General features: G+C 43.2%; 1 protein-coding gene across 7 annotated transcripts; it reads right to left on the bottom strand.

The window, feature by feature from the left end:
* Window positions 1-3,472: 3,472 nt before the first annotated feature.
* GABRA5 (gamma-aminobutyric acid type A receptor alpha5 subunit) lies at window positions 3,473-96,270 on the bottom strand. Of its 7 annotated transcripts, none has more exons than XM_027520816.1 (11): window positions 95,695-95,730; window positions 94,029-94,087; window positions 93,503-93,662; window positions 80,086-80,207; window positions 79,227-79,294; window positions 78,914-79,134; window positions 33,277-33,359; window positions 15,203-15,346; window positions 12,673-12,825; window positions 9,886-10,097; window positions 3,484-4,769 (listed from the first exon to the last, which is right to left on the bottom strand). In XM_027520816.1, the coding sequence occupies exons 3-11, from the start codon at window positions 93,586-93,588 to the stop codon at window positions 4,470-4,472; spliced, it is 1,389 nt and encodes a 462-aa protein (XP_027376617.1). In that variant the 5' UTR covers window positions 93,589-93,662; window positions 94,029-94,087; window positions 95,695-95,730; the 3' UTR covers window positions 3,484-4,469. The 7 variants fall into 7 exon arrangements, with proteins under 7 accessions (XP_027376620.1, XP_027376617.1, XP_027376615.1 ...); XM_027520814.1 differs by lacking the exon at window positions 95,695-95,730 and adding an exon at window positions 95,429-95,624; XM_027520817.1 differs by lacking the exon at window positions 95,695-95,730 and adding an exon at window positions 95,156-95,244.
* Window positions 96,271-114,270: the final 18,000 nt, after the last annotated feature.

The raw sequence follows: 114,270 nt of genomic DNA, 5'->3' as shown, positions 1-114,270 counted from the left end.
ATCAATAACCTCAGATATGCAGATGACACCACCCTTATGGCAGAAAGTGAAGAGCAACTAAAAGGCCTCTTGATGAAAGTGAAAGTGGAGAGTGAAAAAGTTGGCTTAAAGCTCAACATTCAGAAGACAAAGATCATGGCATCTGGTCCCATCACTTCATGGAAAATAGATGGGGAAACAGTGGAAACAATGTCAGATTCTTTTTGGGGCTCCAAAATCACTGCAGATGGTGACTGCAGCCTTGAAATTAAAAGATGCTTACTCCTTGGAAGGAAAGTTATGACCAACCTAGATAGCATATTCAAAAGCAGAGACATTACTTTGCCAACAAAGGCCCGGCTAGTCAAGGCTATGGTTTTTCCAGGGGTCATGTATGGATGTGAGAGTTGGACTGTGAAGAAAGCTGAGCACTGAAGAATTGATGCTTTTGAACTGTGGTGTTGGAGAAGATTGTTGAAAGTCCCTTGGACTGCAAGGAGATCCAACCAGTCCATTCTGAAGGAGATCAGCCCTGGGATTTCTTTGGAAGGAATGATGCTAAAGCTGAAACTCCAGTACTTTGGCCACCTCATGCGAAGAGTTGACTCATTGTAAAAGACTCTGATGCTGGGAGGGATTGGGGGCAGGAGGAGAAGGGGACGATAGAGGATGAGATGGCTGGATGGCATCACTGACTTGATGGATGTGAGTCTGAGTGAACTCCGGGAGTTGGTGATGGACAGGGAGGCCTGGCGTGTCGCGATTCATGGGGTTGCAAAGATTCGGACACGACTGAGTGACTGAACTGAACTGCCAATATTCAATGCGAAGTGTTGCTGTACCATTTTAATTTAGATAGTTTCTCTAGAAATGTCTGAACCAAATTGTTGTACATAAGCATTTAGGTCAACTTTCACCACAGCCTGCCCTAAATAGACCCATCTCTTACTGAGAAAGAGAGAAGTAATACTGCTGCTGCTGCTGCTAAGTTGCTTCAGTCGTGTCCGACTCTGTGCGACCCCATGGAGGGCAGCCCACCAGGCTCCCCCATACCGGGGAATCTCCAGGCAAGAACACTGGAGTGCGTTGCCACTTCTTCTTCAGTGCATGAAAGTGAAAAGTGAAAGTAAAGTCGCTCAGTTGTGTCTCTGAGCAACCCCATGGACTGCAGCCTACCTGGCTCCTCCGTCCACGGGGTTTTCCAGGCAACAGTACAGGAGTGGGTTCCCATTGCCTTCTCCGGAAGTAATACTGATTGCTGACTTATTAGAATATTCTTTGTATTTATGGTGATGTCAAAAGAGATATGTTAAATACTCTGGTTCTAAAAGTAGGGCAGTGTAATTTATAATCATTTTCAAAATTTTTATCTCCTACCTTATTATCATTTTCCCAAGGTGATTCGTCATTGTATCCTCATTAAAAATAACAAACACTGAAATATCTATAATACAAAATTAACAGAAAACTAATGTGATCTTTTTCACTAAATTTTGCTCACATTTAAGGCTGAGCAGCATATAAATGCAGCAGTATCCTCAAATTGGAATTCCCCTAGCAGGGTTCTGATGGTTTCCTGTAACAAAGGCTAGAATTTGTCAAGAAAATTAATGCAACCTAATGTGGAAGATAACATTTCCCGTTAGGATTGAGATGTTTAAAGTGAGTTCTTGTGTGTAGCCTTTTAGATCCAACCTATACTATATTTTTCTCCAAACTACAATGCAAAGCTAAAATGTGAAGACTACATAAACAAATATAAATAAACAGTAAATAAAAACAAAGTTGCACAGTCAGCATCAGATTTGCCTTTGGTTTTTGCTGATTTTGTGCTGTAGTACAATGGAAAATGAAAATGAAAGTGAAAGTCTCTCAGTCGTGTCTGATTCTTTGTGACCCCATGGACTGCAGCATGCCAGGCCTCCATGTCCATCACCAACACCCAGAGCTTGCTCAAACTCATGTCCATTGAGTCGGTGATGCCATTCAACCATCTCATCCTCTATCGTCCCCTTCTCTTCCTGCCTTGAATCTTTCCCAGCATCAGGGGTCTTTTCCAATGAGTCAGTTCTTCGCATCAGGTGGCCAAAGCTGGAGTTTCAGCTTTAGCATCAGTCCTTCCAATGAATGTTCAGGACTGATCTCCTTTAGGATGGACTGGTTTGATCTCCTTGTAGTCCAAGGGACTCTCAAGAGTCTTCTCCAACACCACAGTTCAAAAGCATCAATTCTTCAATGCTCAGCTTTCCTTATGGTCCAACTTTCACATCCATAAATCCATAGAGGAAAATATAATACTTGATCTTGAATCCTGTGGAAAGATTTCTCAGAATAGTACTTGGGAGTTTTCAGTGAGTGGATGCTATAGGCATTTATATAGTTATTCAAGATAAAGGACTTCTGAATATGTGCTTATATGTGTGTCCATGGCCATGACCATATCTGTGTCCATCAAACATGCTGAGGTGTATCAGTTTTTAAGAACTAAGTTCCATGAAGTAGTCAGTTTAGGCAGGAATAACTTACTCCTTGGAAGGAAAGTGATGACCAACCTAGACAGCATAGCAGAGACATTACTTTGTCAACAAAGGTTCATCTAGTCAAGGCTAGGGTTTTTCCAGTAGTTATGTATGGATGTGAGAGTTGGACTAGAAAGAAAGCTGAGTGCCGAAGAACTGATGCTTTTGAACTGTGGTGTTGGAGAAGAGTCTTGAGAGTCCCTTGGACTGCAAGGAGATCCAACCAATCCATCCTAAAGGAGATCAGTCCTGGATGTTCATTGAAAGGACTGATGTTGAAGCTGCAAGTCCAATACTTTGGCCACCTGATATGAAGAACTGACTCATTTGAAAAGACCCTGATGCTGGGAAAGATTGAGGGCAGGAGGAGAAGGGGACAATAGAGGATGAGATGGTTGGATGGCATCACTGATTCAATGGACATGAGTTTGGGTAAACTCTGGGAGTTTGTGATTGACAAGGACGCCTGGCATGCTGTAGTCCATGGGGTCACAAAGAGTTGACAAGACTGAGTCACTGAACTGAACTTTGATACCATTTGCTAATGGTCATAAAATCCCTTGAGAGGAAAAAGAAACAGTTTCTTTCACACATGTTATCACTCTAACAGTAAGTAGATGGTCTACATGCAGTTCTTTGTATCACTCTTCACAAACAGCAAAAGGAAAGGTATGGAGGACTGAGCAGTAACCTTACCTTCAGGGAGGACTCTATTGAGCAGAGACCAGTGGAGCACTGTATCATGGAGATGTATGTGACAGAAAGAACTTCTGGTTCCACCTATTCACCTCATTGTGGTTGAAGTCAGCTTTCTCTTTACATGCTACCCAGAAGAATCAGACTAGAGCAGAGATGAACAGCTAAGTAAGAGGCTTTCTTCCCGAGCACTTTCATGATGGGTTTCCTTTATATCATCTTTAGAAAATGAGTCAGTACACCCACCAAAATTAGAAATATTTTCAGAAAATGACATATTTTCCACAAGATCAGTTTCATTTTTATTTTTTAATGAACATTTAAGGTTCATATACAAAAGCTAACAGAGCAATAAGTCAATCATGAAATAACATACAGGGAAATAAAATGGAAAATAACTCATTTACAATTTCTCACCACTGAAGCACTATACTCTGGCCGCAGTGAATTGTGGTCAGTGTTCCAGACAGTGTATGCTCAGGTCAGATGCCAAGACTGTCATCACACTACTTTTTAAGATCTTTTCTGTCTTGGTCATTGTTCAGTTAGTCAGTGGGGGGTGGGTGGTCAGAGGGAGAGAAGTATGTTTCATTCCCACTCCACCAAAAAAAAAAATTTTTAAGCAGTTAAATTTTTCCTTGGGGAAATATTTTATCTGTTAATCTAACATACTATCTGCTTCTATTATTAAATGTCTGCATAAATATTTATTTTATTTCTTAACATAAGATCATGCAGTAGTTTTAATTTCAGAGCAATTAAATTCTTTAATTTCAAAGAATTATCAAAGGCAATTAGTTTGTACATAAATGCCCACAGTTGAATTTTTCAATGCAAAATGTGCTCTTTGTGATATCTGTTTCTTGTGAGAGTTGGTCAAGTAATAATCATGGAGCATTTCCTAAAATATTTATTTGCTGGGAAAATTTGTATGAAATGACATCTGAAGTATAAAAAACATTGTTAGGTAACACTTGGAACAGTTAAAAATATACTTGTTTGTAAACTCTCAGTGTAAGGTGCTGAGCATCTGAGTGTCAGTGCCATTTCTCCTGTTTTTCTAGAAAGTGGCTTGATTTATTTATCAATGTGTCATCTCTGAAACATCTGACATTATATATAGAAACATCAAGGCAATATTATTTGTACATATAATTAAACATGCAAAAATTTCCTGAAAGATAGTGCCCAGATAAGGGAGGCCCCCCGAGTTCAACCTCTCCTTGGTGCCCGTCACTGACGTATGGCTCTCTTGGAGTTTGGGAGCATGAAAGCTCATTTTGGAGAGGTAGCCCCTTTAATCACTGGCTCCCTATTCAAATACGTTGCCCAGTAGACTAGGTTGAAAGTGCCAAACAGAAGTGGGAATATAATTCGGGACATTTTGTCAATCTTGCTGATGCTGTTGTAAGTCTTTTTGTTTTCAGAAGCCTTGTCTTCAGGTTTTACTGAGGCTGAAGAGGCATTTGTGGTCCCTGCAGGGGTCTGCTCCTTTGGGATGTTCGGGGGGTGGGTCATCTTCCCAGTAGTATAAGCGTTTGTTGACTTATTTATTGTAAGCTCACGCTCCTTTTTCTGCAAAATACAAGAAGAATGTAAGGGCATGATGTTTGCAAGCAACTATCAGTTCTCAAAAGAGACAGAGACAGAGAGGGGGATCAGCTTATCCCTGGCAGAGGACAGCCTTCCACAGACTTCTAGGCTTAGAACCCCATGTGGCCAGTCTTGGATGTGAAATGCTAGAACAGGTAGAATAGTTTATGGTAGAAAAGTTAGGAAATGGTTCCCTTTGGTGCGGTGAGGACAGGAATGGACTGGGAAGGGGGACAGTGGCCTTCTGGAGTGTGACGACGTGCTCTGTCGTCATAGGGATTTGGGTTATACAGGTGAGCATGTTCGTCAAACCTTCTCAAGATACAGGTGAGCATGTTCGTCAAACCTTCTCAAGGGTACACTTAGAGTTTGTGCACGTCATACTATGTAAATTTTTGCTTCAAAAGAATCAAACAATAAACAAATATTGAACTCTAATTAGTGATATGCTTGCTGAATTATTTAGTGGGAAATGCATTATTTACTTTGAATCCATCAAGAATTAAGAAGCATTGACAGACTGAGGATGGCTGGATGGATGAATGGATAGATAGATGTTCAGTTCAGTTCAGTCGCTCAGTTGTGTCTGACTCTTTGCGACCCCATGAATCGCGACACGCCAGGCCTCCCTGTCCATCACCAACTCCCGAAGTTCACTCAGACTCATGTCCATCGAGTCAGTGATGCCATCCAGCCATCTCATCCTCTGTCATCCCCTTTTCCTCCTGCCTCCAATCCCTCCCAGCATCAGAGTCTTTTCCAATGAATCAACTCTTCGCATGAGGTGGCCAAAGTACTGGAGTTTCAGCTTTAGCATCATTCCTTCCAAAGAAATCCCAGGGCTGATCTCCTTTACAATGGACTGCTTGGATCTCCTTGCAGTCCAAGGGACTCTCAAGAGTCTTCTCCAACACCACAGTTCAAAAGCATCAATTCTTCGGCGCTCAGCTTTCTTCACAGTCCAACTCTCACATCCATACATGACCCCTGGAAAAACCATAGCCTTGACTAGACAGACCTTTGTTGGCAAAGTAATGTCTCTCCTTTTGAATATGCTATCTAGGTTGGTCATAACTTTCCTTCCAAGGAGTAAGCGTCTTTTGATTTCATGGCTGCAGCCACCATCTGTAGTGATTTTGGAGCCCCAAAAAATAAAGTCTGACACTGTTTGCACTGTTTCTCCATCTATTTTCCATGAAGTGATGGGACCAGATGCCATGATCTTTGTCTTCTGAATGTTGAGCTTTAAGCCAACTTTTTCACTCTCCACTTTCACTTTCATCAAGAGGCCTTTTAGTTGCTCTTCACTTTCTGCCATAAGGGTGGTGTCATCTGCATATCTGAGGTTATTGATATTTCTCCCGGCAATCTTGATTCCAGCTTGTGTTTCTTCCAGTCCAGCATTTCTCATGATGTACTCTGCATATAAGTTAAATAAGCAGGGTGACAATACACAGCCTTGACGTACTCCTTTTCCTATTTGGAACCAGTCTGTTGTTCCATGTCCAGTTCTAACTGTTGCTTCCTGACCTGCATACAAATTTCTCAAGAGGCAGGTCAGGTGGTCTGGTATTCCCATCTCTAGGTAACATAAATGACAGATAGGTAGCGATGACACATGCATAGTAAAATGTTAATAGAAGAGGTTTTCATTGTGTAATTCCTCAACATTTCCACATGCTTGCAAATTCGCATGATAGAATGTTGGGGAAAATTCTGTTCTTTTACCAAGTTAACATAGTCTCATTGAATTAAATTTAGAAAAACACACGAATACATTAAAGATAATATATCACCATCTTGGTGATCAAGACAGAACACCATCAGCACTCCAGAAGGTCACCATGCCCCTTCCCAGCCCATTTGCATCCTCACCCCAACAAAAGGAACCACTATTCTGAGTTTTTATGCCATAAACTATTTTGCCGGTTCTAGAATTTCACATCCAAGACAGTATTACTCACAATAGCAAAGACTGGTAACAACAAGTATCCATCAATAGATGAATAGTTAAACAAAATGCACATATATGCGTGTATATATATATATATATGCATATACACACAGCTGAAGTGACTGATCATGAATATACATTTATACATACACACACACACATATATATATATATGAATGCTGTTTGGTCGCTAAGTTGTGTCCCACTCTTCTGCAGCCCCATGGACTGCAGCCCACCAGGCTCCCCTGTCCATGGGATTTCCCAGGCAGGAATACTGGAGTGGGTTGCCATTTCCTCCTCCAGGGCATCTTCCCAACTCAGGGATCGATCCTGTGTCTCCTACATTGCAGGTGGATTCTCTACTGCTGAGCCACCAGGGAAGCCTTATACTATATACACACACACATATACCACACACACACAATGAAATACTATTCAGCCATAAATCCTACAGGGATGGACTGTTTTAAGTGAAATAAATCAGAGAAATACCGTATGACTTCACTTATATGTAGGATCCAAATAAACAAAAAGCTGAACTCATAGATACAGCGAGCAGATTGGTGGTCAGCAGAGGTCAGGGTGGGGTGGGGAGCAAAGTGGATGAAGGTGGTCAAAAGGTACAAACTTCCAGCTTTAAAATAAATAAGATGAGGAAATGTAGTGCACAGCCTGGTGACTATAGTTTTAAAAAAGAAAAGCAAATATATTAATTATTAAAAATATGTGAAAGGTAAAAAGCAGAGAGGAAGGGCATGGAGAGGGAGCAGGAAGCAGTGGTGGAAAGCGAGGTTGAGCATGTGCACAGACCCAGGGAGCATGAGAACCCAGGCCCGCAGCGAGGATGACCATGAGCCTCAGAGCACAGCAAGGCCTGTGAGCAGCTGTGCAGCAGGGCTCTCTGCAGACCCAGTGGCTCCATGCGCACCTGTGCGGGGCTGCCACCAGCCTGACAGACTAGCTCTGTCAGTGTCTCGTGCAGCCTTCACGTCCTGGGGTAAGCAGGGCAGAGCACACACTGGAGGACAGCAGGGTGGTCTCAGGCGCAGGTGTCCTGCTCTGGGCAGGCGGGGCACAAGCCTTAGGACCGCCACAGTGGTTGGAGACGGGCCCCTGGTGCTCTGTCAGGGAAGACTTGCTGCCCAGCGCAGGGCGCAGAGGCCAGCAGACTGCTCCCTTCACAGTCAACCTGAACCTTTTTTCTGTACCCTTATGCAGGTGTTCACCCCTAAAAATTGCCTGGCACCCCCAACTCTGAAGACCCCAACAGGTAATGATGCCAAACAGTTTGGTGTTCAAGTTTTCTCTGCTTGTAAGTAAAAGCCAGTTCATGCAAAAAGAGTAATGATACACTTCCTCATTCATGCTCACCACCACGACTAAAGTAGGGCTTGCTGGCTGGGATGCCTGCAGATACCCTGATGCCTTCACTGGCCGAGGGCATGGGACCCCCTGCTCCACAACCTCTGGGGGCAACACACAGTCTTCCAGGAGATCAGTGCTAGTCTGGAGTGAGACAAGCTACTTTACCTCCAAGCCCTCCTCTCCCTTCTGGTCTGTGTTCAGACCTGTGATGAGTGGGAAGGACAGGGAGGCCACGTGCGGGAGAATGAGGTGGCTGACGATGATGACAGCCCACTATTTCAGGGCCGCTCCGCCTTCCTCCTAGGCTCACAGACACAAGCCTGATGGCCTCAGTTCCTGCTGCACCTCCCAGCTGGCTGTCCCACTCAAGGGGGCCACCTCCAGTCTACCATCACCAGGCCCATAGCAAACATTTACTTCCCTGCAACATGGTGCTGGGAAGCTCCTCTCCCCAGACTTCATATTTTTTGGGGTACGAACACCCCCATGGCTCTGCCTACTGGGACCCTTCAGTCAAGAGCCCCCAGTCCGACAGTCCCCTGCTTCTGCAGTGTTCTCCCAGCTCTCTGCCAACCACCGGCTCTGCTCAGCTGGCTCCTGCCCCCGTCACCTCCCACAGAAACACCCGTCTGGGAGCGTCATGCCTGTCAAGACCCTCACCTCCCCCGGCACCTCTCCCCACCCCTCCTGCCCTCAGGGGCCTGATACGGGCCCACTAGGCTTTCCTCCATCTTCATACAGGTGAGCTGGGCCTAGAAGCAGGTCTTTCTTGCATGACTGAAACCTCGGCGTGGGAGTGGATTCATGGTGCTTGAAAGTAGGAAAAATCCGATGGGCCAGGTCAAGTCAGAACTTTGGACTTTTCGTAAGAAAAGAACAGCTGTGTTGAATGAAAAAAGAGCTGTGCAGCTGTGGGTGCGCACCCCTGAGTGCCCTCAGCAGCAGAGTATCCAGGCGCCATCATGGGTCTGGGCTCCAGTCTCCAGTCTCCAGGAAGGCCCCAGGACTGCCCTCGTGATGATGTCCAAAGGACAGATGGAGTTTCACATTCAAGCCTGCTCTGGCAACTCTGGACTGCTCATCTCTCATCTCTCACTTGCTCATTTGTTTTATGTATGGTATAATTATCACTTTGCCACGTGCTATTTCTTTTCTCTTCCATGTATGTTATTTTCTTTTCCCCAAGGACCTCGTTCAAGTTGGAATGTTGCACAACCTTTTTCTTCAAATATTTTTTAGATTCAGGCACCAATCTCTTTCTATATACTCAGCACTTAATTGCTCTGCACAGAAAAATGCTTCCCAAGATAACTCTTGCCTCGTTTAAGCAAGCCAGATCATCCCATGAGTAGAATTAGGTGTGTTTGCTGTTGTGTTGCTTTCAATAATTCAAACGCTCCCTTTATGACCTTCAGCCACCTTGCAGAAGACACTGCATGGTGAAGTGGCAAAAGAATGAGCAGAACCATTGACTGTACAATTCAAAACTGGGTAAGTAGTCCCTGAACAGACAGAAGGTACTTCATCAAAAGTAATAGGCCTGAGGATAAACAAGCCCAAACCATTAACATGAAATCAGATCTTTCCCTTGAATGAAGCTAGTGATTGAAAATAAAGTTAAAACAGGACCTGTTATAAGACTTTGTAAGGTCTGTGAATATAAGGGAAGGAATCATTTTTCAGGGGAAGGGATGTAGGGAAGAGAAACACTTGGGCTTTTAGTTGGACATAAAGTCAGGCCCGTTTTCTTTGGAGTAAGGAGGAAAATGAAGTCAGTACCTTGATCTTGGCTGCTTCCAAGGCTTTTTTCCCATCCCAGGCCCAGCCTCTCTTTGTGAAATAGTTGACGGTAGCAAACTCGATCAGCGCAGAGAACACAAAAGCGTAACACACGGCTATGAACCAGTCCATGGCTGTTGCATAAGCCACTTTGGGCAGAGAGTTCCGGGCGCTGATGCTGAGGGTGGTCATGGTCAGCACCGTGGTCACCCCTGGTCAACAATAAGGGGAGGACAATGGAACAAGAGTCAGCTCTAGCAACGGACCCCAGGATAACACCTCTGCATGAGACAAAGACAGAAAGAAGCTGTCTCTCAGCCCAGGTCTCTCTCTATGATTCTCATAGCACAACACGTTCCTTTAAACACTGCTTAGTTTCCTTATCTTCTCAGTTGTCTCCGCTAGAATATGGATCGAGGCGGGCAGGGATTGGGTCTGATTTGTACACACACCCTGTGTCCCTGTTGTCCTGACCTGAGCCCTGCAGAGAGCGGATGCCCAACACAGATAAGTTAGAAGACTGGGGCATCTTTGTGTTCCTCAGAAAAGTCGAGCTGAGATGGGCAGGGATGTTCCCACGGCTCTGGGGAAGCACTTCACAAAGACTCACGGTGCCCCTGACAAACTGTGGGCTCCAGAAAACTCATAAAGCAGACTTGCTTTCACATGGACTAACGGAGCCTGCAGACTCCAAGGACCTGAGTGCAACAGAAGTACCACATCTGAATCTAGGTCTTGGCACGCCCTCTAAGAAAGAACTGGGTCACCTTGAGGCTGCTGTGTAAGATGCCTGTAGCCATCTGCCTTGTCTTTTAGGGAAATCTGCAGTGAGCATACAGCAAGTCTAGATCCTCAGAGGGAGCTGTTGAACCTTTACTGGGCGTCTGCTAGGGGCCAGCCCCTGATGTAAGCTACATTCTGGATGGGTGTCAATATTCACATTTGGCAGGTGAGGAGCTTAAAGATTTAAAAATAGTACTGCACTCAAATTCACCAGCTGGCAAATGAGAGCCAATACTAGACCCAGGTCTGCTGAACACTTACAGCCCATGTAGTTTCCACAAGCTCTGTCCTTCCTCTTAGCATAGTTTTGCTTGCATAAGGGTGCATGTCTATGCACGGGGTGTGAGTGCAATGCAGCTGTTCCAGTGGAACTGTGTGCCACCCTCCCCAAATTCAGAGGTCGAAGTCCTAATCTCTGGAACTCAGCATTACTTTCCAGATCTTACTTAGAAACATGGTGTTTACAGAAGTAATGAAGTTACAGTGAGGTTATTAGGGTAGGCCTTAATCCAATATGACTGGTATCTCTCTCTCTCTCACACACACACACACACAGGGAAAACCCCATGTGAAGCCCAGAATTATGCTGCCACATGCCAAGAAACTACCAGAAACTAGGAGAGAGGCCAGACGCAGAGCCTTCCTTCAGAGAAAACCAACTCTGCTGATTTGGGACTTGGAGCTTCCAGAACAGTTAACTCCAGGCAGTTAACTTCTATTGCTTAAGCCCTCAGTGGGAGGAACTGTACTAAGGCAGCCCCAGCAAACAGCATCAAAAGACTGTAATGTTGCTGGTGATCATAGCAGCTTAGTGTTCATTCAGTGTCATCCTTCAGAGATATTTACATACCCTCACCGAACATGGCACTGTGCATGGAATTGATGCTTAATAAGAAATCAGTGGTCACCTTTGATTTTTCTTAGAAATCCAGTTCATCATTGTGCTAGAGAGCAGTGCTCTGTGTATGACCTTAAACAGGCTTCTTTTGTCTCCTTGAGTCTTTTAACATCCTAACACTAGTTGAAAATCTCTACGAGGAAGCAGACTGGAATACAAGGCATCCTCCAAACTAAATTTTTTTCCTTGTCCACCTACTAATGTTCTCCTAAAGAGCTGGGGGAACACTGTCTAGCCACAAGCCAACCCCCACACCTTCCTGATGCTAAATCAGAGGAGGCAGACGAAGCATGCGGTTGGAGGCAAAGAGGTGGTTGCACAGAAGCAGTCCTGGGCCCTTCCTGGAAATCTCCAGGATCTCCGGCTTCTTCCACCTACAGGAGTTTTGGCAGGAAATGCAGGGCACCTTTCCTTCTTTGGAAGAAAAAGTACAGTAGGAAGAGCCGAGGTGGGAACAGTACTTGACAGTTTAGAAAGATGTGAATATCCATTACAACTGACCCATAAAATTACTTTTAATGTTGAATTTGATGAAATGAGCTCCCAAGTAAGAGTAAAACATTGGATCATGTCTGCTGTGTCAAGGTACTAGCTAGCTAGATCTGGCTAAACTTGATTTATGTCTCAGGGATGTCAGATAATATTCTAGATTCTTATCATACATATGTGTACATATTCACACATATCATACATGCATATATCTCATATATGTGTTTATTTATACATTTGTTGTTCTTGCTCAGTCGCTCAGTTGTTTCCGAATTTCTGTGGTCCCATGGACTTTAGTCTGCCAGGCTCTTTTGTAAAAATACTGTAGCAAAATCTCATGTAAGACAGATTGCTGGAAATTTTAAAAACACTGTCCTGACCTGCCCCTCCCCCCAAAAAGAGAAAAAAAAATAACAGGCTACTGGTGAAAGGCTTTTCAGGAGGGAAACGATGATCAAATTGCTCTGAAACTTGGTTCAGAAAGCAGCCCTAAATCTAGTCTTTAAGACTGAATTTGTTTTCAAGGTCACAGAATAGACAGGCAGCTCTAGGCTGTTGTTTTCTGCGATGTTAGACTAGGCAGAACACAGTCTGCAGGCTGGGTTAGGCACACTCACCAAACACTGTCCTGGCAGGAACTGATTCTCGGTTCAGCCAAAAGGACACTTGTGACAAGATCACGGTCATGATGCAGGGGAGGTAGGTCTGGATGACAAAGTAGCCAATCTTCCTCTTCAGATGGAAATGAGCTGTCATGATTGTGTATTCACCTGCAAATAAGCAAATCAGTGCAGTCAGCCACCTAAAGGAATCCCTGTGCTTCCTGCCCTGGTCACCGTCTCCTCGGGAGCTCCCTTCTCCCCACCTTTCCTCTGCACAAGCGTTCAATTGTGTTCTTTGGGTGAAGGAGAGGCTGGTTGTTTTGTTAAGTCTCCTGACTCCCGGCCTCTGAAGAGCCTCTGCGGGGGGATGCTTTTCTGGGGAAAATCAGATTTGTGTGTTTTCCTAATCCCTGGTTACAATCTGTGCCACTCTCCACCTGCCCCCCTCAGTGCTACTGCCCTCAGGATTTCAGGATTTAGCCTCTCTACATATAACTCAGGACATCACAGAGCCCTGTCGCGGGTGGAGGGTTTTTCCTCACTTCCCAGCCAGAGAGGGCTGGCAGGGGCGGTGGGCTTCCAGGCCCCCACAGGCTCAGTGCCCCGCCTCGGCTGGGGGGTGAGAAGCAGCAGACCCAGGAGGCGGCGGGTCCTGACTGCGCCGAGCCCCCACGCCTTCCAGGGACAGCGAGGGCATCTCTTCGGCGATGCCCCAGTGCCTTCTCTGGATCTGCCTGGTGGTGTGGGAGGCGGGCGCCGACCTTCCCCTCATTGCGGAGAATGACGCTGCACTGACGGTGAACTGGTAAGGAGCCAAGGTGGCTACATGGGCAGTGGGGTGAGATGGGCTCCTTTGCTGCAAGAGTCTGCCTATCCCTGGGGAGACGGGAAGGATGCTTCCAGACGTGAAGGCACAGCTGAGTTGATCTGAGGACAAGAGTCCTTTGACTGATTGGAAGAATCAGACGGTGTGGTCAGCGAGTCTGGCAGAACCATGGATGTGGGTGGAGGGTCGGGGGGCCTCTGCTGAAGTGGACCCCAGATGGGCCATCTGTTTGAGGGTGGTCAGACTGCAGCATGGGCTCAGTGTTGAGGCGTTTGAGACTGGTTAAAGCGTGGATGCTTGCTGTTGGAATCAAAGCCCAGCGCTCAGTAAGGTCAGCTGCGGATGTGTCCCTAGGTGCCTTTCCTCACAGCATGAATTAAGATCATGTGTGGCAAAACCTGCTCCCTACAGAAGAGGAGACCACAATTCCTGCAGGGCCGAGAGCCACCACGCCCTCCCCACAGCCCCAGGCAGGCAAGAGGAGGGACTGGGCTCCGTCCCATAGAAGGAGACAGGGACACAGGGAAGGGGGGAAGGTATGCTAGTAGCAAAGACATCTTTGCCATGATCTGATTTTGCCAGGAGGATAAACACCATTCTGTTTCTTTGCATTCGGATTTGAAGTTACTCTCCTACTTATAAATTCTTTTGCTGTTATGGTTCTTTTCATTCTGTTTTATTTTTGAGTCGAGGATAGCAATATAAGATAACTTTCAAAAAAGGTCATTTTTTAAAATGCAAATAGGGGCAGAATCCCATTTAAAAATGTCTACAGAATGACATGAAACAGGGTTTATTAGTGTTGCACTCCTTAACCCCAAGTATCTGCCATGCCACCTTCCCACTTGTTCCTATAAAACCAGGCCTGCTTCCTCTTCCTTTCCCTTAAACGCAGCAACAGTATGTTGCAGCAGCCTCTTCCCAGGCCTGCCAGGCCCTTTCTGAGGACACCAACCCTCTCCAGCGGATGGGCACTGAGTGGAAGGCTGCAATGTGCATCCCTTGCTTCCGGCCAGCTCCCAGGGGTGGTGATGCTGACAGAGTGATGCTGACCGGGGGACCATCTGGGGCTTAGAACTCATGCTGCGAGCAGGACTCACTCCATCCTTGTCCCACATTTCTCCTGCCATTTGGTGCCCTGGAGGACCCTGCCCTGCTCACAGCCAAGCTAGTGATTGTGACCATTGGGGTTGGGGTCTGTGGACACCCCCTGTCGCTGTAGGCCAGGGGGTTCCTTCGAAGACCCTGCCCACTTGGCATCGGGTGATGCCAGGACTGTGCTGCCCTGAGGGCTCAAGCCAGCCCTGTGCCTGAGGGAGTTAACTGCACCCTCGAAGGCCGTGGTGATTTCTACGCAGCTCGCTGTGCTTTCCAAAATTCAACCCCAGGGGAATCCCTGAAATGGTCAAACAGGGAAACAGCAGAGCAGGTAAATGGGAGAATGTGTAGGCAGCTCTCTGCCTTGGCTGCAGAGGCTGCTGCTGGCGTCTTGGTGCTTGGCAGGACTGTTACATAAGCAGGGCCCGCGGTCACTGATGCTCACATGGGGGCAAACGCACCTCGGATTAACGTCCCTCATGACCCTTAATCCCGGGATGCCACAGCTGCGCCTCCGTGCGCGGCCGGAAGAGGGGCTGGACGTGGCGGTTCCTTGCGGCTCAGGAGAGCCGGGGCTCCCCAAGGCGTGCGCCCGTGCGGGGTGCGGGAGAGGAGGGCTACCTGTGCTGGTGCTGATGTTCTCCGTGCCCACGGTCTGCCCCATGAGGTGGTACTGGTTCAGCCTGGAGCCATCTTCTGCCACCACCACTGACTTGGCGGTGCCGTTGGTCCAGACATAGACGACTTCGGAATTAGGATATGCGTCTGCATGGCGGGGGACAGAAGGCAGTGTAAGCCTGGGAACGTTTGCAGCCTGGTACAACCACACATGTTTATGAGAGTAGTCAGAGAGATGACTGAAGAATCAAATGACCTACAGAAAGTACAGGCAGTCAGACCAGGGCAGACAGCTCCACCGTCGAAGGCCTTATCATTTCCACAGGGCGGAGCCCTCAGAAGTCAGGCCCAGTGCTTCCCACGGACTGTCTTCTCTTCAGGGTGCACCGTCGCATGGGCCGAGACCACAGGGCCTGGGGCTCTCCCAGCTCCACGCTCTGGGGCAAGTCTCCTGTTCTGTGCTCAGTGCTTCTATCTGAGAACGGGATTGTGACAATGTCTGCTGTCCACTATTACAATGGACATGACAAGAGCTCCATCAGGGTGTCAACGGTTCATTAACAGTAAAAGTAAACACGATGAGTCACGCAAGAAGCAATGAGTAAGTTCACTGTGCACACACCAAAAAGACAGTTTGCAAACTGAGAGCTCTCAAACCAAAGCATGGGTTGAGGCTCAGGGGTACACTGTTATAAAGCAGCTTGTATAGCAGGAAAGAGTTGATGGTTTATTATTCAAAGTGGTTACAATATTAGAATTTTCTTAAATGATATGGAATTGGTCAGTAGTTGCCTCATATCAACCCCAGGAAACAGTTTAAGTTTTACTTCTAATTCTTAGAGGCAAATGACCCAGGTCAAGTTAGCCTTAGAAAATAAGCTAAATTAAGCTTCATTTGTAGGATGAAACTGGCTGTCTGCTCAGTGAGTTTTCATGTCTGGTCTCCATTTGTTTGTGATTCTAACTTGCAGCAGCGTCTGACTACATCAGCTCCTATAAAGGTTTCACTTTGCAGAAGGCACTTGTCTGGTTGTCTGCACTGTCCTGGCAGGCAGGTGATGCAGGCAGCAGGAACTTTAACCCTGGCGTCATATCTGTGACTGTTACCTTACACGGCAAAAGGCACCGTGCAAATGGAATGAAAGCTATGGGCCTTTTGGTCAGGAGATTTCCTAGATGATCCCAGTGGACCCAATATAACCACTTTAGTCCTTCAAAACAGAGAACTTTCTCAAGCTGAGGCCAGTCGTAGAGACCCAGTTTAGAGAGATGTGAAGCAGAAAGAAAGGACTCAACTTCTATTGCTGGTTTTTAGAGGTGTAGGAAGGGGCCATGACCCAGGGTATGGAGTTAGCCCTTCTATGGGCAAGAATGACTCCTGCTGACAGCCAGCAAGAAACAGACTTCAACCTGCAGATCAGGGAACTGAATCCTGCCTGCAGCCTGAGGGGCTGGATGTGGACTTGCCCCCAGAGCTTCCAGAAGGGAAGGCAGCCCTGCTGACACCACGATTCTGGCCATGGGAAACCCAGAGCTGGGATACCAGGCACATTCACTGTCTGACCTGTAGAACTAGAAGACGATACAAGTGTTGTTCTATTTTTTAATGTTTTAACTATTGAGATACAATGGACACATATCATTGTATAAGTTTAAGGTGTACAATGTCATGATTTTATATATGTATATATTATAAAATGATGACTACAATAAGGCTACTTAATAAATATGTTGTTTCAATTAAATTGCTAAGTTTGTGATAACATGTCACGGCAGCAGAACACTAGAACAGGTGGATGGAAAATAAACAGAAGACTGTATCCCAGAGGAGGGAGACAAATATACATGAACATGTTATATGTGAGGTGGCAGTGAGTGCTACAGGGAGACACACGCTCTGCCGAGGGGAGAGGTGCAGTGGGGGAGTCTGGGGAGGTGAGATCGAGGGGCGTCAGCACAGGTACGTCATGGGAAGCAGTGGCTGGGGTGTGTGTCGGTGGAGGGGAGGGGCCCGCAGGGTGAGGCCTGAGAGGTGAGGAGGCAGCAGAGGCACTGGCGCGGCGGCCGCTGCACTGGGGGGACGGTGAGCACGCTTCCGGGGGTCTGGGTCACAGGCTTGAGGAGAGCGGCTCCCGGGGAGCGGATGGCATGAAGGAACCCGCCCGCTGGAGCGCTCCTCGTGTCTTTCAAGGCCCCCGACGGTGAACCCACACACCTACAGCATCTGCACGGCTGCCACACCCAGACCCCAGCGCCTTCTGCACAAGCCTGTGCGCTGGGTTCCCCGCCTGGCATCAACCCCCGGCGCAAAGAGCTGCATGCCCTCACAGGGAGGCCTCAGCAGGCGTCTCAGGAGACAGGCGGGCTGGTAGGGAAGGCGTCCCTGGGCGGGGCGGCAGGTTCCGGGACTCCGCCAGGCAGGGCCCGGTGCACGGCTCATGGGCCCGGTGCAGCCACTGCTGCGCAGACGGGCAGGAGTGTTGTGTGGCCACAGGCCTCCACAGAAGGTGCCAGAAGAAGAGTCACGCCAGTGATGAGTACTCCTTCCTACTAAGTGTGGAAGTTTCTCTGCTAGTGCACATCACTACCCTTATTCTTCATTTACGTGCGAAAGAGCATTCCTAATACTTTAAAAATAATAAAACAAACAAGTATAGAGCAAACACTGAGTTAATACAGAGGAAACTTCCAGGCCCTCTGTGAACTCACTTTCCCCCCACAGGTTCTATTCCAAACTTAACAATAATCACATAATCACTGCATTGTTTGCTCTGTAGTTTTACAGACATCACTAAACACAGGTTTTTTTTTTTTTTTGCTGTTTTCTTCATAAAATCTGATTGTGTTTTTTACCCGTTTGAATCATGTATTCTTTACATATTCTGATATACATAATTTTTTTGTTCCATGTGTTGTAAACATCTTCAAGTTGTGCCTATATAACTTTGCTCACTTAAAAAAAAAATTTATAAATGGTAGCTTAAGTGAGTTAAATTTATCAACCTTTTAATCTCTGCATCTTATTTTGGAGGCCCTCCTGATCAAAGCTAGAATGCTCCATCTTTAACCATTAGGGCCTTGATACAAGGAGCTGACTTCTGTACATATTTTCCTATATAAGTATCCAATTGCACCCTCTCCATGAGATTTTCTGTGCTGCCACAGGAATCATTAAGCCGTTCTTCCCACCCACATCCTTTCAGGGCCTGTTCTGACAAGTAAGGTCTCCTGCGGGCACAGGTTCTCTCTGTGGAATTGTCTGTTTTGCTTCCTTTTTCTATTGCGATTTCAAGCCCCTCGTCTTAACCACACAGAGTGCAGAACTCTAGACACCAGCAGCTGGAAGAGCAATCTGTCCCCTTTTCATCTTCACCCACACACATGTTAGAATCAGGCTTTCCCCAAAATACTCTGATGAGATTTATGTTGGACCTGAACCGGATCTACAGATTTTAGATTGGGGTGACATCACATCTTAGGTATAGAATCCTTTTACCAGGGACATGATGTGTATGTAGGTCTCTGGAGTGCAAGTGACTGATAATACGCTTTTTTTAATTGTAGTGTTAAGTGCCTGGGATCAGGCTTTCAATTGCTGATTGCCAAGGCACCTGTTTAAAAAGGCATTCACCTCCCATGAGCATATTCCCAGATACTCCACTAGATAAAGGACCAACCCACCCATGCAGTTCCCCTTCAAGAAAACCCAAGGTGACCTAGATAACTGACCGCCTGATGACCCCAATTCTCCCTAGTTAGAACACCTAATTCCCATTCTTATGTTTTGAATTTGCCAATAAAAACTTAACTGGTGAAACCCTAAGCACCCCACCCTGGACCCCAATAAAGGCAGAGCCCCACATCTATGGTCTTCCTCTTTGCCTCACCATGACTGTGCTGCGTGGCCCTGGGTGTGCTATGTGTCCGCTGAGATCTCTGAGTGATAACCTGGTTTTTTTCAAAGTTCCCTTTTCCTGGCAGTTCCTGCCAAGTGTGTCATGCAGTCATAACAGGAACCAGGAAGGCCTGTCCAGCGTCAGCATTGGCTCCCATCAGAGAATGTCTGAGTGGGCTGCCATGGCTCGTACGGGCCCAGATGGGCACCCCAAGCATTCCTAGCCACAGTGTGTGTCTGACGGCTGATGATGACCTGAGGGCAACACAGAACAGTGCTCTAGGTGCACACATCTCTCGGTGAGGTCGTATCACTTTCCTCTTTCACCGGGTGTTCTCCCCTCAGACGTGTGTTAGTCAACACGGTTCCAAAACCCAGTGTGTCCTGTCTCTGAGCAAAGCCGCAGCTCCCAGAGTTGGGAACCCTACTTCTCAGGAGGCTCCTCGGCAAGGGGGTTGTTAGAACCCTGAGAATCAGTGACACGATTCCAGTGCCATCTGTGTATCAGTAAGATATCAAACAGAATGATGTAAACAGAGCAGACGTGCTCACCAGTTAATGGGATACCACGGATGCTGCACCTGAATTACATGGCAAGTGGAGGCTGAGTGTTCTTGTCATGTGGTTTTAAATTAGCATGACCTTCCAAGTCTCAGGTAATGCAGAAGCGTGTTTGCACATGGGCTGCACTGGAGCCCTCCAGCACAAGTGTGTTCTGCTGTAAGTTCCCTTCTCTGTTACGGGAGATGTGGCTGGGGTGGTGTTGGGGGCTGACGGTGCACTCCACCCTGGCAAGCTGCTTTCCAAGTGTCTGGTCACAGACAGTCAGGCTTGTGCTGGCAGCTCCCTGAATTCCCCACAAACAAGGTGAAATTTCCCTCTTTCTATCATTCACACGGCACAGCACCCTGAAAACTGCAGGGCCGTGGCGCTGAGACATGGACTGGAGCAGAGTGGCCACGCCGGGTTCTGGCCAGGGCTGAGTGTGGAGTGGGTGGTGGACGGTGATGAGGCTCCCTGCTGTCCCCAGACTGGCGCAGGCAGCTAGCATCCTGTGGTCTTGTGCCCCGTCTTTCCCCAGCCACTGTGCCCCAGGACAGGCCAGGCTGCTGCTCTGTGAGGCTGGCCCCACTCCGGCCATGTTCACAGGGAGGAGGGCTGCTCATGTCCCACCAGCACCCCTCATTCCATTCCCAATCCACACACCACGGGCTGTGAGTCTGTCCCCTGGCCCAAAGAAGTATGCAGGCCCCCATGACCCCTGGAAGATGTGAGCCAGCTGGGAACTGTGAATCCCAAAGCTCAGAAAGGAGCGCAAACCTTGGGGCAATAGGTCTCAGTGACCTGGGCGGTTCTGAGAGCCAAGAATGACTGGGTGCAGAGACATGCATCAGAGCAGAGAGCACAGAAAACGATGCACCATCCCTCCTCCCCCAACTGCAGAGCTACCTACTCAATGCCAGTGTCCTCAAGGAAGAGGGAAGAGGGCAAAGAGCAGGGGGCACAGGGAAGAGGGGGGCCTTTGGGAAGAATGAGGCTTTCAGGAGGGGGAGAGTGCCTGCCTGGGTGGCCTGGAGAGAAGCTGACCACGATGCGGGCATGCATGTGGGAGCTGTGGGATGGTGGGGGTGCAGACGTGGTGGGGTACAGATTGGATCTCTGGGCACATGGTCCTGACTCTCCTGGTGGGACTGGGTGTGGCTGGGCATGCGGTCCTGACTATCTGTGGGACTGGATGTGGCTGGGCACATGGTCCTGACTCTCCATGGGACTGGGTGTGTCTGGGCATGTGGTGCTGACTCTCCCCATGGGACTGGGTGTGGCTGGGCACACGGTTCTGAATCTCCCCGTGGGACTATGTGTGGCTGGGCACACGGTTCTGACTCTCCCCGTGGGACTGGGTGTGGCTGGGCACATGGTCCTGACTCTCTGTGGGAATGGGTGTGGCTGGGCACACAGTCCTGACTCTCTGTGGGACTGGGTGTGGCTGGGCACATGGTCCTGACTCTCCATGGGACTGGGTGTGGCTGGACACACAGTCCTGACTCTCTCTGTGGGACTGTGTGTGGCTGGGCACGTGGTCCTGACTGCCTTGGGACTGGGTGTGGCTGGGCACGTGGTCCTGACTCTCTGTGGGACTGGGTGTGGCTGGGCATGTGGTCCTGAGTCTCTGTGGGACTGGGTGTGGCTGGGCACAGGGTCCTGACTCTCCATGGGACTGGGAGTGGCTGGGCACGCGGTCCTGACTCTCCGTGGGACTGGGCGTGGCTAGGTAGGCAGTCCTTATTCTCTGTGAGACTGGATGTGGCTGGGCACTCGGTCCTGAGTCTCTGTGGGACTGGGTGTGGCTGGGCACGCTGTATGGCTGGGCATGAGGTCCTGAATCTCTGTGTGACTGGGTGTGGCTGGGAACGCTGTATGGCTGGGCATGAGGTCCTGAATCTCTGTGGGACTGGATGTGGCTGGGCACACAGTCCTGACTTTCTCTGTGTGACTGGGTGTGGCTGGGAATGCTGTCCTGACTCTCTCTGTGGAACTGGGTGTGGCTGGGCACACGGTCCTGACTCTCTGTAGGACTGGGTGTGGCTGGGCATGCAGTCCTGACTCCCTCTGTGGGACTGGGTGTGGCTGGGCATGCAGTCCTGACTCTCTCTGTGGAACTGGGTGTGGCTGGGCACTCGGTCCTGACTCTCCGTGGGACTGGGTATGGCTGGGCACACAGTCCTGACTTTCTCTGTGTGACTGGGTGTGGCTGGGAACGCTGTCCTGACTCTCTCTGTGGGACTGGGTGTGCCTGGCACCTGGTCCTGACTCTCTCTGTGGGACTGGGTGTGGCTGGCCATGCAGTCCTGACTCTCTGTGGGACTGGGTATGGCTGGGCACGCAGTCCTGACTCTCTGTGGGGCTGGGTGTGGCTGGGCATGTGGTCCTGACTCTCTGTGGGACTGGCTGTGCCTGGCATGTGGTCCTGACTCTCTCTGTGGGACTGGGTGTGGCTGGGCACACGGTCCTGACTCCTCTGTGGGACTGGGTGTGGCTGGGCACGTGGTCCTGACTCCCTCTGTGGGACTGGGTGTGGCTGGGCACTCGGTCCTGACTCTCCGTGGGACTGGATGTGGCTGGGCACGTGGTCCTGACTCTCCGTGGGGCTGGGTGTGGCTGGGCACACGGTCCTGACTCTCCGTGGGACTGGCTGTGGCTGGGCACGTGGTCCTGACTCTCCGTGGGGCTGGGTGTGGCTGGGCACACGGTCCTGACTCTCCGTGGGACTGGCTGTGGCTGGACATGTCATCCTGACTCTCCATGGGCCTGGGTGTGGCTGTCCTTGAGTTCTGGGGCCAAGTGGCATGCAGACCAGGAAAGCCTGTCTGTGCTTCAAGGATCAGAGGCTGAGGAGAGGCTGCCTCTGTTACCTGCAGGCTCACTAGCCTCCATGCCTCTTTCTCCACTGCTGATGGGGATGGGGTCGGGTGGATTATGGACCACCATAATCCAACATTAAGGACCCCAGAAAATCAGAATTGTAACCAGATAAAAGTTACTTGAAATCACAGAGTAATGTATGAATGTCAACTACAATGCACACTAATCATTCATATCGTCTTGTTTTTCAAATTGCTAGTATTAAATGGCCTGTTGATATCAATGACATTTAGCAGCACTAAATTCTGCTCTTTGTGTCAGATGCGTGGCAAACAATCTCTTAGCTGGGACAACAGTAAACGAGGCCATCAAGTTTGCCATACCACCGTCATCTGTCATGATTTAGAGCTCCAGAAACATAACGCTTGCCTTCCTCCAACTATACATCAGCAGAGCTAGGCAAGAAGGTTTGAAACATTTTCACCCACAGCCAACTTGGCAATTCATCACTGCTTTCTGAGCAGCTCTGTCCCCGGGCTGACACCTCCTATGTGTCCTCTTCTGGCTCTGCAAATCCTGAATAAACAGCCACAACGGCACACCAACCGCTCGTTTACAAGGCCTTTTAGAAGCCGCGAGTTTTTGTCTAACGATGAGAGAAACATTTTGCCATGATCCCGACCTTCACTGTTCTACTCTAAGCTCTGCTCTCTCATCTGCAGATTGAGCAGAACAGCCTGGAGGTGCTCAGAGCAACATGAACTCATGGCAACCAAGTATTCACCATGTGCCTGATACACAGTAGATCCTCAGTAAACAGCGACCGAGGAACAGAGCCATAGGTTGGACAGAAGTTTTGTTTGGTGTCAAATCCAGTCTCATGAGAAGATCTTTGTACATGAATTCACTTTCTAATTGTCAAAAGCAAACCGAGTGTGTGGGAACCACTGCTTAGTCTTACGTGCCAGGCTATGAGACAGTGAGGAAGCCCCTTCTACCCTGTGCATTCACTGCCTATGTTAGAAGAAATACAGGTTAGGAGGTGATCAGAATTTTGATGATTGGCAAACTCTATAGGATTTTAGTTCTCTGATGCCCGTGTCCCCAGTCTTCCTCCTTCTTCTAAAACTGAGGTAGGAATCGGCAGAGTACCTGTCCCAGGTGACCTCACCAACCATCACCTGTGTGACCCACCTGCCTTCAACTGCCCCATCAGTCTCCTGAACTGAAAACCAAGTCAATACCTGACACATCAATTCTGTAATCTAAATTAGAAACTTTGTAAAATATAAATGTCTGTGGATACATGATCTCTAATGACCTATGACACTCTGCATCCCTGCTTTCAATCAAGCAGGTACCAATGAGATCAGTGGGGCTTTGCCAGGCCTCTTTCCCTGTCCAGAATCAGCTGAGAAGTGAGGGCAGCTCTCTGCAGATGGAGATGAACAGATAACATTGCTGCTCTGTTACCCAGAAAGCAATAGTGGAAGACTGAGATTTGCTAGTCAGATGGCCCATCACCACCCCACAGTTGGGTCTCTGTAAAATTACATGGGGTCACTGACTGCCCGCTGGTCTGAGGCAGAGTTGAGAGACCGTGCTCTGTGTCTATAGACTTAAGTGGAACCAAATCAGAGAAGAAGACAAAGGACTGTCACCCTCCAAGTAGAAGGGCTGCTTCCTTTGTGAAGAATGAGAAGCAAGTCAAAGGCCAGGAATATGAGGATCGAACCCGTCCACATACTCTTCTGTCCCCTTCATAAACCAATTAGCTTTTTACACATTCATACCAGTAGCTCCTTCCAATCACTTGCCAATTTCTCATAGAAAATAGCATTTTGCAAGTCATCTGGTCTTAAATCACGATGCCATCTTTGACTTATACATGGGCCCAGAGCCCATCTCATAATCCACTTGTCACACCGGCCACCACCCTGCTCTCAGCTCTCATCACCTCCACTGCTTCGTGACATTCCAAGTACTTGTTTTCACTTCCAAAACAATGACTTCAGCACATCCTCCCCTTAGTTCACATCACTGCTCTATTTCTACATTTTGGAATTTAAGGCCCTTCCTACTGGGGTCAGAGAATAAGATGTTAGATAGCATCACTGACTCAATGAACATGAATTTCAGCAAACTCTGGGAGACAGTGGAGGACAAAGAAGGCTGGTGTGCTGTAGTCCATGGGGACTGACTTAGTGACTAAACAACAATAAAAACATATAACAACAACAGCAGCAGCATGAGGTCACAAAGAGACATGACTGAGCGACTGAACAACAATAACAACATCTGAACGGTGACACTGCCGTGTCTCTTCCCCAAAGGGGGAAGTCCGGTGCCTCCACAAACTGACCACCTGCCGATTGTGCTTTATCCTTTATCCGTTATGCCTTCTTCCATCCAAATCCTCCAGGCTCAGTTCAAAATATGACCCCCATGAGCTTCCCCAAACAGCCCTCAGTTTCACAAGGGTTTTCACCGAATTATTTAATCTGCCCAGCATTTGCTCCTGGAACCCTGGCCATGCCTGTTTCCCACTGTACCTCACAGGGTGCTGAGAGCAGAGCACCCCTGACACAGCCACCAGACGATAATCAAGGTCAACCAATGCACAACACAGACAGAGCTCCAACGTGTCTCTAAGACCTCACACCAGGCTCTCTGAAACCTGCACTCCAGACACCCACAGGCCAGCGGAGTCGCTCCATACTGGCGTGGCCAAGGCAGCAGCACAGCTGTAATCTCACATGTCTGAACACTCTAACAGCTCAACCTCATGATACTTATGATGGCCTGAAATTCTGTCTACTGGAGATCCACCAAAATAGGGTTCACGTCTAATTTAGGGTATATTCTCATCAATTCAGATGTTTTCTCATGAAACTTGGTCTACCACTTAAGGCATAACTTCACAAATAAAATGAACAACAAAAAAAGGACTATTTCCTTCTCTAAATAGTCTTGATTTGTTTAAGCACTTGCTTCCAAATTTAAGCCATGCCATTAGACCCTGATGCTGGGAAAGATTGAAGGCAGGAGGAGAAGGGGATGACAGAGGATGAGATGGTTGGATGGCATCACCGACTCAGTGGACATGAGTTTGGCTAAACTCCGGGAGTTGGTGATGGACAGGGAGGCCTGGCGTGCTACAGTCCATGGGGTCGCAAAGAGTCGGACACGACTGAGCGACTGAACTGAACTGAATTATCTTTAAGGAATTTCCTTACAGACTGGGAAATATAGGTCTAGAAGCCAGGGCTGATTTCAATAACTGAATTCTTGAGAGTAGATATAACAATAAGAGAAATGTATGTTAATTCAGTTCTGCGTTAGAGAAGCCAGAGTATGTGGCTCATCAGAATAATGACGACTATCTGCATTGCTTTGTCTCCTAATAGCAGAGAGTTGTTGGACTGGGTAATTTGAAAATCATTATATTATCACATTTAGCCTCTGCAGCCCTGGATGCCAAGGGTAGAAGTGAGCTATTTGACCAAGCAGCTATTTTTAGTAAATCCAAAAGATAAAACACCAGTAAGAAAAACACTTCATTGAATAGTATTTCTCCTCCTAAAACTATTTAGTCCTGAGTTGAAACCATAGGAGCTGAGGAAAAGTGAAGTCTATGAGGTTTTCTAGCTTTTGGTCAATTGTATGCAAACATGACATACGAGGAAAATCTTCTAAGCTGCCTTGCATATCATAGTAATGATAGTAACAGCAAACATAAATAAGAGATCGCATCAATTTCAAACCAATCTTACAATATCAGGCAGATATAAATAAATTTGGTATGAGAGTTCTGTATCTCTACTGAGTTCAAGAAATGTTTATATTGGTTTTGTCTCTGTGAAGTTCAAGAAATGCATACATTTGTGTATTCACAAATTTATATATATATATATATATATATACACACACACACACATATATACATATATATATACACACACATATATATAAATTGATGTTGTTTGGTTGAATGTAGAAATGAAGAGGTCCTATTAGATAAATTTTTTAGCTTTGAATTATATAACCGTAGTTGGGGAGTCACTGAATACGAGATGATATAAAGACCATTTAAAAGCTCACATACTTTATTTCACCAAAAATTGCTTTGTGCTGCCTGCCCTGCACACCACTGCCATTAAATCTGAACATCACATTGACTTGAATTTATTTAGATAATGATGAAAAATAACAATCTTTGACTTTTAGCGTTCTACCTTTGATCAAATGAAGAGCGTAATTTTCAGGTGCAAAGAGTGGCATAATTTTAAGTGCCATAATGACTCAGTGTTTCCTAAATGAGGTGCCCCAGGGACCTTTTGAAGGGTTTGTCCCAACTACTGATGTGCACAGCCACTGACGGCAGTAGGAATTTAAATAAATTCTAGTGAGAGTCCCTCTCTATTATACTACTTTCCCCAAGTAAATGTATGTGTTATCTCTACATGGCATTTGAAGATCATAATTTGAAAAAAAATGATTTATTCCCATCCAACTTAATTTTGGTTCATCACACATACTTCTGATCCCCCAAATCCCTTTGGAATTAAAGAAGGAAATTAACTTTAAGGAAACCCTCAGAATTAAAGGAAGTTCCCTGCCAGTAATGGCAGAGTGGCTATTAGTAGGTAATAACTATTAACTCTGGACACCACATGAAAAATAACTCCTTGAAGGCAATGGAGAGTGAACAAGGGCAGGAGGGACCCAGAGAGGAGCTGGCACTTGGATGCAGGAAATGGCTTCTCTTTAAAAAAGAAAAAGATAGAAAATAATCATTTGACTCCAGTCAAATACCACAGAAAAGATGCTGCTCTGCCCCAGCCCAGGCCCACAAAGAGAGTGGGGAGCTAGGCTTTCCCCTCAGCAGCTATGAGGACAGGTCCAGCCTGAGGGCAGGGCCTTATGTCGGGCAGCACTGACACCCACTCTCTGCAGGGGTGAGAGGGCGAGGGGAGCCTGGACCCCCAGCGACGAGCAGAAGCAGTCCTCCTGACACTTGCTGGGGCTGCGTCAAAGGAGGCCCAGTGGAAGCTGAGACTCCTACCACCCCAAGGCCAGGCTACCCACACAGTGTCAGGGGACACTGATACAGAGCTCGAGGTCCTGTATCTACCCAGCAGCAGCCAGAACCCAGGGCCCCCTCTGTCAACGGAAGCTGGGGGTAAGCCTCAGTTCAGTTCAGTTCAGTCACTCAGTCGTGTCTGACTTCTCAAGACCCCATGAACCACAGCACGCCAGGCCTCCCTGTCCGTTACCAACTCCTGGAGTCTACTCAGACTCATGTCCATCGAGTCAGTGATGCCATCCAACCATCTCATCCTCTGTCGTCCCCTTCTCCTCCTGCCTTCAATCTTTACCAGCATCAGAGGGGAAGGCTACCTGGCAGTAAGAAGGCTGTGGTACACCTTTCCCTGCAGAGCAGTGATTTTAAGTCTAGCTAAAACAGAAGGTTTCAATAAATCTAGAGTGTCATAATATAACACACGAAATGTCCAGGTTCCAATAAAAACACATGTGTCCTAATCATAACCAGGAAGATCAAACTGGGTTTTTTAAAAAATCAATAGATGTCAAGGAAGATATGACAGAGATGTTAGAATTACCTGACAAAGAGTTTTTTAAGCAGCCACCGTAAAACACCACAATGATCAATTACAAACATGCTTGAAACAAATAAAAAAAAAAAAAACAGAAAGTCTCAGCAAAGAAATAAAAGAGAGAAACAAAACTCAAACAAGTTTTAGTATTTGTGTTGGTCTGCTTGGGCTACCATAACAAAGTACTATAGACTGGTCGACTTAAATCAAAATTTATTTTCTCACAGTTCTGGAGGCTGGCAAGTCCAAGATGGAGGTGTTAGCAGATTCTGGTGAGGACTCTTGTCCTGATTTACAGAGGGCTGCCTTCTCCCTGTGTACTCACATGGCCTCTCCTTGTTGCATGCATGTGGAGACAGAGAGATCTCTCTTCCTTTGCTTATACAGGCACTAATCCCATCAGATGAGGGTTGTACCTTTACGACCTCCATTATATTTAGTTACAAAGGCTCTATGCTCAAATGCAGTAACACTGAGGATTAGGGTTTCAAAATATGAATTTGGGAGGCATAATTCAGTTCATAACATTCTACCACTGGCCCCCACAAAATCCATGTCCTTCTCACATGCAAAATCTATTCATTCCATCCTAGTAAGTCCCAAAGTCTTAACTCTTTCCAGGCATCAACTCTAATGTCTGAAGTCCAGTCTCATCTAAACATCATCTAAATCAGATATTGGTTAGATTCAATTCATCCTGAGGCAAAATTTGTCTCCAGCTGTGAACTTGTGAAACCAGTTATTTTGTTCTAAAATATAATGGTGGGATGGGTATAGGATAGACATTCCCCTTTCAAAACGAAAAGAAGGGCTGATAAGTCTCAAGCAAGTCCAAAACCTAGCAAGGCAAGTTCCACTAGATCTTAAAGCTCGAACATAATCCTCTCTGGTTCAGTGTTCGGGGAGCAGCCTCACACCCACTGCCTTGCAGGGAGTAGCACTCAGGACTCTGCTGATGGCAGAAGAGAGGCCGTCTCACTCCCTGGCCCATGCACGCTGCACCTGGGCCAGGACTGGCAGCTCTGAACCACTTTGGGGCTCATTCTTCCTGCTTCTGTTGAGATGGCTTATAACACCATGGTAACCTTTTTTTTTTTGGGTGTTCTGTCATGAACAAACTTCCTCATTTTTGCAATATAAGAATTTCCCAAATCTTTAAGTTCTGGAATTTATTTTCATTTTTTTTTTTTGTTTTGGCTTAACAATTCCTTCTTTAATTCATCTGTTGCCTCTCAAGAGGAACCAAACAACTCCTCCAGCACTTTAGAAATTTCCTCAACTAAGTACCCAATTTCATTACTCACAAGGTTTACTTTCTACAAAACACTAGAATACAAATTAGTCAAGTGCTTTGCCGATTCATAACAAGAAGCATCTTTCTACCATTTTCCAAAAACCTGTTTCACATTTCTTTCTGAGACCGCACCAGAAAACCTTTAACATCCAAGTTTCAAGCAGCATTCTATTCATGATTATTTGGGTATTCTCTAAGAAGATGAAAATTTTCTCTCTAGCGCTTTTTTTTTTTCTTTGGAGCCCTAACCAGTATCTTCAATATCCTCATTTCAGCCAACAACAGTCCCTTCATAGCAACCTCAGCTTTTTTAAACATTCACTACAAAACTCTCCAGCCTCTATCCCTTACCCAGTTCTAAAGCCACATTCACATTTTCAGGCCTTTGCCAGAGTAACACCTACTTCTCATAACCAAAATCTGAATTAGTCAGGGTTCTCCAGAGAAACAGAAACAATAGGATATGTGTGTGTATATCATCTCTATATATACACACACATATATATAACTTATTATAAGATATACACAGTTATGTATATGATTTATTATAAGGTGTTGCCTTATGAAGTAATAGTAGCCTGAAGTCCCAAGATCTGCAGTCAGTAAGCTGAAGACCCAGGAGAGCTGATGGTGCAGTTCCAGTTTGAGAACTGTTAGGCTGGAGACCCAAGAAGAGCTGTTTCAGTTTGCATCCAAAGGCAGGAAAAGACCAACATTCCTGCTCAGGGCAGTTAGGTAGGAGGGGTTTCTTACCCATGGGAAAGTCAGCCCTTCTGTTCTATTTCAGGTCTTCAACTGATTGAACAAGGTCCACCTACATTAGGGAAGGCAATCTGCTTTATTCAGTCAACCAATCTAAATGTTAATCTTATTAAAATATATCCTCACATGCACACCCAGAATAATGTTTAACAAGTTTCTAGGCATCCTGTGGCCCAGTCAAGGTGACACATAAAATTAAAGAAAATAATAACTAATAACCATAATAAGAAGCTCACTAAATGGGTTCATCAGCAAGATGGAGGGAACAAAAGAAAGTATCAGTAAAATTAAATATACAACAATAAAAATTAAGTTTATCTGAAAAATAGAGTATTGGGTTGCACCTATTAGGCCTAAGAGGCCTGTACTCAACCATCCTCTAGACTGGAGAAACAGTCAGTGACAGAGGTGTCAATGGTTTAAAGGATGAGGGAGCTTACACGTCTGAAGCAAGGTCCTGGCTGGGTGGCTGGCAGGACATGGTAGCCACCTTTGCTCAGGGGGTAGGGGAGATTGCCAATTACAGGGGGAAATGGTACCAAGTTGGCTCATCAGTTACCAGGGAGACCACCAGAGGGGCCCAGTCCTCACCCACCCTTTGATAAGAGGAGAAGAGAGGAGAGTTCTGACCTAAAGCTAGAAGAGTTGTTAGCTGGGGCCTGGGACAAGTATCTAAGTCAGTCATGTGAGTAGGGTGTAGGTGTATATCCACTGGTCAGGCAGAGGATATACAGACAGCAAGAGAAAAGCCATCTTGAGGAGCCTGACCACACACAGATGCAACCGAAAAAAACACAAAGAGCCTCAGAACTTGTGGGAATACAACAAAAGATTTCATATTTACGTCATTGAAATCAGGAAAGAAGAAGAGAAAGAGGATGGGGCAGAAAAAGTATTCAAAGTAATAACTGCTCAAACTTCCTAAATTTGACCAAAAACCTACAGATTCAAAAAGTAGAGCAAATCTCAAATCAGATAAACCCAAAGAAATCCACACTAATACACATCATAGTCAAACTTCTCTAAAGACAAAAAAAAGAAGCCTGAAAGCAACAAAGAGAAAAGATATCTCACCTATAAGGAGAGATATGATTTGAATTACAGCAGATTTCTCATCAGAAACCATAGAGGCAAGAATAAAGTAGCACATTTTTCAAATGCCACAGAACTGTCAGATCAGAATCTTATATTCATTAAAAATGTTCTTCAGGTATGAAGAGAGAAATCAAGATATTTTCAGATGAAGAAAAACTAAGAGAATTTATTGCCAGAAGTCTATCCTAAAGGAATGGTTAAAGGGAGTTTGCTAAGCAGTTATAAAGGAGCCTGTAGCCCTCCGGGCTCCTCTGTCCATGGGGATTCTCCAGGCAAAAATACTGGAGTAGGGTTGCTATGCCCGCCTGCAGGGGATCTTCCCAACCCAGGGATACAACTCAGGTCTCCCGCATCACAGGCAGATTCTTAACCATCTGAGCTGCCAGGGAAGCCCAGTTTTAATATAACATTTATTTCAAAATGTTTTATTTTATTTTTATGATAAAATAATTTTTAGTTATAAAAGAAGAAATCCTAGGACACTGGGAGTACAATAAAAGAACACCATAAGCAAAAATAGAGAAAAAAAAATCCTTTTTCTCTTGAGATTTCAAAATTAAGTTTGATGGTTCAAATAAACACTACAATACTCTCTGACATGATTCTAGGTGAATACAGACAAAATGTTTAAGACAACTATATTTTCACTATCTTAGGATAAAGGAACATAGCTTTCATATGAACTGGTAAAATAAGAACAACAGTAAACTGTAGTAAGTCATGTATGTATAAAGTAATATCTACAGCAATAACTTAAAAGATGTACAAGAAGATACAAACAAAACAGTATAAATTTTAAAAAAATGGAATCATAATAAATGTTCAGCTAACCCACATGGAGTCAGGAAAAGGAAAATAAAGAAACAGAAAACAGAGAGCAGAAAGCCAAAAAATTAAATAAAGTGGCAGACAAGCCTTCCAAAAAGTGTAAATTATGAGAATACACCAATTAAAAGATAGAGACTGGCAAAGCGAATTTAAAAATATGACCCAAACATACACCAACTACAAGAAATTCATTTTAACATGATGATTAAGCAAATGGAAATAACTCACTCATACACATATATCATTCAAATATAATCAAAAGAAAGTAGGAGTGGCCATATAGATTTCAGGTAAAGTAGACTTTAAAACAAAGAAAATTACCACAGAGAGGAATATTATGCAATCACAAAGGGTTGATTCACCCAGAAGAGACTATAATCCTGAATTTGTGTGCACCAAAGAACAAGTGAGAAATACATGGAACAAAAAAGTACTGAACTGAAAGTAGGAATAGTTAATTGCACAATTAGTTGGAGCCTTCAACACCTCTTGCTCGACAACTGATGTAGACAGAAAATCAGCAAACAGTATAGAACTCACAACAGCATAGTCAACAGGATCTAATTACTACTTGTAGAGCATTCCACCAAGTAACTGCAAAATATACATAATTTTCAAGTGTCCAAAGAACAAATACCAAGATGAATCCTCTGGGTCATGAAATAAACTCCCATAAATGTAAGAAAGGTGAAATCATATAGAAGGCATCCTCTGATTATAACGGAATTAAGCTAGAAATCAATAACAGAACGATAACAGGAAAATCCCAAACTGTTTAAAAATTAAATAACCACATCTAAATAATCAAATGTTCATATGGAACATCTGAGAAAAAGTGACTCAACATAGCAATGACTACCATGAAATAAGGAGTTCCAAAGCGGGTAATGGAAATTGGGTCATTAAGGGCTCCTGGAGGAGGTGACCTGGAATCTGAGAAGTGAAAACAAGAAAGAACCGCCTGGTGCAGGTCTAGGGGTAAGAAACTGTTTCCCCAGGAGCATGTCCTAGAGGGCAAAAGCCCTCACTTGCATTCTCTCAGTTACAGGCAGGGAAATCATTCTGAAAGGACAAGTGTGTGTGCCCCACTGCCTCTCCAGCTTTCCCAAGCACACTGAAGCGCATCTTGAGTTTATTTACATATAGTATCTAAATGCTTCTGAATAAATGTGGAAATAACCCCAAAGTATATCCATGGTTCTTACTTGTGAAAATAACTTACAGCTGCCAAATTTCAGAGGGCAGGCATGGGCATCCATTGGGAAGTCTTCAAGTTGCATTGGGCACTCTGCAGAGATGGTCAAGCTGAAAAACAAGAGATGGGGAACTTTCAATGACTCGTCAACTCTATTTATTGGACACCATGTTCCAGAAAGGCATATTAAGTACTCCACTCATTATTTTAATTAAAGTCTTTTATGAAATTGTCTAAACTGTTGCATCAAATTACATAGGACTACATTGTAGGTGAATATCATTTAGAAATAAGGTTTAAATCAAATCTACTCAGGAGTTATGTGGCTTGATGTGTCTGTACATACATTACCACTTGTAAAGCAATTTGAGATGCCTTTAAAAATAATTTATTCTTTTATTCTCGCATCACTTACCAAGAGTAATCTAAAAAACTTCCCTTGACCAGGCCTAAAATATATTTTTGCATAAATAATTTATAAGCTCAAAAATATAAATGTGGAATAAATGCACAGTCCATATTTTGACCCCTGAACATTCATTGGAAGGACTGATGCTGAAGCTGAAGCTCCAATACTTTGGTCACCTGATGAGAAGAGTCAACTCATTGGAAAAGACCCCAATGCTGGGAAAGATTGAGTGCATGAGGAGAAGGGGGTGGCAGAGGATGAGATGGTTGGATGGCATCATCGACTCAATGGACATGAGTTTGAGCCAACTTGAGGAAATAGTGACAGACAGGGAAGTCTGCTGCAGTCATGGGGCTGCAAAGAGTCGGACCCACTGAGTGACTGAACAACAGCAACAAGCTTTAACCAAAAGCTGGCTATAATTATCAGGTGTGGGGCTGCTACCATGAAACTTCAGAGTAAGTGAAATGCAACTTTCCTACTGTTTTTAACCCAAGTCTGGTCTTCCAGATAATAATCCCATCCACTACCGCCGTCACTAATGACTGAAACAGCACTGGGCATAAGAGCTGCTGGTCTGTGCCAGGCACTGTGTTAAGTTCTTCACCTATATTAACACATCTATAGAATAGCATGATTTATTGCTATTACCATCCCAGTTTCAAGGTAAGAAAGTCAGACACAGATATTAAGGGATCCGGACATGAATTCACAGATCCTAACGACAAGTCCTCCCACAGGCTCTGTGACCTGAGGCTGGCTGTATTTGCAGAGTTGTCCCTGTGGTGCTTTTATTTCTTTTACAGAGCTACTAATTAGGTAGTAAATCTAAATTTCTTTAGGAATTAATCTTCTGTTTCTCGATGTTTAATTCTATTATTTGAAATGAAAAATAATTACCTAAAATGAAACCAAATTGCACCATTTTCAACTTTAAAATGGATGTTACAATTCTATTTTGTTATATTAAGTCTGGATCTTGCCTATGTGCCTGGGATGAGAGTCAAAATATACAATCATTTTTGTCTTTACTGCTTCCTTCTTTCAAGATAGATTAACCTTTTGCTCTTTAATTGGGCACATAATTCACACTTGACAATTCCAGATGGAGTGGTCAATGCATGTATTCTCTGAATGGAGCTAAAACATGTGTCAGTGGAAGGAAGGTGTGTGTCCATCACAAAGAGGAAATTTTCTGGTGGTCTGGGGGGACCACTCTCCCCCAAATGGGGTCAGTTCTAAGGGATGTGAGTGCATGTGGGTGAGAATATACCACAAAAGTTTCACATTCAGGCAGGGAGATGATATTTAAAATTATATGCCACCTATGTTCATAGAAGAATATGGAAAATGCAGAAGAATTATAAGTAAAAAAGTTACAAATACATATCATTTCACTTATAATTTCACCTCATACATGTTGTCCAGATTTTTTCACAGGTACATATGTTCTCATTTCATTCTTCTTGGTTTATAAAATTCAGTCTTTTGGTTACCCAACATTAGAGTAGAGGTATTCCCCAAATCATTAAAATCTCTACAGAATCATGACTTTGAAAGGTGCAATATTTAACTGCAGCATGCAGATGTGTAAGTATGTGTAGGATATAGATATATCTGTATATGTGTGGACATCTTCAAGCATAAACTATATAAAATGGATTATTATTAGAGACAATGAAATAAGTAAGGTAAAGGAATATTTATTTAGTAGAACTAAGAAAACAGGACTTAAAAACCACAGCCTGTGAGGAGGACATTCAGCCAACATAAAAGAAAATAGTGTTACTCTATTCAGTTGTTAGCAAACTTAAGCCATTTGTTAAAAGAGATAGCGGGACAGAAAAACTTAAGTGAGTCAAGTATGTTCTGGAGAATAAAATCACAATGACCCAGTAAATCTAGAATTTTCTTGAGAAACAAATTTATAGTAGGGAAATAGAAGGCGTATACAAAGCTACAGTGCCATGTACAACGCAGTACCTGTGAAAATAAGCACATGAAGAAACGGTCGTATGGAAGCACAGAGAATGCTGATGACCAGGAAAGTCTGTCTCACGCGCAGCCTCCGTTCCAACAGCTGATGGCCCCGGTGTAAGGAACATGCTGGGCTCAGCCCGTGGGAACGCAGCAGGGCAGTGAGTGGGGTGCTTCAGGTGCAACCGACTGGCATAGCCCTGCTGCAGGGCTCGCAGACCCCAACCAGCAGACCCAGCGCTGCAGACGTCACGTTGCCCCCACCCAGCTCAGCAACTACTGGCTGCACTCCCACCACAGAGTAACATAGAGAGGGTCCTTCTGTGGCAGAATCTCCTCTCGAGACACTAGCATGGCTGGAGCTCACAAAACTGGGCTTCTGTCCCTTGGAAAACACCCCTCGGCCCACTGGGTCTGGAGGCTGCCCTGGAGCCACATGTGTTGGCCGGGTTCTTGACAATGTGGTGAGTCATGGTTAACTCCTCTGCCCCTTGCTTGGAGCTGCTTCTCTGCTTCAGTGTCCATGGCCATGGTGGGCACCTGCATTCCTGCTGTTTATCAGAGAAGACCCCCGCAGGGAGACTTGGCCTCCCACCTTTATCACTCTGCCCACTCCTGACTTTTTGTCCATTTCTTCACATACTCCTTTTTCTTGGCTAACAGCGTGTGTCTATAAGAGAGGTGAGGAGCCATCCCTTCTGTAACTGTGGTTTTGGCATCTCATGTCTTGCTTTATTCTGGCTGTTTGGCCCTGAGATCTAGGCCAAGACTGCTGCACTGACATTTTACAATGGCAAGGAATGTATACCAAGGAGTCTGCTTTTGGCATACAGCAGGAGAAAAGTGTGGGTAGAGACAGGTAGAAAGAATTTAAGTGGATCTAAAAATAAAACTCTTTTGAAGAAAAAACATAAAACATAGTAAAACATAAAAAGAAGTAAAAACATAAAAAAGATTCTACAATTACCATCTCGATAAGTGTTATCATTAGAGCCTCTGAGATTGTTTCCCCAATTTAATAGACTTCCTTAGAATTAGAATTCCAAACATCAAAAAAATATACTTCATTTATGGTAGCATCTCTCCTCTAAGGAATCAATGTAGATAAATTTCCCAATAGCAAATGTTTCAACCTTCAACCTTAGTAAGAGAACATTAAAAATTTTGATCTCTTTGAACATTTTTAAAAAAGGCTTTTATAGTATTCAAACAACGTCTCTAGATAAGAGAGACCCTTCCATTCATGGGATCCTTAAAATGTAGTGTCCCTTAATGTATAATCAACCTCCTTCACACAAAATTGAGATCAAAGCACTCCATAGAATATGGACTGTCATAGCAAAGGAGCTAGCCAGGGCATCTCATAGAAACACTTTTCTTAAAAGGTTAATGAATGTCTTTATGGAAAAACTTCAGTGAATTATTGGTAGATCCAAGGATATGGTTTTCTTCCCCAAAGGTTATATTTCTGTTTTACTTCCAATTTCTAAAGACATTCAAGCAGTAACTTATTGGAATGTAAGATCCATTTTTAATATCTTAATTTTAGGGCCGGGAAAAGGGCATTTTGTGACTTAAGCTGTTTGCTTCAACTTGGATGTAAACTCCCTAGAGAGCTCTTTGCTTGCACAGGGGCAGCCCACAGTGCAGCATGCTTTAAGATGTTAAAATAGCCAAATTCTAGAGTAGCTTTGCCATTAAAGAATTGTGAGACCTTTGTAAACTGTCTAACCTCTCTGATCCAGCTTATCCAAATGGAAAAGAAAATAGTAACAGCTGCTTTATCCTCTGGGAAAAAAAAAAAACAAAAGTTAATAGGTGTGAATAGAGATTTCTATTTCTACCCAATATGCTCTTCAGAGCCAAGCCTTCTTCATTTACATGAAAATACTGCGTGGATACAATAGGTGTTGTGGCAGACAGAATAATGGTCCTGCAAAGATGTCCATGTCCTAATCCCCCAAACCTCATGACTTGTAAATATGTTACCTTAAATAGCAGAAGGGCTTTGAGGATGTGATTAAGTGAAGGCCTCTGGGAGATGGGAGATTATCTTGGATTATCCAGATGGGCCCAGCAGAATCGTACAGGCAGGAGTGTCAGTCAGAAGCCATGCAGTGGGAGATTGGTTCAAGCCAGCAGAGGAGAAGGGTGCGTGCTCACCTCCTCCCATGACAGCACTGAAATCACCACTAACCACTAACCACTCGTCGACAAGGGGTGCTGGAACCCACCGAAAGAGATACCCCACGCCCAAAGACAAAGCCGCAACAAGAGAGTAGGAGGTGCGCAACCATAACAAAATCCAATTCCATAACCGCCGGGTGGGCGGCCCACAGACTGGAGGACAATTACACCACAGAGGTTCTCCCACTGTTGTGAAGGTACTGAGCCCCAGGTCCGACTCCCAGCCTGGGGATCTGGCAAAAGGATTAGAAATCCCCAGGGAATCTGACGTTAAAGGCCAGCAGGATCTGAATGCAGATTTCCACAGGGCTGGGGAAACAGATTCCATTCTTGGAGGACAGACACAAAATCTTGTGCACCAGGACCCAGGGGATAGGAGCAGTGACCCCACAGGAGATGGAACCAAACCTGGCTGCTGGTGCTGGAGCATCCCTTGCAGAGGCATGGTTGGCAGAGCCCCCTTAGGGGACAAGGGCGCTGGCAGCAGCGGTTCCAGATGTACCTGTAGGCATGAGCCCTCACGGAGCTTGTCACCATTGTCCCTACAATAAAGCCTGCTGAGTCCAGGGCTGGGTTGCCTTAGATCAATTCAAACCCATCAGTAAACAACTAAATTAAAATTGTACTAAGCAAAGTCCTGCCCCCCAGATAGAACCAGTGCTATCCATGGTCAGTCTGTCCCATCAGGAGCTTCATTCACCAGAGGGCAGAAAGCAGAATCAAGGCCAAATTACTAGAACCTTCAGAATGAAAACCACAATCACAGAAAATTAATCAAAATGACAAGGCAGAGGATTATGTCCCAGATGAAGGAACAAGAGAACACTTCAACCAAATGAACTAAATGAAGCGGAGGTAGGAAACCTTCCAGAAAAAGAATTCAGAATAAGAATAGTGCAAATAATCCAGGATCTCAGAAAAAGAATGGAAGCAATAGAGGCAAAGATTGAAAAGATGCAAGAAATGTTTATGAAAGACCTAGAAGAACTAAAGAATAAACAGAGATGAAAAATACAATATAATACCTGAAATGAAAAATGCACAAGAAAGAATCAATAGTAGAATAACTGAGGCAGGAGAATGGCTAGGTGACCGGGAAGACAGAATGGTGGAAATCACTGCCACAGAAGAGAATGAACAAAAAAGAATGAAAAGAAATGAAGACAGCCTAACAGGCCTCTGGAACAATATTAAACAAACAAACATTTGCATTCTAGGGGGTCCCAGAAGGAGAAGAGAAAAAGGACCTGATAAAATATTTGCTCACATGCTAGTAAAGTAATGCTCAAAATTCTCCAAGCCAGACTTCAGCAACACGTGAACTGTGAACTTCCTGATGGTCAAGCTGGTTTTAGAAAAGGCAGAGGAACCAGAGATCAAATTGCCAACATCCGCTGGATCATGGAAAAAGCAAGAGAGTTCCAGAAAAACATCTATTTCTGCTTTATTGACTATGCCAAAGCTTTTGACTGTGTGGATCACAATAAACTGTGGAAAATTCTTCAAGAGATGGGAATACCAGAACACCTGACCTGACTCTTGAGAAATCTGTATGCAGGTCAGGAAGCAACAGTTAGAACTGGACATGGAACAACAGACTGGTTCCAAATAGGAAAATGAGTACGTCAAGGCTGTGTATTGTCACCTTGTTTATTTAACTTATATGCAGAGTACATCATGAGAAACGCTGGACTGGAAGAAGCACAAGCTGGAATCAAGATTGCCGGGAGAAATATCAATAACCTCAGATATGCAGATGACACCACGCTTATGGCAAAAAGTGAAAAAGAACTTAAAAGCCTCTTGATGAAAGTGAAAGTGGAGAGTGAAAAAGTTGGTTTAAAGCTCAACATTCAGAAAATGAAGATTATGGCATCCGGTTCCATCACTTTATGGGAAATAGATGGGGAAACAGTGGAAACAGTGTCAGACTTTATTTTTCTGGGCTCCAAAATCACTGCAGATGGTGACTGCAGCCATGAAATTAAAAGACGCTTACTCCTTGGAAGGAAAGTTATGACTAACCTAGATAGCATATTCAAAAGCAGAGACATTACTTTGCCAACAAAGGTCCGGCTAGTCAAGGCTATGGTTTTTCCTGTGGTCATGTATGGATGTGAGAGTTGGACTGTGAAGAAGGCTGAGCGCCGAAGAATTGATGCTTTTGAACTGTGGTGTTGGAGAAGACTCTTGAGAGTCCCTTGGACTGCAAGGAGATCCAACCAGTCCATTCTGAAGGAGATCAGCCTGGGATTTCTTTGGAAGGAATGATGCTAAAGTTGAAACTCCAGTACTTTGGTCACCTCATGCGAAGAGTTGACTCATTGGAAAAGACTCTGATGCTGGGAGGGATTGGGGGTAGGAGGAGAAGGGGATGACAGAGGATGAGATGGCTGGATGGCATCACTGACTCGATGGACGTGAGACTGAGTGAACTCCAGGAGTTGGTGATGGACAGGGAGGCCTGGCGTGCTGCGATTCATGGGGTCGCAAAGAGTCGGACACGACAGAACGGCTGAACTGAACTGAAAATATTTGATGAGATAATAGCTGAAACCTTGTTTAACACGGAAAAGGAAACAGCCAGCCAGGTCTAGGAAGTGCAGAATCCCAGGCAGGATAAACCCAAGGGGGACATGCTGAGACACATAGTAAGCAAATTGACAAAAATTAAAGACAAAGATAAAAATAGAAAAAACAACTGCAGAGGAAGGAATATTCCCAAACTTATTCTATGAGGCCACCATCACCCATACCAAAAACAAAGATACCTAAAAAATTATAGGCCAATATCACTGATGAACATAGATGCAAAAATCATCAATAAAATAGTAGCAATCCAAATCTAGCAATACATTAAAAGAACATAAAGGGAACATACCTCAACACATAAAGGCCATACAAACCTACAGCTAACATCACACTCACTGGTGCAAAGCTGAAAGCATTTCCTCTAAGATTAGGAACAAGACAAGGAAATCCACTCTTGCCACTTTTATTCAACATAGTTTTGGAAGTCCTAGCTACGGGAATCAGAGAAGAAAAAGAAGTAAAGGGAATCCAAATTGGAAAAGAAGTTAAACTGTCATTGTTTGCAGATGACAGGCTTCCCAGGTGGCGCCAGTGGTAAAGAACCCACCTGACAATGCAGAAAACATGAGACATGTGTTCAATCCCTGCGTTGGGAGGAGGAAATGGCAACCCACTCCAGTATTCTTGCCTAGAGAATCCTATGTACTGAGGACCCCGGCAGGCTACAGTCCATGAGGTCACAAAGAGTCAGACATGACAGGAGCAACACAGCACACATGATACTATACACAGATAATCCTAAAGATGCTCTGAGAAAATGACCAGAACTCATCAATGAATATGGTGAACTGCAAGTTACAAAATTAACACAGAGAAATCTGCTGCATTTCTATACACTAACAAGAAAAGACCAGAAGGAGAAATTCAAGAAACAGTTACATTTACCATCACATAGGAAAGAATAAAATAGTAGGAATAAACCTATCTGAGACTAAAGACCTGTACTCTGAAAACTACAAGAAATTGAAGAAGACTCAAACAGATGGAAAGATACACTCTGTACTTGGAATGGAAGAATCAATATTGTCAAAATGACTATGCTAGCCTAAGCAATCTACATATTCAATGCAATCCTTATCAAACTACCAATGGCAATTTTTTAACAGAATTAGGAAAAAAAAAAAAAACTGGAGAGACAATAGACCCTGAGTATCCAAAGCAATATTGAAAAAGAAAAACAGAAGTGGCAGAATCAGAATGGCTCTCTGACTTCAGAGTATACCACAAAGATATAGTTATCCAAACAGTATACTACTGGAACAGAAATAGAAATACAGATCAAGGGAATAGGGTAGAAAGCCCAGAAATAAAGCCATGCATCTATGGTCAATTAAGCTCTGAAAAGGAGGCAAGACTACACAATGTTGGAATGACTGTCTCTTCATCAAATGGTGCTGTGATAACTGGACAGCTGTATGTAAAAAACAAAATCATATCCTTCTCTAACACCACACACAAAAGTAAGCTCAAAATGTTTAAAGACCGAAAAGACCTAAATGTGAAACCACTCTAAAACTCCTAGAGGAAAACACAGGAAGAATACTCTGACATAAATCACAGCAATATCTTTTCAAATGTCTCCCATAATAACAGAAATTAAAACAAACATAAATGGGACCTCAAAAACCTCAAAAGCTTTTGCACAACAAAGAAAACAACAACCAAAACAAAAAGACAACCACAGACTGGGTAAAAAGATTTGCAGATAATTTGACTGACGAGGGATTAGTCTCCAAAATCTACAAACAGCTCATGAAGCAAGCCAATCAAAAAATGGTCAGAAGATCTAAAAAGATCTTTCTCCAAAGAAGACATACAGATGGCCAAGAGGCACATGAAAAAGTGTTCAACATCACTAATAATTAGAGAAATGCAAATCAAAACTACAATGAGATAGCAACTCACACCAGTCAAAAGGGCTATCATCAAAAAATCCACAGCCAATAAATGCTGGAGAAGGGAACCCTCCTACACTGTCAGTGGGAATGGAGCTGGTACAGACACTATGGAGAACAATATGGAAGTTCTTTGAAAAACTAAAAATAGAGCTATCATATGACCCTGAAATCTCACTCTTGGGCATATATCCAGAGGAGAAAAACTGGTCTGAAAGGATACATGCACCACAATATTTATTGCAGCACTGTTTACAATAGCCAAGACATGAAAGGAACCTAAATGTCCATCAACAGAGGAATGGATAAAGAAGATGTGGTACATATATACAATGTAATATTACTTAATATTACTCAGCCATCAAAAAAGAATGAAATAATGCCATTTCCAGCAACATGGATGGATGCAGAGACTGCATACGTGGTGAAATAAGACAAAGCAGAAACATCATATGACACTGCTTTTATGTGGAACCTAAAAAGGCATGATAGAAATTAACTTATTTATAAAACAGACTCACAGATTTAGAGAACGAACTTATGGTTGCCAGGGGGAAAAGGTTGGGGGGAAGGGAAAGTTGGGGAGTTTGGATGTGCAGGTACACTCTGCTGCATTTAAAATGGATAATCAACAAGGATCTACTTACCGTACAGCAGAGTACTTACTGTACTCTGTTCAATGTTATGTGGCATCCTGGATGGAAGCAGAATTTGGGGGAGAACGGACACATTTATATGGATGGCTGAATCCCTTTGGTGTCCATTTGAAACTGTAACAACATTGTTAATCCGTTACACTCCAATACAAAATAAAAAGTTTGTTTGTTTGTTTGTTTGTTTTAAAGAAAGTAGCAGAAGGGAAAGTCAGAGCGATTCAAAACATAAGACAACGTCATCATTGCTGGTTCAAAGATAAAGGGAAACATAATGAGGAATGTAAGTGACCTGAAGGAGCTGAGAGAGGAATCCAGCTGACAGCAAGAATACATCCTCAACACTGCGACCACAAGAAACTGAATTCTGCCAACAACCTTACACTGCTGACCCTGTTCGTGATGCCCACTGTCTTGCTGTTTACACTGTTCGCTGAAGGCAGGTAGACAAGGCGCCATCTAAGAGGCTGGAAGGAAACTCGAGGAGCCACAGGAACGGCGTGTTGCAGCAGTAATGCCGCTGTTTTCTAGGTGGAGCTCACATGTGCCAATAGCACAGAGTAGCTCGTGAGCAAGCGAGTACCTCGTGACGTGCATGCGTGGTGCTATAAATGATCTCAGCTGTTACCTAGTCATTATTTACAAAACGTGGGGTGAGAGAGCAGAACACGCCATCCTGGCCAATTTGCTCTCTCCCCACAAACCCAAGTGAGCTGGGAACAGATTCTCCCCCACAGTCTCTGGCTAACAGGCCAGATCATCAAACATCTTGATTTCAGCTCTGGGAGACCCAAAACAGAGGAACTAGATTTCTGACCTACAGAACCACGAGATAGTAAATTTGTGCTGTTTTAGGCCACTAAGCATGTGGTCAGGAGAAGGCAATGGCACCCCACTCCAGTACTCTTGCCTGGAAAATCCCATGGATGGAGGAGCCTGGTAGGCTGCAGTCCATGGGGTCGCTAGGAGTCGGACACGACTGAGCGACTTCCCTTTCACTTTTCACTTTTATGCTTTGGAGAAGGAAATGGCAACCCACTCCAGTGTTCTTGCCTGGAGAATCCCAGGGACAGGGGAGCCTGGTGGGCTGCCATCTATGGGGTCGCATAGAGTAGGACAGAACTGACTTAGCAGCAGCAGCAGCAGCAAGCATGTGGTCATTTGTTATTATATTACAGCGAAAGAAAAGTATTGCACCAGATAACCAATCCAGACTTTCCTTCTACTCCAAGACCCATCAGAATCCAGGCGTACTTGACTAAGCCCAGCTAGTTTCCCTCTGCTCACAAACACTGGCTTTTGATATCTGCCAGGTCAGGCTCAGCTCTGTACACAGAGGTTTTATTTTTTGAAGTAGGAAAAAAAAAAAAAAACCAGTAGATGATGACAGCATAGTATGAACTCAGAGAGCATGCGGTGTGTGCAGATCTGTGCTGTCCAGATCCCCCTCAAGGAAGGCCTTCTTCCGCCCTGCTGCAGGGGTACAGTCAGCGGACAGCCCCTGCTGTCAGCTCTTGGAGGATCCACTTGAGCTGCAGGGAGCCAACTTCCTCAAGGCCATATTCTTCCCAAGGAAGTTTGTGTCTGTGACTAAGCAGAGGAGTGGACAGAGAGAGGCTCGGCCATTTGGGCTCAACGTGGGCCACTCTGAATGTTCATGAGGCTGGCTGACTCCCTATCAGGCTCATGTTGCAGTTTGACTTCTTGTGCCCAAACCTGCTTCTTGCTTTCTTCATAGGTTAATTCCTAATAAACAACTTGAAACTTGCTCCCCTCCAAAATAAGTGATGTGATGACAAAAGCAGAATTTAATGGGACTGCCGTCATGAACCCTAGGGATGCAGGTGGTTTCTTGAAGCTGGAAGAGGCAAGGAAAGGCTTCTCCCCTAGAGAATCCAGAAAGAATACAGTCCTGCTGCCTGCAACTTGATTTCAGCCTAAGACCTTTTTTAGCCTCTTTTTGGACTTTTGATCCAAAGAACGGTAAGATAAATTGTGTTTTAGCCAATAAATTTGTGATAATTTGTTACAACATCAATAGGAAAATAATACAAAATCTGCTACCTAGAAGTAGGATGCTACTGTAACATACCTAAAAAATGTGGAAACAATTTGGAACTGGACAATAGGAAGAGGCTGTAAGAATTCTGAGATTCATCACAGAAAACACCTGGACTACACTGAACAGACTAGTACTTGAAATGTGAATGTTGATGGTTCTGTAATGAGAATTTGTAGTGAGAAGCAAGGTAGTTAAAACCTATATTAATAAACACACTGTTCCTAGCAATATGAACATTCATTTCAGTCGCTCGGTCATGTCCGACTCTTTGCGACCCCATGAATCGCAGCACGCCAGGCCTCCCTGTCCATCACCAACTCCTGGAGTTCACTCAGACTCACGTCCATCGAGTCTGTGATGCCACCCAGCCATCTCATCCTCTGTCATCCCCTTCTCCTCCTGCCCCCAGTCCCTCCCAGCATCAGAGTCTTTTCCAGTGAGTCAACTCTTCACATCAGGTGGCTAAAGTACTGGAGTTTCAGCTTTAGTATCATTCCTTCCAAAGAAATCCCAGGGATGATCTCCTTCAGAATGGACTGGTTGGATCTCCTTGCAGTCCAAGGGACTATCAAGAGTCTTCTCCAACACCACCGTTCAAAAGCATCAATTCTTCGGTGCTCAGCTTTCTTCACAGTCCAACTCTCACATCCATACATGAACATTAAAGGCCCTAATAATGAGGGCTCAGAAGGAAATTAGGAAACTGGAAATTGGAGGACAGAAGACTCTCGCTATACAGTAACAGAGGCTCATGTGGAAAGCAGAACTTATAAAAGATGATAGTAAGCTAAACAATGCCCCTTAAAGATATCAGGTCCTAATTCCGGGAAGTTGCAAACATTACCTTATATGGAAAAAGGGTCTTTGCAGATGTGATTAAGTTAAAGGTCTTGAGATGGGGAGACTGACAAGATGGGCACTAAATGCATCAGAAAGACACTTATAAGGGAAAGGCAAAGGAGACTGCAGAGACAAAAAAAATGGGATGGGATGAAAGCACAGCTATTGGAAGATGCTGTGCTGCTGGCTTTGAAGATGCAGGAAGGTGTCCTGATCCAAGGAATGCAGGTATGCAGCTCTGGAGACTGGAAAAGGCAAGTAAACAGACTCTGGCCTAGAGCATCCGGAGCCCTGCCAAAACCTTGATTTTGCCCCAGTGACACAGATTTCAGACTCATGGTCTCCAGAAATCTAACAGAATAAATGTGTGTTGTTTTAAGTCCTCAAGTGTGTGGTAAAATTTTTTATAGTAGCTACAGGAAACTGATACAATAATGAAATTAGACCCTTAGATGAGGAGAGTGCAAGTGAAGTGTTGTGGCCTCTTCCTATTGCTTACAGCAAAATGTGAGACGAAATAGATTAAGGTAAGAACTGCCAATGAAAAAGGGACCAGGACTTGATTTAGGAAAATTCTCAGTTTATCCAGGTTACAAAAGACATTATAATTAGGCGATTCATTGTGAGGAAAACAAATGCTTAAGAGGAAGCCAAGGGTGTGGTTGGACAACCTTCTGCTACTGCTTCAGACTCTTTGAGGAAATGAGTTGTGTGATTCATGGATTGTCTCAGCCATGTTACCAAAAGCCAGGAATAAGGAATGAATTATTCATGAAAGATATATGGAGGAGGTCTAGTGGTATAAATTCTTGAGACATATGCAGGAGGCCTACATGATTCTTAAAAATTTTACCAGCAGAAACACTGTCAGCTTAGACTGAAAAGGACGGACAGAAGCCAAAATGAAAGAAGGCTGTCCGAACCCCAACATTCTACATGCAGGAAATAGGTAGGGAAAAACCACTCAACTGGAAACATGTGTTATCCATAATGAAAAAGAAAGGATGACTCTAAGGATAGAACTTTAGTCACAGGTGATTAGTCCCAGGCCTTGAAATCGACTGCTGTTTGCCTACCTGGATTTAGAAATTTGGGTGGAACACTGCTTCCTTTTGTCCTATTAGATTCTTTGCTTTCAAATGGCAATATCTTTAACTGTTATCCTATGCTTGTCCCACCACTGTATTCTGTGGGTAATAACTTGTGGGCTGAAGCTGAAGCTCCAATACTTTGTCCACCTGATGCAGTAGAGCCAATTCATTGGAAAAGACCCTGATGCTGGGAAAGGTTGAAGGCAGGAGAAGGGGGTGACAGAGGATGAGATGGTTAGAAATTAGATAGCATCACCGACTCAGTGGACACGACTCTGAGCAAACTCTGGGAGACAATGAAGGACAGGGGAGCCTGGTGTGCTGCAGTCCATGGGGTCACAAAGAATCAGACATGACTTAGCAACTGAGGACAATGAACAACAAATTTGTTTCTTGAGCTCCACAAATTCACAGATAAAAAGAACTGTGCCTCAGGGAAGATCATATAGCTGATTTAGATGATTCGGGCCTGGAACTTTGGAGCTGATAAAATTTAGTTGAGATTATGGACTTTAATTTGCTTCTGTAATAATTTAAGACTTGGGGATACTGGAATGAGATTAATATTTTTTTCATGTGTGACAGACATGAATTCGGGGGCAGACCATAAACTGAGGTAGGCAAAACAATGATTTTGCCAAAGATGTTCATGTCCTAATCCTTCCTCTTCCTACTTATGAACACAAAACCTACCATGGCAAAAGGGACTTTTCAGATGACATTAAATTAAGGATTTGGGGATGGGGAGATTACCCTGATTATCTGGGTGGGCCCAATGTAGGCACAAAGGCTACTTATAAGGAGACAGGAGTGTCTGAGTTGGAGGGGGAGATGTGATGTGGAAGGAGTGATGAAGGACATGAATAAAGGGATGCAGGCAGCCTCCAGAAGTTGGGGAAGGTAAGGAAATAACTTTCCACTAGAGAATCTGGAAAGGACACAAACCTCCCAATGTAAGACATGTTTCAGACTTCTGGTCTCCAGAACAGTGAGATAATTAATTTGTACAGTTTTAAGCCACTAAGTTTGTGGTAATTTGTTACAACAACAACAGGAAACTAACAGATTAGTTTCAATAAAATAAAATAATAATAATATTACTAATTCAATAACCAGTTGTCAAATGATCTTCACAAAGTTGAAAAAGAAATTTGATTTCGTCAACTTATAAATAGTTTACAAAGTGTTCAATTCAGTTCAGTTCAGTTCAGTCACTCAGTCCGACTCTTTGTGACCCCATGGACTGCAACACACCAGGCTTCCCTGTCCATCACCAACTCCCAGAGCTTGCTCAAACTCATGTCCATCAAGTTGGTGATGCCATCCGACCATCTCATCCTCTGTTGAACCCTTCTCCTCCTACCATCAATCTTACCCAGCATTAGGGTCTTTTCCAAGAAGTCAGTTCTTCACATCACGTGGTCAAAGTATCAGAGCTTCAGCTTCAGCATCGGTCATTCCAATGAGCATTCAAGACTGATTTCCTTTAGGACTGGCTGGTTTGATCTCCTTGCATCCAAGAGACTCTGAAGAGTCTTCTCCAGCACCACAATTCAAAAGCATCAACTGTTTGTCAGTCATCTTTCTTTATGGCCCAATTCTCACATCCATACATGACTATTGGAAAAGCCTTTGACTAGATGGACCTTTGTTAGCAAAGTAATGTCTCTGTTTTTCAATATGCTATCTAGGTTGGCCATAGATTTTCTTCCAAGAAGCAAGCATCTTTTAATTTCAGGGCTGCAGTCATCATCTTCAGTGATTTTGGAACAGAAGAAAAAAAAGTCTCTCACTGTTTCCCCTTCTATTTGTCCTAAGTGATGAGATTGGATGCCATGATCTTAGTTTTCTGAATGTTGAGCTTTAAGCCAGCCTTTTCACTTTCTTCTTTCACTTTCATCAAGAGGCTTTTCAGTTCCTCTTCGCTTTCTGCCATAAGGGTGGTATCATCTGCATATCTGAGGTTATTGATATTTCTCCTGGCAATCTTGATTTCAGCTTATGCTTCATCCAGCCCAGAATTTCACATGATATACTCTGCATATAGGTTAAGTAAGCAGAGTGACAACATACAGCCTTGACATGCTCCTTTCCCAGTTTGGAACCAGTCCATTCTCCATGTCAGGTTCTAACTGTTGTTTCTTCACTTGCATACAGATTTCTCTGGAGTCAAGTACGGTAGTCTAGTATTCCCATCCCTTTCAGCATTTTCCACAGTTTGTTGTGATCCACAACAGTCAAAGGCTTTAGTGTAGTCAAAGAAGCAGAAGGAGATGTTTTTCTGGAATTCTCTTGCTTTTTTATGATCCAACAGATTTTGGCAATTTGATCTCTGGTTCCTCTGCCTTTTCTAAATTCGGCTTGAACATCCACAAGTTCTCGGTTCATGTTCTTTTGAAGCCTAGCTTGGAGAATTTTGAGCATTACTTTGCTAGGGTGTTGAGATGAGTGTAATTGTGTGGTAGTTTGAACATTCTTTAGGTTTGGAATGAAAACTGACCTTTTCTAGTCCTGTGGCCACTGCTGAGTTTTCCAAATTTGCTGGCATGTTGAGTGTAGCACTTTCACAGCATCATCTTTTAGGATTTGAAATACCTCAGGTGGAATTCCATCACTTCCAATAGCTTTGTTCATAGCGATACTTCCCAAGGCCCACTTGACTTCACACTCCAGGATATCTGGCTCTAGGTGAGTGATCACTCCATTGTGGTTATCTGGGTTGTGAATATCTTTTTTGTATAGTTCTTCTGTATATTCTTGCCACCGCTACTTAATATCTTCTGCTTCTGTTAGGTCCATACCGTTTCTGTCCTTTATTGAACCCATCTTTGCATGAAATGTCCCCTTGGCACAAAGTGTTCACTACCATGAAAATCACAGCCTGGGTAATGAAATGGACTGGAGCCTCATGCAAAGTACCCTGGCCTGATCAGCGACTAACATCCAGGCTGCACCTCCTCCCTTTTTACCCCTACCCTCCTCCTCCTCCTTGGCAGCCACAAGTCTGGTCTCTATATCACTAAGTGTATTTTGTTTCTTAAATATAATTTGTGTCATATTTTAGATTCCACACATAAGTGATATCGTATGTATTTGTCTTTCTCTGTCTGACTTATTTCACTCGGTATGACAATCTCTAGGTCCATCCATGTTCCTGCAAATAATATTATTTAATTCTTTTTTACAGCTGAGTAATATGCCTCCACTGGTCACTCAGTGGAAGCATCACCTTCCTATCATGATGCTGCAGTGACTCTCAGGCAATATATGGAATTTACTTGAGGACTCTTGAAATTCATTACTCACACAGTACTTACTGATTGGTGTTATGGGGAAGAGGCGAGGCTTAATTTGGTTGTGATACGTTTCCAAGTGAGCTTCCGGAAGGGACATACATGTGTGTGTTAAGTCGCTTCATTTCTGTCCGATTCTGCGACCCCATGGACTTTAGCCCACCAGGTTCCTCCGTCCATAAGACAGCCCAGGCAAAAATAGTGGAGTGGGTTGCCATACCCTCCTCCAGGGGATCTTCCCAACCTAGGGATCAAACTCCCATCTCTGTATTAGCAGGAAGATTCTTTACCACTAGTGTCAACTGAGAAGCCCCTTGGAAGGAACACAGAAGTGCTTAGTGTACACAACTTTCTATTGACTGTGGCTGCACCCATCTGAAGCGCTGCTGGGTTTGGAGGTGGCAGAGGTCTGGCACTGCCAGCTGGCTTTACTGCACGCAGCACCATCATTGTTCCGTGGCCCCCTGTGCTGCTCTGGTTATTTCTGCCTGGGTGGGGCTATGCAGGGCCCCTCCAACACTCTAGAGACTCTTCCTTGCTCTGCACCTGCGTCTCATCCTCAGTCAGAAAGCTGCAGATTCATATCTGCATGAGGAACGCATTTTGCGCTGGGTAGAGACGGGGAGGTCTCTGAAAGAAGCCTACCTCTGAGGATTATATGCTTCTTTTCCTTATATTTGATTTACCTCTAGATTGGCAAATAACAGAGGTTTACTCAGGTATTACAAACAGTTGGTCTTTTTATTAGTATAATATGTGCTTATTTACATGTCCACACATTATGTATTTATTAAGTCACTGGTGCTAGGTACAGATAGCCCTACTCCTTCAGAAACTTCCCCATGAGCCCTGCTTAAAGTCAAAATCTTATTTATTGGAGGTTTCTCCCTTATACTCCTATGCTTAGAAGAACTGCAAGCTTCTTCAGTAAATAAAAGAATACATGGATGCATTTCTCTTCCTGTGAACAATCACTGTTCTGCGTGTTGTGATAAACAGTGAAATACCGTGTTCACGATCTGTCACTTAGGCATTGCTGGTTTTCCCAGAAACTAAATATGAGTCATAATAATGTTTTGAGGAAAACACACTCTAATGCTCATATATATAAAACATATATATAGATATAGATATATATAAAACTGAAGCTCAGTTCTATAAAAACAGAACTTCTAAAATCTAAACACTGACAAATTGGGAGCAATGTATGTTTGAACCCAAAGGTCACTGCCAGGGGCAGCTGCCCCTACTCTGTCCTTCTACTAACTAACCTGTGCACACTGGTCCCTTCGGCAACTGTTGTAGACCTACTGAAATTGTGTTTGATCCAAATCAGAAGTGCAAGCCTAGTTTTATTCAGGGTCTGGCCATGACGCCTGTCCTGGCAAGTTGCCCTCCTGAGGGATCTTCGCCTTAGCACTTACCCTGGCCTGACCAAATCTAAAGAAGGGGTTTGGTCTGTGATAAAGATGAGAAGAGACACCAAGTTTAGCAGGTACAGTCCAGGAAGGGGTGGGGAGCAGTCAGTGAACAAAGGGTGCAATGGCTTGTTTAAAGGCAATAGAATTCAAATTCAGTGAAGGACAGCCTTGTAGAAAGAAAAACCCAGGCATTATCTGAAAGTTCCAATAATACTATACTAAAATGACCTGTGTTTTTGTTTCTACAACTGTAAAGTTCCATGCTTCAAAACACCTGTTATTGAAATAACATAATGAAACTCTTCCTTTTAGCAATGAAATCAAATTCCACAACTTACTTCCAGTTTGAGTTACACATTTCATATCATCCTAAAGCTAACTGATTCATTTTGTACTCTTCAATGTAATAGGAATGTACAAGGGACCAGCTATCAGAATTATTCTGCTAAAAATCCTCTCTGAACTTGCACTGTTCATTAGGACTATCATTCCCCTTCAGCTGTTGGAAAGATGCCAGGAATTCTTCTGTCTTTTGGGAAAACTAGTAGATGAGTAACAATTTTACAGTCATATTTCTTAGCAAAAAGGGATATAAGCTTCATTGATCTATTTTGATTAACATAGCTATTTCTTTTTTAATGCTTGTGTTTCTCAGGAAAACACTATGATTGATGTGAGAATGGAAAATTTGGTTAATTTTTTATGTGTATCCACACACCCAGCAACAAACCATCTTAATAAATCAAATGTAGGAAAATAAACACAAGCCTGGGCAATAAAAATAATGCTTCAAAAAAGAAACAGCACAGATATGCAAAGACATTCCTTTCTCAAAGTGAAATTCAAGTACATCTCTAATCATAAGGCATAATGCAATCAACAGTGTCATGGGGGAGAGAGTAGATAGTAAAATGGAACAGACCCAGCTCCAAAGCTCAGCTCAGTCTCCATATGCCCACATTTCCCTATAAAGAGGATTGTATTGATATAAAGCTTATCTTATAGTGTTAAGTCCCAACGTACCAAATACCAATACAGATGTGTTGTACAAAGCCTGACACACAGTAAATGCTTTGAAAATTCTAGAGGAGAAGTAAAGGTAACATCAGTAGAAGTAAGGGACTAGGGAACAACACAGTGAATAAGCTGCAAAAATGGTCAGCATCAACTTTTTATGCAACTCTGGCATCTATAAAATAAAAAGTAGCCAGAGAATATTTTGTAAAGAAAAAAAAAAAAAAAAGCCTGAAAACCAGTAAGCAAGTTCTGTAGCACTGTAATTTACCCTGGTACCAGCACCCCCTCTCCAGCTCTGCAGTGGTCTTGAAAATAGGAACTCATATTCCTGGTGCAGGTTGCTGGTAACAGGAATGATATGGACCTTATTCTCACAGAATGTTGGTTGTTTGTTTTGATCTGTCTGGTGGGTTCTGAAAGACTGGCTCAAAGGCTTGCCTTTGTTTCAACTGACTCAGAGATGTCTTCCTAGGGTATTTGGGTTGAAAACATCTGCAGGTAAAGGTATTCGGCATGGTCACAGGGGCAATGGATATAGATGGGGCAAGCAAGAAACAGACTCAAAGCCTAGGAAGGAGAAGCTGAGGAAGGAGATACTTGGGGAAAGAGGGGGTGAAAAGTGCCCACATATTCCAGAGATTCTAGAAGGCCATGTGCATACACAGGACTGAATACATGCTCAGAAGAGACCCGAGAAGACCCTTAGTTCTCATCTCCAGCTGACCCTCAGGCTCTGAACATGCAGGAAGTGAAAACTATGGCAAAGAGGTAGACCGCTTGGCCAAGCTTTAAAAAGCACTCCAACATACACATGAGGCGATTCACAAAGACTGAGAGTTTTTCTGTTTTTTCACTCCAGGTTATTAAGGAATCTCTATGAAACTACTTGCTAGCCATTAGTCTAATGAGTTACCACACATGACAAAGAATACAGACTTTAAAAAGTTGTTGAGAAAACTCACTAAACAATACCACAGAAAGCAAAACAGGACACTCTATTGATGGAGCAGGATCTGATTTCCTGAGTTACTATATTAAGATAATCAAAACATCCAATTTCAACAAAAAATTAAGAGGCATAAAAACAGACCCCACAAAAATAGATATCCCATTCACAAGGGAAAGAAAAAATGAACAGATGCAGTCCCTGAGGAAGCAAAGACACTGGATTTACCAAAAATCCCTTTAAATCAATTGCCTTGAATGTCAAGGAGGTAAAGAAAACAATGGACAGAGAAATTAAGCAAACCTAGAGAACAACAGCTCAACAAAGAGAAAATATCAATAAAGAGAGAGAAGGTATAATAAGAATCAAACAATTTCTTCAGGTCAAAAAATATCAATAATTGAAAGGAAAAATTCACAAGAGGGTTTCAATAGCAGATATGAGATGGAAGAATCAGCAAACTCGAAGATAAGTCAAGTAAAATTATCCAGTTCAAGAAAAGACAGAAAAAGACGGAATGAAAATGAATAAAGCCCAAGAGACCTCTGGGAAACCATCAAAATATCAAAATAGGGACTTCCCTGCTGGTCCGGAGGCTAGGTCTCTGTTCTCTCAGTGCAGGAGGTCTGGGTGCAATCCCTGGTCTGAGGACTAAATCCCACACACTGCAGCTAGGAGTTCCCATGCTGCAGCTAAGATCCTTCACACCACAACGAAGATCAAAGATCCCACTCACACGACCAAGACCTGGCACAGTCAAACAAATAAACTGATGACATTTTTAAAAAGAATACCAAAGTGCACACAATAAGAGTCCCAGAACAAGTGCAAAATGAGGAAGGGGCAGAAAGAATACCTGAAGAAATAATAGCCAAAAATGTCTTCATTTAATCAGAAATATCAACATCAAAGTTAAAAAAACTCCAAGTAGGATAAACTTAAAGCGATCCACACTAAGACACCTTATCATCTAACTGCTGAAAGCCAAAGATGAAGAGAGAGTTTTGAAAACAGCAAGGTCGAAGTAACTCATCTTGCTCCGGATATCCTAACTAAGGTTAACAATTGATTTCCATCAGAAACCATGGAAGTCAGAGGCAGTGAAGGGACATGTTCAAAGTGCTGTAAGAAACTAAGTCTCCTTCAAAACTGAAGGAGATATTAAGATATCACAGATAAGCAAAAGGTGAGGGCATTCACTGTTGATAGATCTGTTCTATTATAAACACTAAAGGTAGTCCTTTAAGTGAAAACAAAAGAGCACTAGGAGTAACTGAGTCACGTGAAAACACGAGGAATGTCAGTGCTGATACAGACACAGGTAAACAAAACATAAAAGCCAGTACTAGTTTTATTTTTGGTTCATAACCTCTCTATGATGATTTTAAAGACAATGCATAAAATGGTAATTATAAATCCACATTACTGGGTACTCTCTATTTAAAGATGCAATTTGTGACAGTAACAGCATAAGAGGAGGGTAGAACTGTAGGATCAAACTTTTATATACTATTGAAACTAAGTCAGTGTGAATTTGAACTAGATTGTCATAAATGTAGAGGCTAATGTAAGTCCCCAGAGTCACCTTTAAGAAAATGACTAAAAAATATACAGTAAGAGAAGTGAGATAGAACTGAAATAGTGTGTTATAAAAAAATAACTAAATACCAAAGAAAGCAATAATGGAAGAGCTGAGGAACTAAACAAAAATTAAGGCATAAAGAAAGCAAATAAACTTAATCACTTCTTTAAAGACCCTATCCCCGAATACAGTCACATGCTGAGGTACTGAGGATTAGGATTTCAACATATGAATTTGGAAGGACACAGTTCAGCCTGTGACAACATCCCTTACTACATTATTTTGAGTCCTTCCTTGTCAGTAATTATATGAAATCTAAATGGAAACAAACACTTCAATTAAAAGGAACAGATGAGTAGAATCGATAAAGAAATAGAACTAACCATATACTGTCTAAAAGGGATTCACTTTAGTTCCAAAACGTTAACAGTAATTGAAAGTGAATGGATGGGAAAAAACAAACATAGCCAAAAGACAGCTCAAGGTAAAAATTTTTACAAGAGATGAAGAAGGACCCTACATAATGACAAAAACCTCAATCAGTTAAGAATATATAGAAATTATAAACAAAAATGAATCTCAAAAATATATGGGGCACAAACTGACAAAATTCAGGAAAAATAGACAGTTTTACAATAATCCTTGGAGATCTCAATGTTCCACTTTCAGTAATGTTAGAAAAACCAGAGAGATTGATGACAGTTAAACTATACTATAACCCTAGTAGACCTACCAGGCTTATACAGAGAACTTCATCCAACAATAGCCCTCTTTTCAAAGGCACACACAACACTGTCCCAGATAGACCACACAAACAGCCACAAAACAAGTCTCAAAAATTTCAAACTACTGAAATCATACAAAGCATTTCCCAATGGAATGGAATGGAATGGAATGGGGAATGGAATGGAATGAAACTAGGAATCAGTAACTGAAGAAAAATGGAAAATTTCTCAAATATGTGAAAATTAAATAATACAATCCTACATAACAAATGGATCAAAGAATAAATAAGAGAAATGAGATAAAACTTTGAGATGAATGGAAACAAAAACACAGCATTTGAAAACTTATGGGATGCATTAAAAAGAGTGCTCAGAGTGAAACTCAGAGCTGCAAATAGTCTGCATTTAAAAAAAAGAAAGATTTCAAATCAATAACCTGATTTTACATATTAAAGAACCAGAAAAAGAAGACCTAACTAGACCCAAAGCTAACTGAAGAAACGAAATAATAAAAACTGGCTAAGTGGAATAGAAAATACAAAAATCTCAGCTTTTCTCACAGAGAAGCCAAAGGGTGCGCTGTGCAGTGACTGAGGCCCACAGTGCCAGTCTTCCCCACCACAGATGCTGTAGTTTTCCATGCCTGAATCTCTTCTTCCAGAGTTCTAAATGCTGTGAATAATGGACATTAGAGCAGGATTTATTATGTTATTTAACACATTTTAACAACCCCGAATCTTTCAAATAATGACCACATCCTTCTTTGGGGAGCTGACAGAAAGGGTGATGTTGGAGCATGCGGGTAAGTAGACGAGACACTTGCTAAACTAGCAGATGCTCGACAGCTGAGCACCATCTGAGTGGTGGCTGCAGCCTCCTTAAAGCGAGGATTGGGTTATTAGATTTTCTGTTGGCCTCACTGAACAGTGGGGATTTCTTTGTCCAGACTTAGAGACTCAGGGATTTTCTTCCTAGATTGTTCATGGAAAGAGAGTCTGGAGACCCTTCCTCCTGGGGGCTTTGTTTTTTGCTAAGGACACAAAGAAGAATCTAAGGCCTTTACCTGATGCAAGAAAGCTTATTAACAGAAACGAAAGAAAGAGCAGGCCACAGAGTCCAACACAACTGAGTGAGTGAGCACACACAGAGAAAGAACAGGGAGAACACCTTAAGAGTGAACTGCGCCAGGCCAAGGCAGGCAAATGGCCCTGCAGAGCTGGGGTGCAGAGCTTTTAATGCAGGGTTATTTGCATAGTCCACGGGGGTCACTGATTGACAGCTGCATGTTCTACAACAGGATGCTCTCCCATACATGCACTTCCAATAATTCAGTCTGTTATAATTAGATGTATTTATTCATGGCATATTTATGAGCAGTTAATAAGTCCAACGGCTGCCAAAGGTTACTTTAGTCAGGACAGTGTGAGGCCTACATATGTGCTAGAGTAGGGAAAGTCCTGCCAGTTGGCCACAGGGGTTATTCCGGCCCCCTGACTATCTCTGGAGTACTGTTTTGGGGGTGGGGCTGGTAAATTACTTGGAGGGATTAGGTGGCGATAGACGGTTAGCTGAAGGGGCCGCCTCTCCTCGCTCTCTGCTAACTTTCTGCCTATCAGAACTGCCCATCAGTATCATTCCTCTCAATTTCCATGACTGTCTGTGCTTTGGCCATCACTCTCTTCTGTTCACTTCACATTTCAGAATGCTCTACTGTCTACTCTGGCAACTCATTGTGTGACAGTCTAGCATTTCCAGTAAGTGGCCAGACAAATATTTTGTGGAGTTTCTGTGAATCAGGAAGAGTTTCAGGTTTTTCTATCATTTAAATGTCTGAGCTCAAGCCTACCAATCCCCAGGTGTCATCAACTTAGGGAAAGTGCATTACTTTTAGAAAACAGTATGATAAAATGTGCCCAGAAAGTCCCTTTCTGGATTAGTTTTTATCCGCAGCACATGGCGAATAGCCTATAAGTAACACTGACTGGTCTTCAGGACGCAAGTTTGTAGAGCAGAGAATGAGAAACGTGTAGCACAGAAGCTGAGCATAAAATAGGAAAAGTGACAAGAGGTTCTGCCTGTCATTAGCGGACTTATCATAAAAGACATATGCATTCTGAAACTCTAGATTTTACCAGTGAGTAACTTGTACTTCTCCAGGTTTGTAAGGAATTGAGAGTGTGGTGAGGAAGCCGTGCATAGTGGGTTGGGATGGTTTGTACGGTGCTGTAGCTTTTCATTGATGTCTGGGTGTGTTTGCTAAGAGAGCCAAAGCAAAGTGTCACAGATTCAAGGGCAAAAACCACAGTAATAAATTTTCTCACAGATCTGGAGGCTGGAAGTGTGAGACCGAAGCCAGGCTGGTGTCTACTGAGGTTTCTCTCCTCGCCTCACAGATGCCTTCTTCTCCCGTGTCCTCACAGCCTCTGTGCCTACCTGTGTGCCCGTCTCTTCTTATAAAGACACCAGTCACAGTGGGCCAGGATCCATTCCAAAGACCTCTGTTTAACTTAATTACCTCTTTAAAGGACCTATCTCCAAACCCAGCCACATTCTGAAGAATTGGGGCTTAGGGCTTTAACACATAAACTTGGCAGGAAGGACACAATTTGTCCCACAACAATAACGAAATCACTTGCTTCTTACCTGCAACACCCTCCCCCACCTTTCTGACTTAACAAAAATTATGGCATACAGACTAAAACAATAAGGAAATCTACCTGAACTTGTGAATTTGTATTGTTGAAAAGTGACTTTACAAAGGGGGTGAAGATTTGGCATTTGTGAGACATGATGTTTCATTTCATATGCCTTTTATGAGATCTTCTGAACAGTTATTTTATGGCTGCTTTGCAGAGACACCAAGAAATTTTTGGTTCATTTGGGGCCAAAATTAATGCACATACCCAGAAACACCTCAGAGTTTATATGCAATCTATTTCAAATAGCCTTTCTACTCTTGTATGACTCAAGAGAAGGAGACCCCAGAAGTGCTGGGTTCTGAGCAAATTCAAGATCGAGGAATGGCCAAGGGTGGGAAGGATGTAAATGGACAACTCTGGAGGAAAAACATATAATGAAAGGGAGGTAGTTGGGGGCCCCTCCATCCCTTCATAGGAAAGCCTGAGCAGGGTCTGCTTGGTTTTATTAGATACCCTGACCAGCCTGGCTGACAACTAAATGAGTTTCTCCTCTGCCCAGTAAAAAAAAAAGCTTTTGAAATGCTGTGAAAAAACTTTTTTCACTTGTGTTTACAAAAACCCTAGAACACGGGTACTATTCTCATACCCATTTACAAATGAAGTTACAAAATCTCTCCCATGTCACACAGTTAGTGGCACAGTTAGGATTCCAACCCAAGTGGAATAGTTCCAGAGTCTGCACACAAGTTGGCGTCAAGTCAGGAATTTGCAAGTTAGTTAACAAGCTCTGTATCCCTAACAAGAGACACTCAGTGCTTCAAATTGTCTTGGGTTCTGTATTCAGAAGGACTCCCTGAGAGCCAGGAGCCAACCAAGTGCTAAGGCAGCATCCCAGTGGAGGTGAAGGGCCCACGTGACCGAGCAGGCAGGGCAGGACAGGAGCAATAGGCAGCCCCTGGTAGCCAGGGCTGAAAAAAACCCAACAAAACACTAGGGAAGCAGTTGTTATTTGGGAAGAATTCTGGGCCACATTTCAGACCTTGACAGATGAGCCTGAGGGGATGTCCTATAGGTCATCACTGTGTGGTCAACGCGGGACCACACAAGATGAAATCAAGGCCTGTGTTTTACAGAACATCAGCAAATAGACAGGCTGGGCCATGGAAACAGAAGAATTTTCAGAGAGGAAACCTGGGAATAAGACGAAGTACCCAAGGGCCTGATGCTCTGCTGGCCAGGCTGTCCCTGGGTCTGTTTCAGCTCTACAGAAAAGGGGGGAATATACACCTAACATCTCTAAAGGAGAGCACACGTACCTCCAATGGCTAAAATAACAGGTATTAGCATCTTCTTAATGTGGGGTCTGTCTAGTCAAGGCTATGGTTTTTCCTGTGGTTTTGTATGGATGTGAGTTGGACTGTGAAGAAAGCTGAGCACTGAAGAATTGATGCTTTTGAACTGTGGTGTTGGAGAAGACTCTTGAGAGTCCCTTGGGCTGCAAGGAGATCCAACCAGTCCATTCTGAAGGAGATCAGCCCTGGGATTTCTTTGGAAGGAATGATGCTAAAGCTGAAACTCCAGTACTTTAGCCACCTGATGCGAAGAGTTGACTCATTGGAAAAGACTCTGATGCTGGGAGGGACTGGGGGCAGGAGGAGAAGGGGACGACAGAGGATGAGATGGCTGGATGGCATCACCGACTCGATGGACATGACTCTGAGTGAACTCCAGGAGTTGGTGATGGACAGGGAGGCCTGGTGTGCTGCGATCCATGGGGTCGCAAAGAGTTGGACACAACTGAGCGACTGAACTGAACTAAACTGAATGTGGGAGGAAAGGAAGAGTCTGATGAGCACAGGGCCCAGGGAAGCACAGGTTTATACAGAGAAGGACAGTGAATGCCTGCAGAGGGGGATCACGCACCAGCATCCAGAGGCCAAGGGATTAAGCTGAAGGCCAGTGAGGGGAAGTGGGTCTCACCGGGTTCATCCTCAACAATCAGGGACCGGCTTTTATAAACACGTGACAGAGGGCAACAGCTTAGAGCCGCGCACTCGGCATGCTGCTGATCTGCTGCAGAGAGCAGCGGTCCCTACTCCAAGGCATCTGAGAAAGGAGGAGAAGGCTGGCCAGTCAAGGGCTCAGGAGAGATTCTGCTTCTTGCCATAGAATTCCCAGGGGCCCAAAGTAGAAGGAACTAGCCTTGTATACAGAGAATCATTCCTTGCCTGCCTTTTATTCTTCTGAGATATCATCACACATTTTTAATACTGTTTCACTTGGACGCCTAGTTCCATATTTTTGCACGTTTTTGTCCCTATGTCTAGAGCACGCTTGCAAATCTCCCCCTCAACCCACACAGCCATGCCCCCCCACAACTCAGCTCAGTCTTCCATCACTCCCTCTGTTAACCCTGCCTCCTGCCCACCAGCCCAAGGCAGGTCCCCACAGACCTGTTCCCAAATACGCCTGCCTCCATCTCCATGACATCCAGGGTACGGATGGTATTTATGCACCATCTAAACTGGAGCTGGCCTGTCAGTCAGTCTGTCTCCCGCCCTCCACCCTGTGAGCTCTTCACTGAACCATCTTTTTCTCCCCTCTTGCTCCATCCCTTCATCAACTGAGAGAAAAAGGGGAGAAAAGGATGGTTCAGTGAAGAGCTCACGGGGTGAAGGGCAGGAGACAGACTGGCGGACAGGTCAGCTCCAGTGATCACCACTTATTTATTTAAATTAACACACAGGGAGATGAGCGAAACCGACCTTCATCTCGCCTCCCCCTCCTGTTTAATAGTTTAATAATATACTTTCAGCTGGAAGACTAAGGCTCATCCCCTCACCGCCTCCCACACACCCACACAAGCTCACACGCTGCTCTGACTCTGGCACTGACAGCCTCTGTAGCGTCCTTCCGCAAGCTCAGTCTCACACCAGGAAAACAGAGAGTAGGGGAGGAGGAGGAGAATGACCTCCAGATGGCTGTACAACTGTCCATTTTCCAGCCGGGGGATGAGTACAGCTTGCGAGCTTGGTGGGGAGGGATCACTCTGCGTGCAGGGGTGGGGAGGCCAGCAGAACCCCACCGGGACAGCTCTGTCGTCTGCCGTCCCTTCAGACCGACTGCTCAGGGCATGGCCTCTGCTGATCAGCACCCCGGGAAAGGGTTTAACAACCTGTTGAAAGTCAAACCAAAATGTCAAGCAATCGCATCTTCGTGTGCAGCCTCAGAGCCACACGGTCTGAGTGTAATGAAAATGGAATTCAGCCTTCCTCTGACCCTTGCAGGAAACCCTGGTGTCCTTCAGATGTCTTCATGCATGTATTCCTTCACACTATGACCTTGCAAAGCTCTGCTTTGCAAGACAAATCTGGGGGTCATTGCTGACACTTGTCATGCACGTGTCTCTCCGTTTCAATTCCACCAGCAAGTCCCGTCAAGTTCTCCTCTAAAATGACTGTTTCACCTCATTTCTTTGGTTTTGTCTCCCAAAGATCTGTCCTCGTCTCCTGCCCGATGTGGCAAACCCCCTAAGAGCACTGTGTGATTCCACTCGAAGTCTGATTCCTCTAAGCCCTGTTCTTTTTGCAAGACAGCAGATACCTAAGCTTAAACCTCTGCACTTCACTCCCTGCTTCAGCCTTTCCTCCACTCCTTAAAACGCTGGTTCAGGACACCAAGCCAGTGCCACCTTGTCCTTCTTGCTGCAATTGCAAAGTGACTTAGAGAAGCCTTTCCTGGGCCCACCCCCAATCTAAAGGGCCTTTCCTGTTATTCTCTCCCATGTTCTTTTTCTTCTCTGTTTTAATACTAACAGAAAATAACATTTACTAGGTTTATATTTAAAGGTGTGAGCTTCCAGGGTGGCTCAGTGTTCAAGAATCCACTTGCAATGCAGGAGACACAGGAGACATGGGTTAGGTCCCTGGGTCTGGGAAGATGCCCTGGAGGAGGGCATGGCTATCCACTCCAGTATTCTTGCCTGGAGAATCCCATGGACAGAGCAGCCTGGCGGGCTACAGTCTATGGGGTCGCAAAGAGTCAGAAACGACTAAGCGCACACACATTACTGACCTTATTAGTACTGTCTGAAGCACTGTAGGGAAGAAATTGGATTCAGTTGAAAAAAACAGGTTCAATAATAAAAACCAGATCTGCAATGCTTATTATTTTTTGTTGGATGCCTTTAAAAATATTTAGAATCTATTTGATTTCTCGTATGTTTAAATGCTTTTTTAAACGTCAGTTTATTAAAAGAGGAGTGACATCATCATGTTGAAGGCCCAGGCCCTTTCCCTCCACAAAGACCAAGGGCTGAATTGCTCTTCATGAGCAAAAACAGCTCTGAGAGGTCTGGAGCCCAGGCTCCACTTCTTAGGAGACAAAGATTTGGGTGAGCGATCAGGTTCCACAGCTGTTCTCAACACTTTGCAAAGGTCCTATTTCACTTACATGCAAGGAAGACTGGCCAAACCGATGTATGACATGGCTACAAACAGGAAGAAAAGCAGGGGCTACTAGGAGCAGCCACATAGCGGAATGACCGGGTCTCACACTGGCCTGCTCTGTAGACAAAACCGGCAGTCACCAGAGAGGAAAGCGAAAGCAGCGTGGCCACTGTCGAAACCCTGCAGACCTCTCAGCTTTCACCCCAGAGGCATCTCACTGACACCAGCCACCTGAGTCTTTCCCCAGTCCCTCTCCTGTGTCCCCGCCAGAGCCTGGGCACCACACCAGCAGCCAGCCCAGGCCTCTGCATCTGCATGAGTTCCTGCCGAGACATCGCCACTGATGCCCACCACCATATACGCACTGAGGCCAGCCCACCCAGCAGGCCTGTGAACACTGTCAACCCCCACTACAGGGAGGCCACAGGGGAGCACACCAGAGCCAGGGCCCCACCACAGCCGGTGGGCCCGCACTGGGCCCTGTCTTCTGCCCCTGACCTATGCCGCTGCACTCCCCTGCCGCTGGCCCCTTCTTTCCCGCTGTGTGCCACCACGCCCCCAGCCTGGCCGTCATGCCACACCCATGGCATGATCCAGCAATCACTAGTGCACACGGACATTCAGGGCCCCCGTGGTTGGCCTTGCCCCTCCATCATTACATACGTGTCTGCAGCTGGCCCCTGCAGCTGAGTGTGTGCATACCACCAGCTCTGGCAACCACCACAATTGTCAAGTCCTTTTCCAACAACAATTACTTGATGTAAATGTAAACGACTGAATTTTCCAATCAAAAGGTACAAAACACGTGGATGGACAGAGAAACACGACCCAGTCATACATGGCCTATAAGAGACTCGTATTAACTTTAAGGACACAAACTGGCTCAATGTGAAGGCACAGAAAAAGATACTCCATGAAAATGGAAACTGAAAGGAAGCAGAGATAACTGTACTTATACCAGAAAAAACAGACTTTAAACCAAAACTGTAAGAAGAAACAAACAAGGTCTTTATATAACAATAACAGCTCAATCCATCAACATATGCTCCCAATATCAGAATACCTAAATATACTGACCAAATACTAATAGACCTGAAGGGAGAAACAGACAGTACAATAATAGTAAGGAACTTCAATACCCCACTTGGAACAACACCATTGCTTCAACTTCGCTATCCAGACAGGAAATGAATAAGGAAAGCTGGACTAGAAATATACTTTAGACCAATGGACCTGACAGCCACATACAGAACGTAGCACCCAAGAGCAGCAGGACACACACTCTCCATGATGCACATGGAACAGTCTCCAGGACAGGACACCAAGTCTTAGCACACTTGAGAAGACTGAAATCATGCCAAGTCTTTCTGCTCATGATGGTATGAAACTGGAGATCAACAACAGGAAGAAAACTGGGAAACTCATGAGTATATAGAAATTAAATAACACTCTCTTCAATGACCAAAAGGTCAAAGAAGAAATCAAAAGGAGGGTCAAAAATATCTTGAAGCAAATGAAAATGGAAATATAACACACAAAATCCTACAGGCTTTCTAACAGGTTTCATCGGTCTATATTTCTATTTTTGTGCCAGTACCATACAGTCTGGATGACTATAGCTTTGCAGTATAGTCTGGAGGCAGGAAAGTTGACACATCCACCTCCATTCTTCTTTTGCAAAACTGCTTTGGATGTTAGGGGTCTTTTGTGTTTCCATACAAGTTGTGAAATCATTTGTTCTAGTCCCATGAAAAATACCCTTAGTAGTTTGACAGGTATTGCACGGAATTTATACATTGCTTTAGGTAGTAGAGTCATTTTCACAATATTTATTTTTTTTTCAACTCAAGAACATGGTGTATCTCTCCATCTGTTTGTGTTGTCTTTGATTTCTTTCACCAGTGTTTTATAGTTTTGTTTTGTTTTGTTTTTTGCATACACGTCTTTTGTCTCTTTAAATAGGTTTTAAAGTGAAAGTGTTAGTTGCTCAGTCGTGTCTGATTCTTTGTGACCCCCATGGACTGAGTATGCCAGGTTCCTCTATCCATGGGATTCTCTAAGCAAGAATACTGGACTGGGTAGCCATTCCCTTCTCCAGGGGATCTTCTCAAGCCAGGGATCAAACCCAGGTCTCCTGCATTTCATGCAGATTCTTTACCAACTGCTCCTACGTACTTGAATCTTTTTGTTGGAATAGTGAATGGGATTGTTTCTAGAACTTCTCTTCCTAATTTTTTAGTGTTAGTGTATAAGAATGCAATGGATTTCTGTGTATTACTATTAAATCCTGAGACTTTACTATATGGAAAAGCTCAGAGATAAACCCATGCACCGATAGGCAAATGATATTTAACAAAGGAGGCAAGACTATACAATGGAGAAAAGACAGTCTCTTCAATAAGTGGTGCTGGGGAAAATGGATAGCTACATGTGAAAGAATGAAATTAGAACACTTCCTAATACCATATATAAAAATAAACTCAAATATATAAGACCAGAAACTATAAAACTCTTAGAGGAAAATATAGTCAAAACATCCTTTGAAATAAAGCACAAATGATTTCTGACCCACCTTCTAGAATAATAGAAATAAAACAAAAAATAAATAAATGGGACCTAATTAAACATAGGGAGAAGGCAATGGCACCCCACTCCAGTACTGTTGCCCAGAAAATCCCATGGATGGAGGAGCCTGGTAGGCTGCAGTCCATGGAGTCGCTAAGAGTCAGACACGACTGAGTGACTTCACTTTCACTTTCCACTTTCATACATTGGAGAAGAAAATGGCAACCCACTCCAGTGTTCTTGCCTGGAGAATCCCATGGACGGAGAAGCCTGGTAGGCTGCAGTCCATGGGGTCACACAGTCGGACACGACTGAAGCGACTTGGCAGGCAGCAATTAAACATAAAAGCTTTAAATTATAAACAGGGTGAAAAAGACAACCCTTCGAATGGGAGAAAATAATAGCAAATGAAAAACTGACAAAGGATTAATCTCCAAAATATGCATGCAGGAAATGCAACTCAACACCAGAAAAAAAAAAAAAAAGTGGGCAGAAGACCTAAACAGACATTTCTACAAAGAAGACATACAAATCACTAATAAACACATGAAAAGATGTTCAACATTGTTAATTATTAGAGAAATGCAAATCAAAAGTACAATGAGGTATTGTACCCCACACTGGGCAGAATGGCAGTTATCAAAAAATCCACAAATAATAAATGCTGGAGAGGGTTTGGAGAAAAGGGAACTCTCATACTACTGGTGGTAATGTAAACTGATACAGCCACTGTAGAGAACAGTAAGGAGATTTCTTAAAAAACTAGGAATAAAACTACCAGATGACCCAGAAATCTCATGAATGAGCATATGCCTTGAGGAAACCATAACTGAAGAAGACACATATACCCCAACGTTCATCACAGCACTATTTAAAATAGCTAGGACATGGAAGCAACCTAGATATCCACTGACATATGAATGGATAAAGAAGATGTGATACCTGTATATAATGGATTATTACTGAGCTATAAAAAGGAACACATTTGAGTCAGTTCTAATGAAGCAGATAAACCTAGATCCTATTATACAGAGTGAAGTAAGCCAGAAAGAAAAACATATCATACATTAATGCATATATATATATGGAATCTATATATAATCTATGCATATATATATATATATATATATAAATATGGAATCTATAAAGATGGCACTGATGAATCTATCTGTAGAGCAGCAGAGGAGACACAGGCATAGAGCATAGACTTGTGGACACAGCAGGGGAAGCAGAGGGCAGGACCGACTGAGAGTAGCACTGAGACACACACATTACCATAGGGAAAACAGACGGTCCACGAGCTTTGCTATGTGACACAGGGAGCTCAAGCCGCTGCTCTGTGATGACCGAGAGTGGTGGGGCGGGGCAGGAGGTAGGAGGGAGGTGCAAGAGGAAAGGCACATATGTATATCTAACACTGATTCATGCTGGTGTATGGCAGAGACCAACACAATTTTGTAAAGCTGTTATCCTCCAATTAAAAATAAATTAAAAAAAAAATCCTATGGGATGCTGCAAAAGCAGTGCTAGGAGGAAAGCGTGCAAATGCCTCAACTAGAAAAAAGAAATATCTCAAATAAATACCCTAACTCTATACCTCAAGGAACTAGATAAAAAACAAAGTAAGCCCAAAGTTTGCAGAAGAATGAAATAATAAAGATCAGAGCAGAAATATTAAAAAGACAGACCAGGAAATAACAAGGATTAACAGAACTAATGGGTTTTATGTTTAAATGGGGGGAAAATTGACAAACCTTTAGCTAGCCTGAGAATAAAATAGAAAAGACTCAAATAAAACCAGAGATGAAAGAGAAAATTTTATAACTAATATCACAAAATACAAAGAATCAAAAAACTACTATAAACAAGTATGTGCCAAAAACTGAATAACTTAGAAGAGCTGTATAAATTCTCAGAAACATACAACCTTCCTAGACTATTATAGGAAAAATAAAAAGTATAAACAGATGAAAAATTAGCAAGAAAATTTAATCATTATGGAAAATCTTCCAACAAAGAAAAGTGTTAAGACCAGATGGTTTCACTGATGGATGCTACCAAACAGTGAAAGAACAATGAAAACAATCTTTCTCAAACTCTTCCAAAAAACTGAAGAGAAAAGAACACTCCCAAATTCATTTCACAAGGTCAGCATCACCTTGATACCAAAGCCAGACAAGGATACTATTACGAAAACTACAGACAATGTCCTGGATTAATCTAGATGCAAAAATTCATAACAAAATATTAGCAAACCAAATTCAACAGCATATTAAAAGGAGCATACATTATAATCAAGTGGGATTTACTCCAGAGATGCAAGGAATTATTAAATATGATACATCACATAAACACTTTAACCACTTGATGCAAAGAGCCAACTCATTGGAAAAGACCGTGATTCTGGGAAAGATTGAGGGCAGGAGGACAAGAGGGTGACAGAGGATGAGATAGTTGGATGGCACCACTGGTTCAATGGACATGAGTTTGAGAAATCTCTGGGAGATAGTGAGGGACAGGGAAGACTGGTGTGCTGAAATCCACAGGGTTGCAAAGAGTTGGACATGACTGAGTGACTGAACAACAACAATCATGTAAATAGAATAAAAGATAAGGATCTTGCAATTAACTCAATAGAAGTATTCACTGAAGATGAATTTATCCTTTCATGATAAAAATAAGATCCTATCACGATAAAAACATTTAACAACTTCAGTATACAGTATGTCTCAATGTAATAAAGGGAATATATGACAAGACTGGGACTTGGCAGGTGGTGCTAATGGTAAAGAACCTGCTTGCCAGTGCTTGAGACGTAAGAGGCCTGGGTTTGATCCCTGAGTCAGAAAGATCCCCTGGAAGAGGGCATGGCAGCCCACTCCAGTATCCTTGCCTGGAGAATCCCATAGACAGAGAACCATAGGACTGCAAAGAATCAGACACAACTGAAGTGACTTAGCACACGTATGTGACAAGACCACTGCTAGCCTCACACTCAACAGAGAAAGACTAAAAGTCTTTTCCTCTAATATTGGGATAAGACAAGAATACTCTCTCTCACCACTCTAATTTGACATAGTTACTGCACATCCTATACAGAACAATCTGGCAAGAAAAAGAAATAAAAGGCGCCACATTGGAAAGAATGAAAATTGTGTTTATGTGCAGATGATATGATCTTATACACAGAGACCTAAAAACTCCATCAAAAACTTATTGGAACTAATCAATGAATTCAGTAAAGTTGCAAAACACAAAAACCACAAGTAAAAATCAGCTATAATTCTATATATTAATGACAAAATATCTGAAAAATAAAAACATCTCATTTTGAATAGCACAAAAAACAATAAAATACTTAGGAATGAATTTAACCAAGAAGGTGAAAGTTCTTTTCACTGAAAAGAACATGATTTTGAAGAAAGAAATTTAAAAAGACACAAACAAATGGAAAAATTTCACATTCATGAATCAGAAAAATCAATATTGTTAAAATGTCCATATTACCCGATTGTCTATATATTCAATGTAATCCTTTTCAAAATTTGAAAAAGTCATTTTTCACAGAGATACAACAATCCTAAAATTCGTATAAAACCACAAAAGACACTGAATAGTTAGAGCAACCCTGAGAAAGATGAAGAAAGCTGGAAGCATCATGGTTCCAGATTTCAATTATACTACAAAGCTATAGTAATCAAAGCAGTATGGCATTGCCTTAAAAACAGAAACATGGACCAACGGAACAGAACTGAGAGTCCAGAAATAAACCTTCTAACATACAGTCGATTAATGTTTCACATGGGAGCTAAGAATACTCACTGGCAAAAGAATAATCTCTTCAATACCTAGTGTTGGGAAAACTGGATAAACACATGCATAAGAATGAAATCAGAGCCATATCTCACACTAGTCATAAAAATTAACTCAAAACAGATCAATGATTTGGACACAAAACCTGAAAAGAAAAAACTGCTAGGAAAAAAACATAGGGGAAAAGCTCCTTGGCATTGGCCTTGGCAACCCTTTTTTGGATATAACAACAAAAGCAAACAAAGAAACAGACAAACAAACTAAAATGCTTCTGCACATCCAAAGAAATAATCATCAAAGTGAAAGCACAGCCTATAAAATGGGAGAAAATATTTGCAAAGCATATATCTGATAAGGGTTTACTTTCCAAAAAACATAAAGAACTCATACAACTCAATAGCAAAAAAAAAAAAAAAAAATCCAACTTTTAAAATGGGCAGAGGAACTGAAAAGACATTCTCCCAAAGAAGACAAACAGATGGCCAACAGGTACATGAAAAGATGCTCAACAACTAGTTGCCATGGAAACACAAATCAAAACAACGAGATGCCACCTTACATCTGTCAAAATGGCTATCATGAAAAAGATAAGAGATAAAAAGTTTGGAGAGGGTGTGGAAAAAAGGGAGTCCTCCTATCCTGATAGTGGGTATGCAAGTTGGTGTAGCCACTACAGAAAAAAAAGAATATAAGTTCCTCAGAAAACTAAAAATTGAACTACCATATGATCCAGCAATCTAACTTTGGGGAATAATTCCAATGAAAACTAACTACAAGAGATACTTGCACTACCTGCAATCCTTATTGCAGGATTTTTCACAAATCCTGTTACAAAAAAAAAGAGAAGTTATAAAAACAATCTAAGTATTCATCTCTGGATGACTGAATAAAAAGAATGTGATATATACTCATATTTACACATCCAAGAGAATATTATTCAGTCATTAGAAAGACAATTCTTCTATTTGCAACAACTTGGATGAACCTTCAAGGCATTATGTCAGACAGAAAAAGGCAAATATTGTATGAATTTAAAACTCCAAACTTCCAGAAATTAGAGTAGACTGGTGGTGATCAGGGCTGGAGGGTGGGTGAATTGGGGAGATATTGGTAAAAAGGTACAAGCTTCTAGTTAAGAATGAATCAGTTCTAGGTATCTAGAGTGGAAGGATGGTGATTATAGTTGTAATACTGCATGACGTATTTGAAAGTTGCTAAGAGAGTAGACCTAAAAAAAAGATATGGTAATTATGTGACACAACAGGTGTTACTAACATGGTGGTGGTCATCGTGTTGCAACGCATAAGGCATCAAGTCAACACGCTGTATGGCTTGACCTTACACAGCATTATATGTCAATTATTCTGTTAAAACTAGAAAAAATATATATTTGTCTATATAAAAATAGTTATAAAAATATTGTACCATACATGCTTTAACTTTTTCAAAGCTATTCTAAAATTTTACTTAAGTCCGAGGATTCTCGACATCCTCTGTCATCCCTTCTTTGTATGTGTTATAGCAGAAAGTTGGCTAATGCTGGCCACAGTGCTGTGTGCAACTATCAGGGCCAATGGAAAAATACGACCCCTGGGAAACATTTCAGCTCTGTTGGACTAGGCTGGGTTTCCACCTGAACTTTCTGTGATGATATGAATGGCCTATATTTGTGCTGTCTGATACTGAAGCCCTACTTCACACTAGCTACTGACCACTTAAAATATGGCCAGTATGACGTAGAAGCTGAATTTTCCATTTTATTTAACCTTAAAATTAACAACAAGACGCAGCGGCTACTGTATGAGAAAGTACAATTACAGGAAAAACAAACCCCAAAACTCATGATCCCACACCCCTTGGGAAACATTTTCAGCAGTGAGGACTCGGTGTCTTCATTCTTCTCCATAAACATCAGACACAGAAACCCTCAGGGCATTATCCACATAACTAAAAGATCTCTCTGATTTATGTGATACGCAAGGTACTTGTCTGACATTTATGAAGTAAAAAGTGGCAGTGTTAGTCGCTTGGTTGTGTCTGACTCTGTGACCCCGTGGACTGTAGCCCGCCAGGCTCCTCTGTCCATGGGATTCTCCAGGTAAGAATACCAGAGTGGGTTGCCATTTCCTTCTCCAGGGGATGTTCTCGACCCAGGGATCCAACCATGGTCTCCTGCATTGCAGGCGGATTCTTCGCCATCTGACAGATTATGCGTGAGATGAGATTATGCACAGGTTACGTCTGAGATGAGACCACCAATTACAGCGTCCTAGAAGGACCCTTCATGTCTCCCCAGGTGAGGAGACAGAAGCACTTCTTCAGGAGCCCTTCAGCTCTAGAGTCAGCACCCTGGCGTCCCAGTGGCATGGCAGGAGGTACAGGCCAGTTGTGTGCCAGTGAGGGTGTGGTGCTAGGACGGGCTTCCTGGCTGTGAGAAACCTCAGGCCAGTCGCAGACTCACCAACTGCATCTCACAGCAACACTGCTCAGAGATGCAGCACTTTACTCTCCCTGAATGAGTTTCAGGGCGACCAGAGCTTCCCTCGTGTCTCACACAGGCACTCCTGAGCCCATTCCCCCTAAATGCAAGTGCATAGGGCGCCACCTGGTGGAGACTTTTCACGCAGGTCGGCGGAACAGCATGCATACCCTACTGCTGCGTGTTTCTCAGACACTGTGTTAAAGTAGGTATAGGTGGGTGAGTTGGGCATTTGAACTCTATTGATGGGCTAATTCCTGTGTGTTCATTTTCATCTGCTTCATTTGCCTCATCTATGAACAGGGATAATGATGGTACCAAGCTGTTAGGATCATTTGAGGATTAGATGAATTTATATTTCTAAAGTATTTGGCACATAAAAAAGGCTACATACTTTTTTTGAAAAGCAATTAGCAGCCCAGGTCAAGAGGTGTTCTCCACTCAACATTACTTAGGGCCTGGGCCCTACCTTTGTGAGGCTGGTAATGGGGTCTAGGACCAAGTCACCAGCCAGCAGCTGCCTGGGACTTGCAGCCCACCGCCTCCCACCCACTGCCTTCAAAGAGAGGCCATAGAGATTCCTCAAGACTGTGGGAGCTGTGGCCTGAGCTTAAGGTCCCTGCCTGGACAGGGAAGCCCGAGACTCCAGCCCATAAGAGCACAGTGGAATGAGCCTAGAAGGGAGTGCCTGACAGCCTTTGTTGGTTCAGAACCTAAGAAGACAAAAACGTGCTGGAGTTGTCCATCTGCAAAGGATGACGTAATCCAATCTAATGGTCTAAAAATTGACACTAACTGCAGTGAATTGACCCAGGATAATCACGTTCCAGTCACGTTTTCAAACCAAGTAGCCAAGAAATCTGTAGTAAGATGGCCTCATGTGGCCCCAAAGTACAATTTGTTAGCCACACATAAACTTGAATCCATATAAAACTGGCAGACACCCAAGCACTGAGCATGTCTGTGGAAATTTTCTAGGTCTCCCTTCCAAATCTGTCAAACTAAGGCCTGAGCCATGATGTAGGCGAGATTAAGGAAGGTGTTTTATTCACCATGGCTTGTGTGTGTGTGTCAGTCACTCAGTTGTGTCTGACTCTTTGTGACCCCATGGACTGCAGCCCACCAGGCTCCTCTGTCTATGGGATTCTCCAGGCAAGAATACTGAGTGGGTTGCCATTTCCTTCTCCAGTCATTATGGTTTACTCTTCACAAACGTAAACTCCTCTTGAGGGCCAGGAGCCAGGCCTCTAGAGTCCACGGACTGTAAGAAATCACAGAGAATCATGCATGATCAAGATATAGGCCCTTCCCCAAAGATGCTCCGAAGTTCAACAGGGATGTCAGATGCAGGTGGTAAACACTTCAGGCAAGATTACTCAGGGGCTGTGAGCGGGGGACTCTGAGATAAGCCGGGGCCAGTGAGCTGGAGAGCAGGCGGCTTTGGGGGGTCATCTGGGGAAGTCTGGGGCCCAGTGCTAGGGGAAAACAAGGGAAGTTGAAGGTGCACACTGACAGGAAGACGGAGGTGGGAGTGGAGCTGTGCAGCCAGGTGCCCAGGCCCTCACTCGGGAGGAAAGGTCATCTTTGCTCAATTCAGTTCACAAGCTGCTCTGTGGGATGCATTTCCCAAAGGGAAAGAAGAAGGCTGGTGTGAGTATAAGTCTCAGACTCACTGGGACACATGCACTTTTCTGTCGCTGATCGCATCCCATGGAGCACCAAGGGGTGCTGCTTTGTTTTCAGTTCTACAGGTAAAATGTCAGTGGGGAAGTAACAGGGACCACCCCTCCTCCCCTGTTGGAGGGAGTGAATTTGGTAGAGTTTTTAGAGAGTAACGTGGAAACATGTACTGAAAGGCTTATCTTTTGACCAATACCTGGAATTTATGCAATTGATAGAACTATGTACTTGCAGCAAGGAGATCCAACCAGTCCATCCTAAAGGAGATCAGTCCTGGGTGTTCACTGGAAGGACTGATGTTGAAGCTGGAACTCCAATACTTGGGCCACCTGATGCGAAGAGCTGACTCATTGGAAAAGACCCTGATGCTGGGAAAGATTGAGGGCAGGAGGAGAAGGGGACAACAGAGGATGAGATGGTTGGATGGCATCACCGACTCGACGGACATGGGTTTGGGTGGACTCCGGGAGTTGGTGATGGGCATGGAGGCCTGGCGTGCTGCGGTTCATGGAGTCACAAAGAGTCGGACACGACTGATGACTGAACTGAACTGATTACAGTGTTTATCATAAAGTAAAAAAAATTAAAATGACATGCATTTCTTTAGAGACTATATAATGACAGGATACCGACCTGATGGATGTAATGGATCACAAACTTGAGAACAATGTTTAATGAGGGGGAAAGGTGCTCAATATACTTTATCATAAAGCTATTTACAAAACAATTTTCAGAGAATGAGACCACTCAAAATCTATAGGAGAGTATGTGTGAAGACATGCAGATATACACACGTGTATACAGGTGTGCTCACACATGTGGACACGTATATGCGATACAGACCAAACCGTTAACATTGATTTTCTTTGGTCTCGGTGTCATAAGTGTATTCCATATTTGGTGATTTGCTTTGTTTTACAAATATTTAAATAATACATTGATTCTAATCATTAAAATAAATGTTAGCTTAAAAATGTCAAGATCTGGCCAATGTATCTACTGGTGTCATGAAAGACACTGGTTTACACGTAGGGATGTAGCCACTCTTAAACACATACCAGTGCTTAGTTACAAACTTCTAGTTATATACGTATGATCTCCTTCAAATATATTACCCACAAATCAAACATATGTAACGTGTATATAATCTCATTCAAGTAAGTTCAGTTCAGTTCAGTTCGGTCGCTCAGTCGTGTCCAACTCTTTGCGACCCCGTGAATCGCAGCATGCCAGGCCTCCCTGTCCATCACCAACTCCCGGAGTTCACTCAGACTCACGTCCATCGAGTCAGTGATGCCATCCAGCCATCTCATCCTCTGGCGTCCCCTTCTCCTCCTGCCCCCAATCCCTCCCAGCATCAGGGTCTTTTCCAGTGAGTCAACTCTTCACATGAGGTGGCCAAAGTACTGGAGTTTCAGCTTTACCATCATACTAAATGGTCGCTGCCAATCACTATGCAAAAATGTGACTGTGTTGCCTCCCAGTGGCCATTCAAGGAATAGTTGTACATATGATGATGTTCTCAAACTGACATTCTCAGAGCCTGCAGGTACACTGTACTGAAAGAAAGAAATAAACAATAACAAACAATGGTTCTAAGAGATTAAAGTAAAACGGCCAAGTGTTCATGACCACTAAATGATCAAGTCAAGATCTGAACTTAAGTGAGGCTAACTCCAAAATCCATGCTCCTTTCTCTTTCTATAGCTCCAATCCAAAGCAGTGATGTCTACTAATAATGAAAATCCAAACGGGGTGTAAACAATCATAAAAATATGCCTTTCTCAAAATAAAAATAGCACAGGGAAATACATAGTGTGCCAGAGTGATTGCAGAGTGATTCTGGTCTTCTCAGGGCTCTTTTCCCAGTGCAGGGCATTCTGTGACCACGAAGGCAGTCACTGGCACTCTCAGACACCTGCCCATGGATGTGGACGCAGTGATCCTAGGTCCAGCAGCAGCCAGGTTCTCTGACACCATGTGATACTACCAGAGCCCGCTTCCTTGTCAGTGCTTTCTTGCTTGTTGCAGTTTCCTACACCACAGACTAGAGAGACTGGCTCTTCCGTCAGGGACCCAAAGACCAGGAAACTAAGCCCTGTGTGGTCCTCACAAGTCTGCACCTTCAGAAGGCACGCAGGAAACAGAGATGAGAGCTGGTCACTATCTCCCCGCTTACCTGTTATAAAGAAAATGTGTCCTGAGGTTTGGCACATGCCCTCCTGTGGTCATGTCTGAGCTTGCAGGGGAGTGAAATAACTCTCTACTACTCAATGATGACCTAAACTTCCACCCAGGGAAAAACCCCAGGCAATTAGTGAGGCCGGCCAGAAGGGCAGTGATTCAGTCCTTGGGTGGACAGAAGTCGTGCTCTGGATTCTGTGCCTCTTCAACCCAGGGAAACTGCTAAGCTGAGGGTCCCCTTGACGATGCCGGGCCACTGGCCTGGCGTCCACAGTACACCTCTGGGTATGGCTCTGTAAAACTTATATCTTTTATTTGCTACAAGGTCATCCTGAAGGAAACTGCAGAGCATCTTAAGGGTCCTCTCTTTGATGGTCTAACAGGAAATGTCTATGGCTCTCTTTGGACTTACCTTTTTATCATTAGATCCTATAAACAGATTATGCATAGGTGGTAGAAAGTTCTCCGGAACTGGAATTGTAGATCAGCTCTAGGCAAGCACCAAAGGCTTTTTAGAAGACATTTTGGGAGCAAATGACATCAATAGCTTATGTTCCCTTAGCTTCTTTGGAATCACCTAAGGAATTTCATCCATCTGAATTGTGTGTGTCTTTTAATATTACCTTAAATGATTTCTGGAGCATGGTGGGGATGTTATATAAATGAATCCCTCCCATGTACAATAATCACTATAGAGTTACTTTTCAGAAGTTGGTAACAGTACTTCTCAAATATTTCTCAATATGTATCTCAGGTTAAAAGTGTAGGATGTGAACCCTAATTTCTTCTTCATGTTCATGTTTCATCTTTTTTATTAGATCCAAAGTCCAAATAAAAATTTTTAAATACAATTTTAGTTGAAAAAATGTGCAGAATTTTTATATTTTTCCCAGTGTTTGGTATCGTAAGTAACATGATAGTAGAAACCTTTGTGCATAAAGCTTAGTCCTTACTCCTAGTTATTTCCTTAAGATGGACATTACATAGAAATTACAGGGTCAAAGTATATCACTGCTTTTATAAGATTTGGTGGGGGTGACCAAAGTGCTAGACAGAAAGGCTGTACTTCTAAAGGCCCAGTGACGGGGTGAGGCCTGGATGGGGCTCTGTGCCCTGTCCAGTTAATTATGATTGCCATCTCACCATCTCTGCTAAATCTGTAGACTAAAATGCTATCAAATTATAGCTATAGATCCATCATACTAGAATTCCTAATGCTTTCAAGTGTAGATAGTTCTACTTTCCACATGTTGTATAAGACTGAAAAAGAAAACTGGTTATCAACTTTGCAACCCATTAGCAGCAGGCTTCCTCTGCATAAATAAGGATAAATCACTGCCAAGTTGCTCTGGTTCTCACCACTTCCTTCTGGGCATGACACTTTCCTAAAGGTAAGAAGGCCATTACCTGTCTAATAATGCTGCATCCCTCCAATTTCCAAATGCGGTGGGTTAAAAAGGAAATTGCTCATACCAGAACCCAAATTCCTGCTGCCACCACCCCCTTCATAGCTGTGACCTTGGGCTGATTACCAAACATTTCTAGCCTCTGCCTATTTGTTGGTTAGTGGAAATGCTGTCCCCTGGCTGGGAGGTCTGAAGCGCTTTGTGTATTGGGGACGTTTTTGGTATACAGACACTTGGTAAAAGGACCCTTTGCTGCCTCCTCCCCTTCTGGACAAGAGGCTTCTCTCACACCCTGTCCATGCAACTGTGCCCAAGACGAAGGCATCCCATCGTCTTAGGTGACGGACCGAACTGACCCCTGCAGGACGGGAGCCAGGTGTGAATCAAGGATAAGAATCTATGCAGACTGGGGTATGTCTAACCTAGGGACAGAACACAGATGCAAGGCAGGCCCACCCAGGGCCCCCTCTGGGGGGAACCCCAGCACCGGCCAGGATGCGGGACTCGTCTCCACACTACTCCCTGCTCTCAGGCTGAGCACAGTTCTCTGTCTCACTGCCCAGCCTTGCTTCCCACAGCACAACGACCGAGGACCGAACATCAGCCCTCGAGATATTCCCCCGCCTTCCTTCCCACAGCACGAAGACCGAGGACTGAACATCAGCCCTCGAGATATTCCCCAGCCGTCCTTCCCACAGCACGATGACCGAGGACTGAACGTCAGTCCTAGAGATATTCCCCAGCCTTCCATCCCACAGTATGACGACCAAGGACTGAATGTCAGTCCTCGAGATACTCCTCAGCTTTCCACATGCTTTCTGCATGGGGAAGGCATTGATGTGATGCTCACAACTCCTATCTCCATCTATGGGTGAAACACCTTCCAGATCAATGTAGGGAAAAAGGAAGAGTAAAGACTGGAAAAAAACACCAAGGTGTGTGTGCAGATCACTGATCAGAATCCTTATTGGGCTGGTATAAGAAAAATCATGGCCAGTTGTCAACCAGGTTTGGGACACAATAGGCCAAAGCATTCCTCAGAATTACGTTAGGACATGCAGTCTTTGAAGATGACTGTATTCACATTATTTTCCACTACAATTATCCTGTTAAATATAAAGTTTATTGTGAATAATTATAACTAAGAAAATATCTATAACAGCTACCTAAATGAATGTACCTTTTTAAAAACTTGGCTTTTGTGCTTTTTTCTTTACTTTTCTCTTTTTCATTAATTTAAAAATATCTTCTAAAGTCTACTTAGACCCACCATGGAAGCTGAAAAGCTATAAAGGAGTCTTTCTCACTGGTCAATGTATTGATTTACTCAGATGCAATGAATAATTCAGAATTTTCAAAAAAATGACTAATGACCATTTTAAATGGCAAATGCTAAAATTTAACCTCAGTGCTGGAAATGTTATCAAATCACACAACAAATAGACTTTTAAAACTTCAAAATACTGCACAATCTCAATAAAAAAAAGGGGTCTCCTTACTTTTAAAATAAAATCTCTGTTAAAGTTTCCCTAACTTACATTACCACGCATCTAAAGATGCCCTTGATCTTGAATCAAATAAAGAAGTATAGATAAATACTATGAACTCATAGTAGCCCAAAGAAATAATCTACATGGACATCAGTATGGGCAAGTCAGAAGGTAAAAAGCACCCATCTCTCTCTCTCTCACACACACACACACACACACACCCTCAGACTAGCCAGCTTTGGCACGGCAGCGCCCACCGGCGGCACTCACCGCATGGTGTACAGCAGCGTGCCGTCGTCCTCCAGACGCAGCAGCTTGTTGGGCGTGGTCATGTTGTGGGCGATGGACTTCTTCCCGTTGTGGAAGAACGTGTCTGGAGTCCAAATTTTGCTGGCGAGGAGATTGTTGAGTGGAAGGCGCTGCATGGGCCCTTTAAACCGAAGCCTTTCGTCTTTCCAGCTTTGTCGGAAAAATACGTCGATGGTATATTCCTAGTACAAAGGGAGGCAAGGCTCGTTAGGGCAGCCCTGGGCCGGTGCGTCACGGCTTACAGTGGTCCCGGCGGGGCCGCAAGCGCACTCACCATCTCCGTGTCGGACACGGGGCCGAAGCTGGTGACGTAGATGTCCGTTCTCACCTGAGTGATACGCTCTGAAACACAGACACAGGTTCCTCGCCAGGGCCTCAGCTCACAGTTCAGAGGGACGTAACTCAGGGCACAGTAAAATGGGGTCAGGGAGCCTACGTGGACTGTTCTTGTCAAAGAGGTATAGAGGGTCAACCCATGGTTTAAGCAAATGCCCCTGATAAAAAATGCCAATAATGAAGAAGAACTAAACATTTTCCTCTGGGAATGGATTTGCTAGGGGGTCCCTCCTCACTCAATGGAGCAGGTTCAAATATACACGCCCCGCACACACCTGAAACGCACGGGATTCCCAGCACAAAGTCAAGCCAGCTGTACCCTGAAAGCATATTTTACTATTCATTTAGTTTCATCAGCTTTTTAGGGTCAAAGTAAAAACTAATTACAGCTCTAGTAAAAAATTGAACCTGTAATATGCAATGTGTAAAGAAGACTTGCACTAAATAGTGGATTTCTGAAAAGGACTTGCAGAGACAGGAGGGTAAGAGGTTGATGATAAAGTATTTCCTAACATAGGGTAACTTCAGCTTCAGTATCACCTAAGAAGTGGTTTCTCCTCAAGTGGACCAGAATGGATGTTACCATTATCTGGGGAGAACAGGAGTTTTCACTTCCCCTGGCCTCTTGCATCTGGAAAATGACAACATGCAGCAGCCTTGGCAACACCACCAAGTCAAACTCCTAGCAGGGAAGCCCTTTGAGGAGTTGTTTGAATCACAGCAAACGTAAGCTTGAGACTGGGTTTAAGCAGAAATGTGCCTTGGGCCCAAGGGCCTCAGCCAGGGCCCACACCCACCTCCGAGCCCGGGCCTCAGTCTGTTGTCGTAACCGTCCAGCAGCCCATCCAGGATCCTGGTGAATATCGTGATGTTGTCATCGGTCTCAGCTTTTACAGAGCTGGTTGGCATTTGTGAAAAGCTTTATTAACAGAGAAACAAAAGAAAGAGTTCAGACTTTTTTGTTTCTTACAATTTTTTCTCAAAATAGAGAAACAGGGAATGATATGTTGACTTGTCTTGGAGGCAGGACATCTAAGAATGATCTCCTGTACTATCCAGGCTGTTTTGCTTACATGATCCTTATTCTTGAAATTTAAACAGACTTAATTCTTAAATAGCCCAGTCTGAGAATGCTGGCTCTGGGCTGGTCACCCATCAAAGCAAACTCCATCCCTCCCAGACTCTGGAGAACTATTTGTGTTGATAGAGTAGCCATTTTTAAGACATATTAGTCACTGCACATGGACTGGCAGAGCCTCACCCACTTGTGGGGCATTTCAGCAGTTTGGTTCAAATACAGAGAAACTGAGCCTTCATTTTGTTAGTTACTTCACTGCAACAGGCTCTGCGGTACCGGGGGACATTAGAGCTTCTATCTAATTTGAAAGTAAGATTGGTGTGCCCACATTTTCCTGCATTCTTGACTGGGAGCACTCGTGCTGTGAGCATTATGCCAGGACAGATCGCTGGTGAGGGACGGCGGTGGACTTCCGCACCGTCAGCTCTGCTGGCACGCTCCTCTCAGTCAGAGCACAGGCCGGCCCAGCAGGAGTTGTGAAGCCCAGGCTGAAAACCTCGACTTTATGTGATGTGGCCCCAGAGCAGAGACTCAGGGAGCACAGTGTTCTGTGACCAACGTGTCAACCTACAATAAAACACTGAGAAGAGCAGGTGGGACCTTGCAGGAGGTTCACAGGAAGAACGGTCTAATTTGTACAATTCAGCAACAAACTTACTCAGGCCTCAAAAGTCTATGTCAAAAAAAAGTGTATGCCAGCGGAGCAGGTGGAAATGAGAATCGGCCCTGAGCAGATACGGGAAAAGCTAAAGAAGTTATCAGCAGGGAAAGAAAGCCACAGTCCAGAAGATGATTGACACATGGGTTCCACCTCAGATGTCCATCCATTGCTACCTGTTCATATGTGCAAATAGCAAAATGCATGTTATTACCAAGAACTTGACCTGCATCTGGCTCGGCTTCAAAGGGAACTCATCCTGCTGAGAGCTGGCTGTGGCTCCATGAAGTCAGCGCCCGTGGTACTTGGGATGAGAACACGGGGCTCCTGGGGCCCCTCTGAAGTGTCACGGTGGACCCCACTCTGCTCAGAGTAGCTGGAGTGAAAGCTGAACCTCGCCATCAGCAGGCGGTTCTCGGGGCAGCACAGATGTGTGCCTGCCCCACCCGCTTCTCGAAAATTGGTCATTTCCACCGACGGCAGCTAACAGATCAATCCTCTAATGGCCTAAAGTGTCTCCTTTTTGAATGAACGACTATAATGTTCTTTGGATCTAATTTTCTCATCACCATTAAAATGCATGTAGTTGAAGCTCAAACAACCTAAAATTCAGTCCCGTTAAAGACTGAATTATGTACCTTTGGAGTCCACAGACACATTTTTTTTTTCTTCTTTACTCTGTGACTTAGTATTTTAAAATACTGAATTCCCTTGTCTCTGACATCCATTTTAGTTTCACACAGGAAGACAAAGCACTCAGCCTTGGAAACCTAATGTCAGGATGAAGGGCCTTAATACTGTCCTCCAAATTTATGAAAGAAAGTCTGTGCATGGGCCCAGCTGAGCAACAACAGAGCAACTATTGCTCAAACTAAGTCTGGCCTCAATGTCCACTTCACGTGAAGCTCTCAACGATAACCACTTTGGTTACTCAATTCTAGGTTTTGTCCAAGTGTCCAATTTTTGGAAGGTCCCGGTTGGCTCTTTAACAGAAGAGAGATGAGAGCATGCAAACTGGCAAAGAAAAGCTATCACCTGTATGTGAAACCTAAAAAAGCCAACTCGTAGAGACAGAGAGTAACCAGGGGCTGGGGTGATGGAATTTGGGAGCTGTTAAGGTTACAAACCTGCAACTAGAACAAAAATAATTTGGGGGAATCTAATGCACAACGAAGTAATTCTAGTTAATAATACTATGTTATAAACTCCAAAGTTAATAAGAGGCTAGATCTTGTTTCCATCACAAAAAGGAAATGACTTAATAATTACATGACATGACAGAGGTGTCAGCTAATGCTAAGGTGGTAATCACATTGCAGTATATAAATGTATCAAATCAACATGCTACATACCTCAAATTTACACAAAGTTACATATCAATTCTATCTTAACAAAAAATATAAAAGTCACAATCAAAAAAAAAAAAAAAAGAAAAAGCATACCTTAATGTTTCAAGTACATTTTAAAAACTATTACATTATCTGTTGTGAAAATACTCTTAAACTATAATTGCTCTGAATAGCCTTGACTGTCAGGAGATAGAGACCATGGAGATGTCCACAGACCACTTAGTCCCATCACGTCTCCAGAAGCGCTGCCTCCTAGACACCCTTGCAGGAATTTCAGCATTTGTCCTCTTTTGCTACAACTGTTTCTTACATTTATCTGTGGACTTAAAAAAAAAAAATAGATGCCCTGCTGCGGATTTGCCATGATTTCTTCTCTGTATTTACTGAAGGTAGGCCCTAGGATGTCGCAAACAGTTTCTTTAGAAGTCCTTAAAAATGCCTGTCAGGGCAGGCAGGAGTAGAGGGTCCTCTCATGAACAACTGGAAAGTCCTCTTCAGGAAACCATTCCTTTGTACCTGGTGGTTACAAAACGCACTGTCTTCACAGCTATGGAGAGGAAGGCCTTCCATACAACCGAAAGCAAACAGTGTGCCAGCACACAGGAGACTCTCAGCGTGGCCTGGTGAACTTTCTCACGCACATCAAGTTGTATAATTTTTACAGACTGCTTCTAACATACAGAGCGACTTCAGCTTGCTTTGTTCCATTTGGGCTAGGAAAACAAAACAACACACAATATGGGGCTGTGCCTTCAGTGAGCAGTTCCATGCAGTGAGCAAATCCACAAGGCCTCCAGGTGGAAACACAAGACCCCCCAGCCCTCCGGGGTACAGGGAGCAGGCTTCAGCTTGCATCTTTCCGGTTCTGAGTAAAACTAAAGAGCTCTGCTGGCCCTCAGGTCAGCTGTGAGTGCATGGCCACTTCTAAGACAAGCTGAAAGCTCTGTTCTTGCAGGAAGCAGATTCTGTGAACTAAGACTAGAGCCATTATTTTTGAGAACAATTTTATATAAAGTAGAAATCCTTGAAAAATTTGGTAATTTTCCCTTCAGTATCAGGATTAATAAACTAGGTTGTCTGAAAATTTGAACCATTTTCTTAAAGTTAGTGCATGTTTTCTACAAATAATGCCCGTGAAACAGCTGCAACATTTTCATATTACTGATGTTCCAGAAAAGGGACAATAAAGGAAATATACATCTAACCACTCATGTTAAAACATCCTCATGTTTTACATCTTCTATACAAAAGGCACAAGGACTCGATCCCTAAGCTTGAACGCTGAGCCCCATGTTCCAGGCGGAGGTGGGAAGGTGATGGCTGGGACTTGGGCAGGGACCAAATGGGACCCGACGCTCAGGTGGTGGAAGGACTTCCTCACGCTCCGTGAATGGCCCCCGCCAGGCCTAAAGGTCTGGGTCTTTCAGGGACTTCTGATGAGGTGGAGTAGGGAACAGGCAGCCGTAAAATGTGGTCCACTAAAGGCTTTATTTCACACAGAGTTTTCAGAACAAAAAATATGCATGACTTTAGAAAGGCTCAACTCTAGTAATTGTGCAAATTTCCCACCTGTCCCTGTGGTCTTACTTCTGGTGTCTTCAGGGCATTTGAATCTGTGACTTTTGCATTAGCTTCTTCCGGATTTCTAGACCCTAGAGACTCGGCCTTAGGAGGAATGGGCACTGGTATTTTTTAAGGTCCCCAAGTGATCTTCATGTGAAGTCAGAGGGGAGAGGGACTGTCTTAAGACTAGAGAGCTAAGTCGGAAACAGGCTGCTCTGTGAACCAGCTGCCAGAGTGACTCCAAATGACCCCAGAGAGCACCTCTCTCATCACATCTTCACAGAGGTTCACTATCCCAGCAGCTCAGCTCAGCAAAGGCATTGTGGGTGTCAACCGTGTGCCTGGCATTGTGGCGGGAACTGTGACAATGACAAAGGTGGCATCCCTAACCTTGGGATCTAAAAGAATGGGCCATGCTCCCAGAGGATTCCTGAAGAACGTGATTGCTTCAGGAGTCTCATATGCAGGGCATCCTAGGACCCCAAAGTAGAGGGATCAAGCTTTGTATGAGGTCAGAAGAAAGGAAAGCAGACCTGAGCCTTCAAGCATGAAGATCAGGTCTCAAGCCAAAGGAAGCGGTCTGTGAGTAGCAGCACTAGGAAAAAAAATTGGTAGACTGGGATTGATATATATACACATTATTATATATAAAACAGATAACTAATAAGGACCTACTGCATAGCAAGGGAAATTCTATTCAATATTCTATGATGACCTATATGAGAGAAGAATCTATAAAAGAGTAGATATATGTATAACTGATTCACTTTGCTGTACAGCAGAAACACAACATTGTAAATCAACTATACTCAAATAAAAATTAAAAAAAAAAAAAGAAAAATATTGACATTTGCAGTGGGCATGTAAGAACCCTAGTGAGAAGAGCCCTGTGGGGGGTCAAATCACGGCATATTCATGTGACAAGCTCCACCTCCAGGATCTGGCCTGAAGGTGGTGGGAAAGCAAAGCACTTTAACAGGGGCATTGTCTTTCCTTGTGGCCCCAGGCACCTTGGGGATGATGGGCTTATCAGAGGCAAGACTGGAGGTGGAGAGGGCCAGTGTTCAGGCCAAGCAGGGCTGCAGACGTGGGATGGACAGGCCATCAGCAGGGTTTCTGACGAGGAGGAATGGGAGCGAGGAATGACGGGAGGAATGGGGAGGGAGCAATCTGAAAGCAGCAAGACAAGGATCCCAAGAAAGCTTTCTCCAAAACCAGGTATCAAGGCGGGTGAAACCTGCAGTAGAATCCATGCATTACTCTGAAAGGGGAGAGTTGTATTAGGCGTCAAACCTAAGAGTCTTTTTGTTTCTGAGGAAACTACTCCAACGTAACTTTTCTATCAGTATGAATGCCTCTGCTAGTAATAATAACACTATGCAGTGGAGTCCACCTTTAAATGCGTTTCACTTTACCAAGTGATGCTTGATGATGCCTCCTTATTTCAGTATTTTAAATGGTTCACGTTGAACAGTTACGTCATCATTTCTGGGGAAGAAAAATCTTTTGAGTCTCATACCACAAATGGTGCTATTGATGGCAATATGTGATGCATTTCTTGTGATCTCTGCTTATGCTGACAGTCATTTTCGATTTCCATAAAATGGTATAGATAATTGCATCTGCAGACCAGCTTTAATGTGAACTTACTTTGGGACTTGAACAGAATTGCTTTTAAGCAACAGCTTGTCTGTCTTCTTGAACTGCATTTCTTTCTGCATTCTTTCTCCAGTATATTGTTACTTCTGAGAAAAGTATCTTCAGTTTATTCACTCATTACTTTAAGCTCACTAAATAAGTACCTCTAAATGGCAGTTTTGTGATGTTTTCATCAAATTTCCATTACACACCACTTTAGTTAACTATATTAAAATATGTAAAAATTTAAAAATACCATGGTGGATATAACCAGACATGAAAATAAAACTTGAGTTTCCAATTAAATTGTTTCCTCTTATGATGGAAAATATGGACTGATTGGCACGTGTGCTTTATGTGAATAAAGTTGTGTCCATAAAGCTTTATGGCAGAACTCTTAGGTGGCTTCCACGTCAAAAGTGCCCCTGGTCCTGCCTATCACCTCTCCAGACAGAGCTCAAGTCCACCCCATCCTTGCACACCACTCTTCAGGTAGATGCTCCACTCTTGTCCCCAAGACTGCAGCCTGGTTCAGAATCCTACAACCTGCAAGGTAGGACCCAGGTGCCTGCCTTACAGGCCACACCCCCGTCATCTGACCCCAGACTTCCGGAGACTCATCCCCTTCCTTTCCCCCAGCCACGCTGGATGCGCCACAAATGTGGTTATAAAGCACATGAATCATCCCGGTGCTTATTACACGTGGGTCTCCCTCCCTCCCTAACCATTCCCATCAGTAATTACATCAGGTCTTTGAAAAGTCTCTCATTCACCCTATATTCCCTTTCAGGTATTGCTCCATCCTCAGCCTCTCGTCTGAAGAGGCCCTCTCACTGAAGATCTGTCTGCTCAAAGGTCTCTGCTGTCACTCTGCCCTGCTCTTGCCCCCACCTCACCCAGGATCCCAGTGAAATCCTCTGGGGCTGCTCCTCCCAGTGCCAAACCCGCTGGTCCAGTCTCAGCCCTCAGCTGAGCCCATCCCCTTCTTACAGCACAGGACACAGTCTCTTCTTATCTTCCCCTGCCTCTTCTCCTTAAACCTGGCATTTCCCAGGGCTGTCTAGAGACACTCCTTCAGTCTAAACTCAATCTCTAATTGATCTCATTCAATCTAATGGCTTTAAATATCTCTCTCAAGTTCATGTCTCCAGTCCCAAACTCTCTCTCTCTGAGTCCAGACCTGTATGCCCAATGGCCTACCTGGCCGCTTGGATATCTAACAAAGCTCGCACAGGTCCAGAACTGTGCTGATAATTCTCAGCGGCCTCCTCCCCTGCTGTCACTTCCAGCTCAACAACAGCCTATTGAACCCATCACCTTTTCAGGTGTTCATTCAAGTCCACGGCAGCCCATCAACACATCCTGCTGGCCAAAACGCCCATCCCCTGGGGCACTACCTTTGCCTCCTTACCGCCTTTTCCTGGCACCTCCTTTACTAAGCCTCCCCACCCAGATTCTGAGTTTACTCTCCACTTACAGCCAGAGTCAGCCTTACTGACTGCAGGTCTCAGTGGGATCAGATTTCACTCTTCAACAGCCAACTGCTTGTCCCAATGCTACCCCGCATGGCCTACAGACGATCTGACTATCCCCCACCCATGCTGCCTCTCTGGCCCTGCCTCCCACCAACCTTCCCCATCCTCAAGCTGGCTTCTTCAGTCACCCTGCCTCTGCTGCTCCTCTCAACTGTCCAATCATCACCACCAAGACAGGCTCATTCTTCAGACATCTGCTTGAGTACATCTCCCAGCACACTCACTACCTCCTACTCTGAATTACTTCACAGCAATCCTTGTGACCCAACTGATAAGTACATGTTTACTTACTGCACCAGAAGGAGCCCTCCTGGAAGGCAGGCTTTGCTCTGCCCATCACAGGATCTCAGCACCTAGGACAGTGCCTGGCATGTAGGAAGGACTCAACAGACCCTGACGCAGCTGCAGGGTACCATCCTGCAGAATGCCCAAACCCCGATCCAGAACCTATAACTGTGAATGTGCGTCCTTACACAGAAGGGAGACTCTGCCAATGGGACTAAGCTTGTGGACTTTGCTGTGCCCAGCCCATGAGTCTAGCAAACCTTGGCGCTTCTTGGTCACAACACCCAGAAGGATAGTGCTAGCCTGGACTTAGCACTCCCTTCTTACTTGGACATGTTTCAGCATTTAGCATATGTGCATTTATCCTTCACATCAACTCTGTGGCATAGGATCTGTTATTACTTTAACTTGGAGATTAGGAAGCTTGAGTTGCAGGCAGGCTTAGTAACTGCTGCCACAACAAACAACTTCACTTTCCTGTCAAAATGATACCTACATCCCTGAAGTAGGAACTAGATTGATTATGGAGTGATGGCCCAATTTCTTCCTGTGGTTAAAAGTGAAAATGAACTGCTCCCGGGTTTCATTTATTTTTAGGTTTGCCTTTTGATCTTGAGATACATTGTTAAATAAATACAAATAAAACAGAATTTTCAAAGAACTGCTAAAGTCTGTTTCATTGTCTATCTTAATTTTCCTATAAGATGGTTCCCTCTCTATTACATCATATTTCATAGTATATATTTTGTATTTGATTTTATTCAGGCTGTGAAATACTATCTTTAGAGCAGTGCTATTTGAGTTCTAGGTTAGAAGATTTCAATGTACAGATTTCCCCCCCTTCTATCCCTTTCCGTTGCAGCTTAAATATGCAGACATTCTGGAGAAGCTCCTGCATTGATGGTGCGAGCTCAGGCCCTGGAGATGGACCCTGACTTTCCTACTTTTCAATGATGAAACTTAGACATGTTTCTCTGTATTCTATCACCTTAACTCTCTTCACCTACAGAGAGAGGACTCTGTGAAAATTAAACAGTACATTTCTTTTGAAAATGCATTCTGGAAATGAAGAAGTACTCATGTAAGCACTTATAAGTATTGTTGCTGCCACTAGAATTCTACTTTTGATTCTAATATTTTCCTTTGAAATTTCACACCAATTAAAATACGCATGTTATGCAATTGTATCTTTGTTTTAAAAATCCAAAAACCTACATTCTCCTTCTCCCCTTGAACCAAGCCAGTTACTCATCTTGGAGCTGATGGCCAGAGAAAGGCTGGCTGGGTCGACTCTGGCTGGCTATCCGTCTAAGCTTTGCTTAGCAGTTTTAAGTTTTGAAGCAGGTAATTTGGAAGTATTTTGTTTTGGTGCCTTAAAAAAATGTTGGCATTACTCTGTAGTAGGGTCTTAGTCGGGCTTTCCTGGAATGCAGAAGACCCCAGTTCAATTCTGGGTCAAGAAGATCCACTGGAGAAGGGATAGACTACCCTTTCCAGTATTCTTGGGCTTCTCTGGTGGCTCAGATGGTAAAGAATCCACGTGCAATGCAGGACCCTTCGGTTTGACCACTGGGTCGAAGGGAAGATCCCCTGGAGGAGGAAATGGCAACCCATCCCAATATTCTTGCTTAGAAAATCCCTATGGACAGAGGAGCCTGGTGGGTTACAGTCCATGCAGTCACAAAGAGTTGGACACAACTGAGTGACTAAGCACAGCACAGCACAGGGTCTTAGTCACCTGAAATGTTTACTATATGCAAGGTCTCTGGCTATCCCTGCAGCCTCCACATAAGTGCCTCCTCACCTGTGAGTGTCCTATCTGCTTCACAGCACTTCTCTGTGGTTTTATAATTGTCATGATGACCATCAGTCCTGGTCTTCTGAATCTGTGGTAACAAGCAGGAAGAACTTTCCATATGGGAATTTCCCTCTTGCCATTTAAAAAGACATCATGAGTACGTGAATGACTCAGAGAGAGTGCACTTTCTGCTCTAGTTAAGAGAAGAGAACTGTCCTTGAGAACGTGTATGAACAGGCCCTCTTCATGAAACCAACAGTCCCGGTTAGCATGCTTGTGTAGACAGATAAAAAAGAACCTGATATGTTCCTTTTCTTAAGCTACTTCTACAAGAACCTGCCTATAATTGCCAATTACAGAGTACTGTTTTCCAAAGTCTATTTGAATTATAGCTCCCATGTGATAAAATTCTAATGCATTTTTTACTTTCCAATAGATAAACCTCTAAACAGTGTTTAACATTATTAAATGAATGGAATTAGATTTTACCATATTATGGAGTTGATAATCCTCAAATTTATCTTGCAATTATCACTGATCTAATCAAGTCTGAAAAGTATGATTTTTCAGATGATGATAAAGTAACTTCAGATTAGATTATGTTTTGACCTTACATTGATGCAAACATTGTTTCTGTGCTGGCGTCTTTATACCATATATGTGTGATTACTGGTTAAAATAACTATAATGCCTCAAATTATGCCATGCCTCTGAATGTGACATCACACAAGGCCGACAGTCAGATATGTCTCTGCTCAGTTATACACTTGACTCATGCTCTGTTATATAACTTAAAACTAACAGAAGAATTACAAAGGCTACTGAAAATGAGCTACTGGTGGCTCTGATCAAATTTAGAAAATAAAAGGGAGAAGACATGAGACTCATATTTTCAAAGCAATTTCACTGTATCTTATATAATCATCAAATACATTTTACTTATCACATATAAATTTCCTGATTGCCAGATCCACATGTTTTTCGCAAACAGTGTATGATTTTGTATTGCACAGAAGCACAGCGTCCTGCCTCTTTCCTCTGCTCTCTGACTGAGAGCAGTTTCCTATCCCTCTTTACCCTTCACCAGTTGTCTGATCTTCTTTATGCATTTACAGGTATCCACATTTCTTCTGTCCCACAATGTGCAAATTACGGCTTTTCATGCTTCCCTGTTCACCTTTCTTTAGAACAAAATCACATAAACTCTTTCTTTGGAAGAAAATAACAGAGCTTACCAAGCTGTTTTTTTCTGTAATCTCAGAACGGAAAATTCTCTCTACCCTGATGCAGAGAATTCCTTTCAAAATTATGCCCCCTTCCTCTATAGGTCAGTCTGACTAAGACCTTCCCTGCAAACCATGTGAAGTCAAGACGAGAACCCCAGGACTACCCGGCAGGTTCCCTCTGAGGAGGGCTGAGGATAGAACCCCAGCACGACCAGCGTGGTAAACCCACCAGTAGCCTCTTTTCCTCTCGTCTCCCTGACTGTAAGCCAGGGCTAACGATGCTCAGCTCATAAGTGTCTTCTAAAACAGACATGGTAACAATAGGCACTTCATATTGCAATACATATTATTTTGTCAAGATTTTAAATCAAATAAGTGTTCTGAAACTCCCTTTGCAATTTGACAAAATTATTGTTAAGCTCATTTACAGTAATAACCAAGTGAGAGGAGCCTTGTATGAAAAGGCAATCGATAGGCCCTTGTGCCCCTAGACGTCAAGATGCCTTCTGCTGAAAACCATACCCTACTTGACTTCCCACTTTGCTACAGATCTTGGTCCCCAGAAGCAACTGGACCCACAAAACCAAGAGCTAAAAGCACTCAGGGAGGCTGACGTAAAAGTCCACTTACAGAAACATCTTCTAATAGAAATGAACTCAAATACTTAAAGCCATTGTAGGACAGATATGTTCACACATATGTAGGAAAACAACACAATCAGAAACAGTGCAAACAGCCCTAATTAGGGATGTAGCCCATGACAAAGCATTTATGCACTGCAATACACTTGTCCATTTTACGTCATACATTTTAAGACTTTGTGGTAACAAAGTATTGGTGTGAAGAAAGCACAAAAATTACAGAACTGAAAACACAGTATGATCCCAACTGTATAGAGCTAGGCATAGAAGCAAGAGGAAGAAACACACCAGAATGGGAAGGAGGATTCTGGGAAGGAGGATTCTATCTGTGTGGTGGAATTAAGGATATCTTCCTTTTTCACATCCTATTCTGTGTCTCATTAATTTCTGCAGTTAGTAGGTATCATTTTAGGATGGACTATTAAACTTGTATCTGACAGGTTCAAAACTTCTCCAACAACTAACTGTAAAGGAGATTAAGGGGCATTCTACTACTTGTTCTGTATTAGCTTCTAGAAACTAAGAATTATCTCTCTATTTTGAAGATGACATCAGAAAGTCATCAAATTGAGTAAGAAATCAAGTACAGCTGCTTCTAATGGCCAAACTCCATATGCACATTTTTTCATACTTCAGACTTTTATCCACCAGGTAAGCATAATACCTTCTTGACTATAGAATATGCAGATTCACAGAAATATATTTGACTAAAATCTTAGGAAAAAAATACATGTTTCCAATCCTAGCATATTTCTTACATCTGAAATATTGATAAATGTATGCAATATATCAGTAAGCAAACTACCTACCTAATGTATTAACTTGGAAATTTAAAATATTGTGTTTGATTTCACTTCTAAACACACTTCTCATGCAGGAGGGATGTATGCAGGATGTATGTGGGAACACTATGGTTAAATCCTAGAAGATTTAGCAGCAGGGAGAGCCCTTGGAAGGGAAGACATTCACTGAACAGATAAGGAAACCAAAGGCACAAATAGGGAAGTACCCATTCAAGACGAGCAGCAAGGTAAGAATAACAACCAACACTGTGTCCCAAGGGAACGCCCTGACTGGCTAGGAGGCTGTCCCACAGGCATGGGCAGCACGTACACTCTGTCCCCTTCACGGTGCTGAGGGTCAGACAAGTCTCTGATGGAGCTGGAACGCAGCCCCATGCCGTCATGTACCAGCCACACACCTGGGGATGGTCACAGACCTCTCTCTCTCTGCTTTCTCGTCTGTACAGACTTGGGAAGTCAGAAGTACAGAAAATGACCTGAGAACAAAGAGAGAGGGTCATGGACTTTGGAGAGGCCTCCTTCCTGCCGACTCGTGGGGATGTATTGCAGAACCACTATGCCCCGCAGGTGCCTCCATGATTCACACAAGGGCAACCTTCACCACTGATTTTCACATAAGGGGTGTTTGGCAACTTTCGTCCTAAAATTTAACTTCTTAATTACACTCCACCAACTTTAAGTTGGGGTGTCCCTGCTGGCTCAGGGGTAAAGAGCCTGCCTGCCAAGACAGGAGACACAGGTTCAGTCCCTGGGTGGGGAAGATCCCCTGGAGAAGGAAATTGCAACCTACTCCAGTATTCTTGCCTAGAGTATCCCATGGACAGAGGACCCTCACGGGCTATAGTCCAAGGGGTTGCAAAGAGTCGGATATGACTTATCGACTAAACACACCACCAACTTCAAGTTACAATCCTTGTGATTAGCCAGAGCAATTTTGGGAAGAAGAGGACAGAGTCAGCACCTCATAAGAAGTTTGTCAGGAACTTGGGTTATCACTAGTTTGATGAAAAACTATTAGAATCAGTACACTGATACTAAAGGCCAAGATGAAAGAACTTAAAGGCACTGGTAACACCAAATGCCCTGGGGTCCTGCAGATCATCAGACACATGCAGTTTCTGGTATCTGCGTTTGCATTCCGATGGCCACAGTTCAAGGCCTTTGGCTCAAGTCAGGACCACTGCGAGTCCTTGTCAGTGCCACCTACAGTAGGCTTGGCTTTAAAGGCAAATTCCTTTACAGAATGGAACTAAGGACAACAATCCTTAGTTTGTCTGGAACTAAGGACGACAAAGAATGTTGCCCACTGCTTTGTCCAACAAGCAATAAATGTCCTTCATGCAGGTCAGCTTTTCAATCCTGCTTTAACCTGAGTGGGAGGAAACACAGCTTACTCTGAAACCATCTTCGGCTTCCACTTCTGAAAACATAATCTGCCTCTTTTTTCTGACTGACTTCAGAGACCTTACACTTGGAGCAGCCTTGCTCGGAATTAAGCGTGGGGTAAGGCAAGGACTCTTATAAGTCTGTGGGACTGCAAAGGTGGCCAATGAGGGTTTGCTGATACACTGCTCAACAAAGTTTCTAAAAGGTACTTGTGCCCTGAAAATTGTAAAATCAAAGCATAGATGATAACTTACCCAAAGTGACTGGCTAAGTTCATGGAAATACAAAAGAGAAGGAGGTTTTTGATCATGATAAAGCTAGAGAACATTCCATTGTCCATTCCCAGTAAGAAAAACAGCTGAAGCAGATGAATTTGGAAGAATTGCTATTCCTTTCTCCACCTTGATCTTGAAGCTGAAAGGGGAAAAAACATAAACATGAATGTTGCCATGAAACAGTTCCTAGAATCAAATCACACTGCTAACATACACAATGCATAAAGGAGCCTGGCTGTTCTTGTCCATCACGGTTCCATATCAGAATTATCTGTGTTCACTGGCCAGTAAGTTGGGGTGTAAAAAGAAATTACAGTAGGCTTGATTTTCACCTTTACTCAGGGTGCAGAATCATTCTCCTAATTTATCTTTCCCATGTTGCAAATTCTTTGTTTTACTTTTTCCATGTGATCAAATGACCCTCTAGTCCTATTATTAGAATCAATGCCTGAAGTTATCTAACTGTATTTTACATCTGTCAAATCCACAAGTGGAATAATTTTACCTTTCTGAAATATTTGCCACGCGTCAAAGCCAGCAAGCTACTCCTTGTTCTGCAAGGTGCTATGAGAAAGTATGTGGAAAGAGGGGAAAAAAGGCACATTTAAACAAGTCTTCTGCAAGATCACGACAATATAAGAACTGCTTATAAAAGAAGGCTGCCACTTTCTCAGCAGTCTGTCCCCATGACTAAAGAACTTAGTAATCACTGCATTTTGGAAAGTCTCTCGGCTCTGGATTATATGGTGGGCCCTAATTAATGCATTTGAAATCCAAGCAGGCACAATCCCTGGGCTCTGCAACTAACCCTAGAGAAGGGATATATTTCTCAATATGCGCATAACGCAAATGGATAGACATCATAAAGGAGCACCGCGTGTTCAAAAGCAACATTTTCCCGAGGAGACCCCAGGCCAACTCCGGAAGAGAGAAACACACAACAGGTACTTCCACCTCCGAAACCAAGGCCCTCGAGTCGAGAAAGGCAGGGCGGGGATTGCCTGGGTGCGTCCAGGGGCTGCTCTCCAAACCCGGGCCGGAGTCCCGGCGGCGAGCACGCGGCGCTGCATGCGGGAAACCCGGGCGGCACCTCCTGCCGCCCTCAGCCTGGTGACAGTCTGGACCAGGCTTTGGGGGAGTCGGGACCCCCAAAGACAGGCTGTCTCCCACGGTCCCGGGACCGCCGCGGGGGCTCGCGGGCGCGGGGGTGGCACTGCAGAGCTGCAGCCTCCGCGCCTGGGCGCCCGCGGCCGGGTAGAGTCGGCCGCCCTCCCGGTCCGCAGCGGCGCGCCCAGCGCCAACCGTTTGCCCACCCTCCCCGGCTCGCTTCTGGCCGGGGCAGACCTGCCCTGCTGCCGCCCCGGGTCCGAGCGGAGCGTCCTGCCGCGCGGCGCTTTCCTCCTCGGCCCGGAGCGCGCGGTGCAGCGTCGGCTCCGTGTCTCCCGGCCTCGAGCCGGCAGCGCGACCCGCTCGCGCCCCCGCCCCCAGTCTCGAGCCCGAGCCCGCGCCCACCCTGCAGAAAGCGCCCAGCCCGCCGCGCCTCGGAGCCCGGCGGCTGGCGGGGCCCCCGGGGGGCGTTCTCGGCCCTCGGCTCCGGTGACCGCGGCGGGAGCCTCGTGCCCCAGTTCCTACCGGCAGGTCCGTGGGTCTTGCGCCCCGGCGCCCCGTCCGGCGGCGCCGCGCTGCTCTGGACGCCCCTGCCCTCTCATGCGGGCTGCGCCTCCGCAGTCGCCGGGGGAAAGTTTGCGCTCCTGGCCGCCCGCGGGGCCCCGCCTGCCTCCACCGCCCTCCCTGAGCCAGGCACCCTCGAGGACAGGCATGCGGGCCGAGCCGGGTCCTCTTGCCCTCCCGCCGCCGTCCGCAGCTTCTGACCCCACGGCCCCGGTCCCGCGCGCCCGGGCTTACCCCGCGCGCCGGCCCGGGAAGGCGAGCCGTCGGCTAGGGCGCATCCTCCTCCCCCGTCTGCTCTCCCCGGCTGGCAAGCGCGGAGGCCGGTGCGGCGTCACCGCCCCATGCCGCCAGCGCGAACTTCCCCGGTGCTCCCGGGCCGAGCGCCTCGGGCACCCCCTGCGCTCCCGCCGCCGCCCTGCGGCTCAGCTCCGCGCCCGAGGCCGCGCGCCGCCCCGCTGCAGAGCCCCCGGCGCCCCCGGCGCGCCGGCGCGCGCTCTCACCTCGCCCGAGCGCTACATGTCGGCTCCGGCTCTGAGAAACGCTCCTCTGCGGAGGCGCTCCGGTAGAGGCCGCCAGACTCTCACCAAACGCGCCCTGGCCCTGGGCCGGCTGCGAGGAAGTGGGGGCGTTCGGGGTCCCCGGCTTGGCCAGTTCTGGGACAGGCCACGTTTCTGATGAAGTTTCTTGGTAGCCTGCCGGAGTGTATCGGTGCCTCGTGTCCCTCTTTTTAGGGCTGAGATGGAAAGGGGGTGTCCAGGCAAGGCGCCGAAGGCCGGGGTGCCGAGAGCTTTCCTGTCTCAGGACCAGCCCTGAGCGCCTTTCTGGCCGGGCCTAAGTCCTGCCTCAGTCCTCCACGCAGGCCCCTGTGTCTGCAGCTCCTACTCTCTATAGGAAGAAACTGGCCTCTGAGGCTACTTTTTAAAGAATTGTAATTCATTGCTATGGGAAGTAAAGTCAGTAAAATGGATTAATTAGAATTAAACGCTTACCTAATTGCTCTGTACATTTGGGGAGGCTGGGAAGTTCCCTTTCTTGACAAGAAGCCTTCTTGTCAGTGACAAGAGGACTTAGGGTCTGCAGACTTGTGAGTGGGTATCGGACTTGAATTCTGCTGTAGGGCGTTACCTCCCGCACCCACGAACACGTGAAATTTCATTATCGAGGTCATGTTCGTCTCTGCCTCAGCGTGCCTACTCTGAGTGCTGAGGCTGGCTGGCACAAATGACGCTCGGGCAGGATAGGGAAGCAAAGCAAGCACAGTTGTGGTTTTAAGATGGCAGCGTCTGATTTTCTCCGGACCGGATGCTTCTTGGCTATGAGAACACCCAGGGGGAGATGTTCAATATTTAAATAAACCCAGCAAGAACCTGATGGGCAGTGTATTATCATTTCTATGTCTTTTGTCATACTCTGACAAAAGACAAAGAAAGACTTTGAGAGTCAAGAGTCAAAGGACTCTGACTGAATTGTTTACAGTCACTCTTAACAGAATAATTGTGAGAAGGGCGAATTTCTAACTCTCCAGAAAAGATCTTTAATCATTCAATGTGTGAAGTCACACTATCCTTAGTTATGTTTAATACAACGCAGTCCAAATCTAAGCTAACTGCTGGCACTTTTGCACATGCCAAAAATTCTAAGATTTTCTAAAAATAGCAGCTTCTAGATATATTTCAGAAATAGGACATAAAAATACATAAATGTTCCAAATATAAGGAAGTGTTATTCTGAGTATACACTTAGTCATAGTATTAAATAGCTCTGATTCCAGTGATTCTGCATGAAATATAAATTAGATAAGATGCTTATTTGAAAGGCTTTTCTGATTCTAAAATGAATAAATTGAAGACAGATATTTCTTCATTTTCTAATTACTCAAAAATCGTATCACTAAGATAAAGCTCATTGACAATCAAAATCATTAAATTAAAAGCAATAAAAATCAATATAATTGTAACCTACTAAGTGTTAGAATTCTAGGTTTACAGATACCAGTGATAATTACTATTTTCCCAATATTAAACAACATAAGGCAAATCAAAGAGTTCAAATAACTAGTGAATTTAAAGCCTTAGAGATTACCAAAGGAAATCACTTAGTAATTTTTGCAAAGAAATGTGGATAAACCAGAGATTATTTTGTATTAGTGAGAGTTACAAATACTGATTTTTAACAATAATACTTTCCTAGATTCAATCAACTGTAAGAGAATTTATGTTCTTTTCATGAATTATTTTTAAAATTTGCATGTTTTCCCTATCAGTCTAAAGTCAATGCATATTATTGAACACCTGGAAATTATGTGTACTGAGAGCTATATCTTTAAATTTTATTTAACCACGTGGCTTAAATACTTAATTTCTCCATGTGATGAAATGATAACCCCGTCTCTTCTCTTAATATTTATGAACATATAAAGAGCCTTAGGTTGGACCTGAAAGAATAGTAAAATAATAAGGCATACCTTATGGAAATTCACATGTTAGAAGAATATATATTAGCATTTCATAATATTTGTTTTAATACGAAATTCAGTGTTTGCCCTGGGAAATGATGGTATATCCACTTAATTCCCATGTGTTCTATTAGCATTTTCCCTTGTGTTGAATGACAGAAAGCAAAGTAGTCACGGTTCTGGAAAGCAGTAGAGGGCACCACAGTTCCACGTAACCTTGGGTTGGCTCAGTTTCCATAAGAGCTTCCAAGTGAGAGACTAAAATAGCTGAACCTGGGGAAGCTGGGCGATGGGTAGACACCCTCTATCACACCCAGCACAGAGGCAGCACAGCGAGGCTGTTTGTGGCAGTAGGTGGAGTAGAGATGGCTAAACAAACAAACAAACAAAAACAGTATTGCCATGAGGAAGCAGAGCTTGGTGAGAAGTTGAATGGAGAGTCTTCTCAGCTGAGAGCTGAGTTCACTGAATTGTGTGTTATTTCATATTTAGGAAAATTCAAGTGCAGGGTAAAGATAGCAAGAGATGAGATGAGTCGGGCACTGGAAGACAAAAACTGTGGAGCCAAGGAATCAACTTCTTGCAGGGAAGGAGTCACTGAATAGTTTCCTTGGTCAGGGAAGTACATGTTCCAGAACAGATTCCCCATAGCAGCTGTATACAGAAAAAGTGTTGGGAAGAGACAAGTTTAGGCTAAAAGCATGAATGAACATTGCAGGTCTAGTCTATGGTGGGGTGAAATTTAACAAATGTTTTGAGTTTTTTCATTCATGGAATCATAACCACATTGATTCACATGTACTCCAAGTGGATTTATTAGTGCTTTGCCCAAGCAAGAGGGTCTTGATTGTTAAGGAAACAGAAATGTCAGTTCTGACTAGAAGAAGAAACAAAATTCCTAGGAAAAGATGGCAGTTGATTTGGATTTTGAAAAAGAAATTGGACAGAAAATATCAGAAAAAGGTAAAAGCAAGAGCAGGAACAAAAGTAGGAAGGTATGGGGCACATTAAGTGATAAATGTTCCATTCACAGAAATCATACTCTCTATTTTTAGTCCATCATTGATTCCTTTTATTGTTCACTTTATTTAAATTAGAGTTATCATATTAGTTATCTGAAGGCTATATGTAGACTACAGATGCGTTTAATTAGTCAGCGCTATTTTAAAATAAAGACAACTTAAAAACCAGAAGATTTCACATGAATCAATGAATAATAGATGAATTATTCTATTCACAGATTAATTGCATCTAGATGAATAGATGAATTATATCTATTCAATGCATAAATAGATAGATTTTTGGCTTTTCTTAAAAGAAAAACAGTTAAGATCAAATTTAGCAGTAGTGGACATACATTACCACCTTCTGAGCCAGCTGTCACCCACTTATACTAGGCACAGGATCCTCAGAGCAACATGGTCTCTTCTGTTTTTACACCTAGGCTGGCTCCTTCACTTACATTAAATGGCAAATAGAAGCACATGAGTCTTTGTTTTGGATTCCATTTTCTCTTCTTTATTGGCTTGTTAGTTACATCTATTTATTTTGTTTTTATTAGTTTCTCTAAGGTTGAAAATAGAAAACTCTAATATGCATGCATGCTAAGTCACTTCAGTCATGTCAGGCTCTACAACCCTACGGACTATAGCCTGTCCAAGTTCCTCTGTCCATGGTATTCTCCAGGCTAGAACACTAGAGTGGGTTGCCATACCCTCCTCCAGGGGATCATCCCGATCCACGGATCAAACCCATGTCTCTTATGTCTCCTGCATTGGCAGGCATGTTCTCTACCACTAACACCATCTATACCTACCTGTAAGTGACAGTACACCATTGCATGTGTAGTATATGAATCTTACAACTTTATACTTGTATATTGTTTGTTGTCCTATTTTCTGTTGTCACACTTTACTTCTACATAATCAGTCAGCGTTTACTTTAACAGTCAGAAACCTACTTTTTAAATTATGATAAAATGCACATAATATAAAATTTACATTTTGGTTCAGTCGCTCAGTCATGTCTGACTTTGCAACCCCGTGGCAGCACGCCAGGCCTCCCTGTCCATCACCAACTGCTGGAACTTGCTCAAACTCATGGTGATCAAGTCAAGGATGCTATTCAAACATCTCATCCTCTTGTCCCCTTCTCCTTCTGCCTTCAATCTTTCCCAGCATCAGGGTCTTTTCCAATGAGTCAGTTCTTCGCATCAGGTGGACAAAGTATTGGAGCTTCAGCATCAGTCCTTCCAGTGAACACCCAGGACTAATTTCCTTTAGGATGGACTGGTTGGATCTCCTTGCAGTCCAAGGGACTCTCAAGAGTCTTCTCCAACACCACAGTTCAAAAGCATCAATTCTTCAGTGCTCAGCTTTCTTTATAGTCCAACTCTCACATCCATACATGACTCCTGGAAAAACCAGAGCTTTGACTGTACAGACCTTAGTCAGCAAAGTGATGTCTCTGCTTTTTAATATGCAGTTTAAGTTTGTCATAGCTTTTCTTTCAAGGAACAAGTGTCTTTTAAGTTCATGGCTGCAGTCACCATCTGCAGTGATTTTGAAGCCCAAGAAAATAATATCTCTCACTGTTTCCATTGTTTCCTCGTCTATTTGCCATGAGGTGATGGGACCAGATGCCATGATCTTAGTTTTTTGAATGTTGAGCTTTAAACCAGCTTCTTTACTCTATTCTTTCACTTTCATCAAGAAGCTCTGCAGTTCCTCTTCGCTTTCTGCCATAAGGGTGGTGTCATCTGCATATTTGAGGTTAATGATATTTCTCATGGCAATCTTGATTCCACCTTGTGCTTCATCCAACCCAGCATTTTGCATGATATATTTTGCATATAAGATAAATAAGCAGGGTGAAAATATACAGCCTTGATTGTAATCCTTTCCCAATTTGGAACCAGTTCATTTTTCCATGTCTGCTTCTAACTGTTTCTTCTTGAACTGCATATAAGTTTCTCAGGATGCAGGTAAGGTGGTCTGGTATTCCCATACCTTCAAGAAGTTTCCAGTTTGTTGTGATCCACACAGTCAAAGGCTTTGGCATAGTCAGTAAAGCAGAAGTAGATGTTTTCCTAGAACTCTCTTGCTTTTTCCATGATCCAGCAGATGTTGACCATTTGATCTCTGGCTCCTCTGCCTTTTCTAAATCCAGCTTGAACATCTGGAAGGTCTCAGTTCATGTACTGTTGAAGCTCATTTGGAGAATTTTGAGCATTAATTTCCTAGTATGTGAGATGAGTGCAACTGTGCCGTAGTTTGAACATTATTTGGCACTACCTTTCTTTGGGATTGGAATGAAAACTGACGTTTTCCAGTTCTGTGGCCACTTCTGAGTTTTCCAAATGTGCTGTCATATTGAGTGCAGCACTTTCACAGCATCATCTTTTAGGACTTGAAACAGCTCAGCTGGAATTCTATCACCTCCACTAGCTTTGTTTGTACTGATGCTTTCTAAAGCCCACCCGACTTCACATGCCAGGATATGTGGCTCTAGGTGAGTGATCACACCATTGTGATTATCTGGGTCTAATGACCCAGATAAAAAAAAAAAAAAAAAAAGATCTTTTTTGTATAGTTCTTCTGAGTATTCTTGCCTGGAGAATCCCATAGACAGAGGAGCCTGGTAGGCTACAGTTCATGGGGTCCCAAAGAGTCGGACACGACTGAGCAACTTCACTTTCACTTTCTGAGTATTCTTGCCACCCCTTTTTAGTATCTTCTGCTTCTGTTAGGTTCATATCATTTCTGTCCTTTATTTTACCCATCTCTGCATGAAATGTTCCCTTGGTATCTCTAATTTTCTTGAAGATATCTCTAAATTTTCCCATTCTGTTGTTTTCCTCTATTTCTTTGCATTGATCACTGAGGATGGTTTTCTTATCTCTCTTTGCTATTCTTTGGAACTCTGCATTCAAATGGGTATATCTTTCCTTTTCTCCTTGCCTTTCACTTCTCTTCTTTTCTTAGCTATTTGTGAGACCTCTTCAGACAACCATTTTGCCTTTTTGCATTACTTTTTCTTGGGGATGGTCTTGATCCCTGCCTCCTGTACAATGTCATGAAGCTCCATCCATAATTCTCCAGGCACTCTATCAGATCTATCCCATGAATCAGTTTGTCTCTTCCACTGTGTAATCATAAGGGATTTTGATTTAGGTCATACCTGAATGGTCTAGTGGTTTTCCCTACTTTCTTCAGTTTAAGTCTGGATTTTGTAGTAAGGATTTCATAATCTGAGCCACAGTCACCTCCCAGTCTTGTTTTTGCTGACTTCTCCATCTTTGGCTGCAAAGAATGTAATCAGTCTGATTTCAGTGCTGACCATCTGGTGATGTCCATGTGTAGAGTCATCTCTTGTGTTGTTGGAAGAGGATGTGCTCTATGACCAGTGTGTTCTCTTGGAAAAACTCTGTAATCCTTTGCCCTGCTTCATTCTGTACTCCAAGGCCAAACTTGCCTGTTACTTCAGGTATCGCTCAACTTCTACTTTTGCATTCCAGTCCCCTATGATGATAGGGCATCTTTTTTGCATGTTAGTTCTAGAAGGTCTTGTAGGTCATCATAGAACCATTCAACTTCAGCTTCTTCAGCATTAATGGTTAGATCATAGACTTGTATTACTGTGATGTTGAACGGTTTGCCTTGGGAATGAATAGAGATCATTGTGTCATGTTTGAGATTCCGTCCAAGTACTGCATTTCAGACTCTCTTGTTGACTATGATGGCTACTCCATTTCTTCTAAGGGATTCTTGCCCACAGTAGTAGATATAGTGGTCATCTGAATTAAATTCACCCATTCCAGTCCATTCTAGTTCGCTGATTCCTAAAATATTGATGTTCACTCTTGCCATCTCCTGTTCGAACACTTCCAATTTACCTTGATTCATGGACCTAACATTCCAGGTTCCTATGCCATATTGCTCTTTACAGCATCAGACTTTACTTCCATCACCAATCACATCCCCACCTGGGTGTTGTTTTTGCTTTGGCTCCATGTCTTCATTCTTTCTGGAGTTATTTTTCCAGTCTTCTTCAGTAGCATATGGGGCACCTACCAACCTGGGGAGTTCATCTTTCAGTGTGATATCTTTTTGCTTTTTCATCCCATCCATGGGGTTCTCAAGTCAAGAATACTGAAGTGGTTTGCCATTCCCTTCTCCAGTGGAGCACATTTTGTCTCCCCATAATAATCAACAATGTTTGTTTCTGTTTTCATTTTGTTTTTATTTAATAGGCACCTGTGAGGAGAGAGCAAATTAGTTAAGATGGTGTGTTTAGGCTCCCTCACACCATGTTTTGTAAATATTGACTATGTAACAGCTGAGATCATTTATAGCATGGAGCATGCACGTCACGAGGTACTCGCTTGGTCACAGATTGTACGCATGACCTCCAGGTGAGCTCCACCTAGAAAGCTGTGGCATATTACTGCTGTATCGAGGTTGTGACCATTGTGTCCGCCATGAGATGAGAGAGTACAGTGTGTCTGCTGCTGCATCTGCTGGGTCAACCAGTAGAGCATAAACGTGTCTGCAGTTCCTAGGGCTCCTCAAGTCTTCTTTCAGCCTCTTAGATCACACCTTGTCTCCCTGGGTTCAATGAACAGTGTGGACAGTGAGATACAGAGAGACAGCACCCTAATAGGTTTGCAGAGTGTTACCTTATTATTGCTTTGCTTTGCCTTTCCTTAATAGTGATTTTGAGTATATATATGTGCTTGTTCCATATTTGTATATCTTCTTTCAAATGTCTTCTCAAGAGCTTTGCCCTTTTTGAAATGGGTTGTTTGACTTTTTGGTGTTGGATTATATACTGGTATTAATCCCTTGCTGCTGCTGCTGCTAAGTCGCTTCAGTTGTGTCCGACTCTGTGCGACCCCACAGACGGCAGCCCATGAGGCTCCTCCATCCCTGGGATTCTCCGGGCAAGAACACTGGAGTGGGTTGCCATTTCCTTCTCCAATGCATGAAAGTGAAAAATGAAAGGGAAGTCGCTCAGTTGTGTCCGACTCTTAGCGACCTCATGGACTGCAGCCTACCAGACTCCTCCATCCATGGGATTTTCCAGGCAAGAGTACTGGAGCGGGGTGCCATTGTCTTCTCCCATTAATCCCTTAGCTGATATATAATTTGAAAATATTTTTTTACTCTGTTGATACTGTCCTTTGATGTACAAAATTTTCATTGTGATGAAGTTCAGTTTGCCTGTTTTTTTCTTTTATTGCCTGTGCTTTTGATGTTCAAGTAATCATTGCCAAATTCAAAGTCATGAACTTTTACCTTATGTTTTCTTCTGATAGTTTTATAGTTTTAACTCTATGTTTACATCTTTGACCCATGCTGAGTTCATTTTTGTATATGTTGTTAGGTTGTAATTCAACTTCATGGTTTTGCATATGAATGTTCAATTTTCGCAGCACCGTTTTTTTAAAAAAAATCCTATTCTTTATCTCAGAGAATGGTCTTGGCATCCTTTGGTAAGTCATGTGACCATATATGCAAGGGTTTTTCTCTAGGTTCTTTACCCTGCCTTTAATCTAGTACTTTGCTATTTTGATTATGGTAGTCTTGTAATAAGTTTACAAATCAGTAGGTGTGAGTCCTCAAATTTCATTTTTATTTGTTTTTCTTTTTGAAGATTTTTTAGCTATTCATATTTCCTTGAGATTCATATGAAACTGAGAAAATGTTTCTCTAATTCTGCAAAAAAATGTCATCAAGATTTTGATAGGAACAGCTTTAAATCTGTAGATTCTTTTGGATAGAATGGACATCCTAGAAATATTGAGTATTCCTATCACTGAAAGTGGAATGTTTTCCCACTTATCTAAGTCTTTAATTTCTTTCAGTAATATTGTGTCATTTGCTTGTATGTGTGTGCGTGTTCTCAGTTGTACAGTTGTATCCAACTCTTTGAGACCCTATGAACTAACCTGCCAGGCTCTTCAGTCCATGAAATTTTCCAGGCAAGAATACTGAAGTTGGTTGCCATTTCCTACTCCAGGGGATCTTCCTGACCAGGAGATTGAACCCGAATCTCTTGCATCTCCTGCATTGGCAGGTGGATTCTTTACCACTGCACATGCTGGAGGTTTATTATTGCTAGAAATAAATGAAAATGAAAACGCAATATTCTCAAAATTTATAGGACGTAATGAAAGCAATGCTAAGAAGGAAACTAACAGCTGTAAATACCTACTTTAAAAAACAATAAATATCTTAAATCAATAGACTAACTTACAGTTTAAGCAACTTAAGAAGAACAAATTATACACAAAGCTAACAGAGGAAGAAAATAATAAAGATTAGAGCAGACACAAATGAGATTGAGGGGAGAAAAACAACAGAGAGAAGCAGCACAATCAAAAGTTGGTTCTTTGAAAAGATCAAATTTGACAGACTTTTAGGTAGTTAGAAAAAAGAGAGAGAAGACTTAAATTACTAAACTCAGGGATGAAATTGAGACTTTGCTACTGGTTCCCTGGAAATAAAAATGATTGGAAGAGGGCACTGTAGGCTACTTTAGGTCAACAAATTGGCATAACTTAAATGAAATAAACAAATTCCTAGAAACAAAATGCTACCAGGACTGACTCATAAGGAAATAGAAAATCTGAATAGATTTTTGACCAGCAAGGAGGTTGAATCAGTAATAAAAAAACTTCTCAAGAGTCTGTCAGAATGAAGTAAGTCAGAAAGAGAAAAACAAATATCATGTATAGATTCATGTATCTGGAATCTAGAGAAATGGTGCAGATGAACCTATTTGCAGGGCAGCAGTAGATGCAGATGCAGAGAATGGATGTGTAGACACACTGGGGGTGGGGGGGATTGACAGACTGGGACTGACATATATTCACTAACATGGGTATGACGGATGGCGAGTAGGAACCTGCTATATAACACAGGGAGCTAAACTTGGTGCTTTGTGGTGACCTACATGGGTGGATGGTGGGGATGGGAGGGAGACCCAAGAGGGAGGGCTTTATGTATACAAATAGTTGATTCACCTTGCTGTACAGCAGAAGCTAGCACAACATCATAAAGCAAGTATACCTCGATAAATAAAAGAAAAAAAAAGAATAGAAAAGCTCAGGATCACATGGCTATATTGGTGAATTCCTAACATACACTTAAATAAAAATTAACATCAATCATTTTCAAAATGTTCAAAACAACTGAAGAGGAGGAAACACCTCCTAACTCCTTTTTTAAGGCTAGCTTCAGCTTTATCTTTATACCAAAGCCATATAAAATTTTCTAAAGGAAAATAAACTACAGACCAATATACCTTATGAAGACTCATGAAAATATCCTCAGCAACATGCTAACAAGCCAAATTTAGCTGCATATCAAAATGTTTATACATGAGCCATGTGTAAATGACCCATAACCATGTGGGATTTGCTCCTAGAAGGCACCCTAACCCTATATGTGAAAATCGAATAAAGCAGTACACCAAATTACCAGATTGAATAAAACAAAAACAGAGAACCCTATTGATCATCTCAATAGACGTAAAAACGCTTTTGAAAAAATTCAACAACTTTTCCTGATAAAAACACTCAAACGAGAAATAGAAACTGTCTCAAAATAATAAATTACCATATATTAAATACCCACAGTTAATATCATACTCAGTGATAAGGGACTAGAACATTTTTTCTAAGTTTAGAACAAGATATCTCTGTGCCACCTCTATTCAACATAGCACTGGAAGTTATAGTCAGAGAAATTAAGAAAGAAAAATAAACAGAAAAGGAAAAAGGAAATTGGAAAGGAAAAAGCAAAGTTATCTCTGTTCACAGACAATACGGTCTTGTACATCACTGTTGGGTATTCAATATATTGATGTTAGATCTAGTTGACCTATTGTGTCATTTAAGTCCTCTATTTCTTTACTTATCTTTTGTCCAGTTGTTTTGCCTCTTATTGAGTAGGTTCTGAAATCTCTGGTTACTATTGAAAAGCTATATCTTTCTCCCCATGGTGCTGTCATTTTTCCCCATATATCTTAAGGATCTGTTATGAGGTCCATAAATGCTGATAATTATTGCATTTAACTTTTCTTTTTAATTTATTCAAATTTTTAAGTTGGAGGTAATTATAATGTTGTGCTAGTTTCTGCAGTACAGCAACATGAATCGGCTATAAGTATACATATATCCTCTCCCTCTTAAGCTTCACTCCCACCCTCCAGTTCTACTCCTCTAGGTCATCACAGAGCATCCAGCTGAGCTCCTGTGTTATACAATGGCTTCTCAATAGTTACCTGTTTTATACATGGTACTATACATATATAAATTCTACTTTCTCAATTCACCCCACACTGTTCTTCCCCTGCTGTGTCCAAAAGTTAATTCTCTTCATCTCTTTTCCTGGCAAATAGACTCATCAGTAACATTTTTCTAGATTCCATTATATGTGCATTAATATATGATATTTATTTTTCTTTGCTTTCTGACATACTTCACTCATGACAAACCGCATAACAAGTTCTAGTTTCATCCACCTCAGTTGAACTGACTCATTTATCCCTTTTTATGAAATGAATTCCACTGTGTATATATACCGCAACTTCTTTATCCATTCATCTGCCAATGGCCATCTAGGTTGCTTCCATGTCCTGGCTATTGTAAATAGTGCTGCAATGAATATTGGGATGCATGTGTCGTTTTGAATTATGGCTTTATTGGGGTATATGCCCAGAAGTGGGACTCCTGGGTCACATGGTAGCTTTACCCCTAGTTTCTTAATAAATCTCCATACTGTTCTCCATAGTGACCGTCTCAACTTACATCCCCACCAACACTGCAAGAGGGTTCCCTTTTCTCCACATCCTCTCCAGCACGTTTTGTTTGTATACTTTTTAATGGTGGCCATTCTGACTGGTATGAGGTGACCCCTCATTGGAGTTTTGATTTGCATTTATCTAATATGAGCAGTTGTAGCATCTTTTCATGTATTTGTTGGCCATTTATGTGTCTTCTTTGGAGAAATGTATATTTAGGTCTTCTGAAGGCAATGGCACCCCACTCCAGTACTCTTGCCTGGAAAATCCCATGGACGGAGAAGCCTGGTGGGCTGCAGTCCATGGGGTCGCTAAGAGTCGGACACGACTGAAGTGACTTAGCGGCCATTGTTTGATTGGGTTGTTTTTTGTGTTTTAATATTGAGCTGCATAATCTCCTTGTATATTTTGGAGATTAATACTTTGTCACTTCCTTTGTTCGCGAATAGTTTCTCCCATTCTGAAGGTTGTCTTTTCATCCTGCTTATAGTTTCCTTTGCTGTGCGAAAGCTTTTAAGTTTAATTAGGTCCCTTTTGTTTATTGTTGTTTTTATTTCCACTGCTCTAGGAGAGGAGTCAAAGAGGATATTGCTGCAATTTATGTCAGGGAGTGTGCTGCCTATGTTTTCCTGTAAGAGTTTTATGGTTTCTGGCCTTACATTTAGGTATTTAATCCATCATTAGTTTATTTCCATGTATGGTGTCATGAGTGAAGGAGGATATTCTAAATATTCTAATTTTATTCTTTTACATGTAGTTGTCCAGTTTTCTCAGCACCACTTATTGAAGAGTCTATGTTTTCTCCATTGTATATTCTTGCCTCTTTTGTCAAAGATAAGGTGCCCATATGGTGTGTGGGTTGATATCCGGGCTTTCTATCTTGTTCCATTGATCTAGGTTTCTATCTTTGTGCCAATTACCATAATGCTTTGATTACTGTAGCTTTGTAGTATAGTGTGAAATAAGGAAGGCTGATTCCTCCAGCTCCATTTTTCTTTCTCAAGATTGCTTTGCCTACTCAGAGTCTTTTGTGTTTTCATACAGAATTGTGAATGTTTTTGTTCTAGTTCTGTGAAAAATGCCATTGCTAATTTGATAGGGATTGCATTGAATCTGTAGATCTCCTTGGATAGTGTAGTCATTTTCATAATATTAATTCTTCCAATTCAGGAATATGATGTAGTTCTTCATCTGTTTGTCTCACCTTTAATTTCTTTGGTCAGCTGTATAGATTTTTTTTGTATACAGGTCTTTTGTCTTTTTAAGTAGGTTTATTCCTAGATAATTTATTCTTCTTGTTGCAATGAGGAATGAGATTGTTTCCTTAATTTCTCTTTCTGATTTTTTGCTATTAGTATACAGGAATGCAAGGGATTTCTGTATATTGATTTTGTGTCCTGTGGCTTTACTAAATTCATTGATTACCTCTAGTAATTTTCTGAGAGTATCTTTATGATGTTCTATATATAGTATCACGTTATCACAAATGGTGAGAGTTTTACTTCTTCTTTTCTGATCTAGATTCCTTTCTTTTTATTCTGATTTCCATGGCTAGGACTTCCAAAACTATGTAGAATAACTGGTGAGAGTGGGCACCCTTGTCTTGTTCCTGATCTTAGAGGAAATGCTTTCAGTTTTTCACCATTGAGAATAATGTTTGCTGTAGGTTTGTTGTAAATAGCCTACATTATGTTCCTTCTATGCCCGTTTTCTGGAATCTTTTTCTAAATCATAAATGGGTGTTGAATTTTGTCAAAAGTTTATTTTAATCTACTGAGATGGGAAATAGATGGGGAAACAGTGGAAACAGTGTCAGACTTTATTTTTCTGGGCTCCAAAATCACCACAGATGGTGACTGCAGCCATGAAATTAAAAGACGCTTACTCCTTGGAAGGAAAGTTATAACCAACCTAGATAGCGTATTCAAAAGCAGAGACATTATTTGGCCAACAAAGGTCCGTCTAGTTGAGGCTATGGTTTTTCCTGTGGTCATGTATGGATGTGAGATGTGAGAGTTGGACTGTGAAGAAGGCTGAGCACCAAAGAATTGATGCTTTTGAACTGTGGTGTTGGAGAAGACTCTTGAGAGTCCCTTGGACTGCAAGGAGATCCAGCCAGTCCATCCTAAAGGAGATCAGCCCTGGGATTTCTTTGGAAGGACTGATGCTAAAGCTGAAACTCCAGTACTTTGGCCACCTCATGTGAAGAGTTGACTCATTGGAAAAGACTCTGATGCTGGGAGGGATTGGGTGCAGGAGGAGAAGGGGACGACAGAGGATGAGATGGCTGGATGGCATCACTGACTCGATGGACGTGAGTCTGAGTGAACTCCGGGAGTTGGTGATGGACAGGGAGGCCTGGCGTGATGCAATTCATGGGGTTGCAAAGAGTTGGACACGACTGAGCGACTGAACTGAACTGAACTGACTGAGATTATATTATAGTTTATTATTGTTATTGTCATTTAAATTTTTTAAATTGTTTATTTATTTTTGGCTGCACTGGATCTTCATTGCTGTGCACAGGCTTTCTCTAGCTGTGATGAGCTGGGGCTATTCTCTAGTTGTAGTATACAGACTTCTCATTGCGCTGGCCTCTCTTCTTCCAGAGCATGGGCTCTAGGGCACATGGACTTCAGTAGTTTGGGCATGTTGGCTCAGTAGTTGTGGCTCATAGGATTACGGGCTCCTTGGCATATGGAATCTTCCCAGATGGGGGATCAAACTTGCTCCCCTGCACTGGCAAGCAGATTCTTAACCACTGTACCACCAGGGAAATCTTATCATATGCTTTTTAATTTTCAATTTGTTAATATGGTGTATCACATGGATTGGTTTGTATATATTGAAGAATACTTGCATCCCTGGGATAAATCCCACTTAGTCATTGTGTATGATCCTTTTAATTTGTCATTGGTTCTGTTTGCTAGCATTTTGTTGAGAATTTTTGCATCTATGTTCAACAGTGATATCGGCCTATAATTTTCTTTTTTGTGATATCTTTGTCTGGTTTTAGTATCAGATGATAGTGGCCTTGCAGAATAAATTTTGGAGTGCTCTTCCCTTGCAATTTTATGGAAGAGCTTGAGAAGGATAGGTTTTAGCTTTTCTCTAAACATTTGATAGACTTCACCTGTGAAGCCATCTGGCCTGAGGCTTTTGTTGCTTGGAAGACTTTTTATCACAGTTTTTATTTTGATGCTTTTGATTGGTTTGTTCTTTTTTTTTTTTTTTTAATTTCTTCCTGGTTCAGCCTTGGAAGGTTGATCTTTTCTAAGAATTTATCCATTTCTTCCAGGTTGTCTATTTTATTGGCATAGACTTGCTCACAGTAGTGCTTTATGGTCCTTAGTATTTATGTGATGTCAATTATAACTTCTTTTTCATTGTTTTTTTTTTTTTGCCACTTCATTTTTTAATTGAAGGATAATTGCTTTACAGGATTTTGTGGTTTTCTGTCAAACATCAACAAGAATCAGCCATAAGTACACCCATTTCCTCCCCATCCCGAACCTCCCTCCCATCTCTCCCCCCATCCTACCCTTCTAGACTGTCACAGAGCCCATGTTTGAGTTCCCTGATTCAAACAGCAAATTCTCATTGGCTATCTATTTTACATAAGGTGGTGTAAGTTTCCATGTTACTCTCTCCATACATCTCACCCTTTCCTTCCTCTCCTCCCCCCATTTCCATAGGTCTGTTCTCTGTTTCTCCATTGCTGCCCTGCAAATAAATTCATCAGTATCATCTTTACAGATTCAATATATATGCATCAGTAGAAGATATATATATTTCTCTAATTTACCTCACTCTGTATAATAGGCTCTTGGTATGTCCACCTCATATGACTCATTTGCCTTCCTTTTTATGGCTGAGTGATATTCCATTGTGTATATGTACTACAGCTTCTTCATCCACTCATCTGTCGATGGACATCTAGGAGGCTTCCATGTTCTAGCTATTGTGAAGAGTGCTGAAATGAACTGTGGGGTATGTGTGTCTATTCAGTTTTTGTTTCCCCAATGTATATGCTGAGGAGTGGGATTGCTGAGTCATATGGTGATTTTATTCCTAGGTTTCAAGGAATCTCCATACCATATTCCATAGTGGCTGTATCAATTTATATTCCCAATAGCAATGCATGAGGGTTCCCTTTTCTCCACACACTCCCCAGCATTTACTGTTTTTAGACTTTTTGATGGTGGCTCTTCTAACTGGTGTGAGATGGAATATCATTGTAGTTTTGATTTGCATCTATCTAATAATATTGAGCATATTTTCATGTGTTTATTAGACATCTGTATGTCTTCTTTGGAGAAATGTCTGTTTAGGTCTTTTTCCTACTTTTTGATTGGGTTGTTTATTTTTCTGATATTGAGTTGTATGAGCTACTTGTATATTTTGTAAATTAATTCTTTGTCAGTGGTTTCATTTGCATTATTTTCTCCCATTCTGAGGGTTTTCAACTTGTTTGTAGTTTCCTTTGCTGTGCAAAAGCTTTTAAATTTAATTAGGTCTCACTTCTTTATTTTTGTTTTTATTTCCATTACTCTAGGAGGTGGATCATAGAAGATCTTTCTTTGATTTATTTCATCGAGTGTTCTGCCTATTATTTCCTCTAACAGTTTTATAGTTTCTGGTCTTACATTTAGGTCTTTAATACATTTTGAATTTGTATTTATGTATGGCATTAGGAAATACTCTAATGTCCTCCTTTTGCATGTAACTGTCTAGTTTTCCCAGCATCTCTTATTGAAGAGGCTATCTTTGCCCCACTGTATATTCTTGCCTCCTTAGTCACAACTAAGGTACCCATAGAGAGTGTGGACTCTCTGTCTTGTTCTATTGGTCTGTATTTCTGTGCCTTTTTTTTTTTTTTTGCCAGTACTGTACTGTCTTGATGACTGTAGCTTTATAGTATAGTCTGAACTCAGGAAAGTTGATTCCTCCAGCTCTATTCTTATTTCTCAACATGGCTTGGCTATTCGGAGACTTCTGTGTATCCATATGAATTGTGAAATTTTTTTGTTTTAGTTCTTTGAAAAATGAATATTGATTCATCCTACACAGGAACATGGAATATCCTTCCATCTGTTTATGTCATCTTTGATTTCCTTCATTACTGTCTTATAATTTTCTGTGTACAATTCTTTCATCTCCTTAGGTAAGTTTATTCCTAGATATTTAATTCTTTTTGTTATAATGGTGAATGGGATTGATTCCTTAATTTCTCTTTCTGATTTTTCATTGTTAGTATATGGAAATGCAAGTGATTTCTGTGTTTTGATTTTGTATCTGGCAACTTTGCTAGATTCACTGATTAGCTCTAGTAATTTTCTGATACTATCTTTTGGGTTTTCTATGTACAGTATCATGTCATCTGCAAACAGTGAGAGCTTTACTTCTTTTCTTATCTGGATCCCTTTTATTTCTTTTTCTTCTCTGATTGATTGCTGTAGCTAGGATTTCCAGAACTATGTGAATAATACTGGTGAAAGTGGACACCCGTATCTTGTTCCTGATCTTAGGGAGGATGCTTTCAGTTTTTCACCACTGAGAATAATGTTTGCTGTAGACTTATCATATATGGCCTTTATTATGTTGAGGTAGGTTCCTTTTATGCCCATTTGTTGAAGAGTTTTAGTCATAAATGAGTGCTGAATTTTTTCAAAGGCTTTTTGTGAACCTATTGAGATGATCATATGGTTTTTATCTTTCAATTTGTTAATATGGTGTACCACATAGATTGATTTCCATATATTGAATCCTTGCATCCCTGGAATAAACCCAACTTGATCATGGTGTATGAGCTTTTTGATGTGTTGCTGAATTCTGTCTGCTAAAATTGTGTTGAGGATTTTTGTATCTGTGTTCATCAGTGATATTACCTGTAGTTTTCTTTTTGTGTGTTGTCTTTGTCTGATTTTGGTATCAGGGTGATGGTGGCCTCATAGAATGAGTTTGGAAGTACTCCTTCCTCTGCAATTTTTTTGAAAGAGTTTTAGAAGGATAGGCATGAGCTCTTCTCTAAATGTTTGATAGAATTCTCCCGTGAAGCCATCTGGTCCTGGGGTTTTGTTTTTTGGGAGATTTTTGATCACAGCTTCAATTTCAGTGCTTGTAATTGGGTTGTTCACAATTTCCATTTATTCCTGGTTCAGTCTTGGAAGATTGAACTTTTCTAAGAATCTGTCCATTTCTTCCTTGTTATCTATTTTATGGCCATTATAGTTGTTCATAATAGTCTCTTATAATCCTTTGTATTTCTGCACTGTCTGTTGTAACTTCTCCTTTTTAATTCCTAATTTTGTTGATTTGATTCTTCTCTCTTTTTATCTTAATGAGTCTGGCTGAGGGTTTGTCAGTTTTGTTTATCTTCTCAAAGAACCAGCTTTTAGTTTCATTAATCTTTACTATTGTTTCTTTCCTTTCTTTTTCATTTATTTCTGCTTGGATCTTTATGATTTTTTTCCTTCTACTAATTTTGGGGGTTTTTTGTTCTTCTTTTTCAGTTGTCTTAGGTATAAAGTTAGGTAATCTATTCAATGTTTTTCTTGTTTCTTGAGGTAGGATTTTTTTCTTTTTTTTTTTTTCAATTTTATTTTATTTTTTAACTTTACAATATTGTATTGATTTTGCCATATATAGAAATGAATCTGCCACAGGTATACATGTGTTCCCCATCCTGAACCCTCCTCTGTCCTCCCTTTCCATACCATCCCTCTGGGTCGTCCCATTGCACCAGCCCCAAGCATCCAGTATAGTGCATCGAACCTGGACTGGCAACTCGTTTCATATATGATATTATCCATAT

This window comes from Bos indicus x Bos taurus, chromosome 21 (genome assembly GCF_003369695.1).
Source record: "Bos indicus x Bos taurus breed Angus x Brahman F1 hybrid chromosome 21, Bos_hybrid_MaternalHap_v2.0, whole genome shotgun sequence".
Taxonomy (NCBI): domain Eukaryota; kingdom Metazoa; phylum Chordata; class Mammalia; order Artiodactyla; family Bovidae; genus Bos; species Bos indicus x Bos taurus.
The sequence above is the reverse complement of the archived record's forward strand: the minus strand, read 5'-3'. Positions and strand labels throughout refer to the sequence as shown.

What these genes read in the sequence shown, in the direction of transcription:
- GABRA5 (XM_027520821.1), bottom strand. Translation starts at nt 93,588, where the DNA reads ATGGACAATGGAATGTTCTCTAGCTTTATCATGATCAAAAACCTCCTT. An exon ending in ACTGAGGCCCGGGCTCGGAG is followed by an intron (nt 79,295 to 80,085) that starts GTGGGTGTGGGC and finishes TCTGTGTTTCAG; the next exon opens with AGCGTATCACTCAGGTGAGA. An exon ending in ACGCTGCTGTACACCATGCG is followed by an intron (nt 33,360 to 78,913) that starts GTGAGTGCCGCC and finishes CTTGTTTTTCAG; the next exon opens with CTTGACCATCTCTGCAGAGT.